We start from the raw sequence: 144,179 nt of genomic DNA on the forward strand, positions 1-144,179 counted from the left end.
ATGTGCAACCGTCGAATTGAAACACGGTAAGGATTCGAGTTTCCCCGTGTGTTTCTGTGCCGCCTCCTCCCTCTCTTCTGTGTCTGCGCCTGGAGCTGGGCGGAGAATCTGGCACCACCCACGACTCACCTGCAGTCGATCGGAATATCAAGCTACAACCTCTGGAGAACACAGATCCTGCTCACTTCTACAGATCGTCAAGATATCTCCAGTTTATCATTCTGTGCTTCTGTTTTTGGACCCACCAATCTCCTCAATCTCTGACCCAACTCCCAACACCAGCTTTTGTCTTTTTCTTTGTAATAAACCCTGCTCATTGTTTTAATCCTGAGTCTGCCTCTTTTGATCCACCGCTCTTTACAACAGAACGATCTGGACACCGTGGCTGAACCTGACTATTTTTGGACGCCCTTAACTTCTTCAACCAAAAATCTCTGGCTTTTGATATGAATTTGACACCTACTGAACTCTTTGGACACTCAAACTCACATTTATTTTATTCCCTCCAGACCTGGTTGGGGTAAACTACTTCTACAGCCACAACTGCCTCGGGACAGACTGAGAAAAACGAGGCTGCACCATCCGAAAAGCAGGGTCTAAGGACGAGGGATTCCCGGGGACAGTGATCCATTTGTGTATTTCCTGTTCCAGCTGTACGTCTTTTTAGATTACGGCTCGACTAAAATGGCCTCCTTGTTTTGTTTTCTCTTCCACCATCAGCCCGTGAAGCGCTGGCGGCGGTTGTCGTCGTCAAAGCGTTTGGAGGAGCTCTGCGGATCTCGCTCTTGTGCCCAAACACAACGCTGAGTGCCACTTGTCAACACGAGTAAATTAAGCCGCCACGTTACTTTAAACGTTCCTCAAAGCGTTTTTCCTCTGAGCCGCCGGACGAGATGAACCGCGGGACGAGTAGGAAGAACACTTAAGGTGGATGTGAAAGCACTTGTCTAATGCATCGCTGGAGGAAGTAGAGTAGCACTATTGAATGTTCTCCCCTCGCTGGTCGATCAGAAGCTCTTTAACCTGATCTTATTTTGATGGTAGATTACATCGTTTTGATCTCAAAGAATGTAATGTAAAAGCAGCTGTTTATGAAGTGCGAAGTGCAAGTTTCTTTGAGGTTTTTTTTAGTTAAAAAGTGGAAAAGCGTTGAAGGACATGGTACATTTTGGTGCGTTTTTGAATTAGATAAAATGTCACCTCAGAATGCAGTTTATTTTACGGGCTGTAACAAACTATTATTTCTATTTTACATCAAAGATTTTTAAGGATCTAGTCCAGGTAAACAGTCTGGTTCGATCAAAATATGGTGAATAGTCACATTTTTATCCAGCGCTTTTCCACTTTCAAGTCTCTCAAAGCGTTTTCATTCATTTGTTGGAGCTGGAATCGCACCGCCAACCTGTGGGGCAGTGGATTTGACCGCTTTACTAATTATATTTACGTCAAAAACAGGATTCGAACCACCAACTTTCAGCGTAACTCCACCGACTGAGCTACTGTTCCCCAAAATATGCTTCTAATTACTGTATTTTTAAAGTCGATTTGTAAGTAAACGTTCAAATAAATCCTTAAAACGCTATTTGTAGTTTGATTTAACACAGATGCCCTTCCCAAACTCCTCCTTTTCTTTGCCTCACCACAGAAATACGGTTTATGTCGGCGTCCGCGAAGCAAAGGTGAGAATAAATCGACTTCTGAGCCGTGTTTGTGGAGGCAGAAGGTCTGAGCTCTGGGGTAATTACAGAACGAGCGTCGAAAATGAGACTGCGGAGGATTTGTCTCCATGCATTGATAATCAGATGATCCAGTGAGCGGCTCGTCGATGATGATGATGACGACCGCCATGGGAGGAGCCTTTTCCGGTGGCGGTCACTGGAGGTCGGGGCGGTGACACCGGGGGGCAGACGGGAGCAGCTCTGACCTTGTTCTGCTCGGCTTTGCCCATCACTTAGACCAGACCTGGCACCTAATTTTCCTCTGGGCCAAATGAGAACACGCCGAATCCAACCGGAGACGCCGTGATATACAGAGCGTTGGTTTATGAACGCGGAGTAAATGAGCCCTTGAAATTGTGGATAGCGAAAACATTTTGCTGTATTTCAAAGGCCGTCGTTAAATCGTAGATATCGGTGGGAGGTGCTCATTTCAATTCTGTTTAATATTAAGTTATTTGGAGCAAACTGTGCTTCAAAAACTCAGGTTTCCTCAGGTCAGACTGGACAGAAGCTGCTTCAGTGTCTCAAAAATCAGTCAAACTTTATTTGTACAGCAGTTTACAACAGCAAAAACACTGAACCAAAAACAACAACACACAAAACACAGAACACACAAAACACTGAACACATGAAACACTGAACACACAAAACACAGAACACGCAAAACACAGAGACGTTTCTCGCAGCTGCTCCTGTTCAAATACCGAGTTAAATGGAGTTTTCCCACATGTAAGAGCCACAGGAACCTGAGGAGCCAGAGTCAGGACTAAACCAGGACTAAAGTGGGACTAAACCAGAGACTAAACCAAGACTAAACCAAGACTAAAGCGTGACTAAACCAGGACTAAACCAGGACTAAACCAGGACTAAACCAGAGACTAAACCAGGACTGAACCAGAGACTAAACCAGAAGTAAAACAGGACTAAACCAGGACTAAACTGGGACTAAACCAAGACTAAAGCGGGACTAAACCAAGACTAAAGCGGGACTAAACCAGGACTAAACCAGAGACTAAACCAGGACTGAACCAGGACTAAACCTGGACTAAACCAGGACTAAACCAGGACTAAACCAGAGACTAAACCAGGACTGAACCAGGACTAAACCAGGACTAAACCAGGACTAAACCAGAGACTAAACCAGGACTAAACCAGAGACTAAACCAGGACTAAACCAGGACTAAACCAGGACTAAACCAGGACTAAACCAGGACTAAACCAAGACTAAACCGGGACTAAACCAGGACTGAACCGGGACTAAAGCGGGACTAAACCAGGACTAAACCGAGACTAAACCGGGACTAAACCAGGACTAAACCTGTAGATGTGACTCAGACCTCGACTTTGACTCTGTTTAAATCCAGACTCTGTTCTGTTTTTCTGGGGTTTATTCTGCACTTTTCTCTTTTAATGTCACTTTTATGATGATTATTTATGTTTTGATTTGTTGTTTTGTGATTTTGTCTCTTATTCTGTCGAACACTTTGAATTACTTTGCGTACCTATTGTGCTGTTCAAATAATCTTTCCTTTCCTTCCTTTTTTTATCCTGCGCTCTATGACTTTGCTGCAAAAAAGAAGAAACACATCTTTACAGTGGCCCGCTCCGCTCTCCATAGTTCCCTAAACAGTTCAAACAGATTAGAGCTTCGTGCGGAGTCATTTTCGTTGTAATTTAAATCCCACACGTGTGCCATAACTGTGGGAAAGCGCCGCCGCAGCTTAAGACGAGATGGATCTTTGTGAAGACGTGATTTAATTTAGGACTGTATCTTTAAAGTGTGTGATGGATGAGAACGTTACACACAAATCTATCACACACTTTCTCTGAGATTTGTGAGAACGAGATCCAAGTTTGACGTTCAATCCTCAGACGAGTGAAAACAGCTTTCGATTAAGATCATTATGCAAATGTGAAACTGAAAAACAAAAACAAGTAAATACGAGCTCTCGAAAAGGCGTCTGGAAAACTATTTAAATACATAAGTGTGTGTGAATATGTGTGTGTAAAATGATAACACAATGTCTTATTTTGACTCATTTTTTGTCCCGTTGTGTCGTCTGTCGAGCTCGTCCTCGTTCAGAGTTTATTGATGTGTCGTGCAACGTCACCAGGTCAAGGTACGAGTCAGATCTGCGTCAAGGTGACTCTGCTCTCACTAAGAATCATAGACTGTTTGTTTAACTGGACAGAGCCAAACCACTGCCACCGCCGTACAGACAGGAAGTGATCATGGTGCACTTCCTGCTCCAGCGACGCCAAATCACTGTAAACCAGGACTAGACCAGGACTAAACCAGGACTAAACCAGGACTAGACCAAGACTAAACCAGGACTAAATCAGGTCTAAACCAGGACTAAACCAGGACTAGACCAGGACTAGACCAAGACTAAACCAGGACTAAATCAGGTCTAAACCAGGACTAAACCAGGACTAGACCAGGACTAGACCAAGACTAAACCAGGACTAAACCAGGACTAAACCAGGACTAATCCAGGACTAAACCAGGACTAGACCAAGACTAAACAAGGACTAAACCAGGACTAAACCAGGACTAGACCAAGACTAAACAAAGACTAAACCAGGGCTAAATCAGGACTAAACCAGGACCAAACCAGGACTAAACCAGGACTAAACCAGGACTAAACCAGGACTAGACCAGGACTAAACCAGGACTAAACCAGGACTAAACCAGGACTAGACCAGGACTAAACCAGGACTAGACCAAGACTAAACCAGGACTAAACCAGGACTAGACCAGGACTAAACTAGGTCTAAACAAGGTCTAAACCAGGACTAAACCAGGACTAAATCAGGACTAGACCAGGACTAAACTAGGTCTAAACAAGGTCTAAACCAGGACTAAACCAGGACTAAATCAGGACTAAACTAGGTCTAAACAAGGTCTAAACCAGGTCTAAACCAGGACTAAACCAGGACTAAACCAGGACTAAACCAGGACTAAACCAGGACTAAACCAGGTCTAAACCAGAACTAAACCAGGACTAAACCAGGACTGAACCAGGACTAAACCAGGACTAATCCAGGACTAGACCAGGACTAAACCAGGACTAAACCAGGACTAAACCAGGACTAGACCAGGACTAAACCAGGACTAAACCAGGACTAGACCAGGACTAGACCAGGACTAAACCAGGACTAAACCAGGACTAAACCAGGACTAAACCAGGACTAGACCAGGACTAAACCAGGACTAGACCAAGACTAAACAAAGACTAAACCAGGGCTAAATCAGGACTAAACCAGGACCAAACCAGGACTAAACCAGGACTAAACCAGGACTAAACCAGGACTAGACCAGGACTAAACCAGGACTAAACCAGGACTAAACCAGGACTAGACCAGGACTAAACCAGGACTAAACCAAGACTAAACCAGGACTAAACCAGGACTAGACCAGGACTAAACTAGGTCTAAACAAGGTCTAAACCAGGACTAAACCAGGACTAAATCAGGACTAGACCAGGACTAAACTAGGTCTAAACAAGGTCTAAACCAGGACTAAACCAGGACTAAATCAGGACTAAACTAGGTCTAAACAAGGTCTAAACCAGGTCTAAACCAGGACTAAACCAGGACTAAACCAGGACTAATCCAGGACTAAACCAGGACTAAACCAGGTCTAAACCAGAACTAAACCAGGACTAAACCAGGACTGAACCAGGACTAAACCAGGACTAATCCAGGACTAGACCAGGACTAAACCAGGACTAAACCAGGACTAATCCAGGACTAGACCAGGACTAAACCAGGACTAAACCAGGACTAGACCAGGACTAGACCAGGACTAAACCAGGACTAAACCAGGACTAAACCAGGACTAAACCAGGACTAAACCAGGACTAAACCAGGACTAGACCAAGACTAAACAAAGACTAAACCAGGGCTAAATCAGGACTAAACCAGGACCAAACCAGGACTAAACCAGGACTAAACCAGGACTAAACCAGGACTAGACCAGGACTAAACCAGGACTAAACCAGGACTAAACCAGGACTAGACCAGGACTAAACCAGGACTAGACCAAGACTAAACCAGGACTAAACCAGGACTAGACCAGGACTAAACTAGGTCTAAACAAGGTCTAAACCAGGACTAAACCAGGACTAAATCAGGACTAGACCAGGACTAAACTAGGTCTAAACAAGGTCTAAACCAGGACTAAACCAGGACTAAATCAGGACTAAACTAGGTCTAAACAAGGTCTAAACCAGGTCTAAACCAGGACTAAACCAGGACTAAACCAGGACTAATCCAGGACTAAACCAGGACTAAACCAGGTCTAAACCAGAACTAAACCAGGACTAAACCAGGACTGAACCAGGACTAAACCAGGACTAATCCAGGACTAGACCAGGACTAAACCAGGACTAAACCAGGACTAATCCAGGACTAGACCAGGACTAAACCAGGACTAAACCAGGACTAGACCAGGACTAGACCAGGACTAAACCAGGACTAAACCAGGACTAAACCAGGACTAAACCAGGACTAGACCAGGACTAAACCAGGACTAGACCAAGACTAAACAAAGACTAAACCAAGGCTAAATCAGGACTAAACCAGGACCAAACCAGGACTAAACCAGGACTAAACCAGGACTAAACCAGGACTAGACCAGGACTAAACCAGGACTAAACCAGGACTAAACCAGGACTAGACCAGGACTAAACCAGGACTAGACCAAGACTAAACCAGGACTAAACCAGGACTAGACCAGGACTAAACTAGGTCTAAACAAGGTCTAAACCAGGACTAAACCAGGACTAAATCAGGACTAGACCAGGACTAAACTAGGTCTAAACAAGGTCTAAACCAGGACTAAACCAGGACTAAATCAGGACTAAACTAGGTCTAAACAAGGTCTAAACCAGGTCTAAACCAGGACTAAACCAGGACTAAACCAGGACTAATCCAGGACTAAACCAGGACTAAACCAGGTCTAAACCAGAACTAAACCAGGACTAAACCAGGACTGAACCAGGACTAAACCAGGACTAATCCAGGACTAGACCAGGACTAAACCAGGACTAAACCAGGACTAATCCAGGACTAGACCAGGACTAAACCAGGACTAAACCAGGACTAGACCAGGACTAGACCAGGACTAAACCAGGACTAAACCAGGACTAAACCAGGACTAAACCAGGACTAGACCAGGACTAAACCAGGACTAGACCAAGACTAAACAAAGACTAAACCAGGGCTAAATCAGGACTAAACCAGGACCAAACCAGGACTAAACCAGGACTAAACCAGGACTAAACCAGGACTAGACCAGGACTAAACCAGGACTAAACCAGGACTAAACCAGGACTAGACCAGGACTAAACCAGGACTAGACCAAGACTAAACCAGGACTAAACCAGGACTAGACCAGGACTAAACTAGGTCTAAACAAGGTCTAAACCAGGACTAAACCAGGACTAAATCAGGACTAGACCAGGACTAAACTAGGTCTAAACAAGGTCTAAACCAGGACTAAACCAGGACTAAATCAGGACTAAACTAGGTCTAAACAAGGTCTAAACCAGGTCTAAACCAGGACTAAACCAGGACTAAACCAGGACTAATCCAGGACTAAACCAGGACTAAACCAGGTCTAAACCAGAACTAAACCAGGACTAAACCAGGTCTAAACCAGGACTAAACCAGGACTAAACCAGGACTAATCCAGGACTAAACCAGGACTAAACCAGGTCTAAACCAGAACTAAACCAGGACTAAACCAGGACTGAACCAGGACTAAACCAGGACTAATCCAGGACTAGACCAGGACTAAACCAGGACTAAACCAGGACTAATCCAGGACTAGACCAGGACTAAACCAGGACTAAACCAGGACTAGACCAGGACTAGACCAGGACTAAACCAGGACTAAACCAGGACTAAACCAGGACTAAACCAGGACTAGACCAGGACTAAACCAGGACTAGACCAAGACTAAACAAAGACTAAACCAGGGCTAAATCAGGACTAAACCAGGACCAAACCAGGACTAAACCAGGACTAAACCAGGACTAAACCAGGACTAGACCAGGACTAAACCAGGACTAAACCAGGACTAAACCAGGACTAGACCAGGACTAAACCAGGACTAGACCAAGACTAAACCAGGACTAAACCAGGACTAGACCAGGACTAAACTAGGTCTAAACAAGGTCTAAACCAGGACTAAACCAGGACTAAATCAGGACTAGACCAGGACTAAACTAGGTCTAAACAAGGTCTAAACCAGGACTAAACCAGGACTAAATCAGGACTAAACTAGGTCTAAACAAGGTCTAAACCAGGTCTAAACCAGGACTAAACCAGGACTAAACCAGGACTAATCCAGGACTAAACCAGGACTAAACCAGGACTAAACCAGAACTAAACCAGGACTAAACCAGGACTGAACCAGGACTAAACCAGGACTAATCCAGGACTAGACCAGGACTAAACCAGGACTAAACCAGGACTAATCCAGGACTAGACCAGGACTAAACCAGGACTAAACCAGGACTAGACCAGGACTAGACCAGGACTAAACCAGGACTAAACCAGGACTAAACCAGGACTAAACCAGGACTAGACCAGGACTAAACCAGGACTAAACCAGGACTAAACCAGGACTAGACCAGGACTAAACCAGGACTAAACCAGGACTAAACCAGGACTAAACCAGGACTAGACCAAGACTAAACCAGGACTAAACCAGGACTAGACCAAGACTAAACCAGGACTAAACCAGGACTAGACCAAGACTAAACCAGGACTAAACCAGGACTAAATCAGGTCTAAACCAGGACTAAACCAGGACTAGACCAGGACTAGACCAAGACTAAACCAGGACTAAACCAGGACTAAACCAGGACTAATCCAGGACTAAACCAGGACTAGACCAAGACTAAACCAGGACTAAACCAGGACTAAACCAGGACTAGACCAAGACTAAACAAAGACTAAACCAGGGCTAAATCAGGACTAAACCAGGACCAAACCAGGACTAAACCAGGACTAAACCAGGACTAAACCAGGACTAGACCAGGACTAAACCAGGACTAAACCAGGACTAAACCAGGACTAGACCAGGACTAAACCAGGACTAGACCAAGACTAAACCAGGACTAAACCAGGACTAGACCAGGACTAAACTAGGTCTAAACAAGGTCTAAACCAGGACTAAACCAGGACTAAATCAGGACTAGACCAGGACTAAACTAGGTCTAAACAAGGTCTAAACCAGGACTAAACCAGGACTAAATCAGGACTAAACTAGGTCTAAACAAGGTCTAAACCAGGTCTAAACCAGGACTAAACCAGGACTAAACCAGGACTAATCCAGGACTAAACCAGGACTAAACCAGGTCTAAACCAGAACTAAACCAGGACTAAACCAGGACTGAACCAGGACTAAACCAGGACTAATCCAGGACTAGACCAGGACTAAACCAGGACTAAACCAGGACTAATCCAGGACTAGACCAGGACTAAACCAGGACTAAACCAGGACTAATCCAGGACTAGACCAGGACTAAACCAGGACTAAACCAGGACTAGACCAGGACTAGACCAGGACTAAACCAGGACTAAACCAGGACTAAACCAGGACTAAACCAGGACTAGACCAGGACTAAACCAGGACTAAACCAGGACTAAACCAGGACTAGACCAGGACTAAACCAGGACTAAACCAGGACTAAACCAGGACTAGACCAAGACTAAACCAGGACTAAACCAGGACTAGACCAAGACTAAACCAGGACTAAACCAGGACTAGACCAAGACTAAACCAGGACTAAACCAGGACTAAATCAGGTCTAAACCAGGACTAAACCAGGACTAGACCAGGACTAGACCAAGACTAAACCAGGACTAAACCAGGACTAAACCAGGACTAATCCAGGACTAAACCAGGACTAGACCAAGACTAAACCAGGACTAAACCAGGACTAAACCAGGACTAGACCAAGACTAAACAAAGACTAAACCAGGGCTAAATCAGGACTAAACCAGGACCAAACCAGGACTAAACCAGGACTAAACCAGGACTAAACCAGGACTAGACCAGGACTAAACCAGGACTAAACCAGGACTAAACCAGGACTAGACCAGGACTAAACCAGGACTAGACCAAGACTAAACCAGGACTAAACCAGGACTAGACCAGGACTAAACTAGGTCTAAACAAGGTCTAAACCAGGACTAAACCAGGACTAAATCAGGACTAAACTAGGTCTAAACAAGGTCTAAACCAGGTCTAAACCAGGACTAAACCAGGACTAAACCAGGACTAATCCAGGACTAAACCAGGACTAAACCAGGTCTAAACCAGAACTAAACCAGGACTAAACCAGGACTGAACCAGGACTAAACCAGGACTAATCCAGGACTAGACCAGGACTAAACCAGGACTAAACCAGGACTAATCCAGGACTAGACCAGGACTAAACCAGGACTAAACCAGGACTAATCCAGGACTAGACCAGGACTAAACCAGGACTAAACCAGGACTAGACCAGGACTAGACCAGGACTAAACCAGGACTAAACCAGGACTAAACCAGGACTAAACCAGGACTAGACCAGGACTAAACCAGGACTAAACCAGGACTAAACCAGGACTAGACCAGGACTAAACCAGGACTAAACCAGGACTAAACCAGGACTAAACCAGGACTAGACCAGGACTAAACCAGGACTAAACCAGGACTAGACCAAGACTAAACCAGGACTAAACCAGGACTAGACCAAGACTAAACCAGGACTAAACCAGGACTAAATCAGGTCTAAACCAGGACTAAACCAGGACTAGACCAGGACTAGACCAAGACTAAACCAGGACTAAACCAGGACTAAACCAGGACTAATCCAGGACTAAACCAGGACTAGACCAAGACTAAACCAGGACTAAACCAGGACTAGACCAAGACTAAACAAAGACTAAACCAGGGCTAAATCAGGACTAAACCAGGACCAAACCAGGACTAAACCAGGACTAAACCAGGACTAAACCAGGACTAGACCAGGACTAAACCAGGACTAAACCAGGACTAAACCAGGACTAGACCAGGACTAAACCAGGACTAGACCAAGACTAAACCAGGACTAAACCAGGACTAGACCAGGACTAAACTAGGTCTAAACAAGGTCTAAACCAGGACTAAACCAGGACTAAATCAGGACTAGACCAGGACTAAACTAGGTCTAAACAAGGTCTAAACCAGGACTAAACCAGGACTAAATCAGGACTAAACTAGGTCTAAACAAGGTCTAAACCAGGTCTAAACCAGGACTAAACCAGGACTAAACCAGGACTAATCCAGGACTAAACCAGGACTAAACCAGGACTAAACCAGGACTAATCCAGGACTAGACCAGGACTAAACCAGGACTAAACCAGGACTAAACCAGGACTAGACCAGGACTAAACCAGGACTAAACCAGGACTAAACCAGGACTAGACCAGGACTAAACCAGGACTAAACCAGGACTAGACCAGGACTAAACCAGGACTAAACCAGGACTAAACCAGGACTAAACCAGGACTAGACCAAGACTAAACCAGGACTAAACCAGGACTAGACCAAGACTAAACCAGGACTAAACCAGGACTAGACCAAGACTAAACCAGGACTAAACCAGGACTAAATCAGGTCTAAACCAGGACTAAACCAGGACTAGACCAGGACTAGACCAAGACTAAACCAGGACTAAACCAGGACTAAACCAGGACTAATCCAGGACTAAACCAGGACTAGACCAAGACTAAACCAGGACTAAACCAGGACTAAACCAGGACTAGACCAAGACTAAACAAAGACTAAACCAGGGCTAAATCAGGACTAAACCAGGACCAAACCAGGACTAAACCAGGACTAAACCAGGACTAAACCAGGACTAGACCAGGACTAAACCAGGACTAAACTAGGTCTAAACAAGGTCTAAACCGGGACTAAACCAGGACTAAACCAGGACTAAACCAGGACTAGACCAGGACTAAACCAGGACTAGACCAAGACTAAACCAGGACTAAACCAGGACTAGACCAGGACTAAACTAGGTCTAAACAAGGTCTAAACCAGGACTAAACCAGGACTAAATCAGGACTAGACCAGGACTAAACTAGGTCTAAACAAGGTCTAAACCAGGACTAAACCAGGACTAAATCAGGACTAAACTAGGTCTAAACAAGGTCTAAACCAGGTCTAAACCAGGACTAAACCAGGACTAAACCAGGACTAATCCAGGACTAAACCAGGACTAAACCAGGTCTAAACCAGAACTAAACCAGGACTAAACCAGGACTGAACCAGGACTAAACCAGGACTAATCCAGGACTAGACCAGGACTAAACCAGGACTAAACCAGGACTAATCCAGGACTAGACCAGGACTAAACCAGGACTAAACCAGGACTAGACCAGGACTAGACCAGGACTAAACCAGGACTAAACCAGGACTAAACCAGGACTAGACCAGGACTAAACCAGGACTAAACCAGGACTAAACCAGGACTAGACCAGGACTAAACCAGGACTAAACCAGGACTAAACCAGGACTAGACCAAGACTAAACCAGGACTAAACCAGGACTAGACCAAGACTAAACCAGGACTAAACCAGGACTAAACCAGGACTAAACCAGGACTAGACCAGGAGTAGACCAAGACTAAACCAGGACTAAACCAGGACTAGCCCAGGACTAAACCAGGACTAAACCAGGACTAGACCAAGACTAAACCAGGACTAAACCAGGACTAGACCAGGACTAAACTAGGTCTAAACAAGGTCTAAACCAGGACTAAACCAGGACTAAATCAGGACTAGACCAGGACTAAACTAGGTCTAAACAAGGTCTAAACCAGGACTAAACCAGGACTAAATCAGGACTAAACTAGGTCTAAACAAGGTCTAAACCAGGTCTAAACCAGGACTAAACCAGGACTAAACCAGGACTAATCCAGGACTAAACCAGGACTAAACCAGGTCTAAACCAGAACTAAACCAGGACTAAACCAGGACTGAACCAGGACTAAACCAGGACTAATCCAGGACTAATCCAGGACTAAATCAGGACTAAACCAGGACTAAACCAGGACTAAACCAGGTCTAAACCAGGACTAAATCAGGACTAAATCAGGACTAAACCAGGACTAAACCAGGACTAAACCAGGTCTAAACCAGGACTAAACCAGGACTAAACCAGGACTAATCCAGGACTAAACCAGGACTAAACCAGGTCTAAACCAGAACTAAACCAGGACTAAACCAGGACTGAACCAGGACTAAACCAGGACTAATCCAGGACTAATCCAGGACTAAATCAGGACTAAACCAGGACTAAACCAGGACTAAACCAGGTCTAAACCAGGACTAAATCAGGACTAAACCAGGACTAAACCAGGACTAAACCAGGGCTAAACTGGGACTAAACCAGGTCTAAACCAGGACTAAACCAGGACTAAACCAGGTCTAAACCAGGACTAAACCAGGACTAAACTAGGACTAAACCAGGACTTTACACTGAAAAATTATCTTCCCTCTGTCTAAAGCTGCAGCACGGAGCCTCGTCTTAAATGTTCGTATTAACCCTCTACATGATCCTGGGGTTTTTATTTCACTATTGTGTCTGTAAATCAAGATCTGAACATTAAAAACAGACAAATCAGGTCCTTCTTTCCCCGACGTCGCTCCTTTTAGCGTTAGCAACAGGTTTGATTGACGGCAGCAGTGCGCGCAGGAAGGGGCGTTACCTTCACCAGCCTCGCTCCTGATTGGCTCTTTGGTTGCTGTGATACTTTTTCCAAATATAGAATTCTGCTCCAAATTCAGCCCTAAACCTGCTCTGGCCTCGAGGAGCTTCATTTGGAGCTAAACGTGGTGACGTCACACTCACTTTGTCCACTTCTTTACACAGTTTATGGTGAGAATACTTTATTTTAGCCATACAGAAATCACAAATTAAATAAAATATAACACTGTGGAACATTCTAGACACCTCCCTGAAGATGAGCAGGTGCACGTCTGACCCTGCAGCAGACAGAAGAACACGGCGCCCTGTCAAAACCAACAGAACTGCCTGTTTTTTGCAGAGCTGTTGTTTTTGGCGTGTGTGTCGAGGGCAAACGAGGCGTGTGTTTGGGCAAAGGGAGGAGTTACATAACAGGGAGTGTGTAAAGATTAGGACACACTGCTCCGACTGAGATCTGGGTTAATTAAAGCTGTTTTTGGTCAGGCCTGGTGACCTGCCCGTGGAGATGCTGAGCGGCGCCGGCCCATCTGTTATCACTAAAGTCTATAACGTTCACGTAGCTCGACGGCGGCGGCGGCGGCGGCGAATACCACTTTCATTTTGGGTGTGCTGAGAGGCATTTGCCCAGCGTGAGGCGGATAGGAGCTAAATGAGACTAATTATAATTTGCATAGGCTTTTTTACCCCCGACAGTGTCATTTTAGATTGGATTAAACGCTTTTGGGTTTATGTCTGTATATATTTAATCTGTGGATTATTAAAGACGAACAATAATAAAAAAGAATGAGAAATGAAATCTACTGCAAATACTTCATACTACTAAATAATACTATCACAAGTATTATTTCTGCCAAACGAGGACTAAACCAGGACTAAACCAGGTCTAAACAAGGACTAAACCAGGTCTAAACCAGGACTAAACCAGGACTAAACCAGGACTAAACCAGGACTAAACCAGGACTAAACCAGGACTAAGCCAGGACTAAACCAGGACTAAGCCAGGACTAAACCAGGACTAAACCAGGACTAAGCCAGGACTAAACAAGGACTAAACCGGATTTAAACCGGGACTAAACCAGGACTAAATCAGGACTAAACCAGGACTAAACCAGGACTAAACCAGGTCTAAACAAGGACTAAACCGGATTTAAACCGGGACTAAACCAGGACTAAATCAGGACTAAACCGGATCTAAATCAGGACTAAACCAGGACTAAATCAGGACTAAACCAGGACTAAATCAGTACTAAACCAGGACTAAGCCAGGACTAAACCAGGGCTAAACCAGGACTAAACTGGAACTAAACCAGGACAAAATCAGGACTAAACCGGGACTAAACTGGGACTAAGCCAGGACAAAACCGGATCTAAATCAGGACAAAACCAGGGCTAAACCAGGACAAAATCAAGACTAAACCAGGTCTAAACCAGGTCTAAACCAGGACTAAACAGGGGCCAAACATGGAGACTCAGTGTTTGTTTACCTGTGCATGTGACTGAAAGGGTTTATTCAGCACTTTTCTTCTTTAATGTTGATTTTATGATGATTATTTATGTTTTGATTGTCGTGTTGTGATTTTAATGTCTTTCTTATTCTGTAAAACACTTTGAATTCCATTGTGTACCTTTTGTGCTGTAGACGCACACTTGCCTTTCTTCATTGACAGTTTTTTCAAAGCTTCTTTCCTCATCGTGAGACAAATGAAGCTTTTCTTCTCATCTCTTACCTGATACTTCAAACCGTGCTCTTATATTTGTGTTAAAATCTCAATGAAACTTAATTATAAGCTTCAGACCTCAGTCCTTTTTCTGATCAGTTCATAAAAAGTCCAAAGTTAAACCAAATATCAGTGATCTGTGCTGTTCTCCGACGCTCCCGTCTGTTTTCCCTCTCGGAGGATTAGGTAAGAGTCGAGATGGTAAATGGATTGAAATGTGGCGAGGGAAAGTCAAATATGCGCCGAGGAGAAACGAGGGTGTGATTATAAGAGGCATTAGAAAGTGAAAACGCATTTGGACTTTTATATGATGAAAAGTGGGTTTATTTATCTAAATCCGGTCTCTGTTTGCAACCACTGGGAAAAGGAATTTGATGGATTCTATACTCAACCCGGGATGAATTTCAATTTTTACAGTCGACATAAGCATCTATATCTGCCGTGTCTCTTCTGGCTGCCTCTTGCGTCACTTTTTTTCTTTGTGTCCTTCAGCTTTTGCTCAGTCAGTTCTGCGTTTCTACTCGTCCTCTTGGTCCTCCCCCTCCCATCCTTCACCTCTCTTCTCCGTCTCTGTTTTCTCCAGCGTCTCTCGTTCTCTGATCTTTCCCCTGGAGCGTGTCTTGGACGCCCGTTGGACACATCCCGCCAGGCAGCTGTGCGCACTTGGTCTCGTGCCACCGCAGAGGGACTTTGGCCACCCCACGGTCTGTTTGTTTAGAGGGATTAAAAGAAGCCACGTTCCAGAGAGAGTCATTTCCTCAGAGCGAAACGGCGTTGGTTTCCACACGCAGCTCTTAGGAACACAAAAGCACGTCCTTGTACTGGAAGAGTTCATTATTCGATCTCTTCAGCACTGGTCACCGCGTCCTCCACCTGATCACTGGAGTGTGCGCTGGAACGTTCGGTCACTTGCTCGTGCTTTTAGTGTTATCCACGCTCGGCTGACGCGCTCCTCCTCATATCACCTTCATCTTTGATCGTTTTTGCTGCGTATGACGACCAAAGCTTCAGAAAAAGAGTTTGATGAGCGAGTTCTGCTCCACAACCGTCATCGAGCAGCTATAAAATACGCAGAGTTCTACAGATTCAACATGTTTTGCAATATTATCGTCATTACAGTGGTCTCTTCATTCTAAAAATAACCCGCAATCGGCGAAATCCGCGAAGTATCAGCTTTATTTTTTACATTATTCTCTCTGTTTTTGTCTGTAAAACCCCTCACCACACACTTTATACACTTTTCTCACACAGGCGTTAACATTTTCTCACATTTCTCTCTCGTTTAAACTCTCTCAAAGTTCAAACCTTCGTAGGCGTCTTTGTCGGTGCAGAACGTTTCATCGACATTGTGGGTTTTGTCGGGGAGAAAACAAATTGCAAACGTACAGCACTTCAGAGTCACACTGAGATCCAACGTTTATGTAAATTTGTCTGAGACTGATGGACAATGGTCTACAGTCCAACAGCCAATCAGGACGCACGACACAATGCACAATCATACAGTAAAAAAAAAAACAAACAAAGCATGCAAAACTGCACAAACACCAAAAAACAAACAGCGAGGCCGCAAAAGGTGAACCGTGATATAGTAAGGGACAACTGTATTCATTCATTCATTCATTCATGTACATTTAAATATTATGTGGTTCTTTCTCTTCCTTTCATTGTCCAGTCTGTTCCACATCAGGAGAACATTTGAAGCCACAGGGGCAGTCAAAGCTGTGTACTTCTGCAGTTCTGTCGATTAACAATGAAATCTGTTGAGAACCCGGTGTGTCATGTGAAGAGGTCAAAGGTTAAATGAACCTTTCCTGAGAGGACGAGGTGCTGGTCCATTGACTGGAGGAGGATGAGAATACACAGCAGTTACAGCTCTTCAAATAGTCGTTGTACTTAATACTTCACTGCTTTCTTCTTTTCCCTCTTCGCTCTTGGGGAACGACTGAAATGATTCAACATCCATTGTGCCACATGCGTGCGCTGCACATTAATGCAAACCGTTTTCGTCAAACACTTTTAGTCACGGTGCAGTGAGGACACTGGTTTTCCTTCTGGCTCAATCAGACACTCCACATGCAGGTGTTTAACATGGCACTACGTAAACGCAATTTGTTCTAATGTAATAAATATATCTACTGTAAATGCTTTTTTTCCCTTTTTTTCACGTGTTTGTTTAAAGTGCGTACCTCGTAAATGGCTGCACACACATGTTCCTTCCTCCACAGACGTCATGTGGCTCTCACTGTTATATCTGTTTTCTTTACCAGCGAGAATTGAATCACACAGAGGCTCATGAAGGTGAGATTTAATTTGGGCAAAGTCTCGCAACAAAATCAGCTGTATTCCCTGGAGAGATGAAAACTTGGCCCTGACAATGTGACAAAAATTGTGCTGCGGAAAAATACAAAGCTGCATTTTGTATGAAGGGCAGAGGCTAATGAACAACTGCTAGCACTAATTAGAAGAGATTTCGTTAACTCCAAAAACAATGCCAACTTATTACAGGATCGACTTCCGCACTCAAACTTTTACTCGAGGCTGCGGGGAAAGTAGGCTACAGCTTGAACTCTCTTTTGTGGCGTCGACAGTTCTGTAAAAGTAATTATGCCGTAAAACCCGCGCAAAAGAAACAACCATCTATATCCATACAACGGCAGAGAAAAGGTGAGACGGAGCACGAGCCGCGGACTAATCATTATTGATGGAGATTCACTTTCACTTAGCAACCGCCGGCTGCCTCTGCGCTCACGCTCGCCATAAGAGGACCGTGCGTCGCTATTGGCTCCTTTTCACGGCCCGTTGAGCCAATCAAGGTGACAGTGTGAAAGTCCGCTGTCGGCTGTGGCTCAGACCTTTGTGGAGTCTTCGCTTAAAATTTGGTCCAGTTCCACTCGGCACATCCCCGCGACTTCAAAGCGAAAGGGGGTTTGGGGGAAGAGCGGCGAGATGAAATTCAGTGTCATATCTGCATTAAAGAGCTGGAGGGCAGGCAGAGGCAGGCTGTCAGCGCCGGACATGGATCGTTTTAGGTTCGTTCGGACTTTCTGCTATTGTTAATGAAGTTTCAGAGCAACTTTATTTATAGCAGTGGTGATTTTGAGTTTGTGGGTCATGGATGGAAACTACCAGGTCATGTAATTGTCAGTTTTGTTACATAAACTCGACTTTAACGAGCGTAAAAACAGTGAGATTAGCTTTATTCTAGTGTTCATCTTTGCCGCGGGCGCCGCCATTGCCGTTCAGGTTGTGTTGCTTTACGTGGAGCTGCTGATCTAAGTAAATAAGTTCTATTAGGACGATTAAGCCGTTTTAAACCTCCAGAGAATCGGTGCAGTGGCGACTCGTCGGTCACATGAACGCTGAACATTTCACACACATAAACCTACTTCATATCAGGTTTTAGCCACAAAACTTTTCCCAAATTCTCCACAAAGAAAATAAAAGTGAGCAGGGCCGAATAAAGTCAAGAGAACATGTCCACAATCAAAGAAAACCTACGCCTTTTCTGGTTTTTAGTATCACAAAATGGCGTAACTATCACATTTTCAGACCTTTACTTCACATTTTCATCGTTATAAAACCCCAAATCTTGATCTAAAAGTATTTAATAATAAAAACAAATCCTCGGACTTGATCAAAGCTACATTTTTAACCCATGTGCGTGATCTAAAGTCTAAATTTCTCAAAGATTTGCGAGTAACTACGGGCCGGGGGATAGTTGATTGGTGCAAATATTTTCTAAGCCTCAAATGCAGGATTCTTAACTCAACATGCAACTTCGAGTAAGTTTATGATGAGGAAAAGCTATTAGAACATGGTTAAAAGCTCATAAAAGTCAAATCTGAAATGCCCAATGTCTTTGAACCCATTTTTTTGCAGTATTTGAATGGATTTCCAAAGTGTAACGATTGTATTTAGTGTAAAAATATATCAGTATTTGCATTATGTATGTGGATATATGTACAGTTTCCATCTTAAGCCGTCTCCGCTCTGTTTGGCTCTGTTCTGTTCACGCTTCATGGGATCCACAGTGCTGCATTGCCATGAATATTCAAACATCCCTCTACATATGATCTTTATCACTCCTGTTACATGCCCAGTCGAGGCTGCGCGTTTCACTCATTATTTTCTACGAAGCCAATCAGCCGTTTGATTAGTCGAGCTGCAGTTTGCAAAGTCTCATCACACATTTTCTAGTCTTCTTTTAAAAAATACATACACCGTGGACCTCTGTGGAGCGGCGTGCGTGCCTCCTCTTCATCAACATGCAGACGTGCTCATTGTGCGTCGGACCGTGTTGAACTCTTGTCGTCATGCTCCATTCACAGGAACAAGAGAGCAGAGGTGAGAGACCAGTCTGCTACGTGGCAAAGGACTTTACAGTTAACTTTGCACGAAACTATACAACTAAACAATAAACGTCACATTTTTAAACGGCGCATTTCCACTTTCAAGGAGTTCGACTCGCTTTACGTCAAAGGAAACACTCACCCCTGGGCCCGTCTTTGCTGAAACACAACTTCAGTGTGTGTTTTTTGTAACAATTTGCCGAGCAGCGTCAACAGAATAAGAGCAAAACTTGTGTCCGATTATGAAGAGCAGAGGCTGAACGGGATCTTGGCTAAACCTGAGCTGCAAACACATTCACATAAAAGACACGTTTAAGACTGAATTTTATATCAGAGCAAATTTGAGAAGGAATTAAAGATCGTTGAGGCACAGATGCGACAGAGATCCCTCTCCTGGACGCAGAAACTCTGAAGTTTTCTCAAGCCCCTGAAGAATAAAGACTTTGTGGTTTATGTGAGTTGGAGAAGAGGAAAGTGAAGCTCATTTTTTGTTGTATTGTCCATTTTATGTTGAATTTAGAACTCCTTTATTTGCTGAAACGTTCACCAATGCCCTGAGATGTTCTGGTGTAAAGATGAAATGATTCTTTCGCTCTAATGTTTATAAGTCGCCTTCATTTCTTTGTAAAACCTGGAAGAAGCGGCAGATGAGTTTGTTTAAATGAGTCTTTTGGTGTTTGTAATACACGTCTGGCAGCTGGTCTATTGTATTTTATTTTATTTTGCTAATCGTGTCTCGTAAGTCCATTAAAGAGCTCGGCAAGACACAAAAATAAAGTAAAACCAATCAAATCCATCAAATCCATACGCAGACACTGTGGACAGGGCGCGTTAAGTGTCTTGCAGATGAAAACAGTAACAGTATTAATTTGTAGGAGCTGGAATTGAACTGTCAACCCTTTGGATCAGTGGACAAACACTCTACCAACTGAGCCACCGTCACCCCAAACTGTATATACACTTTGATTTGTGCAAAGCTGGAACATAACGTCTTGACAGGGACAAATATCTGCATTTCTTCACCTTCCCACCACCTAAGATGCTATTTTCCCTCCACCCAAAGCAGCTCCCGCCCCTGAGCCGCAGATACCCACCATCTACATTTACTTTTTTCAGCCTGAGGAGCTATTTTCAGTGTATTGCCAAATTAAGGACTTGGGGAATTACTCACAGAACGGAATAATGATGAGGAGGACCCTATCAGCAGTGGGAAGACTATTTATAATGAGATCGTAAACATATGTTCATGCCACTGCAGCAGCCACCCATCAACCTAATTGGCCGAGTGTGGAGTCCCCGGGTTGCGTCGGCGCTCTTCAGAGTGGGAGGAGGGTGGGTGGGGGTGGGGGTGGTGGGTGGGTGGGATTGTGGAGGTGGAGGTGACATATAATGTGACGTGGGTGTGAAAGTGCTGCTTTAAAGCCGCCAAAAGCCACAACAAACACAAACGTTAAAGATATAAGTGGCATTTCGATAATCCCGTGATCCGTCGGTTTGGACAGGGATTTGCAGTCGTGTATAAACATGTATTTGCTGCGAATTGCTGTGAAGTAAGTTTGATAATGGCTGATCTAGAAATGGCTTATTGTGCATGTGTCCAGTGTTGATGTTCTTCTTTTGTAAAGCGACGCCGCCTAATATTGGCTCAGGACCTTAAATAGAGGCCTGCAATTTAGTTTTTGATTCAACAAAGGCAGGATTAATTCTTTAAAATACATTAACTTGAAATAGTTTTTAACAGTTGCATTGTGGTACTTTCCGCTCATTAAAACAAGTCTGCCTTTTTTGAAATATGTTGCACATCGAGGACAATTCAGGGTCACAATGAAAAGGCCAGGATCGCACCAAAAAGCAAAACCGCAGGTGGAATCTCCGTGGATGTTTAAAGATGAGTTATAACATTATATTATTTAAAAGCTTGGACATATTTTAGCCGTGAACCTGTAGCATTACACGGCTCTGACACAAATACCTGGCCACATACGTTTGAGGAGCACTTTACTGTCCATTTAGGAACATTTGTCCTCTGTATTTGACCCATTCAGTGCAGCTGGAGCAGATCCGTCTTCAGATGTTGAGCTACGTTTGGTCAGGACTGTCTCAGCTGGAGGATTTTACATATTTGCACATGCTTTGGGTTGATGGAGGACATCAGGAGGAAAGCCAGGTGGAAACCCAGCCAGACACAGGAAGAAACATGCCAACTCCACATGGAAAGACCTTGGATTAGAACAGTCAGGGTTAGAATCTGAAACCTTCTTGCTGTGAGGTGTGAGTTTTAGCCACTAAGCCACTGTGCAGCCGCTTACCTTTGTGCTGTCAGATTTTATAATGTCTCTTTCAAAACATAAGAGTCTTATTTTCCTCACACATGTGCAACTATTTTACAACAAATTTTGTATGTCACATGGTGGAATGTAATGAAGTAAAATTAGTAAAGTATCTGTACTTTACTTAATGTAACACGCCTGGTTAGAATCAGATAATATTCCAGTTGTTTTGAAATAGTTTTATTTCACGTTTCATATATCAGTGGTTTTATTTTGAAATCCGCAGGTTTATTTTGACGGGAAACAGGAAGTAGTATGACACGCGCACAGAGCTTGACCCGGACTGACGCACAGAGCGTGGCCTTTTCTAACGTGCTGGTTCAAAAAGAAAGAAAAAAGGTATGAAAAACGAAATACAATGTGTTGAAAATGACAAATGTTTAAGTGTATGTTCTAATATGACTAAAGCTCCTGTTTAGAGATTAAAGAAGCACTTTTAATGTGCTGAATCACTCTGAGTTAACCATGCTAAGCTAGCACTCACATGTAGCACTCAGGTGTTTCTCATAAACTGTATGTGTTAAGACGCCCCCTGGTGGACATGCTAGCTCATCATTTCGGGTGTTTTGCACATTTTAAGTTAATTTTGTAAATAAATATATTGCTAAAAGCATTAAATGTCTTAGTTTGAAGGATCATTTATGATGCTCTGTCATTAAAGGAGCAGTGTGTTTGTTTTACACTGGGTAAATGTGACTCTGGGGCAAAGTAAAAGTATTTGGAGATAAAAATGATCTAAAATGGGTAAAAACAGCAAAGCTGTGATTGTCGTTAATTAAAACAATGCATTTAATTTCCTTTGTCTTGAATCCTGTTGAAGCGGTTGCAAAGTGACACGATACACAGAAAATATGTTTTATGCATTATACTGTGAAATGAATGTGTTTTTCATAAATAGTGATTGCATTGGTAACGTGTGATCATATTATTACTTTTATGTGATGTCACTATGGGTTAAAATTATATATTTTAAAATTGTTTAAATTTATTTGTGGAGTATCTGTAGATACCTATTTGTTGGCTATATTTAGTAATTTTCCATTTGATAAGATAAAATGATGTTATACAACACTGTAATAGGGACATTTATGTGAATCTAATGACCCTAATTGCATTTGCATATAAGAGAATGTGGATTATAAAACCTGTTTTGTAAATACAGGTCAAGTTTTTTGACTTCGTGGAAAAGTGATGCTCCGCCTTAGAGTCTAACGAGGTCGTCGAGATCCACTGACGGCGAACCTCCCGACGAACTGTGAGCCTCGACCCCAGACAACGGATCCTTTGGTAAGACTGTGTCAGTCCCACTGATTGACTCGACGAGAGCCCACTCTGGACACATTCAGGACTTGGCTTTTCCCCGACTTAGTGACTTGAACATTGATTGAATTCATTTCCCAAGGAACACTTTTATTTTTAGTTTATTCTGGGCCCACATGTGTAAATGTATTGTGCACTGCTTTTATAGTTTTATAACTCTCAGTTCTCATTTTACTAGTTACCTGTGTCCGTCGTTGTTGTTTTATCTCGGCTCCTACGAACCTGGAGGGGGAGACGTGCACTTACCTTGAAGTGGGTTACATTAAGTTTTTATTTTTACTTCACTACACTTGAGAGCAATATTTGTACTTTCTACTCTGGTACATTTTTGAACAAGACTGAAAAGTGAAAGTATTTTTATTATTACTGTTTGAGACCTGCTGAAAAGGCTGAGGGTTTATTTTTTTTATCAAATTCATAATTTGAGCAAAACAAAAATATACAAATAAAACCAGCCAAAAAAAAGATTGATTGAATTATTTCTGCGGAAGAAAATTCAGCACAAATCTGGATCAAAATCATTTTTAAACAAGTACTTTGAAGTAGATATTTTCCTGTGATCCTGTACTTGAGTGTGTTTTTGCTCTGGTGTCTGTACTTTTCCTTAACTAACAAAATGAGTAATATTGTCACGATAGACCTCACGTATTTCATTTTAATGTTCTCTGCGTTTCGTCACGACGCTCCTGTGACGGCCCAGCACCTTCGACGATCTATGACGGACACCACCTGCCGCCGTACCGTAAATGCCGTGTCACAATTCATTTTATCTTTGAACGTTATCCGAGCTGTGAACATAGATGACATAAAGTTATGGCTGTAGCGGAGATTAGGTTTGACGTGTCACCGCTGCAGGTCACACAAAGGCTCTATATTATTTGTAATGACACGTGAGCATCAATATTCTCCTGTAATTCAGTTGTTGATTGGACAAATTGGACATAAATGGTTGGCTATCACAAACGCTAACTGTATTTCAACCTGGAAAGACTCAGACAGACTCGATTATTGTAGTAGTATTATGTAGTAGGTCGTCTTGAATGAGTTCTCTTCGGCGCGCAGATCCCGGCGGAAGGCATAGCGATGAAATGAAGGGCGTGGCCAGTTTGATGCCGTTTTGGAGATGTTTTCCTCTTGGGGCCTGGCGGTGAAGATAACCACATTTGTTATATTTTTCTTTTACCATAAACCTTTTTCTAACTAACTTAACCTCACTGTATTTGCACTTTCCAGCGTCACTGCTATTGTGTGGCGTTTGTGTTGTTTATAAGCGTTTTAATAAGTGTTTATACGAGAGGACGGAGAGCCGAGGGGGCGCCGGGGAGGAGCTGGAGCGCGACACAAAATGGAGGTTTAAACTGGGCAGACTGGACGCTGGTTAGACGAAGAGGAGGAGATGATAAAGCCTCAGGAGCAGGTAAACTCTGGAGATGCTGCGACTAAACGGGAGCAGAGTTAGATCTTCCAGGCTGAATTCACGCTAGCTCCATATGCAGAGAGAATGATAAAAATCCTCGTACAGCAGTGGAGTACCTCTTAAGCCTCTGATTCTCCTGTAAAAGGCCTGATCTAATTGAATCTCTGAAAAATCCTCTACGTACAGCGGAAAGGGCAAGACGACCTTTTCCCAGGGGTAACACGACTCCCTGTGGAGGTCAACACGCTTCTGACAAAGTGTCCTCCTGAGTACATAGTCTTGAAATACTAATTGATATAGGCAGGAAGCAGCTCATCGTGCTCACGTGGTAATTCTACAGACTGTGTAAAGAAGCAGCGTAAAGGAGTGTGATGTCACCCATAGTGTTCGGCTCCAAATGAAGCGCGTCGAGGCTGGAGTTTATAGCAGCAAGGTCTATATTAGGAATTCCGACCGCTTATTAATCTTCATATCTTGATTTACAGACTCAACAGCCAAATAAAAACCCCAAGATCACGTAGAGCGGGTTAAAACGAACATTTAAGACCAAAACGACGAGTCTGACAGCAGCAGGTACAGATAGTTTTGTAATGTAACTTTAATCCCTCAGGTTAAACCACTTTTATTTAGACTTGTGTTTAGAATTTCAATACAAAATGGATGAAAGGCACAGTATATTTAAAAGTATTTCAGTATAAAAAACAACCAAGCTGATTATAAAACACGAATATTAAAACTAATTAATTCATGTACATTTTATACTTTTTAATAGACTAGAGTAGGCGCCTAAACTGTGGCCCAGGGGCTAAATACGGCCCTCAGACCAGTCTTTTTTGGCCCTCAAGCTTCGAGTTGAATCATCCCATATCACCTTAAACAGTACTTTTTACTGCACATTTCTGAAAATCTACTTTAACAAACCCATATCAGATATTTAATATGTCCCACTGAGGATGTGAGCGTGAATAAAGGTCTAGTGTTTCAGTCTAACTCATAATAAAACAGATTTGAAGTATTCACTGTATTGTCGGCCTCAGCTGTCTGTGTTTTTATACGTGGCCTTTAATGAGAGAAGTCTGGACACCTGAGGAAGCCAAACCAAATACAGAGAACAGACCCGGGCCAGTCTATAACAGAGACGCAGATACGCTAAACATTTACTCACATACTCCAATCCTGACACCATGAACACTGAGAACAGGCCCATTGTGTATTGTGCAAACGCAGCTTATGAATTGAGAAAAATAGAGGACCATTTGTAACATCTTGGCTATAGAATTGACAAAGTATGATTTATGCATGTTTGGGAGCATAATCAGTCTCGCCGTGGCTGGATCCGATCCAAAGGGCGAGACTGAGCAAAGGTTAAATTGTACTAACCTCTGCCAAATTATTCCCACCAGTTTTGAATAATATAAGCCTCATTAATCATCACTTTACACATTAGACGCACGTGAGAGATGGACCTGGCACATACAGTACGAGGGCTGGGGGTCTTTTTCCAACGCTCGTCCTTCTGTCCCGCCTTTTGTCCCCTCACAGACGCCACCAGACTGGAGACAAGATGACGGTTAAGTGTTTTGCCCAACTGCGCAACAATAGTACACACGATTTGGGAAACAAAACTGACAATCTTTAGGTCAGAGGGTGAACGTCTCACCAAATCCATGAAAACTATATTGTATCTGTATCTGAGTGTAGTAATATTTCCGAAAGTCAAATACAATTCCATACTTTCTTGATAAAATCCTGGTTATTGAGAGGGTTATGTTCTAAAAATAACCCGTAACAGGCGAAATCCGTGAAGTATCATCTTTATTTTTTACATTATTCTCTCTGTTTTTGTCTGTAAAACCCCTCACCACACACTTTATACACTTTTCTCACACAGGCGTTAACATTTTCTCACATTTCTCTCTCGTTTAAACTCTCTCAAAGTTCAAACCTTCGTCGGCGTCTTTGTCGGTGCAGAACGTTTCATCGACATTGTTGGTTTTGTCGGTGAGAAAACAAATTGCAAACGTACAGCACTTCAGAGTCACACTGAGATCCAACGTTTATGTAAATTTGTCTGAACACATTCTGTACTGGACAGGAGACACGGCACGGAGGAGACTGATGGACAATGGTCTACAGTCCAACAGCCAATCAGGACGCACGACACAATGGTCTACAGTCCAACAGCCAATCAGGACGCACGACACAATGGTCTACAGTCCAACAGCCAATCAGGACGCACGACATGATGCACGTTTATACGCTGTAACAAAAACATGCAAAATTGAAAAAGAAAAATCTGTGAAACTGTACACTTTTGTCACCGATAATCTCTAGAAAAACAAAAAACAACACTTTTTTGCAATTGTTCCAAACTGAGACATTTGTCTTTGCTATTAAAAACCCTGTCAGTCACACTTTCTAATCGCGCCGTGAACATTCTGCAGACATTTTTATATCCAGTTTGTTGCCAAAAATACTTAACTATTTTCTGCCGGCCAAATTCAATTTCAACTTTTGCTCTGAGCAGATGGACCTCTTGCATCTCCATTGTTCATCCCTTCCAATCTGTCTCCGCTGCACTTAGCGTGCGGGCTGCCCACGCGTCCTCTGTCCCTCACTGCTCTTGTATCTCGGGTAATTACACACAACATAGTCATGTACGACGGGTTGAGGCCATTTCGTGTGTTAACGTGTCAGAGCTTTCTCCACCGTGCCGCTTATAAGAATTGAGTTTATCTACTGCAGACAATGTCGCTTCCAGCCATCCATACACAATGAAAGCTTATTACATGCCAGGAAGCCCCCACCTGCTTGTGAGCATAATCTAAATTGTTAACTGCCTACCCAGGGCCAGCAGGTTTTAGTGCACATAAGCATGCAGCTGTTAGACTGGAATTAATTTAAAACCCGCACAGTAAAAATATATTCAATTTGGACTCATGAAAATGCAGTAAAGAATCCTACGTTGCATTGTGTTCGATAAAAATTTGAATCAATTAAGCCATGAAAAATACGTAGCGCTGATTTCTCCATTATTCGATATATAAACAAAAAGTTGTTCTCCTCCAGCGGGAGAAATGAAATAGGGTTAGTCATCAAAAGAGAATTGGATTTTCAATTTTCTCTACTGTAGATGTAAGCATGAAGAGCTCCGTTTATTTGCATAAGTAAAATGAGACGCAGCATGTGGCGCTAACGGTTTAAATACAAAACTGAAGAGGCATTGCAGGAAAATGAGCACGATATCAGAGGACGAGGCGGAACCTGCACCGTGGAACGTTCACGTCACCTGCCGTCGACTTATTTTTCCAAGGGGTCACTTAAAGGACGGCGATTTTGATTGGAATTATCGTTGAAGCGTGAAGGTAATGTGTGTCTTTAGAAAATGACTCGACGAAGAAGACGTTTTAAAGATAACATTTAAATTGAACGATGACAGATTTACACTCAAACATCATTAGCGGCTTGTAGGGAAGACTGAAAATATCATTGAAACGTGTATATTTTAGAGCGTGCTAACAGAATCTCACTCACGCCAACCATCTGCCTCACGGTGCACTGCATTAGACTCGTTTCTACTTATCACCAACACTGTCAAAGCTGTTTTTTCAGGAGCTGTACTCTCGTCGGGTGTGCTAACAACGGGATGTCGACACATTTAGCTAACAAGTTGAAGGAGTTGAAATTGATTCGGTGCTGATCAGTCGTGCAATACGTAGCCGCAGTCACAAAAAGTTCATTTTGAGGAAGTGTCTTGTCGTAGATTTCAGATTCGTAGCCAGATGTTCCCGTCTGCTGTTGCCCAGAAGCTGCGGCCTTCCAAGATGGCTGCCGTAAAAAAGTGTTAGATTACCTGAGAGACTGATTAATGTTGTCTGCAGGTGATAAAGACGACGACTCTAAGCATTAACCTTGTCTATATTCTCAAAGCGCACAATAAGATAAACTTCAAACTATGTATACACCGATAGAGAAGCAGCTCGACCTAGAAAACACTTTGCAACACGTCTTTTAAAAACTATAATTTCCCTGGTTGCAAATCTATAGAAATCACACGCCTCTTTTCCCTGAGCCCTCTTTTAGTTTTACAAATCTGCTTCAACACTGGTGGGGAAATTGTGCTCCAACAAATCGAAAAGCCAATCGAAACCGCAACCTTCTAAACTGACTCTCAATATGTCATATTTTGGTTGAGCAACACAGCAAAGGCCCACTAGTGTCTACACGGTGGAAAAAGGTCAAAGAAGTTGCGCTGAAATGCCAGGCCCATCAACTAAACTCGCACAATCTTTAGGCCGCCGGAGTTTGCGAGGACAGGCGTGGCGTCGGATTGAAGTCTGCGAAGTTACCCCAGAACGAGAGCCGCTCGTTGGCCGGATGTTGTCGATTCCCACTTCATTCGTCAATCAGATTCCGAGCAGGACACTACCGCTGCTGCGTGTTAATCGATGTGAAATGAACTAGTGAGCGGCCGTAGGCTTTCTGTCACGCACGCGCTCATTAGACGAAGGGGGTCCGTGCGAAATGGGAAGAAGCGACGAGATTTCCAGGAGGAGGAGTAGACGGAATAAGGGAGATGGCTTTTGTAATGAAGTGATGAAAGAGTGGAAAACCAGGAATGACCACGGGGCGGAGAGGTTTTTTTTTTTTTTGTAGATCAAGGGAACTGTCCTGGTAGTGCCCACACGATATCGCACTCATCGAGGAGCAGCGGACTTTGGAAAGATGTACGGTATGCGCTCAATAACTTCAATCATCCTAACCTGACAAAAGCGATATTCTCATTAGTGTTAATAAGGTCAACGCCGTAATATCAGCCTGAGTGAGCTCCGGTTTGAGGGAGGGACTGTACACAGAGCGGTTTTAGTCCCATCGTGGCCAGAATTCACAGCGACAGCCTCAAAAAATACTAGTCAGCGTTATTTTTTACAGTTTTTCTCTCTGTTTTTGTCTGTAAAACCCCTCACCACACACTTTATACACTTTTCTCACACAGGCGTTAACATTTTCTCACATTTCTCTCTCGTTTAAACACACACGCTCGTATTTACAGTTTTCTTTTGTCTTCCTTTATACTTATAGATCAAATAAAAACAGCGATATTTTCTGAAGTTAAAGCTCCAACATGTAACTTTTCAAGTGTCTGGTGTAGGGGTCGATCGTAGGCAAACGTACAAGCAAAACTGAGGTGACCCTGTGCACAAAAAGGTAGCGTGCGTGTTCTAATTACAGTTTAGCAATAAAAAAAACAAAACACTTTTATTTGAATGAATGGAAGAAATACAAGTTTAATGCCAAACTGTGGAACATTCAGGTCAAGTTATATCATCTCAGCTGAGGTGAGGAGGTGGAATATCGCTCTTAAACATGTTACAAGTGCAAAAAGTCATGATATTATGATTTCAAACTTGATTTTGATACTCAGGAATCGACAGGACACGATATTCAATACTGATTCCAATACTACAATGATAATATTAAAAAAAACCCTCTTTCTTTAGACACTAGAATGTAATTTTCCACATTAAATCGTAGTACTTTTTCATATTTCCATGTGTAATTCCTCAGTGTCCAGTAGGTTCATAGTGGTCCCTAGTTTATCGGTGGAGTTGCGTTAAAAAAAAAAACCCGAAATCCTTGAAGTATCATCTTTATTTTTTACATTATTCTCTCTGTTTTTGTCTGTAAAACCCCTCACCACACACTTTATACACTTTTCTCACACAGGCGTTAACATTTTCTCACATTTCTCTCTCGTTTAAACTCTCTCAAAGTTCAAACCTTCGTAGGCGTCTTTGTCGGTGCAGAACGTTTCATCGACATTGTGGGTTTTGTCGGGGAGAAAACAAATTGCAAACGTACAGCACTTCAGAGTCACACTGAGATCCAACATTTAGGTGAAAGGTGAACTGCGATATAACGAGGGACAACTGTAGTACGTTTCCACCTTTAAGGGGCCACACAGGTTAAGTGTCTTGCCCGACAACACAACAGAACTGTATTCATCTGTGGGAGCTGGAATCGCACCGTCAAACTGTGAGTCACCGTTGACCCCAGCAACTGTCACTCCTTCCTCTGGTTCATTTTTTTTTCTTGTTTTTTAGTCCATAAATCAGTATTTCCAGCTTTAGCCTGAGAAGGTTTTGCAGGCGTAAATTTCCATCATTGTTTCTCGTTACTAAATCCTCATGAAGATCCCCTCACGGCACAGTTCCTCGAATAATATCACGTTGAAGGGGCCTAATTGTAAAGCAGACGCCCTCCCACACCAGAGCTAATCCAGACTTCATCTGCATGTGTCTGCGTACAGTTATGACGTTCACCTCATCCAACCTCAGACTCACAAAAGCACCGGTAGCTCCGTTTATGTGCGTATATAAGAGTTTAGACGCTCAAACATCTCGAAAATAGAAGGAGATGCATCGAACAGCTCACAAAATAAATGCATTATATAGTGGCGTGGAGAGAGATTGTTCCATCGACTTGACAGAAAACAGATACTGGACTATAAACAACGATGGTGTTTGTTTCAGGGTCGAAAACGCCGCATTTCAGAAAGACAAGAAAAGCTTTGTCAGGACCGAAGAAGCTACTTGGGTGGCAAAACGCGTTCATTTTAACCTTCTGTGGAACTGACCTGAACGACCGACGGATTACAGAGGTCACGGGATAAACCTGTGACCCCCCCCAAAACTGTTTGAAGACGTCGAGAGATGATACTCGTAAACACTCATGTCTGAATCGCTGAGCCTTCAAAGTTAGAAGCCATTTTGAGAGATGAAGTCGTTTGCTTCTTGTAAACTTGGACAAACTGGTTCGTGCGTATAACGGCGTAGAGAACATGTAAGAAACAGGCCTCGGTAGAATAGTTGTAGAATAAGAAAACGGAGGATGATGAAAATGGCCGTGGGCTCGCCTACAGGCAGCGGCATCACACGAGGAGGATCTCTGGAGTTTCCCCGTTTCGATTAGCGATGGAGCGGGAGACGGGAGCGACGGTGCCGGGACTTGCGGAGTATCAACCGAGATTGACTGGCTCACATGTGGCTGATTGCTTGGATGGTTAATTCATGAAGAAATTAAATAATTGATTTGTGGAGTAATTGGTTCATACATTTATTAAAGATGTGTTTTTTTTGGGTCGCTGTGGAGATACGAGGAGTGGCGGTGTGCGACAAACGCTCACAGGGAGATGTACTAGTAAATAACAGGATATGAAAGGAATGTTTATGAGCGGTTCTCACAGGCCAAGTCTCGCTCCCGGCGGGACCGTACAGCGCCGTTTGATCAATGCTGAGGGCGCCGTATAGGGGCCTCTATATGTTCATGAGTTGTCAAGAGCGAGCGAGCTTGATGTGTGTCTTTATACGACACCTTAAGGAATAAAACCGTCATGTGAGTTAGCGACAAATGTAAGGGAAGAAGTAGGCTATTTGAAATCTCAACTAGAAAATACTAAATACTAAAACGTACTACCAGCATTTCTACGAAGGATTTTTTTGGGAAATTTGCTTACTATGATAGAAGCTGGTACGAGCATTTCTGCCGTCGAGCTTTTTGTGACGCTGCATTGTCCTAAAATACATTTTTAAACCAAAAAAAGGAGGAAAATGAAGGTTCAAAGGGCCCGTATTACGCTGTTTCTCGGGCTACGTTTCATTCACACATGTTTAACACAAACTCTGCAGATTTAGTTCTTCTCTCGAACAGAAAACACTCTGTTCCACCTTGTGATGTCATCATGTGGTGATACAGGAAGTGCTCCACTGTGTTTTTAAACTCCATACACCTTCACTGGAATCATCTGGATCATTTCAGCTCTGAATCTCTACTGAACTAAAGGTAAATGGAGCTGTTCACTTGAAAACTACCACTTCATGATATGTTTTTGATATGTTTTAACATTATAACATGGATTAAAGCTCACAACAGTCAGTTTTGCGTCATATCGGACCTTTTAAAGTGTGACATAATGCACTCACAATTGTCGTTAAAGGCCCTGGTCCTGATTTAGTTTCATGTATTTGATCAAAATGAGTCTTTCTCCAGTACAGATATGTTGCATAAGCAGCTCTGGAGGTCAGAATATGCCCACTCTGCACTGTCGGCATGTAATTAGAAAGCGGGCTTTAGCTTTAGCATGCTAGTTGTTGTTAGCATTGTCGTCTCAGCAGAACACGGCGCTGGACTCAAAGTGTTGTGGGAAAAAGGCATAATCAGGACACTCTGAGTGCAGAAGGTAGGTTTATTATGCATGTATGTGTTAAAGATCATTTTAACAACCACTGCAAACAATTTAAATAAACAAGTTTGATTTTTCACGTGTTTATGGAGCTGATTGGAGGCTTGTGGCGCAGATCACCAGCCACATTCAACGCCAGGGCAGCTGTGGCTTCATAATATAACTCCAAGTCATTATTTTTGACACATATTGGACTTTTTTTTCCAAACAAGTCAAGACATTTTATGCAAAGTGTTTTTTTTGTTTTTTCAAATTTGAGTTTATAATTTAGTTCCACACCTTTATCCATTTACTTTTTTTTGTTTCCAGAAGCAGATCCCAGGTCAGTTACTGCGTCTAAACAACTGATGTTAACATTTAGGTGTATGTCAGTGCGGTGCGTCATCACACGACTGTAAAGGGCACGTCACGGAGGCCCAGACGGGGCAGCAGACAAACCCTTTACATGTCGCCGCGGGAGGAGAACAGGTTCTTATCGCTCCTCAACACTTAGCACCTCGTACGGAAATAGCACAACTTTTGCAATGGCTCTTTTTTCACCTGACACCAAACGTCTCCTGCTGTGGATGATGACACAAAGACTCCTCTGCCTGTACAGTGTCTCATAATTAGAAATGTGCGTTATACTTCAAATAGACCTTTAAACACGGCAACAAAGCCACATGTACAACACACTGATGTCCACGGTGAAGACTTTTTTTAGCTGATAGTTTGGTTTATAATGATTCATATGTACAGGCGTCATGCACTTCTTCACGTTCTTCCCAATAGTTTTTTGAGCTTTACCAAAACAGTTAAACTAGTTTGTTTAAAGAATATCAACGACAGAGCTGTTTGAGCAGAGATGCTACAGGCAAAACTCATTTGGTTCAGTTTTTTGTTTTGGTCAATGTGATTTCTCAGCATAAAATCTTTAATCTGGAAACAACAAAACAATCCAATCTGCTCTGACAGATGTTTTGGTTAACTGTACTTGTTTAATTTAACTTTATCAACAATAGAATTTTATGGGACATTATAACGTCAAATGCATTTACCTCCCCAGGGTCATAAGCCTCACCGCTTAAAGTCGCACCTTTTTTAATATCTAAGTCCTACGTCTGATTTTACGTTTAAAGTTTTGGGAAAATTTTTCAGTTAGATCTACTTCACTCAAATACTGCATAAAGTATCCAAAATCCCCTCTGTGTACTTTTTAGTATCTGATGCAGGGATGTCCAAACCATGGCCCGGGGGCCAAATGCGGCCCTCAGACCAATTTTTATTGGCCCTCAGGCCTTAAGTTTAATTGGCCCAAATGATCATAATCAATACTTTTTACTGCAAATGTGAGTAATCCTACTGATATAAATAACATCACGTTGCCCTGTCAGACAGACCTAATATTAGTATTTAAAGCCTTGTTTTATGTAAAATGCACCGTCTGAATTATCCACTGTCCTGACACTGGTCTGTGGCTCTGTGTCGAATATTCAAGATGTGGCTCTCGGTGAAAAGAGTTTGAGCACCTCTGATCTAATGTGTCAACGAAAAGAAGCAAGACATTAATACCTGGCTCTTTGGTCCATTTTGCCTGTTTTTACACATGAAATGCTTTATTTTTATATGAAAACATTTTCTGAGTAAACTACAGTTTAAGTGACAAACTGATATCTCTAAATTTAAGATTTTTTTCTGTTCCTGTATTGTGTCTCGTCAATTTATTTTTGTAAAGCCCAAAATCACAGCAGCAGCGTCAACATGAGAATTAATTTAACCAACAGAAAGTTAGAAAATCAACAATGAAACAAACAAATTAATCAACATTTGATTCCGATCTGTCACTGGACAAAAGTTGTAGGAGTGAAGTCGTTTGCTGCTCGTCAAAGACACTTCGACGTGTCTTTGTGCAGTGTCTTGCTCAGGGACACGACATTACGTGGGCGAACACTGGAGTGACAGCGATTGTCTAACAGCTTTAAAAAAAAAAAACATGAACAAAGACTGAATTCATAATGAACAAATATTATATTAAGAATATTGAGCAGGTAAAGTTCACTGAGTAATGACTTAATGATTGATGACGAAGACTCATTTAAGTGGCGTTATTATAAAGTCTTACCCAGATTTATACATTTTTTAAACTTTTTCGCAACTAAATATTCAGTCTGTGCAAATTTGCTTTTTAGTTTTTGCAGGTAATGAGCGAATAAGCACCAGAATCCTCAATGGAGCCGCACACTGAGCTCTTGTACTTGCATATGGCTCCTGGATAAACCTGGCCTTGCTGAGACAGAGAGAACACCCACTCTCATCTGCACCATCTGCTGTGGAGCGCTCAGGAGACCCCCGCCTCCTCCTCCTCTTCCTCCTCCCCTCCTCCCGCACCTACATCACGCTGTTCCTTCACCCCCCTCTCTCTCTCTCACTCCCCCACACACTCCCACGCACTCCTCCTCGCCGCTGCTGGTGTCAAACGCTTAAATGCCAGACCACCTTCCACCTACCGGCCCAGTCCCACACGCACACGGTCTGCAGTCAAACACACCATGTTTACACACCGGGGCTGCAAGAAAATATACAGCGCCGTGCCGTTACTACTGAAGTACATGTACTGCATATACCGCTGATATTTTCTATTCAGCTGCAGAAGACGCACGACGAAGTGTTTCAGGCAAGACGCAAGAAAAAGTACGACACATTTATATTCTAATCAGTGGCTGTGTTCACATGCACACCCCCAAAATCTGATTATGATCTGATTTGTGGAGCTTTAAGATTATTTAAATGACATGCAAAACACAAAATCTGGTGTGAGTAATCAGACGGACCATGAGCACAAAGAAATGACGTGATCTTTTAAAAATCTGAGAATGATCTGATTTTGACGCAGAGACGCTGTTTGGTAAAGCAACTACGCATATACTTTTTATTTTTATTTTGTATTCTATTGTCACGAGTCTAGCTTGTTTCTTTGTGCTCACTGGGCTGCAGCTGCTTTATTTCTCGTCGTATTTGTGCGAATGTAAAATGTATTTCAGAGTTGTTAAAGTTAGCGTCGTGCCGTAGACTGTTTATATAAATGGACATGGCTAACGCGTTGCTCGAATTCACTTTACGCTGAAAAAATGTCACTCCTCTCTCGTCGTTTTGGTCTTAAATGTTCGTATTATCCCGCTCTACATGATCCTGGGGTTTTTATTTCACTTTTGTGTCTGTAAATCAACATATGAACATTAATAACAGACAAATCAGGTCCTTCTTTCCCCGACGTCGCTCCTGTTAGCGTTAGCAACAGGTTTTGATTGACAGTGTTGCTAACAGCGCCCTCTCGCTTCTAAACCAACGATCCAAACGGAAAGCGGCGTTACCTTCAACAGCCTCGCTCCTGATTGGCTCTTTGGTTGCTATGATACTCACAGACACAATTCCAAATATGAAACTCGGCTCCGGATTAGCCGCTATAACTGCTAGCCTCGATTAGCTTCATTTGGAGCTGGACTCTGTGGCGACGTCACACACACTCAGTCACTTTGTGTGTTTTGTTTGGCTGTATTTATGATTGACAAATGTTTTATTACATATTAGAGCCAGTAAAATTAATAAATAAAATTGTTAAAACGTAGATTCTTGTTGTAACGCGGTTTACCCAACGTGGGATTATAGCATCACATTGTAGATTCTGAAAACCACCAGGAATATTTGAGTCCAGAAGGAACATTTTACAGCGTTACATTTGTGATTAAATATCGTCGTTTAAGTGCAGAGTTCTGATCCGTTTCTCCGCTTATATCGGGCAATATTTGACCTTTTGAACATATATTATTTTCCCGTTGTTCTCACACAAGCCAGAGCTTTGTTGACCATTTAGACTCGTTAACATTTCACTCGAGCAGCTTCATCCGTGCCTCGGGCTTCCTGCATATTTACAAGGTCTCTTTTTTAATTAGGCAGAATGTTATTGCGTCTCTTCTGTTTTAGTTTGAGGATTCCACTGTGGATCGTTTCAGGAGTATCAGGTGTTTCCTCGTTTATTAAAGCCATAAGCAACGCCGTGTTTTTATGTATCGAGGAGTCCAGTGCCATTTAGTTTAAAGAAAAGCCGGTTTTATTACATTATGCGGCGATTTAACGATTTGCCATTTCGATTTTATGAGCTGCCAAATCAATTGTCCATTACAACACAGTTTATGACCTTTAGATATCTCCCAGCAGGCAACGGGATTTCAGACTTTTACTCTTACTTCAGTCAAATATTCTACGGGGTAATAGTACTTTCACGTGAGTAGTATGCTGTACAGTGTAGTAGTACTCTGATAAAAGCTTTATGTTGAAAATATGAAATAAGTTGAACATTTGTGTTTCTGTTGCTTCAGATATTTCGTTTTTCAAATGTTTGTCGATCCTCTGAAAAAAAAAAAAAAAAACATTCTGTGGATTATTTAATAGTTTGTCCTTATTACATTAACTTCAAATTATAAGTTACTCTGACTTGAGGAGTAGTTTCCCAAATACTTTTTACTCTAACAAAGTGTTGTATGATTCCGTATAAACTTTTTTTGTAAAGATAAAAAACTCACATGTTCAGACTTTGTTTATACTGAAAATGTACAACAACTTTAATAGATTTTGTTCTTTTCCGTTGGTTAATCATAATTTTAGTCGACAGATCAACCTCAAATGTGTAAAATACGACATCGTTAAAGATTTTATTATATTTTACGATGAAAATCCTTTATTTAACCCTGCAGCTTTTCAGATACTTCAGTTTATAATCCACCTGGGAATGAGATGTTTGTGATTTAAATGTATTTGAGTGGTGTTCCACAGTATGGCATTATTTATCACTGTATTTACCTCACATTTATTCATTCGCAGGTGATTTTATGGCTTAAAACTCACATATTTGACCTATAACTCGGCCTTGTGGCATCGTGTACTTGTTTTTGAAGGAGTTATTACTCTGAATATGTATTTTCGCTGTACTTTGTGACTTCCCAACACTGCGTATGAGTAAGTACAACCTTTGTGTACAGATTTACGGCGCTCGCTGACGGATACTGCGCATGTCTGAGTTCAGCCTGGTCCCAAACTCATTATAAGGAGCCAAAGTTGTACCACATCGAAAATGTCAAAGCCGGGACAGACCACAGGTTTAATCACTGTTATACTTTATTAATCGTCAACAGAGGCAGAAAAATGCCCACGTATCCTCAACTATCGGCGTAATAGATTTTAGCAGAAGTGGCAGCTGGTAATGGAGGACTGAGACTCATTTCCACACCAGTTCATAAGATTAATCTGGGGCCTGTGTGATGGAGGGAGACAAACGGCGCTGGTGGTAGGATTAGCAAAAACATTGTATACTTTGGCGAGGCAGCCAGGTACGGACGGGGAAATTAAAAACAAATCATGTGTGGATCCCTTTGGCAGAGTGAGGGGAAATGACTCAGATATCAGACGGATCTGTTGGATATTTGAGAGTGCAGTATCTGAAGGTCAACAGGGTCAAACTGAGCCTTTAACAACGACATGTTCAGTTATAAATGTGATTGTGTGCGTTTTGGCGGCGTTCTGTTGTTGCAGCGGTGGATAAAGTACTCAGTTTATCACTAAAATTAAAAGTAAAAGAAGTAAAAGTACAGATACAGAGGTAAAAAGTTAAAGGGAAAGTAAAAATATCACATGAAAAAAATCTAAAGTAAAAGAATACTTTAAAAGAAATACATTTATACTTGGAGTAAAAAGTAAAAGTATTTCACACGAGTCTTGTTCATTTGCTAAAGTGTTAAATGTAGTGATTTTATACAGATTTTGGTCGTGTGAATCCATTTGTTAATATATTTTTGTTTGCCGGAAACCGAAGCTTGAACTCGAAAACTTTAGTCAGGATGAAAAAGTAAAAAGTGTTAAATCTAGTGATACTAATTAAAAAAATATACAGATTTTAGTCGTATGAATCTGTTAATATACTTAAACTTTACTTTGTTTGCTTCCAAAGCTTCAACTCAAAAACTTTAGTCAGGAATGAAAAAGTACTTTTTACTTTTCAGTCCAGTTCAAAATATAGTGGAGTAGAAAGTACAGATACTGCTCTCAAATGTACTGTAGTAAAAGTAAAAATATCACATGGAAGAAATCTACTTAAGTAAAAAGTATTTAAGTACCCGTACTGCTCTCAAAATAGTGAAGTAAAAGTAAAAAGTACCACTGTAAAATGCAGTTAGATAAAGTACAGAGACCTAAAAATGTCACTTAATTGCAGTACTTTACTCCTTCGTTACCTTCAGCCCTGGTCCTTTCATTGTCACGGACTGAGGGGAACTCCGCAGAGCCGGACGGGTTTGGATTTGGAAAGTGTGAAAAAAAACTGGTCCAAAAATGTTTCTTGATCCTTTTATCTGAGCAGATCAAGGTCACTGAGGTCACACCCACCGAGAATCTACCAACACTTATATCGAATCACCTTTACCCGAGGCTGCTGTCCTCTACCTCACACTGATTAAGCAGAAAGAGAGCGTGAATCGGGATGATGGGATAGAGAATCTGTGAATATTTGGAGGGAGGTGCATTCTGGGAGATCAGCAGAGACGGATGTGAGTCAGTTTACTCTCGGAAACGGGACTAAACTCTTCAGACGAGCCTCATCGCTGTTTACTATTCAGTTTGAGTCGGGAGTCACTGTTGTTCCTTCAAACGGAGCAACAAAAAAGCTTTTAAGGAGTTTTTTTTGTCAGTTCAAGTGGTTTAATAAATGGTATTATGAATCTAGGTCAAAAGTGGAAAGTATTTTTAACAGGAAAAGCGTGACAGTCGCACAAACAGCATAAAGTACTACATTTACTTACAGATTTATACATTTTTCTTTACTACCAGTGATCAGTGTCCCTCGGGGTTATTTATACTCACCTTTTTTCTCTTTGGTTCATCCTCCAGACATTATATTCCACCCTCCGACTAAGAATCTCACTGGTTTGTATTTGTATTCTTAACTGACGGAAGCTCATCCATCTGCCGCACACTAAGGACGACTAAACATTTGATTGGCTGTGAGCTGAGCAGTAAAAAAACGCTGTATTTTAACATCTTTTATTCCAGAGCTCAAAGAACATGAAAAGCTTTTGTGGTGTATCCTGTGTGTGGGCAGGTGGGGTTGTTTTTTTTGTTTTTTTTTCCTCAAGATATTCAGGATCTCAGCTGTTTGAGACGAGAATTCTTGCAACCCGCCACCTCAAAACGCATCTGAATAAAAAATATAAAAGAAACTCGAATATCAGATTCATCTCATAGACGTAGACGACACATTTGGTGAGTTTTAAGATTGAAAAAACACTGATTGAGCCATTGGAGCCTCGTGACCCAGCTGTGAGGTCGTAATCTGGAAATGTGTGAGAAGAAATAACCAAAATTAAACACGAGTAAATAAGAAAATACCATCATTTTCATTATTTACACCACAATTTCGCTCGTATCTTGTATTATTATCTGTACAGTGATATATCAAACTTCCATTGCGTCTCCCTGAGGACTTGAACCAAATGCCCAGAAACCCAGATGTCCATGAATGTTTGATGTGGCGTCGCTGGCCTAAGCACAGAGAGTCCCAACAGAGGGGTACACGGAGACCCCGGGCTAATTAACATGGTCCATCTGTAATCCCCGCGCCTCCATATACCGCCATTGTACAGATATAAATATATTTAAGTGTTCAGGCACATATTATGTCTGTATCCTCAAAGCGTGCGTTTATCTTTGTAGTTTCCATGGACCAGCAGTGTGTTCTATGGAGAAGTGAGATGAAGGGCGGCGCAGGCTGACTAAAGCCCACACGGGACGGCGGCGTTGAGAACAAGGGGCGGAGGGGGGTCTGAGCGAGAAATTGTTTTCCAGAGACAGATTTGTAAACTGCAGCTGCAGATTGTAAGAAGCTTTCACTGAGTCGAAACAATAGCAACAGCAACAGTGGATTCTAGCTTCAAAATGGCGTCCTGCGTGCTCAGGGGGTGATGTAAATGTGTTTGTACCTGCAGGTTCGAAGAGCAAGTCTCAATGAACCTCACATTGAATTAAATTACCAGTATTCTAAAGTCAAACTAAAAAAATCCACTTTTTTGCGCCTTAACTCTGTAGCGTCAGATGCTCTCGCCGCCGATAGACTCGCGGTTGCGGAATTTCCATCACTGTAACTCTGCAACCAATCGTGCTTCATGTAAATCCAAACGGCGTCTCAAAGCAGAGGCATGGGGCTCTTTAAATATGTCACTGTCATTACGGTAATGAGCTTAGGTCGCCCTCGAAGACGACCAATCAGAGCGCAGGAGCCGCCGGGATTCACCCAGTCAGTTATTCAACGCGTCAAAGGAAAAATAAGGATGGATGTGAGGATGGATACTTCCCTCTGGCAGGAGAACCAGAGCCTCTCGTCATAAGAACAGTTTCTTCCCCTCTGCTGTTTGTCTCATGAACACTGAGACAAAATATCTGTACCATTGACACTTTAAAATATCTGAACAAAACTGGACATTTTACGACACCGGGCTCCTTAAGTCGTGTTTGCCCGTTGTTCTGATGCTGTTGTATATATCGACCTCTAAGTATTTTATTTTATTTTTAATCATGCTCTTATTTGTACTCATTCAGTGTTTTTATGCTGCACTTCATCGCCAAAGAGTGATGAAGAGTTCCTAGTTTGTGAGCTGTGTTCACTGATGATGGCAATAAAAAGTCTTCTGATTTGTAAAATAGAGGAAGTTGTGTGGAAAAAAAGGCAAAAGTACAGGCTGATACTCCCTTTAACATGATATTTAAGGGTAAAAAAAGGCACCTTCGTTCTTTGACGTCACTTCCGCTAGCGTTAGCAACAGGTTTGACAGGTTTGATTGGCTCTTTGGTTGCTATGATACTAATTTTCGGGATTTCAAATGGGAAAATCAGCTCCAAAATGGCCGCTATAACCGCTTTAGCCTCGATGAGCTGGGCGACGTCGCACTCACTTAGTCCATTTCTTTATGCACTTTATTGTTATAACAAACAAGGAACAAAATATAACTGTGTACTCGGTGTTTTAACGGCAGTATCTACATTTCCTGGTCATTTTTTTAGGCAGCCCGGTGTTTCTGATCGCAAACACCAGGCTGCAGGGATGACGTTTAAGTATGGATACCTGTTAGACCAATCAGAGTGTTTCTTATACTGCTAAACCCCGCCCCTCCTTTCCTTTCGTTCTTTTTAATCCTCCAGGTACAGCCCAGTTCAGCGGCTTTATTTGAAATGTGGTTGTGGGCGGAGTTTATGCATTTAGTGCCACTTTACACATTTTTTACCACCACTTTTATGAGCTTTTAATGGTAATATAATAGTTTTCCCTCATTATTGGCTCACTCAAAGTTGTATTTTGATTGATTCGTGCACGTGTGAGTCACCCTGCGTTGGCCTGTTCTTGTTGTACTTGAGTGCGCGGGAATTTAGTTTTGAACAACCTGATCCGTGCTCACGACCATGGATTTACTTATGAATATTCAAACATTTAGACTCTAGGTTAAAACATTTGTCATAGCCATTTTTAACCTGTAAATCTGCTGCTTTCTGTGACATCAGAAAAATCAATAATACGACCTTAGACTGTATGTATAAATTAATAAAGCTAACGTGCTAGCCGCTGCATTCCAGACAGGAAGTGAGCAAATCAGGCGTCGTCAGCGTTAGCAACAGGTTTGACCGGCAGCGTTGCTAAACCAGCGGTGCAGGAGGGAAGGGGCGTTACCTTCAACGACCTCGCTCCGGATTGGCTCTTTGGTTGCTATGATACTCGGCTCCAAATCGGTCGCTATAACCGCTAGCCTCGATGAGCTTCGTTTCGCTGAAGCTGAACGCCGTGGGTGATGTCTAACTCCTTTAGTCCACTTCTTTACACAGTCTGATTTGAACATACAAGGACCAAAATGTGACACAATGCACGGATGTTAAATGCCAAAGAAACGTCGTCTTTAACCTTTTCCACACGTTTCCCCGGACACCTACAGTATTTCACATTCCCCTCATTAGTCCAATGTCCAGTCTCCTTTTTCCTTTACCTTGTGTGACTTGTGCCTTTTACGCACAAGCAACGACAACGTGTGTGTGTAGAAGTGGGGACTTGACGCAGTGAGAGTCATGTGGGACAAACGGGACCATAATGATGATCTTCTCTACGACTGATAATGACTGCAAAGGTAATCCTCGCCGGGGACCATGCGTATGGAAACACAACCTGCGAAAACACAACACAGCGACACACATACGCACACAATGTTGGATTCCTGTGCGTTTTGAGGACTTTACATCGGCGTAATTTAATGGAGACCGGCCTACTTTAACCTAAACCCACATCTTGACCTATATCTGAACGTTAAACCAGTTTGTTGACCGGATAATAAAGGATTTTCGTGATGGAGGTCTGATTTTTCCCCTCAAGATGTACAGATAATAGTCCCCACAGTGTGAATAATACCCATCCTCACACACGCACACACACACGAGGTCCCGGAGCCTCACTTTAGCGTCTTATCAGTGAAGCAACACGAAATCAGAGTCTCACAATCTCGGCCTCAGGAGCCGACTTGTGCCTGTCCCAGTCGCCCAAAGGTTGTTATGATGATACCCACCCTCTCGCCTCTTCTGCATCTCCGCACGGCTTTATTCTTTTATCGAGCAGCCTATCGGAGGGATGGCAGGTGCTCTTCTGAAGCTCTCTCTCCCGGCTCGATGGCGGCGGGAGAGAAGAGGGTTGAGGCGCTGTCTGAAGATGTGGCTAATACTCCACTGCCGGCCTCAGGACAGTCGCAGCGGTATTTGGTGAAAGGAGGAGAAAAGATAAGAGAGTAACGGTGAGGCTTCAGAAGGATTATGTTTTGAGACTATCTCTGTTTTGGATCTTCCATTTTGGCCGTGGCACAACGCGGCGAAATTAAATGAATGGTCCATTATGTAACTGGACGTCCCACCATCTGTTTGTGTCTTGGAAAAGTTTTACGTTGCTTGGAATGTTCTACAGTACGCAAATCATCATTTATGTGTGTTTTGTGTTGATAAAAACATGCATTCTTACTTTGAGTCGCGTCACGTATCCACAGATCTGACCTGTAACTAGTTTCCTTAGAGATCAATATGTTTAATGACCTGCTAAATGGTCATTGGTCAGATTTTTATGCAGTGCTTTTCCACTTTCAAGGGATTCAAAGCGCTTTACGTCAAGGAACAATTAACCCGCCTCGTCCCCCGTGTCTGTGCACACTGGTGGATGAAGGGGTTAAGTGTCTTGCCCAAGGACACAACAGCAGCGTTCATTTCCAGGAGCTAAAATTGCACCGCTAACCTTCGGATCAGTGGACAAACTCTCACCAACTCGGCTCCTGTCGCCCTACGAAAGCGTCTACATGAAAATAAGCAACGGGCAGAGTCCACCTCCAGAAAAGTGACATAATCCACCTTTATAATCCATAAAAAGTGTAGAAAACAAAGGCTGGTGACTTCTCTTTTTCCTTGTGTGCCGTCCATGTAAACCTCGTGCATTTACTGTATTAGAATAGAGTTTCCAAGCGCCATAGTTCCACGATCATGAGAAAACTTTGTCCGATCGATTATTTGGGGTGGATCAGGTGCAGTATTTGTTTTGCGTATTTCTCTCAACACGTCTTGATGCAAAGTCCAGAAATAAAGTAGTAGTGAATAATTTATCACAGGCAAAAGACTAAATAATATTATCACAACATGACCCCAAACTGTCCTGGAAATGGCGACGAAATCATTCTCAAACTGAAACACTTAAACACGGTAAGAGTCATTGAACGTTAGAGAAAAAATGTACCTTAGATCAGCGTTTGTTCACCTGCTTCACGTGTTTCAGCTACTTCCTGTTTCTTCCTCTGAAGCGTCACGTGATGCTGCAGTGATGCGTCTTTTCTTGCTTTACTTGTTTTTTGCCAAACAACAGGAAAAGCTTGTGCCCCCTACTGTCTGTATCTTTATCTTTATTTACACAGGGGAACTCTTTTTCATGGGCGTCCTGTTTAAAATAAAACATAAACATAAGTGCACAAGTCCATATAAAACCTTAGAAACAGGAGTAAAAGTGTGTGTAAAAGTTCGTTAAATTGCGATTGTGTTTCTCTCAAAGTGCATTTTTGTAACGAAAAATGGAAAAAATCCCTCTTTCCCGTCTCAGTTGTGGTGCAGCTCGTCTTTATCCTTCTGCAGTCGTGTGATCTGGTGTTAAATGTTCTGTTATCAGCGATTAGCACAGATTTGCACAGACGACTTTCTCAAACAAGAGCATTAAAGAACAGAAGACGCTCCAGACAAACTCCTCTGACCTTATGTTAGAAAAGTACTTTTAGTCAGCTCTGTCAACTCTGATTTGTACGTGGAGCTTATATGGTCATTTTTACATATATTTTATTACTTTTAAACGTGGAAATGTGGAGCGTGATGTTTTTTAAATTAAATAATCTGAGAGTGCATGGTTTTATTGTAAATGACTGGATACTTAGATCTATTTTAATGTTTGTAACCTGCAGAGGGAAACTAACTTTAGCTGAATCTAGTGTAAAACATATTTTGTGTTGCACCTGGTCCCTGTTAAAATAAACCAATAAACTGAACTAAAACATGCACGTGAGGTACTGTGGCAGTTTTTGAAGGACATTTCATACAGTGCTGTGATACAGTTGGACTAACTTTGTTTATTCACACATTAGTTGCATATTGAAAAATTATTGAAAATGAACCAAACAGAACTATCCTGGGTTTGTTTTGTTTAGTTTTTCAGTTGGTTCACTTTTAAATCAGTCCCCTCACACACCTGTTACTTTAAATATATTTTATTTGCTTAAATGTGTTAAATTCAGTTACAACACATGCAGCTACCACCTGACTCTCCACGTGGTCCGGACACAGGGGGCGTGGCTTATGTCGGACATCTTTTAAAGCCTTGGTTGTGGTCGTGGGCTGGACCATGTGGAGGGAGAACTGGGTTAAGTACTTTTTGTTTTAATGTCTTTGTGGATTTGTTTCAATGTTTAAGTGTTTAAAATAAAAGCATAAAGGCCCTCACGAGTCCGCAGTGTGTGATGAGATCCTGCTAAAGTTGTACCTGCCGCACCTGAGGAGTAAATGGTGTTTACCTGGGGGCGGAGCTTCTGGTTTGAGAGGGTAAATACGCAGGGCAAGTCAGTCTTTCGAGGAGTATCGGTGCACATGTGGGTTTTTCCTTAGTTTCTTAATTTCAGTCGCTTGAGCTCTGTTCATTTTTGTAAATAAGTATTATTTTTTCATGGTATTGATATTTTTCATTAACTGGGATTTTTTGCTTCGACCGCATCGGGCCGCTTCCCCACACGATGTCCACTTCCTTATCCAGATTCATGCTCCTCAAACTCCTCATTTACACATTTATTAGTGAAACCAAAGCACAGAAAACAACCAGAAAACACAAAAAAGCCACAATAATATCATCACAGCACGATCCCTAACAGTCCTGGAAATAGCAACTAGATAATTTTCAAATTGAAACACTTTACCACATGGAAAGAGCGCTCATATTCACCAAAGAGTCACTGGTGTTAAAGTATTCCCGTCTCCTCTCAGACTCCATCGGCCTCGCTCCCGTCTCTTTCAGCTCATTGCGTTCATTATTAACACACAGTTAGGTTTAACAATACCATCACCAGTCTGCCAGCCTCTTACACGCAGGAATTTACTCCCGTTCTTATCTTTGGTCTTACCCTTATCCGAGCATGTGCGGGGAACAATGGACTGTTTTTCCAACTCTTTGTGGAAGACACACTTGTGCAGATAAAAGAGAACGGAACAGCGGGTATCTCCCATGTGTCATAAGTCTGTCCATCCCGATGAGAGTTAAATCCATCAAGTCAAAATGAAAGCGCCCGCACCCCCCTCCTCATTCTCATACTTCCTCTTCCTCTTTGATCAGATTGTTTCACCGTTTGCACCAGGACAAATCAATCTGCCACCCACGCACACAGCAGAGGCGCGGGGGTGTGCGAGGCGACGGGGCTTTACGGCGGTTTAGGGGCCGGTCAGGACTTTGGGCACGGCTGCGGACGGATGAAAACGCTACGCAAACATGAGCAAAGATCTGAAAACACGACGGAGGGGATTACACTTTGTTTAGTCCGTGCATTTCTGCCAGAGATGACCGTTTCTTTACTGAACGCTAACATGCTAATGAAGTTTATGTGACCGCTGTGTCTTTATGTGAAGGTCATGAAGTACATTAAAACATCTGAAATTTCAATTATCATCCAAAATATATCCGCTTAGACGTTTCTCTGTTTTGTGCGTTTGTTTTTACTCGATCATTTTGACGTTTTCAGCCTATTTGCCCTCTCATTTTTTGCATTTTCTGTGTCATACTTGGACGGGAGGCGAAGAATCAATCCAAAATTCAGTCAAAATCAGTCCAACTCTGTAAAAGAATCTGAGCCTTTCACCTGCAGGTTTCTCCTTTCTCTTTACCGAATGTTTTATAAGAAATGCACCTTTAGAATTAGAGATTCCTTTAGTCAGATAATGGAAGCGTATGCCCCCTACTGTCTGACATCTTCTCCAGGACCATCCCGTGTGTGTGATAACGTGTACGCTCCTTTTGTCATGATTTATGCTCCTCGAACTCACAGTTACTGAAAACAAACGACAGAATAAAACCAGAACACAAATGCGACGTGATATATGAGGTACTGAGTGTATCATGCAACAAAGCATAAGGGAACAGGGGAAAAAGACATGAAGCAGAGCAGGAAAAACTGAAATCAGCCGTATCCGACCACTGCGAGAGACAAAACCACATCATGGACTGGAACAACGGCAGGGTCATCCGAGCTGAAAGCGACAAACACCTCTGCTGCATCGGAGAGGTCCACAAACGAGGTGAAAGGAGCATAAATCGTAACGACGGAGCGTACACGTCATCACACACACGAGTCCTGGAGAAGGCGTCAGACAGTAGAGGACGCAGCGCTGCACCATCACGTGACGCTTCTGAGGAACGCACCAGGAATAAAACGGGTAAACAAACACTCATGTCTGACAGAAACGATAGTGATTCAAGACAGAAGACAAATGCGCCTTTATCAAAGTGAAAAGTTCTTATTTAACTCAGAAGAATACGTGTTTAACCTTTAACCCGCTGCAGCGTTTGAGCTCAAATCCACCGGTGGATTCAAAGTTTTAGTGAACCAAAAACAAACGTGGGTCTATTTCAGCAGAAAAAGAAAAAAGATGGTTTTATTTCTGGGGGAAGAGCTTTGAGCATTTGTGTATTTCTGACATTTTTTGCTTATACATGAGTAGTACTTTTACTTTGCACAGTCAAGTTACTTTCTTTTATCGTACATGAACCTGCAGAACTACCATCCCTCTCCACTGTCTTGCAAACACACAATATTTATAGCAACTGATTCATCTCCCGTCATGCCAAGTGTATGAATCCTCCAGCAGATTGCCAAGACTTCCTCTGTCCTTTCCAAATCCTAATGATGATCAAACTAAAAATGAATGGACAGAAAAAAAAACAGAAAACCTTTCAAGGAAGCCAAACATCCAAGCTCTCAAAATAGGTCAGTTGAAAGCACCATGCATTTCCATACAGCCTTTTAAAGGGCTTTTTCAGACGGCGGATTGTGTGGTAGAAGCCGTTGCGGAAAGGATCCCCCCCCCCCGCCGCACTCCCCTCTCCTCTTTTTCTCTGTGTCTCTCTCTTCATATCTGTCCCACACACACAAACACTATGCATCCAGGTTTAGTGGGGGCTATACAGACTCTTACTGCCCCCTAGTGTTTGCCATAGTGCATCTTCTTTCACCCACTGGCCTCTGATCATTTAGTGAGAGAAAAAAACTGGGACAATTCCTCCACGTTTGGCCACAGCGGGCGTTTGAACGGCCTCTAGAACAGACGACGTGACCATCTTTCGCCCTATCTTCACGCTCGCCGTCTTATAGTATCGCCGCCTACACAAACGGCAAAATCAATGAAGATGTGCCAGACTGGGGCTCATTTTATCCACACAATCTGTGCTCTTCCAGGCAGCAGCCCCACCAAATGCCTGAGGTTGTGTAACGGAGAGGAGGGGGGTGTTTGTGACTCATCAGCCCCAAATATAAACCAACCAGCAATTATCCAGCTCGCGTTTTAATGAGCGATGTAATAGGTTAATACTAATCCGTGTGCACATATATGTCAGAGGGAGGCTGAACGTGGATTTAAGTGCACAGTCCTTAAAGATGTCGCTGCGTTATAGAAATTCAGAATAATTAATTGAATTGATTGCTTTTTTATACAAGCTTCCCTTTAGTGCAATAATAACAGTTGAAACGCTTTGAGTTTGTTGTAAAAACTGCGAGAAATCATTACTAACAGCATTTTTAATATTGTTTTTTTGACTTTACCACACTGACCTTACTCTGACCTAGCCTCTTTCGCCTTAAACCACTGCTCCCAAAGAATTCTGGAAAGTTCTGCTGCCAAAATCTGTAATAAAGTTGCTGATTTGTGTGAAACGTTCCATCTTCATGCACAACAACAATTCAGCGCTGCACCGATTCTCTGAGACGCTTTAAAACGGCTTTGTATTCCGTTAGAACTCATTTGCTGTCAAGATCGGCATGCAAAACAAAACAATACAACCTGAGCAGCGATGGCAGCGCCCGAAACGACTTCTGTAATAAAGTGAATAGATAGAACGCTGTTTTTTATAAAATATTCTGCCACTTCACGACTTACAACTTCGATTAATGCAGTGGGGCTGGGAGATACGACAAAAAAACAAAAAACATAACGGCGTTCATTACCACAACAGAAAAAAAACTGCAGCTACGACATTAGCATTAGCATTTGGAGAAAAGTGCTGTGTTTTTGCATTACCCTGATAAGCAGCGGCGCAGTGAACGTGCTGCATTGTGCCATGTTTGTTTTGCTAATGGCGTCTGTTACCTTAATGCTTTCATTTGGATTCATTTGAAAACATTTTACTTTGGATTTTAATGTTATTCAAAGTAATCCGTGTACTTAATGTGCAGCTCCACAGCGCTAATAATGGGCTGAATGCATTAAGACAGAAAACATGGAGGTTATGCAAATACCGCACGCATAGACATTAATGCTACATATATTCAACACAAAATGATTCCCCGTTGTGTAAAGTTTTATTCTGAAAATGTTGTTGGGTAAAAAAAGTTTAGATGGAAGTGAAATGAACCAAAATGTGAGAAAATATTGTTGTCATGGCTCTGCGGAGTTTAAAGCTTAATATCAAGTCTGACACCAATACTTTGGCAGTTAGGGGCTTTTATTTGTAATGCTTCTTGAATACAACATACAATATTAAAGTTTAACAGCTCTATTTAGAAAAGAAATAAGAAAAAGAGAGAAGGGGAAAGGGGCGTCTGGGTTTTGAGTAAATGTTAATCCAAAATATAGACGACAGATGATTTCAGACAGATTAGAGATTATATAAACACTAAACATGAATCTACAGGGACGTGGATGATTATAAATGTTATACTTTTGATTTTACGTCAATATTTAAGGAAAACGTCTGAGCAAAACCAAACTACGAACAATGAAAATGAGCTCGAGGTTTATGGACGAATGCTGCAGTGATTTAGCCTCAACGTCAATAAACAAATCATTGTTTTGTTCCTCATGTCTGTCCATGTTGAAATGTAGTTTTTCTTTCTATATTTTTATGTTTTGCACCGTGTCGTGAGGATTTAATGTTCTATGTTTAAAGAGCCCGTATGACACTGTTTACACTGTGTTTTAATGTCGTTTCCTCGTCACAAACAGACCTGAAGTTGTGTTTTTTTGTTTCATTCACATGTTTAACACACAAACCCTGTATATTTACACTGAGCTCTTCTCTCAAACTGAAAACACTCTGTTCCACCTTGTGATGTCATCATGTGGTGATACAGGAAGTGCTCCACTGTGCTTTTAAACTCCACACACCTTCATTTCTAGAATCATTTGGATCATTTCAGCTCTAGAGTTACCAATTTCTGCTGAGATGTTCACTTGAAAACTACCACTTGATGACATCACAAGGTGGAACGGAGTATGTTGATCTTTGGAGACGTGACAGACAAATATTGAAGGGCTTAAATCTCACGAGAGTCAGTTTTCTGTAATTTAGGGGCTTTATTTGAAGTCGGTGCATGATTATTACGCCCACAGTCAAAGTTTGTGACGTCCATGTATCAGTCAGAAAGAAATAAGAAAATAAATAACAGAAAGCTAGTTTAGTGTATTTGACCTGCAATGTTTCTTTATTCTTTGTCAGGGAACAGGCACAAATTCATTAATGTTACAAAAGAAAAGTTGTTTTGTATCAGATCGGTGTGCGTTTTTTGTATCATTAGTAAAAACGTGCAAAAGAGAAGAGTGAATTCCGCTTTATTCTGTGTCTGTGACCTGCAGATCAGAAGCTCCAGTCCAGGTGAGTGTTGAGGCCCCGTGCGTGAGGCCCCGTGCGTGAGGCCCCGTGCGTGAGGCGTCTCGTCTCATTGTGAGTTAAAAATCCCGTCTTTATCTGAACAGTTCCACCTCCCTCCATCCCCAGGTTCCAAATGCCAAGTTGCAGAAAAAATGCTCCATCAGCAGAACATCGTTATGAAAGAATCTCAGCAATTTGTCTCAAGGGATTTCTGACCAACACATGCATTAACATTTGACTCTGCCAATGGTAAAATGTGAATGTTTGATAACGAGTCTGTTATTGTCCCAAACATGTGAAAAATGTTTAGGAAAAAACTAAATTATGATCTGTCAGCTGGTTAAAAAGTTATTTGAGTTATTTGGTCCAAGCTGACCACACTGAAACTAACACACTGTAGTTAGCTCCTCCTTCAGACAGATATAAGGCCGTGTCCAGCAGGAATCTGACCAGAACTGAAGAAGAGACTTGGACGAGCAGCGAAACGTCTTCACTCAAATAAGCAAGGCAAGTTTATTTGTACAGCACAATTCATACACAAGGTAATTCAAAGTGTTTTACAGAACCGTCTGAGCCTGGATTTAAACATTGTCAAAGTTGAGGCCTGTCTCACATCTTCAGGAAGAATGTTTCACCATGTTTAGTCCTGGTTTAGTCCTGGTTTAGTCCCGGTTTAGTCCTGGGTTAGTCCTGGTTTAGTCCTCCTCATGTGAGATGGTTCTTGTGGCTCATGTGGGAGATGTTCTTTGGTGCTGGTCCATGGAGAGACTTGTTCACACTGAGCTGCTTTAAAGTCTCTGAGCCACAGGAGCCACAGGACACATGTGTGAAGTACTTCCTGGTTCTAGTCCTGACCCGAGCAGCAGTGTTCTGGATGTTCTGGATGTTCTGGATGTTCTGGATGTTCTGTTCTGTGGCTCGTTTGTAGAGTCCAGTGATCAGGACGTTACAGTCGTCTAATCTACTGGACACAAACGCAGGATAAGTCTGAGTCTGGTTTGGACAGTTTACCTTTGATTTTTGACATGTTTTTAGATGTTAAAAAGCTGCAGATGTTATTGATTTGATGTGGCTGTTAAAGTTAATAACTTTTTGCACAGTTGACAGAATTTACTGGAGATCACACCTGGACGACCGAGGGATTACACAGAAATAAAAAAAAACGCTGCAGAACTGAACAACTCCAGGTACATGCACTAGACAAGCTTCCAACGCACAAATCTATGTTTAAAAGTAAATCTCAGACAGATAGAGTGGACCGGACATCTCCTGGCGACTTATCCGATTCCATTGAGCCGGGTTTAGATGCTCTGTTGGCATGGCAACTCGTAAACACCTGCGAATTATCTCCGACAAATCCAAAGAACAACCTGGTGGTGGGCTTGTTTGTCAGCACAGCGCCCAAGCAGCCAGAAAACCAGGTCGTCTCCGCTTTCATCTCAGCATCAGTGCCTGGCTAATGTGCCTCCAACTGTTCAGCCATGACAATTGGATCAGCGCAACCAAGGATCGGCGCGGCGTCTTCTCCAGGTAGCTCACAAATCCAATCACACGTACGGAGCGAGCGTGGAATGAACTATGCGAGCACAGTGGGGCTAAACATTAAACACGAAGGCAGCACTTTAATATTAATACGATCAAGTTTTAGGCCATGAGAAATTGATAAGACAAATGTGTTTCCTGTCTTGTTCTGAGGCTACGATTAGCATCAAAAATTTAATCAGATGTTTAATATTTCAGAATGTTTTCCAAAGCAAGCGACGGAAAAGCGCGGAAATAATTTGAACGTGTGATATAATAATTTACTCAAGTGATCAGATCTTTGTAAATATATTTTCACTACTTATTGCGTTTCATTATATCGCAGACACACTCATATTTTTCTTTTCATTTATGCCTCCGTCCTCCGCTGGTGCCTTATTGCTGCTACTCCCGCCTCCGGCTTTCTTTGTATAGTCCATCCCAAAAATGAGCTTCAATGCCAGACATAATTTGGCAGAGACAATCCTGGAACGCGCTCAATGAAACAATAAATAAAAAGTCATTGTCATTGCTCACAGGAGTACACAGTCTTCCCTCAGCCTCTGTCCTGTGATGAAGAATGGTACTATTTCTTATTAAAGGAGCAGGTGACCATGGGGCACTGGTCTCATTTGTCACCGCACTCCACCAATCCAAACTAATGATCAAACTGTGGCCCGTAAGATCTCTGCTTCTACTCGAGATGACCGCAAACTTTGATATAAACATTCAGGAGATGCTCTCATCAACTGGAGCAATGAGTGATTAAAACGAAATAAAAATGTTGTGATTACAGAGAACTTTGAGGAGGAGGGCGGTGATGTCAAGTCTATAGTTTATTTCATTCTAAAAATAACCCACCATAGGGGAAATCTGCGAAGTATCAGCTTTATTTTTTACATTATTCTCTGTTTTTGTCTGTCAAACCCCTCACCACACACTTTATACACTTTTCTCACACAGGCGTTAACATTTTCTCACATTTCTCTCTTGTTTAAACTCTCTCAAAGTTCAAACCTTCGTAGATAAAAAATAAGTACAATATTCTAGAATTAAACCACGTTATTTTCCTCCTTCTTTATGTAACGAACCAAAGATTAATTTATTCCGTAATAGCGCCCCCTACAGCAGCAGAACTTGTACCTTCAGCATGTCCAGAAGTCCAAATTTTTCTGCGATGGTTAGCATCTTCCTCGACCTTTTTGGTGCGACCGCAGGCGTCTTTGTCGAGGCAGAACGTTATTCTCTCTGTTTTTGTCTGTAAAACCCCTCACCACACACTTTATACACTTTTCTCACACAGGCGTTAACATTTTCTCACATTTCTCTCTCGTTTAAACTCTCTCAAAGTTCAAACCTTCGTAGGCGTCTTTGTCGGTGCAGAACGTTTCATCGACATTGTGGGTTTTGTCGGGGAGAAAACAAATTGCAAACGTACAGCACTTCAGAGTCACACTGAGATCCAACGTTTATGTAAATTTGTCTGAACACATTCTGTACTGGACAGGAGACACGGCACGGAGGAGACGGTTTACAAATTGCACAAAAAAATCCGAGAAACAGCGAGGCCACGAAAGGTCAACCACGATATAGTGAGGGACAACTGTAGCTGCCAAACCCTAAGGTCGAAGTGCAAGAACTTTCTAATTTTGGGTTTCCTAGTTTAGAAATATAAATGCACGCTTTAAACAACAATTAAGAGCTGTATATTTTGACCTGAGGGGTACCCCAGGGGTCCATGTTAGGGCCCCTTTGGTTCAATAATTTGATCTTTCCTAGAGAGAGAGAAACCTGTGTAGTGACGAGTCCGTATTGTTTGTGTAGCGTCGCATTGTGTGGGATCACTCTGACACTTACCCTCCTCCTCTTCAGCGCCACTTTCTCTGGAGCACGCCGCCACCCAAAGCTCTCATCCGCCTCTTTACGCCACGTTCCCGCCACAGCGAGCTTATCACGTTCAAAGGGAGAGGCGTGCATCTCAACGAGGCTGAGATGAAAGCGCTTTAATGATCTATAATACATGGGCGCCGTTCATTGGGCGCAGAACAAAAGGTTTAGGTGTTGGAGGAAAATGGCAGACGGTAAGAAATTGAGACAAGATTCTTTTTTTTTTTATCATCTATCTTTAACCGGTGAGGGAAGAGCGTCGGGAGGCCACGGTCAAGGCTATTGTGCTTTGTGCGTATCCGAGACAGATGTTACTCACCGCGGATCAAATTAATACCACACGCTCGCAGAGTCAGGACAGGGTGATTGTAAAAAACCTAATTAATTTCATGGATGTGTAACGCACTTGACAGACCATTTGCATTTTGTCAGTGTTCAGTGTCAGAGGCGGAGTGATCGAACGGAGCGCGCTAAGGCCACTGCTGTGATTCAGGTGGGCTGTCACAGTTGTCATATCTATGGGAGGTATTAAAGTATTAAAAGTTTCCGCCGCAGAGTCCGAGGTTAACGACACGGATATTGCGGGAATAAGTTACTTGACATTGAAGTGAGGGGACTCGTTTGTCAAATATTGAGTTTTACAGAGTAGGCAGCGGTATTAATTCACTTTATGCTACAGAGTGTCAGTGACAGTGTGCGAACCAGTGGGCGGAGTCATTTGTTTAATTACACAAAGCGACTGCGCCCTCACGAAATGCCCTCGCAACTGCAGGATCGGGAAAGTGTTTAGCATCGTTTGTGGTTATATTTCCTCCTATAATGATCTGGTTTCCCTCAGCAATCTGACGACAGCCCACCTGACTGTGATTCTGGTAGGATTTTGAAGGTTGGGTCAAATGCAGAGGGCAAATATTAATATTTATTGTAAAAGTGGAAATATCACCTTTAGAACGCCTGATCTCGTCTGATCTCGGAGGATAAACAGGGTCAGGTTTGTTTTGGGATGGGAGACGGCTGGGAATGTCAAGTGTAATGTGGCTCGAACCCCCTTCAGACCGTTTGTGCGCTTGAGCAAGACACTTTACCCACTTTGTCTGCAGTTTAAGTACACTGGTACACAGTGTTGGGCATCTTACTTCAAAAATGTAATTAGTTATAGTTACAAGTTACTTCTCCCAAAAAGTAACTGAGTAAGTAACTCAGTTACTTTTTGGGAGAAGTAACTAGTTACTAGGCAAAGTAACTACTCCACGTTATTTTACTCCACGTTACTTATTATGTTAAAACAATAAAAACACAACAGATGTGAACCTTTAACATTTATTTTACTTTAACAGATTGCAATTATTTTGCATTTGTTTCCAAGTAAATTATAGAATTTATCAAAAATAAAAAAATATATAAAACATTTCATTTGAAGTGCAAACGCACAATTTCAGTCAACTGAACTTCAAGTATTTTCTTCATTAAAATAAACAATAACAATAAAGTGCTTTCAGTAAAATACTGAAAAGATTCATTACCATATTTTGCAAAACTAAGGCATTCAAATGTAAATCATGTAAAATAAGACAAAACCTTTAACCTTCTCTGGCCACACACTGTGATTCTCTGTCCAGTCCAAATATTAATCACCTCTGATCTGAGCCTGTTCCTCTTTGGACAGAACACAGTCACGTTTCTGATCAAAACACAACTCGGACCTAATCTGCTGTGAACGCACGTGTGGACAGGACATCATTTCCCATCATGCATTACGCGTTTGTAGTCCATGCGGGCGGCCACAGTCGGTGGAGACCTGCTGCGCTCGCCTCGCTCAAAAACTTCCCGTTACCGGAGCACAAGTTACGTCAGAGCAAGTCGGTGGCATCTTGGACACAAAACTAACCGGCATGCACCGCGCACCGATCGACGGCGTCGTATCTGCGCCTCATCCAAACAAACCTTTTATCTCTGAGACTCTGATGAAGAGCAGAGTGAACTCAATTAAAAGTAACGCGTTACATTTTATTGTCAGTAACGGCAACGGCGTTACGACACTGGGAAAAGTAATTAGTTAGATTACTCCGTTACTGAAAAAGTAACGCAGTTAGTAACGCCGTTATAGTTTAACGCCGTTACTCCCAACACTGCTGGTACATGCGTAAATCATAGTGAGTTTGTGAGAGCGTACGTGGGTCGTCATATCAAAATTAGCTCGTGTCGTTTCTCGTGTTTGTTCATCGCATGCTCTGTCTCAAATAAATACAAAAAGAAAGTTATCAACAATGAACTTTTCTATCAGACCAGCCGGGTTCACACCTTCACACACACGACATCGAAACCCAGATGGACCTAACCAGGATCAGAAGACGACGAAACCAGGTCCACATCACGGCTGAACTGCGTCAAACCAAGATGAGCGTGAACACAATCTTAATTTATTATCATTATTATTACTAATTACAAGGAAAAGTACCAAATAGTTTCCCTGGGAGCACACACTTCTTTAATACTTTACGTAGATGTGAGTCTGGACACAGGTGAATCTCCCCGTTTTCAAATGACCATGATTGACAGGTGGATTAGCCAATCAGGGACATGCGTGGTCCGTCCATATCGGAAATAATAAACACAGGAGGCTGAAAAACATTAGATTTCTGCATAAACAATGAGCGATGCATTAAAGTCATACTCAACTCATCAGAGGAGACCAATGAGCTCCTTTGTTTCACACGTGTCACTGAAATAAACTGATCTGATTGGACGATTATGTGAGATTTTCATATGATTATTGTATTTTAGAGGATGATCAGGTTGACTGGGCTTGAGACACAACGGAGGACGTGAGGACTGAGATCAACCTGTGTGGAAAATACAGATCATTCTAGATTTGCCAGGCAACAAAACTGCATGTAGTTTGAGAAAATTCTATATTTAGAATCCGAGGCGTTCGCTTTTGACCCGCCAAACCGCGATGTCACAGCCTCCATTACCCGGTGTGAACTCTGATCCTCGGCACAGCTCGAAACAAACAAAGCTAACATTTCTGAATCATTGACCACCTGAGAGCCGAAGGAATCCCTTTGTCTGAAATGAAGGACCAGGATGAACAAATGAGTCGTGAACGCGGCAGATGGGACCGCCTCATCAGCCACGGGGAGCCGCAGCATCAAAAACCTCTGGAGGAGATGAAACTTTTCAATTCTGATAGAAGACATTTGATTTCACACACCAAAGCCTGGAGCGAAGAGTGAAGCTGGTAGTCACGCTTTTTAACTTTCATTTGCTTCGCTCATAAATAGTATCCTGGATGGATTTGCAGATGGAAAATCTAAAGTGTCAATTAGAACAGAATTAACAACTTATAAAAAAAAAGCGTTTTTGTTGTTGTTGGAGTTTGTTTAAAGCTAAAAACTAGACTTCTCGTTGAAGCTGTAGCACGAAAATACACATATAAATCCGCTGGCCGACAGGTTGAAGGTTCAATCCCGGCTCCCACAGGTGCGTGCTGATGTGGGCGAGTGGTGCGTTGATGTGAAGTGCTTTGAAAGTAAATTTAAGATGACTTCTTGCCACGGCGATTGGGATTTGCATGTGGAATTCATTTGGAACTTGAAAGTAAAAACAGAATAATAATAACAACGTGAATGGCAGTTTCACTTTTGGGCTGTTGACGGAGCGATGATAAGAGTCGCACGGTTTAACGGAGCAGGTGTGGATTTGGGAAAGGCCAGAACACGTCGGTCATTATGCGGATGAGCCCGGCGGACGCACCTGGATCCAAAGTGTTTCATCGTGATGTTGTTTCTCAGTCAAAGTGGCCATTATCGCCGGGAAAGCGTCCTGTTTACTAATTCATATGCGTCTAATGTGAGCGCCGTCTGTGACTCGCGAGGCCACTCTACGTGAAGTTTGCTCTTCCGTTTCCCCAGACACAAGTTCAGTGGTCAGTGCTTCAGCCACGTGGTCCTGGATTTATGAGGTGGACTTTACTTAAGAGGAGTTTTTATGTGTCTGTACTTTACTTGAGTACATTTTACACTGTGTACTTTTTACTTTTACTTCAGTACATTTGAGAGCAGTATCTGTACTTTCTACCCCACTACATTTTTGAACAGGACTGAAAAGTAAAAGTACTTTTCATTTGATTTGGTGGGGTTATTTTTACCCTTGAAACAGACAGAGGCTCAAGATCCATCAAACTGACGGAGGTTCCAGTCCCTTCAAACTGACGGAGGTTCCAGACCCTTCAAACAAAAAGGTTCTAGACCCTTCAGACAGACGGAGGTTCCAGACCCTTCAAACTGACGGAGGTTCTGTGGTAATATGATGAATAAACTTTTTGAGTTCAAGCTTCGTCTTTGAGCAAAACAAAAATAAATCCACACAATTCATAAGAAAAATTAATAAATTGATTCATATTTTTGCTGCTGACCAAAATATGTCTCATTTTTAATCAATATCTCTACATTTAACTCTTAAACTAACAACACATTTGTGAAAGTACTTTTTAAATGTGTTCTTAAATATTTTTACTTAAGTAGATGTTTACTTGAGTAACATTTTACCTCTGTATCTCTACTTTTACTACACATTGAGTACTTCATCCACCGCTGCCCCCGTCGCTCTAAAGTTGCCCTCTGTTACTCACACAGTGCCTTTTTTTTTTTTTTTTTCATGCTGAAGTAAAACTCAAAGACTCAAAGATCAGCTGGTTCAGACTAAATCTCTCTCCTTGGCGTTAATAAACCTGATTAAACGTAACAAAGAACTTTAAAGTCTTGGATAAATGTATTGTTTATGTAACATTTGAATTTGCTTTTGTGAGCAGAAGTACAGAACAGACTGACATTTCCAGAGGTGGTAGAATATTTAAAGTATATTTTGTTAATAGGGACAGTGGATCGACTTGCCCTTTGCTCCATTGGTTGTTTGTGGACGTGTGTTTGACCCTTGAGTGCCGTTAATTAGAAATAGAATCTAAGACTTTTTTTTATCATTTAGCTCCTTCATTTCACTCTACATATAATAATACAGAATATATCCAGTTATTTCAGTTCATTTTCAAGTTCATCATTGAAAGAATACTCCTTTTCACATTTTTAGACAAAGATACGTTCACAAATATTGACCAACGTTCAATCATTTTCCTTGAAGTCAATATTCTAGCTCTTCACACCCTCGTATTGAGCGTTTATTGAGTGTTCATATCTAAACATGATGAGGAAGATTGATCTGAGGCGCTGTGAGTTGATGCTACTGAGTTATTTACAAGAAGCAAAACACGTGAAAACAAGTTTATTGTTCTTTTATTCACTCATTGTATATATATTTTTTCACTTGTTTAAACGTAGGCAAAGCAAGTTTATTAGTACAGAACAATTGGTACACAAGGTAATTCAAAGAGCGTTACAGAATAAAAAAAAGACATTAAAATCACAATACAACAAATCAAAACAAATAATATAAATATAAAATGAATATTAAAAGAGAAAAGTGCAGAATAAACCCTTTCAGTCACAGCAGATAAACAGAACCGTTTGAGTCTGGACTTAAACATCGTCGAGGTCTGAGTCACATCTTCAGAAAGAATGTTCCAGGTTTAAACTGAACAAAACTCAAACAATGATTTACCTGCTTTAGTCCTGTTTTAGTCCTGGTTTAGTCCTGCTTTAGTCCTGCTTTAGTCCTGGTTTAGTCCTGCTTTAGTCCTGCTTTAGTCCTGGTTTAGTCCTGCTTTAGTCCTGGTTTAGTCCTGCTTTAGTCCTGCTTTAGTCCTGCTTTAGTCCTGTTTTAGTCCTGCTTTAGCCCTGCTTTAGTCCTTCTTTAGTCCTGTTTTAGTCCTGCTCTAGTCCTGCTCTAGTCCAGGTTTAGTCCTGCTTTAGTCCTGTTTTAGTCCTGCTTTAGTCCTGCTTTAGTCCTTCTTTAGTCCTGTTTTAGTCCTGTTTTAGTCCTGCTTTAGTCCTGTTATAGTCCTGCTCTAGTCCTGCTTTAGTCCTGCTTTAGTCCAGGTTTAGTCCTGGTTTAGTCCTGCTTTAGTCCTGGCTTAGTCCTGGTTTAATCCTGGTTTAGACCTGCTTTAGTCCTCAGAGTGTGAGATGGTTCTAGACCTGAGCACAGGACACGTGTACTTCCTGTACACGTACTTCCTGGTTCTGTGTATTTCTTGTATTACTTTTATGTGGGTCAGTCCGTGTCTTTGAATAATATTTGCAGGAACCTTGTGCTTCTGTCGTAATAAAACAATAACCACAGACGTTCAAAACACGACTTTAATAATGAATGATTTGGCTCATGACTGCCCCCTGGTGTGCACCTTTAGCATGTTGTTCTTTCTCAAACGTCACATTTTCTTTGGCCTTGTTTTGTAGCTAGAAAGTTCCTGGTCTCATCTTAATACGTGTTACTATCACCATTCTGTGCAGTGTTGTTCATTATAATTCAGCCTCTGTTTGAGATGATGACAGGTGGAAACGAAAAGAATAGATTTGATTTCTTTTAATTAGGTTTTAACAGTTTTGTGGTTTCCTCTGGCAGCATTGAAAGAATTTAAGTCTTAACACCTCATTACTGGTGGTCCATCTGAGGACACCCGACATAATACAGACATAATTTGCCTTTGTGAGCTTGTAATCCTGTTTAATGTCAAATAAAACTGGACTTAATGATGAATAAATCTGCAATAAAAAGATGATTCAGTGTATTTGGTGTCAGACAGTAAAACGCTTTAGAGCTCTGGTTATTGTTGTTTTTTTCCTTTACACTGAATGCAACAATCAGGGTCTTGTTTTCGTGAGTGGAGGATGGAGCGTCTGCAGTGATGATGTCTCTGTGTCGTCTGTCGCGATAAAGAAGGAGCTGAGTCCAAAGTCAAAGCTCTGGATTTACCGTCTGCGTTCACCTCACCTGTGGTCATCAGCTCTGAGTCATGACCGAAAGGACGAGATCACAGATACAAGCGGCTGAAAAGGGTTTCCTCCGCAGAGTGGCCGGGCGCTCCCTTAGAGATAGAGTGAGGAGCTCGGGGTAGAGCCGCTGCTCCTCCACGTCGAGAGGAGCAGCTGAGGCTCGGGCGTCTGCTCAGGATGTAATTGGATTGAATTTAATTGTATGCATGTATGTTTTTTTTTTTTTTTTTTTTTTTTTTTATTTATTTTATTTAGATTTTTTTTATTTATTTTTATTTTTTTTATATTTATTTTATTTTATTTTTTTTTATTTTATTTGTTTATTTGGTTGGGGCGATACATGTGACTGAACAGACACGACTCAACATGATCGTAAACACACAGGTTATAGCCAGAGGATCATTTACATATTAAAACATATTTATTCAGACTTTCAACACAGTAATGTTGTGACACATTATCATTATTTATAATTTGTTATATTAATGTACTTTATTCTATTTTATTCTCCTATTTTACTGTTTTAGTTTTATTTTAACTTGTTTTAATTTGATTTTACTGGAAAGCACTTTGGTCACCTCGAGTGTTGTAAAGTGCTCTATAAATAAACGTTGATTGTTTGATTGATTTACATCCATTGTCCCAACTGGGGCCACATAAGGATCAAAATAAAAATTGCACCTTACAGAATATTGCACATTACATTCATTGCAGTCCCAATTATTTCAGTCAGTTTGACCCATTCAAGACAATTACATTTTGTACCAAACCTGAGGATGATGCCTCCTGGACGCTTCCCTTGAGACGTCGGGGAAGACCCAGAACACACCTTGGGGTTCCACTGGAGGACATGTCTGGGGTGGGGGAAGTCTGGGAGTCCCTGTTTAGACTAATACCCCCCTGTGACCCGCATAAGAGGAAGAACATGGATGGATGCAAAAATCGACAGATCACTTCGTATTTCTTTTCCAATCCAGTTGCAAAATGTTTTATATTTTTGACCAAATGTCTGTGAAATCCCTCCATCGTCCAGGTGCGATCTGTAGTAAAATAAAAACAAAACAAAACGTGTTGTAGGAGTGAAGACGTTTGTCTGCGCATCCAAGCCGCGGCTTGGATGCGCAGACAAACGTCTTCACTCCTACAACTTTTTGCGCAGTTGACGCCTTTTAAAATGCTTCTTTTACCATTTTCATTCCATAAAAACCCGGGATGTTCTTGAACCACGCTCTTTGTTCCTCTGTACTGTACACGCTGCCACTCAAACCACAAGGACGCGGCAAACAAACAGCCCGTGCACGTCCAGGCCGCAGCAGAAGTCGCTCTCCTCACATAAAATAAGCCAAAGTCAACATTCATTATAGAACGTAAATGAGTCCTTGTTGACTCTGTAGCACAGCTGTGAGGGAGGTCTCGATAAGACTCAAAGGATATTCCGAGCACATTACTAATATGTCCTCTAAATCATCTTTGTAATGAAAGCTGACCACTTAAACCCGAGCTCCGAGTAAAAAAAAAAAAAGATATATATTGGCGTACGTGGACCCCGAGGCTCGTCTTACATCAAAAGCAGGTCTGATCCTTAATTAAACCGATACAATACGGCGGCCCTGACAGCTCCGTGGCGCTCTGCCTCGGTGAAACTCAACGGGCAATAAAGTTTCTTCAAGGCTAATGATTAATGTGTCTAATTTCTGTGATCTGTATTGAGCAAAGCATCATGGGTAATTAAATGATGGTCTACAGACGGTGTGTAGCAATGACAACGCTCCGATTATTACCAAGCCAAACACTGGGTCAGTACAGCGGAGTGTCCTCCATGTACAGATTAAACACATGATGTTACTGTGAAGTACTGCGCCCAGGACAGTACTTTTACATCAAAGGAAACGTTTTATTTGAATATTCTTTTCAGTGAATATGACGGTGCAGTATTGGAACGTTAAAGGGATAAACGACTTCGACTCAACGGTAAATTGATTATGTAAAAGAAAATATCTGTAGAACCTGAGCTCACCCTGTGTTTTGTGAAAACTGTTCTGAAGTATTTATTTATTTGGTAATTTGTGTATTTTTTAAAAGGTGTCAGGATGTTTCAGACAGTTTTATTTTATTTAACAGCAGCACCACAAGGGGGCAGTACAACATTTAACCATTTGTTGTAAAATTACTGTATTACAACACTCCCACTTAATTTTACCATGAGAATTACATATTTAATCATATATTTTGACCGTCTTTTGTTTTGTTTTACACCCCCAAACAATAACAAAAAATACAATACCTGAAACTTCCCAAAAAATGTTACAATTTACCTTTTAAGACCTCCTTTTGTAATACATTTGAACAAACAATTACACTTCTTTAACATATAACTCAAGACATAATAAAGATATTTAAACTGGACACAGCCCAATTTCTTCTCTAAGATATTGAAACTTTTGTTTTGGTAACGGCTTTGTCAGAATATCTGCCCTCATATGACGTTGAGCGATATTGAAGCTGTATTTGTCCATTTTGAACATTCACGTATGTAGTGATAACAATGTCTCTGTGCTTTGTTCTTGCATGATCAACTGGATTTTTTGCGATTGCAGTGGCTCCTTGATTGTCCTCCAGGATCACTGTTGGTGTGGTTTCCATTCCAAGTTCAGTCAGTAGTCGTCTCAGCCAAGTTCCTTCTTGAGGGGCTTGGCTTAAAGCGACATACTCAGCTTCTGCAGTTGAAAGTTCTACTGTGGCTTGTTTCTTACTAAGCCAACTTACTGCTCCTCCAGCAAAGAGGAAGATGTTTCCTGTTGTTGAACGTCGATCATCCTGATCACCGGCCCAGTCTGCATCTGAGAAACCAACCAAGAATCCTGTCTCCGACCGCTTATACTTGAGCGCAAGGTTTTGTGTTCCTTTCAAGTATCTCAGGATTCTTTTTACAGCTGTAAAATGTGATGTGCAGTACTTGTATTTGCATTAGACTTTGATACAGCACTTACTGCTTGTGCGATGTCTGGTCGTGTTGCCATAGCAGCATACAGTAAACGTCCTACCATGGATTCATAGGTGCTCGGGTTCACTGGTTTACTCACATCATCTTCCTTTTTTAGCTTGACTTTGGAGTCAGCTGGTGTCACTGGTTTTGCATTGTCCATTCCATATTTTTGTAAAATGTCCTCAATGTATTTCCTCTGATGAAGAAAGATGCTCTTTGTCTTGAACAACAGAGATGCCCAGAATGTAGGACAGCTCACCCATGTCCTTCATTTTGTATCTTTTCTTCAGAGTTTCTTTCAGCTTGTTCATTTTGTCTGTGGATTCTGTATCAAAATCAGATCATCAACATAAACAGCTAGTATTTCTACTTCCTGACCTGTTCTAACAAACACACACTGGTCTGAGGTTCTCTGGCTTGTGCGTTAGCATTAGCATCTGCTGCTAGCTGTTCGGTCTCTGTTAGCTTACCCCACAGTCCTTTTGCTTTCAGAAGATGTTGCCCAGTTCTCTGGTCCGCTCAGTTTGACAATAAACAGTTTATCTTCCATTGTGAATCCCACAGCCCTGTTTATGACCCACAAGTCCGGGGAAAAAAGACTTTTTTTTCAACACAAGACGCACACAAGACACAAGACGCACATGAGGCACACAAGACACACACGAGACACACACGAGGCGCACATGAGACACACAAGACACACATGAGACACACACGAGACACACACGAGGCGCACATGAGACACACAAGACACACATGAGACACACAAGACGCACACGAGACACACACATGAGACACAAGACGCACACGAGACACACACATGAGACACAAGACGCACACGAGACACACATGAGACACACAAAACGCACAGGACACACGAGACACATAAGACACACACAAGACATGACTGAGACACAGACAAGACACGCACAAGACACATATGAGACACAACATGCACAAGACGCACACGAGACACACACAACACACTCAAAACACACACGAGCAGGTCTGTTGTTTAAACTACAGTTACTTTTATAAATAAAAGTATAAATAAAGTTAGTCTAATTACAAATATTACTGTCATTTGAATGGCATTACTACTACTACTACTACTACTACTACTACTACTACTACTACTACTACTGCTACTGCTACTACTATTACTATTACTACTACTATTACTACTACTACTACTACTGCTACTACTACTGCTACTACTGCTACTGCTACTACTATTACTACTACTACTACTACTACTACTACTACTGCTACTACTGCTACTGCTACTACTATTACTACTACTACTACGTGAAGCTGTGTACTTTTCCCTCCTTCGTCTCTGTTCTTTACTGTCCTGCTCTGTGTTTATATATTTGTGTTATTTTCCATCAGCTCCTCACTCATTTTCTTTTTTTGGACATTATCTCTGCTCAAATGAAACACCAGACCATTTCTGTTCAACCCAAATCATTTTATTCAGAAAAAAACATTAAAAAAACACCTCATTATTGTGAACAAAGACGACAAAAACAAACAAAAACATTTATATTTGAAAAATCCCCCAAAATCCCAAACATAGATCAGCAAGTCCAGTTTTTTCACAGTGTTCACAACAAAATCACATCCGTATCCGTTAAATATTAAACCACAGGAAGAGAAAACACAAAGAGAAAAGACCCTGGTGGGCACCCGTACTATAAAAACACACTTATCCAACACTGAATCTGTCTGCAACACTTCACTGACCAAGATTACACAAAAATCCCCGTTTTTAAGAGGTATACGATCCGCCGTGTCGTCTCCGTAAACATATAAACTAACATTTTCTAAAAGCTGAGTACACTTTGAAGTACAGCACAACACATAACAAAGCGCCGTCCTCCGGGGGCCGTCTGGCTGCCCGAGACCCCCCAAAAACCTGTACGCGGGCGGGTGTATCGACGCCGCCTTTACAGCCATTTAAATCAAGCCTGTTATTTTTATTATTGTTGTCCCGCTGCAGAATAAACAGGGCGATAAAAAGCGACACTGGGCTGCTCCGCGTGACATTTAAGGGAGTCCTCTCGGAGTAGTAAAGGCGCCGCCGTGATGGATACGGGCGCTTTATAGACAAGTGGTCGACTGAATGAGGAACGCTGATAGATGCAAAGACGAGCTGAGCGTCGAAAAGAGAGAGATAGAGGGCAGAGGGATGGAAGACGAACAGTGTTTCCATAAATTCTGAGGTATTAGGTAAAGTAAAGTCAGTGCAGAAGTGTCTCTTAACACACGGATGCATCTTATAGACTGTGTATGTTTTATGTTTACAGTATTTCTGATTTAAAACGGTGGATCCTCCAGTATTAAAGTGCCCGTGTGACGCTGTTTTCTGATTTTTTTGTGTTATAATGTCATTTCCTCGTCACAAACAGATCTGGAGTTTAGTTTTTGTTTCATTTTGCACACGTTTAACGCACAAATCCTGCAAATTCAAGCTGTGTTTTTCTCTCAAACTGAAAAAAAAAAACACTATTCCACCTTGTGATGTCATCGTGTGGTGTTTTTAAACTCCACACACCTTCATTTCTAGAATCATTTGGATCATTTCAGACCTGGAAATCAGCCTTAACGACCCTATTCAACCTTTAATGGCCCTACTATTGTTCACTTTGTTTCTTTTTGTTGGTGAAACGTCTTCACTCCTACGACGATTTGTCCAGTTACAGATTTAAAATTCGTCTTTTGCTCTGGACCAGACGACTGAGGGATCGCACAGACGTGAAAAGGTTGAAAACGACCACTTGATGACATCACAAGGTGGAACAGAGTGTTTTGAGGTTTGTAGATGTTACAGACTAATAATAAAGTGTGAATGAAACAAAACACAACTCCAGGTCTGTTTTTGAGGAGGAAACGACATTATAAAATGGATTAAAGCGACAAGAGTCAGTTTTGTGTCAAATACAGAAGAACCTTTAATATTTTGTCTTGAAGTATTTGCTGATATCTGATATTAACAGATTATAGAGGCATTTCCCCTAAAAACACAGTAACAAAATGGATCCCAGTGTTTTATTTCACAAGTAACGACTGAACAACTTTATCTGAATAAAATATCAGCTGAACAAACGTCAAAATATCAAATAACAGTATTACAGTGATGGAAGGTAACGAAGTACAAGTAGTGAAGTAACTTAAGTAGAATGTTTAGGTATCTGTACTTAACTGGAGTACATTTTACGGTGTACTTTGTAGTTTTACTTCAGTAGATTCATAAGCTTTACTTTCTACTCCACCACACGTTTTCTTCTTTTCACTTTTCTTCTGATTTGTGGGGTTATTTTTACCGTTTGTCGTGACATCCTGATTAAAGTTTTCAAGTTCAAGCTTCGGATTAGAGCAAAAACACAAATAAATACATAAAATTCAAAAGAAAAATGAAGAAATGGATTTGTATTGTCACTGCCGACCAAAATATGTCTCATTTTTTATCAGTATCACGACATTTAACACTAACTTTTACTTTTTACTCTTGAAGAACATTAAATACTTGTACTAAGGTGGGGTTTTTCATGTGGTACTTTTACTTGAGTGTGTTTTCATCTCTGTGTCTGTACTTTTACTTACTCATCACTGCAGTATTGGTTTTGTGCAGTACTTTTGCGAGACGCTGAGTTGAAAACGCAGCGTTAACGAGCAGCTCCACGACTAGAACGATGTCAAAACCTCCTGAGCACGAAACATCTGAGCAGACGCTTCTTTACGAAACACAAACCCGAACACGGCGTTTATAGGGATGGCGTTTGGAGGGACGGCGTTTGGAGACCCGGCGCTCGCACTAAAGCATCAGCCCTCCACCTGAGACGATGAAAACAGAAGACCCGACCACGTCCTCGTCAGAACGCAGGTCTGTGGAGCAGCTCTCCAGAGCAAACCCGCCGTTTCAGCTCCTTCCACAGCAGCTCGCGCTCTTTCTGCGCCCCCTGCATGAAGCCGCGGTTCTCCTGGGCGCGCCTCGTCAGGTACGGCATCACCTCGTCCACGGGACCGTAGGGGACGTACTTGTACACGGGGAAACCGGCCTGACCTGAAGAAAAACAGACAAGAAAGATGAGAATATGGATGATTTTAGTGCGACATGACACTTTTCTACCTTCTGTTCTCCATTAATTACCATAAATTCTGGACTATAAGCCGCTACTTTCTCCCCACGCTCTGAACCCTGCGGCCTGTACAGCTGGATAACCACCGGGGGGCGCTCTCTAACACTAAACGCAAAAGTGAGACAGACGTGGGGAAAGATTACGCGCTGAAGAATACACGAGTTTTGATTTTGTTGTCATTTTGCTCATCGTGGAAAAAACACAAAGAAATGAGTCAATGAAGGAAATAGAGCCGCTGCACGGAAGTTAAATTAAAACTCAAAAAAACAAAAAACTGTGTCCCGACTTTCTGTGTAAATATCTCACGTTGCAACATAAAAACCTGCAGGTTATATTCAGGCGCGCTCAATAATCCTAAATTTACTGTGCTCTTGCAGGAATGTTCCACAGAATGGCATTAAATGTACTTTTTTTTTTTTTTTTATCTTTTTCACTCCTTAAAAGTGTTTTTTTTAAATCAGTTAAATCATTTCTTGTCACTTGTCGACATCAGACCTGTAACTTGAGCTGCTGACGTTACCTGTTTGTCTCCATGGAGATACATTTAATGCCATAAAGTGGAACATTCCAAGTAAAAGCACGAATGTGTCACTGGAGATAAACAGACAGTGGACCCTCTACCAGAGTGAACGTTTACATTAACAGGAGAGGCATGTTAAGTGTGTCATTTGTGTGATTTTTTTTTATTTTATTTTATATTTTATTTTTTTTTTAAGTTTTATTTTTTGTTGTATAAAAATGAAAAGTTGTTCACACGTCAATAAAAATATATGAAACAGAAGTAGATGTTAATGCCTAAAATGTGAACTGCTATTTATTTTTATTTATTTATTTATTTTTTACACTTTATAAAGATTTTCATGTCACACAAAGAAGCATCATGAACCTGACCCCTGACCTCTGACCCCTGACCCCACACAGACGACCCCAGAAATGTGACCCCGTCTTTAAAGTTCACGTTCATTATTCTCGGCTGTAAAACTATTTTAATTGTGTTGTTTTGTGCGTCCTTCTGTCTCCGTTTGTGCCTCGCAGCTGTTGTTTCTAAACCCGTTTGACTCCGACTCTATGAAAATGAACAGTTTGTAGAAACAGAAGAGAAGAAAAAAAACCTCAGAGTCACATCTCCCCATGAAACTCAAACACATTTACCAACACCTGGATATTACACAGCACAGTACTTCAAACCGCAGTAAAAGTACAGGTGTAGTACAGGACTAGCATGAGAACTAAAGGTGTAAATATGGAAGTTTCATGGTAATTACTGTATTTTCTGGACTATAAGTGTCACTTTTTTCATAGTTTTCAGTCGGAGGTGCGACTTATTTGTGAAATATGTGGGTTTTTTCTTCAGTATTGTGCTTTTTTTTGGCTGGTGCGACTTATACTCCATCCATCCATCCATCCATTTTCTTCCGCTTATCCGGGGCCGGGTCGCGGGGGCAGCAGTCTAAGCAGGGACTCCCAGACTTCCCTCACCCCGGACACGTCCTCCAGCTCCTCCGGTGGGACCCCAAGGCGTTCCCAGGCCAGCCGAGAGACATAGTCCCTCCAGCGTGTCCTGGGTCTTCCCCGGGGCCTCCTCCCGGTGGGACATGCCCAGAACACCTCCCTAGGGAGGCGTCCAGGAGGCATCCTGAGCAGATGCCCGAGCCACCTCAGCTGGTTCCTCGCAACGTGTAGGAGCAGCGGCTCTACTCTGAGCTCCTCCCGTGTGACCGAGCTCCTCACCCTATCCCTAAGGGTGCGCCCGGCCACTCTGCGGAGGAAACCCATTTCAGCCGCTTGTATCCGCGATCTTGTCCTTTCGGTCATTACCCAAAGCTCATGACCATAGGTGAGGTGAACGTAGATTGACCGGTAAATCGAGAGCTTCGCCTTCCGGCTCAGCTCCTTCTTTACCACAACGGACCGATACAGCGACCGCATCACTGCAGACGCTGCACCGATCCGCCTGTCAATCTCACGCTCCATCCTTCCCTCACTCGTGAACAAGACCCCGAGATACTTGAACTCCTCCACTTGGGGCAGAGACTCACCACCCACCCGGAGAGAGCAAACCACCTTTTTCCGGTCGAGAACCATGGCCTCGGATTTGGAGGAGCTGATTCTCATCCCAGCCGCTTCACACTCGGCTGCAAACCGCCCCAGTGCCTGCTGCAGGTCCTGGCTTGAAGAAGCCATCAGGACAACATCATCTGCAAACAGCAGAGATGAAATCCTGTGGTTCCCAAACCAGGCCCCCTCCGGCCCCTGGCTGCGCCTAGAAATTCTGTCCATAAATATAATGAACAGAACCGGTGACAAAGGGCAGCCCTGGCGGAGTCCAACATGCACTGGGAACAGGTCTGACTTACTGCCGGCAATGCGAACACAGCTCCTGCTCCGGTCATACAGGGACCGGACAGCCCTTAGCAAAGAGCCCCGGACCCCATACTCCCAGAGCACCCCCCAAAGGACACCACGAGGGACACGGTCGAATGCCTTCTCCAGATCCACAAAACACATGTGGACTGGTTGGGCAAACTCCCATGAGCCCTCGAGGACCCGATGGAGAGTATAGAGCTGGTCCAGTGTTCCACGACCAGGACGAAAACCACACTGCTCCTCCTGAATCCGAGGTTCGACTATCGGTCGGATTCTCCTCTCCAGCACCCTGGAATAGACCTTACCGGGAAGGCTGAGGAGTGTGATTCCCCTGTAATTGGAACACACCCTCCGGTCCCCCTTCTTATACAGAGGGACCACCACCCCGGTCTGCCATTCCACAGGTACTGTCCCCGACCGCCACGCGATGTTGCAGAGACGTGTCAGCCAAGACAGTCCCACAACATCCAGAGACTTGAGGTACTCAGGACGGATCTCATCCACCCCCGGAGCCTTGCCACCGAGGAGCTTGCCAACCACCTCAGTGACTTCAGCCAGGGTGATGGACGAGTCCGCCTCTGGGTCCCCAGTTTCTGCTTCCTCCTCGGAAGACGTGACAGTGGGATTGAGGAGATCCTCAAAGTATTCCTTCCACCGCCCGACAACATCCCCAGTCGAGGTCAGCAGCTCTCCACCCGCACTGTAAACAGTGTTGGTGAAGCACTGCTTTCCCCTCCTGAGGCGTCGGACGGTTTGCCAGAATCTCTTTGAGGCCGTCCGATAGTCCTCCTCCATGGCCTCCCCGAACTCCTCCCAACCCCGAGTTTTTGCCTCTGTGACTGCCCGAGCCGCGGCACGCTTGGCCTGCCGGTACTCATCAGCTGCCTCAGGAGTCCCACGAGCCAACAAGGCTCGATAGGACTCCTTCTTCAGCTTGACGGCATCCCTTACTTCCGGTGTCCACCACCGGGTTCGGGGATTGCCGCCGCGACAAGCACCACAGACCTTACGACCACAGCTACGAGCAGCCGCATCAACAATAGAGGTGGAGAACATGGCCCACTCGGAGTCCATGTCTCCAACCTCCCCCGGGATCAGGGAGAAGCTCTCCCGGAGGTGGGAGTTGAAGACCCCCCTGACAGAGGGTTCCGCCAGACGTTCCCAGCAGACCCTCACAATACACTTGGGTCTGCCAGGTCTGTCCGGCTTCCTCCTCCGCCAGCGGATCCAACTCACCACCAGGTGGTGATCAGTTGACAGCTCAGCCCCTCTCTTCACTCGAGTGTCCAAGACACGCGGTCGGAGGTCAGATGACACGACAACAAAGTCGATCATCGACCTCCGACCTAGAGTGTCCTGGTGCCACGTGCACCGATGGACACCCTTGTGCTCGAACATGGTGTTTGTTATGGACAAGCTGTGACTAGCACAGAAGTCCAATAACAAAACACCGCTCGGGTTCAGATCGGGGAGGCCGTTCCTCCCAATCACGCCCCTCCAAGTGTCACTGTCGTTACCCACATGGGCGTTGAAGTCCCCCAGGAGAACAACGGAGTCCCCGGTTGGTGCACTGTCTAGTACCCCTCCCAGGGACTCCAAGAAGGCCGGGTACTCTGCACTGCTGTTTGGCCCGTAGGCCGACACAACAGTGAGAGACCTGTCCCCGACCCGAAGGCGCAGGGACGCGACCCTCTCGTTCACCGGAGTGAACCCCAACACGCAGCGGCTGAGCTGTGGGGCAATGAGCAAGCCCACACCAGCTCGCCGCCGCTCCCCGCGGGCAACGCCAGAGAAATGGAGAGTCCAACCCCTCTCAAGAAGTTGGGTTCCAGAGCCCAAGCTGTGTGTGGAGGTGAGGCCGACTATATCTAGCCGGTAACGCTCAACCTCCTGCACAAGCTCAGGCTCCTTCCCCCCCAGCGAGGTGACATTCCATGTCCCCAGAGCTAGTCTCCATGTCCGGAGATCCGGTCGTCAAGGTCCCCACCTTCGACTGCTACCCGGATCTCTCCGCACCCGCCCCTCATGGCTCCTCCCGCAGGTGGTGGGTCCACGGGGTGTGACTTATACTCAGATGAGACTTATATGTGAAATTATTCAAATATATAAAGTCACGTGTTGGTTAATGTCACAGTGACGTCAGTATCTCCTCCTCCTGAACCACTGAACATTTAAAACTTCAACATTACGGTGATTTAAACAACATCTGAGAAACACTGAACAGAAACGCCCCTAAAACAAAATCATTTCTTGTTTTTTCTTCTTTATTTATCTGATTAACTGTTAATATCTTACGTTAACAAACCAGACACGTGTTCAGTTCTGTCTGTGCTTCATGTTACTATTTTGTAAAATATATTTCCCTCCAAAAAACGTGACTTATAGTCCAGTGCGACTTATAAATGTATAAATGCATTTTTTGTTTCATGATGATGCGATTAAACTTTATCCTAACCCTTTGTGCAGATGTTTGTATATTTTGTCAATAACACAAACCCGCGGCTTCAAAACACATTAAAAAACTGCAAATCCATAGACTCAAACTCGCCTGACGCGTTCCCAGAGTTTAATTTACTGCTTTATCGCCGACAGAAAGTATCTAACCTTTATTGTGTTTGTTTTATGACTGAACAGGACAGATCTATGTCTCGAAGCCTCACACTGACAGACAACTGCCTCCCGCCGCTGTCTATCTCCCAGACAAACAGAGTCGTTAGCGTTGAGGGCTTTGGACAGCTCGTCAATACCACAGACCGTCAGCCCGTGTGTCGTGTCACGGGCTTCAGACGTGTGCGCTACGGCAAACAGAATAACAACGTCTGCTGCAGGAGACGACGATGATGGACGCAGCGAAACACAGAGCAAAAGGTGGAAAAACGTTATCGACATTAGAATAAAGTTCATGTTTTAGTGCAGGTAAAAGGCGTCATAAATAATATACATGTTATGCAAATGTTATCTGGAAAACACATGACTTTTGTGTTTTTATTTGATTCATGTTCTTGTTTTAAGATGTTTGTGAGCTGCGTTTTTGAAGCTCGCTGATGTTCGTTTTAAAAATGGTCAAAATTGTCTCCATGCTGCACTTTGGACGTCGCTCGTTTATAAAATGTGTTTATAAAGAACGTGGACTTCACTATCACCGTATTTTCTGGACTATACGTCATATTTTTTTCATAGTTTGGTCAGGGGGCGACTTATACTCAGACACGACTCACTGTACATGTGAAATATGTTTTTTTTTCTTTATTTTGCATTTTTTGGCTGGTGCGACTTAAACTCTACTTAACCTCCTGAGACCCGAGCTCTTACACGACTTTATTTGCAAAAACTATTAAGACCCTGAACACAGCAACATTTTTCCTGCGTGTAAAAACAAAATGAGAAACAATTGTGCCTCATTTGAAGAGCTGCAAACAGGCGCAGGAAGACATGCCTTTAAAATAAATAAATAAAAAATAAAACTTAATTAAAAAATTAATCAAGTAATCAAATAAAAATAATAAAATAAAACAAGTAAATAAATAAAAATAAAATAAATAAATATTCTAAACTCTTAGAAATATCCAAAATTGAACATTTTTACATTGTTGCTGTTCTTATTCTTCTAAAAAATTGCATTGTGGCCTAGACGACCCAAAATGTGTTCACAGATGAGGACACCAGGTCAGGAGGTTAAAATTTATTTCTTGCAGCTGGTTTTGTTCACGGGGGCCACATCAGCAAAAAATACTTTTTTAACTTGTTAATTAACTGTTTCTCTATTTATTACTTTTTCAAGTTACAAATATTACATATGCATTTACCTAGATGTAAAAATATGTCTGTGTAACTGTATCTCCTGATAAAATGACATTTTAAGATCATTATACCTTTTAATTTACCCTGTCGAGACCCACATAAAATGATGTAAAGGGCCATATTTCGCCCGGGGACCTTGAGTTTGACGCTTGTGCTCTAGAAAATGGTAACGTCATGATTTCAGACGGAGGGTAGGATTCTGCAAATTAGTTTTATAGCTTAACATTTCAACTGCTTATTCCTACGATATTCCTTCTAAATAACGATTCCCAAACAAATAAACGTCTAATTATTCCTTCTTCTACTTCTACTTGAACATTGTGTTTTATCAGATTCCAGGACGATCGTCTCCTAAGGCTTTTGTTTGGTGTAGAATATATTTCCTCACCGAGTGGAAAACTGATCTGATCGCACATTCCCAGCAGTTGTCCGAAGTACACCCTGTTCTCTCTGGGCGTGAGGCCGAGCTCGTTCATCCTGACGACCACAAACACAAAACAAACCCGGTTACACACAAATAAAGACACAGATCGATGCTAAGCAGGTTTTCTAAGGCAGAGTCTGTACCGCCTCAAGGTGTGTTTGACTGTGTCCTCGTTATGCGACGCCACCATCACGGTAGCGTTTCCGTTCTGGGCGATCTCGTCCAGCACAAAGTCCAGGCACCTGATTCAAACAACGGGGGAAAAAGATGCATTTTTAATTTATGTTTGCACAAAATTAAAACACATGTAACTGATTATAATGGAAGTATTTACAGAGTGGAATGTCCTTAAAGTCTCTTAAATTAAAAACATTCTTACAAAGGCCGTTGATCAGATATATTCATCAGGTTTGTTCTATTTTACTCATTGGTTATAAACGTTTTTAATCACATTTTTATACGTCTTGTCAATTAAAGAGGCGCCTTTTGAATTAACCCCAAAGAAATGTGTCCTCCTCAAGAGTTTATTTGGTTTAGTGAGACAGAATCGAACACACAGACTGAGCAAAACTACAGAACAAAGTCTGGAAGAGACTCATGGACGATCTCCTCCGTCAGGTCATGGAGATATGGAGACAGGGACAGAAAGAGAAATGGGAAGAGAACATCTGAGGAACATCTATTCATGAGGCTGTGTTTAGGAAATCGTGTATCAAAGAAAAACGCGGAGCATTTACTGAACTAAAGCAAAAGATACAGACGCGATTGAACCGTCGATGAGACTCTGCTACGGCGAAACGTGGAGAGAAATCCAGCCCCGTCCTGAAGCTTCGTGCGACTAATGGAGCCACATAGAGGAGCGTTTAATGATAAAACAAGTCTGATTAATATGTCTGATCACTTTCCTTTGTAATAAATGTTTAACACACTTCATGGACACCCTGTATATTTTATAGTATTTGTACTTTCGTTGCAGTTCCAGTACTCGAGCTGTACACGCTCTTATTATTATAATGTCAACAACAAAAAGTTTAGATTTGATCATACTGGAATGAGTTTTTTTTATTTTTTTTTTTGTAGTTAAATTAAATTAAAATTAATTTCATTTCATTTTATTTTTTTATTATTTTATTTTATTTTTTTATTAGATTTTTTATTAGATTTGATTTATATATATATATATATATATATATATATATATATATATATATATATATATATATATATATATATATATATATATATATATATATATATATATATATATATATATATATTCAGGGGAACCCAACAAAAGCACTTGGCTCTTTTTCATGGGTTTTCAGTGTTTCAGTGTTTCAGTGTGTGTTTCAGTGTTTCAGTGTGTGTTTCAGTGTTTCAGTGTGTGTTTCAGTGTTTCAGTGTGTTTCAGTGTGCGTTCTCTCACCTGTGGTACATCTCGTTGGTGGACTCGTAGTGTGTTTCAGTGTGTGTTTCAGTGTGTGTTTCAGTGTGTTTCAGTGTGTGTTTCAGTGTGTGTTTCAGTGTGTGTTTCAGTGTGTTTCAGTGTTTCAGTGTGTGTTTCAGTGTTTCAGTGTGTGTTTCAGTGTGTGTTTCAGTGTGTGTTTCAGTGTTTCAGTGTGTGTTTCAGTGTGTGTTTCAGTGTTTCAGTGTGTGTTTCAGTGTGTGTTTCAGTGTTTCAGTGTGTGTTTCAGTGTGTGTTTCAGTGTGTGTTTCAGTGTTTCAGTGTGTGTTTCAGTGTGTGTTTCAGTGTGTGTTTCAGTGTTTCAGTGTGTGTTTCAGTGTGTGTTTCTGTGTTTCAGTGTGTGTTTCAGTGTGTTTCAGTGTGTGTTTCAGAGTGTGTTTCAGTGTTTCAGTGTGTGTTTCAGTGTTTCAGAGTGTGTTTCAGTGTGTGTTTCAGTGTTTCAGTGTGTGTTTCAGTGTGTGTTTCAGTGTGTGTTTCAGTGTGTGTTTCAGTGTGTGTTTCAGTGTTTCAGAGTGTGTTTCAGTGTGTGTTTCAGTGTGTGTTTCAGTGTGTGTTTCAGTGTTTCAGTGTGTGTTTCAGTGTGTGTTTCAGTGTGTGTTTCAGTGTGTGTTTCAGTGTGTGTTTCAGTGTGTGTTTCAGTGTGTGTTTCAGTGTTTCAGGTTGTGTTTCAGTGTTTCAGTGTGCGTTCTCTCACCTGTGGTACATCTCGTTGGTGGACTCATAGTCGGGGTTAATGGGGTCGTCGTATCCTCGCTCCTTCGCTCGCTCTCTCTCCTGGTACATGTACGCCCCTCGCACCAGTTTAGCGGCGAAACGCCAGCCCTCACGACGGGACAGGTGGACGTCCGTGCTCACGTTGGTGAAGGCGTCCTGAAACGGAAACGCCGGAAACACTTAAACGAGGTCATATCCAGCAACAGTGTCTATGAGAAACACAAGCAGCATTTTGAAAACAATACAAACCTCGATTTCCACGGAATAAAACATTTAAATAAAAACATCTCTGACCAAATGTGATTGGCCGCTCCGCTCAGACTGAAGCTGAAATGAAGCTGAATAATCTGTGTAACTCTACGAATAAACCAAATTATAACAAAACACATAAAAAACTCTTATTATTTAAAGTCTTAAACTGCCTTAAAGCCTTGTGTTAACCCCGCCCCCCGGTGCGACTCTAATGTGTTTAATGTGTTTAAGCTCTTTGTCGCCCTCTGGTGGCCGCGGTGGGAATAAACCATGAAAAATAAAAACAATCACTTGATAACGAGCGGGCGGCGTGATCAGCCAGAGCCGTCGAACCAGAGGCGTTTGAATAAGGAAACTGCACCGTGTGATTGTTTATGGGGATTCTGTGCCACACAACGACAACAACAACAACAACAACAACAACAACAACAACGACAACAACAACGACGACAACAACAACGACAACAACAGGCTTTTTTCTGCTGCGTAAGAGGAAACAGGATCTTCTCTGTTTTGAGACGGGAGGGAAAGAACTCGGGTATTTTTTATGAGAATGACATAATAGTGATATGTTTTTTTAATATAGTCTGTGATTAAATCTGTTACTTGTGTCTCAGTGTCGTGGTGCAGGGCTGTGTTTGAAATAAGTATAAAAAAAAACAAAAACATAGTCATTCCTTCTCCCATGTTGTTCTAGATCCTTCCGTCGCCCATACTCCTGATAAAATACAGTAAAGTTTGATTTGATGATCTCTCCAAACTCGTGTCGTGATGTTTCCACGCTCTTTCGTGCTCTTTCGTGCTCTTTCGTGCTCTTTCGTGCTCTTTCGTGCTGTAAACGTTTCTGTTCGTGCTCGTTCTGACCTTGAGGTAGCACTGGTAGGTGTTGAAGATCACGGGCGTCTCTTTGTTGTAGATCTTTTGCATTTGCAGCGTGAGTCGGCTGATGGCGGGCTGGAAGTACGTCTGCTCTGCGTCCACCATCAGACGCACGCCGTTCTCTACAGCACACTGCAAACACGAGGAACACGTGAGGAACACATGAGGAAAATATGAGGAAAACACGAGGAACACGTGAGGAACACATGAGGAACACACGAGGAAAACACGAGGAAAACATGAAGAACAAATGAGGAAAATATGAAGAACAAACAAGGAACACGTGAGGAAGACCTGAGGAACAAACAAGGAACACGTGAGGAACACACGAGGAACACATGAGGGAAAACATGAGGAACAAACGAGGAAAATATGAAGAACACGTGAGGAACACACGAGGAAAACACAAGGAACACGTGAGGAACAAATGAGGAAAACATGAGGAACACATGAGGGAAAACATGAGGAACAAACGAGGAAAATATGAGGAATAAACGAGGAGAACATGAGGAACACGTGAGGAACAAATGAGGAAAACATGAGGAACAAACAAGGAAAATACGAGGAACAAATGAGGTATACATTAGGAAAACATGAGGAACACATGAGCAAAACATGAAGAAAACATGAGGAACACACAAGGAGAACATGAGGAAAACGTGAAGAACACATGACAAAAGCACAGTCGTCTCTACACCACGTGTCATGAGACTCTTGACATTTCGCCGTGTGTGTCTCTGTTCTAGTTCGTTAGTTTAAGGCCATTCGCCGCAGAACCAGCACATGTTTGATTTCACTCTTTTCTCTCAGACTCGTTTTTTCCTCGGTGGATCCATGGACCACATGAAGGACGTGTGTAATGAAGACGGATTTAAAGAAACGTCTCTGAAAATGCCACGACGTACAGTACAAGGTTTTACTTTATATAAATGTCTCTTTGGGCTTGTGAGAGAAAAACAACAAATGCATCGTGAACAGGTTAATATGTTTTTAAAGACTCACTTTGGCTAATTCGTCCACACGCTGCAAAATCCTCTGCAGCTGCTGTTCATCTTCATCTGTGAAATCCTTCAGCAGAGGCTCCAGCTTCCCCAACTGCAAATAAACAAACATATGGTCCATTTTTCTCTCTGCTGTTTTCTCCTCTGAGGTTATAAGGGTCAGAAGATTAACACTGTGGATTAGATTTAACATTAAACATTTGTTCTATGTTTTCTAAGTATCTCTCTGCAGTTTTAAGGAGGTAACAAGTTGTAACGTTCTGTATTTTCTGTATTTTTTTAGGTCTCTGTACTTTACTTGAGTACATTTTACAGTGGATACTTTTTACTTTTACTTGAGTACATTTGAGAGCAGTATCTGTACTTTCTACTGCGCTACATTTCTGAACAGGACTGAAAAGTAAAAGTACTTTTCTTATCATTTCAGGAGTTATTTTTACCATTTTCGTGTATAAATCCTGAATAAAGTTTTAAGTTTAAGCTTCGGCTTTGAGCAAAACAAACAAAACCCACAAAATTCATAATAAAAATGAAGAAATGGATTTGATTTGTTACTAAGACCAGGATAAGTCTCACTTTTTTAATCTATATCACTGCATTTTAACAAATTAACAACACTTGTGTGAAATACTTTAAACGAGTACTCAAATACTTTTACTAAAGGAGATTTTTTCACTTTTCCTCGAGTAGTTTTTACCTCTGTATCTGTACTTTTACTTTAAACTGTACTTTTATTGTGAATCTGTATTTAAGTAGAATTTTTAGGTATCTGTACTTTACTTGAGTACATTTTACAGTGGATACTTTTGACTTTTACTTGAGTACATTTGAGAGCAGTATCTGTACTTTCTACTCCACTGCATTTTTGAACAGGACTGAAAAGTAAAAAGTACTTTTCATCTGATTTGAGGAGTTATTTTTATGTTAGTGACTAAAGTTTTCGAGTTTTAACTTTGGCTTTGAGCAAAACAAAAATAAATACGTAAAATTCACACAAAAAAATAATAAACTGCTTCGTTTTGTTACTGTTGACCAAAATATACCTCATTTTTTAAGCTTTATCACTGCATTTAACACTTTTACTTCTTACTCTTAAAGTACATTTTTAAACAGTACTTAAATCCTTTTACTTCAGTAGATTTTTGATGTGATACTTTTACTTTTACCTCTGTATCTGCACTTTTACTTAAGTAACAACATGTAGTACTTCATCCAGCTCTGCTCTTCACTGTGATTGGTTAAATCCACCTGTCACTCACTCAGATCAGACTGAAGCCGACCAATAGGAGACGAGGGCGGGGAAAAGTGTCCATCTTTGAATATAGAGCCAAAAAGGACGAGATGATGTTTCATTTTCATCGTCGTATCGAATAACTACACTGAGGTGGAACAGACGGACACAGACATGAACGGGCATCTGGAGCTTTGTAAACCGCAACTTTGACGATTATAAGGTAAGTTTAGGAAAAATGTAAATATGCTCATCACATCTTCACCATTTGCACTATTTGCATTTGAATGTTTATTATAGACGAGTTCAACTGGAATCACAATGAATATTTCTTCTTAGATGTGATTTTTTTTTATCAGGAAAGACGTCCCTCAAATGTGAACAAGTTTATTTATGTTTGGGATCAGATTTATGAAATTTAAAATCAAAATGTCACATAGAGTGTCTTTAAATGTCTGTTATTTAAGTTTACAGATGTTATGATGGTACAAATAGATCAGTTTATTTTGTATAAGCACGATTCAGATACTTTACTCTTATATTTAATACTTTTTTTTACATTTACCTGGACGTTCGGCACAACGAGCAGCTCTGCGCTTCTTTCTCTATCGTCCAAAAGGCAGCTCCAGTCCAGAACATCGATGGTGCTGTCCAGACAAAAACATGGTGTTGCATTTGTTTTTGAGCTTCTGTAAAATACGGCGTGGACAGAGAAAAGCCTGTGGATTCTCACCCGCACGATCCTTTGTTATTTTCAGTAAACCAGCCGTGGTAGTCTCCAGAGGCCCCCAGTCCGGTCAGCTGCTCCTACAGACCGACAAATGCAACGCGTTTTATCGTCAGGAAAAAGTCGTTGTACTTGAAGACGTAACGAGCAAAAACATAAAAAAAAACATCTGAAGTTTCTTGCCAGGGACCGTGCACAAATCCATTAATCTCACAAAAGAAAAGATGATTTGTACCAGATTTAGCTGCTGTTACTTCCCGTGTGCAGCCCCTGAGCAGCGAACACACATTAAAATACACATTTCACTGCAATTACATAATAAAAATAACAGTTAATTGTTAAAATTTGCAGTAAAACACAATCAAATGCCCCAAATGTCCGATGCAGTGTGTTTCCTACAGTCGAAACTATTATAAAAAATCATTCTGCGCAGGTTTTTTTTTGTACTTTTTCAGATTTCTAGTACAATTATTCAAAAGTTTACGTCTGACTTCTCATGTATCAGCGTGTGCGTTTGGAAGAAGACGGCAGAACCTCACTGGAGTAATCTGAGGGCAGTAATTACGTCGGATTATTGTCGTGTTTACGTTTTACAGACTGTTCTAGGGATGAAAAGGAAGTAACACGACCCACATGGTAAACGGGGGAATAATAAACAGCTTTTAATTATTATAAAGTAAATGTAAAGCAATAACTTGAATCTGACAAAAGTAATAAAACAAAATAAATCAGTTCTATGAAATTTAACCCATGAATCCACTGTCCCTATTGAGTTTTTTTTTATTTTTTTTAAATTCTGTTGAAGCACGGTTGAAAAATAACGTAGAATTTATTATTACTTTTGTCAGATTTAAGTTGTTTCTGTGACCATTGTGAGTTTTTCTTTCATTAACCGACAAAAAATACCAACAATTTTGTCCGTGTGTGTGTGTCTGGGAACGCTGTGGGGCCCGACCGGAGGAGCTGGGGGACATGTCTGGGGTGAGGGAAGTGCAAAAATCCCCAGACAGATCATTTCGTATTTCTTTTCCAATCCGGTTGCAAAAAGTTTGATATATTTGACCAAATGTTTGTGTAATCCCTCGATCGTCCAGTAAAATAAAATCTGAAAAAAGTGTTGTAGGAGTGAAGACGTTTGTCTGCGCATCCAAGCCGCGGCTTGGATGCGCAGACAAACATCTTCACTCCTACAACCTTTGTCCAGTTGACGCATTATTTTTTTTTATTTTACCATTTTAAGCAGAAGAAAGTAACGAAATAATAACAAAAATCGGCTTAACGAGTTCAAAACAAAGTCAAAATAAACCGCAAAGTCCGAGCGAGACAGTTACAACCTCTAGTGTCGCCCTCTAGTGTCTCAAAACAGAACTACACACGTCAAGCGAAGGCGAGTTTTTTCACGACGATCCACACAGACGGCACGTTTATGATGGCAGGTGGAGACGGCAGATTGAGAACGGCACAAGAGAACGACGCCCCAACAACCAGGGAACGTGGAACCAGGGCCAACGCAGGAGGAAGGATCAGCGGCGGCGTTTTTTTACATTTGTAACGAAGCCACACGGACAAAAAGACACTCGGCGTGCGCAGGGAGGCGTCGGGTTTGGCGTTTTTTTTCAGTTTTTCAATCAGTATTTTGTGTTTTTAGTAGAATAAATCTGATCAGATCCACTCAGCTGCAGCACAAAACGACGACAAAAAGAAACAAAACGGACCATTTTTCAGATACGTTTTTGCAAATAAACTCGTCCGTATTTACCTGCAGCTGCGTCAGGTCAACCCTCCGTTCCAGGGCCGCTCCGCCGACCTTCCCCTGCTTCAAGGCCAGAAAATTAAAAAATCTCTGCCACTTTACCAAGACCTCTGAGAACTCCAGCTTCAAAATGAATAATAAAAAAAAAAAAACATCGGCTCAGTCCAGTCCATTTCATCTTCATCTTCTTCCTCTTTAAAATTTGTTCCGAGCACCTACCAGAAATTGAGGTCTTCCGAGCGCAGTCATTTTGATCGCAGAAAATCCATCCGAGGACGTTGCACCTGAAAGCCGGACACACTTATCATTAAAAATTCAAGATATAGACTTAAAAAGCGTGCGGTTTTGCAAATAAACAGGGGAGTATGAATCGGTCTGGACGGTCAGACACGGGGAAATAATTCAACAAACCACCGCCCCATTTCTGCGGCGGCCCGACCCACCTGACGCCTTTATGCACTTCATAAACGTGCTCATGTGGCGGTCGCATTTGGACTCGTCTGCGTGGAAATACGTCGCCGTCCCGCTCGCTCCGCCGTGGAAGTTTGCGTGCTCTTGATGTTGTTTCCCTCTGCGATCGTGGCCTGGGGAGACGCACACATTTGCATCGTGATTACTCCTAATTACATCATTCTACCTCAAAGAAAGAACAAAACGAGGCGTCTTACCGAGTCGGCTCGTGTCTGCGGCGGCGGTGCAGGAGCTGGAGGAGAAAGAGGAGAAAGTGTACGCAAAGTTAGCGTGTTTGGGTGCGATTATTTCACAGGGAGGTTTCAGGAGATTTCAACAGACGAGTTCATTTAATAACTGTTTTTTTTTATCTTTTCACTTGTCATGTCTGCACTGAACTAAATTTAGTCGCAGAATGAGCATTAGTCTTTATTTATCTGTCTGTACTTTGAAAAACACCAGGACAAAGTCAAAGTTCACCTGTAAAACCAGTTTGGAGAAGGAATATTTGCCAAAACGATTATCTTAGACGAGAACATGAGAAGTACAGGTCACTCTCTGGTTCTGTTTTTGCTTTCTTCACCTTAAATCTTCACTTGTGTTGTTATGGATCTCTTATTCTTAACGTTCGTAAAAACATCTGTTGTTGTTCGCGGGTTTATCTCTCGTTTGTGCGTCCAGTGGCCTCGAGACGCTTGGACCAGACTAAACTTGTATAAATCCACTGTTTATGTTCATGTGTGAGCCGAAAGCGACACAACAACTTTGTTATTTTTACATTTTTAAGGTTTTTAATATTAGAAATTCCACAACAGTACTTTTAAAGACACACTGTGTAGCTTTTCTGGTTGGGAGTTTGCCACCTGCTCGTCTCTGTGGATGTTCTGTAATCCCTCGTTTGTCCAGAGTAGAAGTGTTTTCAGAGGAATCATCTGGGATCATTAGCAGGGCCGGTGCAGTCTATGAGCAGATTAAGCAGCTGCTAAGGGCCCCCAGGCCACCAGGGGGCCCCAAGAGCACATACATTTATACTGAGAATAATATAATGTGTAAAGTTTTATTAGAAATAGGCTCATGTGTTTACAGCCTGAATATCTCTAAAACAATTACATTTGTTTTGTTTTTTTATTAGTAATAGACAAATATCTGCTGTTGCCGTTTGTTTTTGAGCCGAACGTTGGCGAGGGAAGCTGTGTGTGACTCGTCTGTTTCTTAAATCTTACTCTACAGGACGTGAAAGGATGAAACAGAGAAACGGGACATTTATAGAATAAGGATAAACATCTGAGCGACACAGACACAGTGAATCAGATTATTACTTTGTCACTTCTGATTGTCGGCCTTTTCACAATAATCCATCAGCCAGACGTGTGTGTTTAAATGTGTAAAAAGACACACACACACACACACACACACCCTTAGGCGCAGCTGACAGTGTGTGTGTGGGTGTGTGTGTGTGTGTGTGTGTGTGTGTGTGTGTGTGTTTATATAGTGTGTGTAAAGTTCTGGTTTCAGTTGTTGAGGTGATGAGAGTGAGAATGTGTCAAATGTGAATCAACAAAAACTGAGCCGGATTCATCCACTGCAGATTAAACCAGGACTAAACCAGGACTGAACCGGGACTGAACCGGGACTGAACCGGGACTAAACCAGGACTAAACCAGGACTAAACCAGGACTAATCTAACCATCTGTGGCAGTGGTGGAACAGGCTAAATTTGGTTATTTATTTATTTTGTTCAATAGAAACTCTAATTGATCTTTTTTTTCCAGCTCGTCTTATTTTTTGTATATTTTTGTTTTGCTCAAATTATGAACATGTTAAAACTAAACCCTCGGACGGAGAAATAAAAAACACTTTTACTCTTCAGTGAAGTGAAAGTGAAAGTAAAGAGTATCCACTTTAAATTTCACTCACGTACAAACCCCTAAAATGTACTGAGAGCACTTTACTACCTGTACTTTTACTTCGTTACACCTTTCATCTGTGGGTCAGCAGACGTATTATCTAACAACGTTAGATAAAATGGCGAGCCGCATTTGGCCCACGGGCCTTGAGTTTGACACATGTGATGTAGTGTTTGTGTGAAGTTGATCAGACCTTCACCCTGTGCCTTTCACAGTCTGTTTGTCAGTATCACTGTCAACATCCAGCCTTTTCTCTTCTTTAAACCTCCTCGCGCACAGATCTGACTCGTGTTGTTGTTGTCGAGTGTTGACAGATCGTCGAGTGTCTGTATTCGCCCGCAGCCTCAGATCAAACCGTCTTAACGCGCCCTGTCCTCCCGCCTTACGGTCTGACGCTGTATATATATGTTTGCCGTACAAAAGCTTCGGCGGATCACACTTTCTGATGGTTCGTTTGAAGTTTCCTCGCAGCCACAGAACGGTTAAATCAAAGGTTAAATCAAAGGTTAAATCAAAGGTTAAATCAAAGGTTAAATCAAAGCTCAGCGCAATATCTCGTAACAACTGATGCTAAATAAAAAACATACACCGAACGATCAAAACATCTCCAGAAGAACCGACATCAGCTCGAGTTTATACCTGACAAAACTATATAAAGACTCTGTGTTTGGCGGCGGCGGGTTCTTAAAACTCGCCGTCACTCGAAATCACGCCCAAATCTGAATGGACCAAACGGGGAAATGGTAAAAGCTGCAGAGTTTTGAGTCCCACGTTAATTTACTCCACAAAAAAACGTCTTATTCTGCATAAAACTGAGCAGCTCTGTGGTTTCGACGAGCGCAAACAACTTCTGAAATGTCATTCTTGTATAATTCATTTTCATTCAGGGTTTTTATCGATTCCTCCGTGTTTAAAATGACCTGTTGTGTCGCTCGACGGCTGAAATCGAGGATCGTTTTGTTATAATTTACACATTTTAAGTCGTAATATTCATTAAAACGGCTTTGATAAAAGAGAAAACTCCACTGACGTTAGAAAACTGAGGCGTCCAATCAGAGCCGCCGCCACCGTAAACGTCGTAACGATAAAGAGGATTATGGTTTAACTGTCAAACTCAAGGCCTGTGGGCCAAATGCGGCCCGCCACGTCATTTTATGTGGCCCCAAGGTCAATTAAAAGGAACGACTGTCTTAAAATATCAGTTTATCAGGAGATACAGTTACACAGTCATTTTTTTCAGATCCATGCAGTATTTGTAACTTGAATAAGTTTACAAAAATGATTAATTAACCAGATTAAAAAGTAGTTGCATTTATTTTACGTTACATTTATTTCTTTAATTATATCTGGCCCTTTGAGAGCAGACATTTTATTCACGTGGCCCTCGGAGAAGATGAGTTTGACGCCCTTGGTTTAAGGTGTCGTTCGTTTGACTTTAAGTTGCAGTTTTTGTTTTTGAAAGAGAGAGGGCGCTGGAGGGTAAACACATTTTCACATTTTCACCGCTCACTTTTCGTTACGTCGCCCTTCGATTCCCGTGCACTCGCTCCAACTTAAAGACGACCACATGACGCCAGACGGGCTCCTCTGATGGACAGATGCACGTCACAGATGAAGAAAATAAAACGGGATTGTGTTTTTGGAATAACTAAACTTTACATCGTGTCTGTGCTTTTCCCTGGTGACGAGAAACACGTCTAAAACCTCTGAAAAGTCCATTTTGCAGCACAGATCTGTTTAAACACAAATCGTATAAATCCCATCGCAGTCGCAAAACTGGTCTGAAAAAACTGCACTTTGATATTTTTCCCAAATCGTTCCAACTTAATCCAAACGCTCGGTGAAGTTTAAGGCTAACAGGTTTGTTTATTCGCTCCGTTTGACCTTTGTAAACACAGAGAACGACACCGAGATGTGAAAAGGTCGACTCCATAAACATTTAAGCTTCATAGACTTTTTAAAGTGACATCGGGCGCTTCATTTTCACACAGTTTTACTTTTTTTATGAACCTTTTTGACGCGCAGAGGAAGTTTTCTGTGCAGGTTTAGCTCGAGACAAAACATTGACACGAGTGAAAGTTTCATCAAACATCGTAATAAGTGAAAGTGAAAGTGAAAGTATTGATTTTATGCCCAGACAAACCCGACTCTCAAGGAACAAGTCTTAATGTGGAGCGGAAAACGAGAAAACGATTACATAAATTCTACTTTTTATGTTTGTTTTTTTTATGTTCTACGTGTAAACTTAGCTAAATTAACATGACATTTAAGATTAAAACTACATAAATAAATATAAAACCACTGCTGTGTGAGTGTGAGTGCTGTCAAAAGAATCAAACGTGAGATGCGAATCGATACTAAAGGTGATATCGAAGGTAGATAATCATTTGTGCGAGTATCGATACTGCAAAAAAATCTCAATTTGAGCTTTGTTGAACAGTTTTATCAGAACGATTGTCACGTTTTGTAAAGAAAGTGCAATTATTTTGTGTTTTTTACTCATAAAAGAGCGTTTTTCATCTTCATTCTGGTATCGGTATCGGTATCGGTGTGAAGCATTGACTCAATTCCCTCGTATCACAGTCAAGTTTGTGATGTTCGTCCAGTCCCGCACAGATGAGTCAATATTTGATCCTCCACAAACACAAAAACAACCAGGGACAACAGCGCCTACTAGTGTCTGCTTTTGAAACACTTTGTCTTTTATAAACTCTGGGTAATTGTTTATTTTCTTTGTGTAACGACAGAATCTGCTGAGGCGATGTTGCATAACTCTGCTGCTTCTCTCGTTTCTCCCCGCGGCGCTGGATTCCAAACGAGTGTAAAATTCTCCCTGACCCGTCCGGCGTCACGGTCAAAACAAACTCCACTGGTCATTTGATCAGCTCAGCCTTGGGACGACTTTAGCCTCAGAGACGTGACTCAAAACAGACCAATGATCATTTAAGTGACGTCCAGAGCCGGTTCAGTTTAAGGGGCTGAGACGAGAGCGTTATGAAACTAAACAGCTGCTACAAAACTGTTTTTTTTTACAAACTATTCTTAGCATCGCTGTAAACTCACCTTTTTTAAATCTGCAATAAACTGTATTTTCTGGACTAAAAGTGTCACTTTTGTTCATCGTTTTTATGCTTTAGTTTTGTGTTACTTTAGCGTGATGTTCTGATATTCAGCCTGTTGTTCCACATTTTATTATTATTATTATTATAACTTGACTTTAAAGATAAAATGTCTGATCTTGGTCTTGGATTTTGTCAAGTAAATTTCCCCCAAAAATGCGACTTATATCTTTTTTTCTTCATTATTTCGCATTTTTTTGAGGAAAATCCAGTACTTTAATTGTTGCATTGTGTTATTCCTTCACTGTAGCTCATATTTTTACAATAATGAACATTTTGAACACTTTTTGGGTGATATTTCTTATTGTTTATCGCCTAAACTTATCTGTCAAACTCGTCACCGTGACAGACCGACTTTTAAATAAACTCTACACACTCGGTCTCGGATTTTGTCAAGTAAATTCCCCCCAAAAATGTGACTTTTTTATGTTTTTTTCTTCATTATTTTGCATTTTTTTGGTGCGACTTATACTGCAGAGCGACTTATAGTCCAGAAAATACAGTAGTAGTAGTAGTAGTAGTAGTAGTATAATAATAATAATAATAATAATAATCACTGGGACTAGGTTTGTCTCTTTAATCACTTTATCAACTTGTCGCTCAGTATAAAAGCTGTAAGAAAAAAAAAAGCCAAAAAAAACAACATTTGTACATTTTGAAGCTCGGTATTTATCATATTTTCATTATTTTTGCAGATTTTTGCCATTTTTTGTGACGTAATAATGCAAGACTTGAGCTATAAACTTATCAATAATCACGAGTTCCTTCTGCTGTTTCTTACATTTTTCCAAATAGGTTTATCTTGTTTTATGTCAGTGGCTTAAAGTAGTTTCTATATTATTGTTTTTTATACTGTATCGGCTTCAAAATGTGCGATCGTGACGGGTTTAACTCTGAAAATGTAAGTGAGTGAGTAAAAATGTAAGAAACTGGAGTTAAATCTGCAAAGTTTACTGTAGTTTGTTGAGTGTTTTAGAAGAAAAACCTGTGAAAATCTGACAAAACATCGTAGGAGCGAAGACGTTTAGCTGCTCGTCCAAGCCGCGGCTTGGACGAGCAGCTAAACGTCTTCACTCCTACGACGTTTTGTCCTCTATAAACTGAACTTCCATACTCTTTCAGCTCTGTCTCCTCTGGTCCGATGTCTTCCTCCACGCTGTAGTCCAACACAGAGCCCACGCCGTACGCCTGGTTCTTCTGGATCAGAGGTTTGATGGCCACGTGGTCCTCACCGGCCACAAACTGACCGTAGAACGTCATCTTCATCACCTGGTTAAACGCTCGCTGCCCCAGGAGCCTCTTACCCAAAGCGGTAATCTGCAACAGAAGTAAATGCAACACAGAGAAGACGTGAGCAGTGAAGTGAAAGGACGAACCTGCAGAATCTAGAGGTGAAAATGGAACAGACACATCAAATCAGTAACATCTGCAGCTTTTTACATCTAAAAACATCAGAAATCAAAGGTAAACTGTCCAAACCAGACTCAGACTTATCCTGCGTTTGTGTCCAGTAGATTAGACGACTGTAACGTCCTGATCACTGGACTCTACAAACGAGCCACAGAACAGAACATCCAGAACATCCAGAACATCCAGAACATCCAGAACATCCAGAACATCCAGAACATCCAGAACATCCAGGACATCCAGAACATCCAGAACACTGCTGCTCAGGTCAGGACTAGAACCAGGAAGTACTTCACACACGTGTCCAACGAAACCAGGACTAAACCTGTAGATGTGACTCTGTTTAAATCCAGACTCAGTTCTGTTTTTCTGTGACTAAAGGGGTTTATTCTGCACTTTTCTCCTTTAATGTTAAATTTTATTCTGTAAAACACTTTAAATAACTTGTGTGTGAGTTGTGCTGTACAAATAAACTTCCTGGCTGCAGGTCGTGGTGTTTGTGTCGTGAGGATTCAGATCAGAGAAAGATCTTCTGGGTTTAAATCTGGATTTTAATATTAAAACTGACAACATGAGACTCATTCTGCTTCCTGTAAACAGCCCTTCACATAAAGAGAAACATAAAACCACATTATAACATCAGCTCCTTGACTTTTTATGTGCATTTTTGTAATTAATTATGTGTAAAATCTGTGTTTGACAAATGTCGTGTCTGACGTGTAAAAACTCGTCTCTGAGTCTGGAGGAGTTTTAAAGCCAGAAAAACTTGACCAACTACATTTTTAGTCATATTCATTGTGTAACTTTTTAATCAGTCAAACGTCTGAACACGCGTCTTTTTCAGTTCATTCTCTGTTTAACTTTACCACTTTGTACATTTTATAAACACAGAGAACATCAAATACACCATTTAAGGTTTAGATTTTGCATTTTAAAAACATCTTTGCAGCACTTTGCTTCGATCTCTGGTTTGCTCTTGTGTTTTTTTCTTAAACGTGAAGTAAAAACATTTCAGGAAACTTTATCCAGAAGCTCATTGAGACGAGAGTTTGTCTGGACGGTGTGAGGATTTGGACATAAAACATTACACACATTTAGTCGAGTTATTTGTCTGTTTTTCTTTTGCTGATTCCGTGTCGTATATTTGACGTGTGTTTATAAAATGTACAAAGATAAAGTGGCTCTGGTGATAAGACTGTGTGTGTTTAAACTGCAAAGAAAAAAAGCCAATGTCAAAGTTTTAAATGAGTAAAAACAAGAAACACAACAATAAACTGTTACAAATGTCAGAAATGGGCTTCCGTAGGTTATGTAACACAAACACAAACTTGACCATGAAAACCAAACATTGTCTTTATTTCTCTCTCTCAGTTGTCGTACAGTTGTGTCTCTCTCTCTGTTGTCGTACAGTTGTGTCTCTCTCTCTGTTGTCGTACAGTTGTGTGTCTCTCAGTTGTGTGTCTGCTCTTCTGATGTGGGATAAACCAGTTGTAACATGAGATGTGTCTGTTCCTCGTGAGCCTGAGGCTCTGCTCATGTAACAGTCCACGTCACTGCTGTTTACACACACACACACACACACACACCCCCACACACACACGGGCCCCTGTCACATTCTGATGTAAAGTAAATACCTGAGGTGTCCTGGGCTGAGCTCTGTGGACAGTGTGTCTGATGTGTCCTGCTTCATAGATGGACATAAAGTGAAGTGTGTGAGGTGTGTGAGGTCAGTGTGAGGTGCACTGTGGTGTGTGTGAGGTGTGTGTGGTGTGTGAGGTGCACTGTGGTGTGTGTGAGGTGTGTGAGGTCAGTGTGAGGTGCACTGTGGTGTGTGTGAGGTGTGTGTGGTGTGTGAGGTGCACTGTGGTGTGTGTGAGGTGTGTGCTGTGTGCACTGTGGTGTGTGTGAGGTGTGTGTGGTGTGTGAGGTGCACTGTGGTGTGTGTGAGGTGTGTGTGGTGTGTGAGGTGCACTGTGGTGTGTGTGAGGTGTGTGAGGTGTGTGAGGTGTGTGCTGTGTGCACTGTGGTGTGTGTGCGGCGCACGCGCTGAGCTCATTACCTCTTTATTCTTGTGGACCATGACGTCATAGGAGCAGAGTTTGAAAACCACCAAACTTCTGAGCAGTTGAATCGAGTCTTTGCTCCTGTAGGCCTCCTGGGTCTGCTCAAAGTCTATGTGGATCTCATTATCTGGGTCTGGAGCGGAGCCGGGGCCGTGTTTGTCCTGACCCCACTGTCCGGGACAGTCCGGCTCTGCGCCTCTGTCCGCGCGCTCTGTCCCCGCGTCAGACACGACCGAGGAGCTGGAGCGGGGTCTGCGAGGACAGAGGAGCCGTTTGACCCCTGTCCGAGTCACGGACGGGACAGTCCTCACGTGGAGCATGAGTCTGATCTGTCTCTCCCTCTGCGCGCGCTGGACTGGAAAGTCCCAGAGCGCAGGTGCGCGCGGCTCCTCTGCGGCTCCTCTGCGGCTCCTCTGCGGCTCCTCTGCGGCTCCTCTGCGGCTCCTCTGCGGCTCCTCTGGCGAGTGGCTCCTTCGGCTCTTCTGGAGAGTGACTCCTTAGGAGAGTGGCTCCTGTGGCTCCTGTGGCTCCTGCAGGTGCACAGTCCGCCCTTCTTCCTCTTGTCCTATCACAGGCTGCGGTTTAAACTCGGGGCGGAGTGTGTGATGTAAATATAGAACAGAGAAAATATAATAATAAAAGCTCCGGCTCTGACTCCGGCTCTACTGGGGTCTGGCTCATTTCTTGTCTGTTCTTTTGTTAAACAGTAAAGATCCAACAGTCCACAGTTTTTTTCTTTGGTCATTTCCTTAAACAAATGTAAAAATATAAATATATAAAAATATAAATCCTCTTCTCTTTATTCTTCTCTTTTCTTTGTTTTGTTCTGTCTCTTTGTCTCACTTCAGGCGCATTAACAGAAGGGGGCGCTATTGTCAAGAAAGTGCAGCTGCCCTCACCCTTCACCCCCCCCACACACACACACATGCACACACACACACAGGCACACGCACACACACGCACACACACACACACATAATGATGTGATATTGTTTAAAATGAAACTGTTTTAAATCTACATTTCTCTTTATTCAGAGTCTGAGCTGCTGTTTTTTTATTTAAATGTTTAGAAAAGTTTAGTGTTTTTAGATTTAAGTTTGACACAGAGCCACAGACAGAGCCAAAGAGCCACAGACAGAGCCAAAGAGCCACAGACAGAGCCAAAGAGCCACAGACGGAGCCAAACACAGAGTAACAAATGAGGAATTTCCCCGCGGCTCCTCCTGAGGACAGAGGACAGACTGGAGCGGCCCACGTCCTCATTTGGACAGAGGAAGGGGCTGGAGTCTGATGTTCTGCTGAAGTTTGGACGTTTTTCTGCTGCGTTTTTCTCCGCTCGAGGACGAGGACTGTGGAAACTATTCACTTTGGTCCGTTATGCGCGTGGATCTGTGCGTGGATCTGCGCGTGGGGCTCGTGTGGCTGGAGGAGCTTTACTTCTTCTTCTTCTTCTTCTTCTTCTTCTTCTGCTGCTGCTGTTCGTGGGATTGTTTTCCAGCAGCTCTCACAGTTTAGACTCGTGTTTTTCTCCTGTGGCTCTGGACCTGCAGATTGTTTGATTGTTTTTGGAGTTTTTGTTTCTTTCTGGAGGATTATTTGAGCTGATCACTTCATCTTTTGTGACGAAGTGAAGTGAGGAGTAAACGAGGCGCCACAAAGATGCTGCTGCTTTTACAATGGAGGTGAAGAACTTTTCAGCTCTGGTCCTCGTGGTTTGTCTTTATATTTGCGCCGCGTTCAGCCAAGAACTCAACCCCAAAGGAAAGAATGTCTGCAGAGCGCACGGGTAAGAGACAAGGGACAAGACACGGGGACAGAGGGACGGAGGGACAGGACACAGGGACTCAGGGACTAAACAGAGGCACAGAGGGACAGAGGGAGCACTCAGAGGGACAGGACAGAGGGACTAAACAGAGGGACAGAGGAACAGAGGGAGCACTCAGAGGGACAGGACAGAGGGACTGGACAGAGGGACAGAGGGAGCACTCAGCCCTGTCCCTCTCACATGTCTCTCCTTCCCCAGGGACAGGACTTTGTTCTTTCCTGTTAACGTCTGTGGAGTCTGAGCTCTGGTCCTGGTTCTGTCCAAACGTCAGGACTGAGTTAAACTCTGCTCCTGCTGCTCTGTTTACTTTGTTTACTTTGTTTACTTTGTTTACTTTGTTTCTTGTGCCATAAACGTAAAGCTCCAGTCTGAACATATTTCCTCCTCCATGAGCCTGTGCACAGATGTGCTGCTGTTTGCACCGGCCTGTAGAGGGCGCACCTGAGGCCACAGGGGTTTGTAAACTGTGTCATAGTAGAGCAGTTACATAATTAATATGTGGGACAGATGCGAGGCCCATTTAACTCAAACCTGTTCAACATGAACAGCTCCTCAGTCCAGTTTGTTTTTGATTCACTTTGAAAAAGAATAAACACATCACTCTGTCCACGTGAAGAGGAAAAACACTTCAGCACAGGCTCATTTCACGTTTCTGACGCACTAAAGCTTTTTGTTTGACCAGAGTCCCTGTGTTTTGTCACTTCCTGCTGTGGTTTTAGTGAAACTCTCAGGTTTACAGGAGGCTCCAGACGCACGTGCCTTTTTGGCCCAGATAAAAAACAGTGTTGATCTGCTCTGGCCGACGTGAAGCACAGCACCATCTTCAAACACTCTGGGGAAGCTGACGTGTTGCAGAGGCCCCTCAGAGGTCACGGGTTTGGGAGGAAGAAGAGAAACATCCGTCTGCTCCTGACAGAGCCAAACTCCAGCGGCTTTGTGCTGCTGAAAACTCACACTCCTCAAAGCTCTGAGGGTTAAGAGCTCTCACGTTTTACATCCTCCCAAGTCAGATATTACTGCGAGCAGAAGAGCGTCTGCAAATGTGACATTTTTAATGCTGCGTTTGAGATTTTCTTCATCAGTTACATCAGTAAATGTTAAATGGGTTAAATGATGCTCTATGAGGTTTGATGTGTCTCTGTCCTCAGGTCTCCAGGAGCTCTGTGCTGCAGTGGATGGGGACAATTAGGGGACGAATGTCCAACACGTATGTACCTCACATGAAACATGCACTGCACACATTAAACACACTTTGAATAATGTTTTGAACCACAGCGCTGTGTGAGGGAAACTTCACCTGTAAAGAAAATGAGGTTTGCGTCCGACCGAACGAATGTCGCTGCAGACACGGATACTTTGGAGCGAGCTGCGACACCAGTGAGTCTGATTCACATAGTCCAGATCCACATGTCATAAATATAACACGTGCTCTCCCTCACACAGAGTGTCCCGCTCAGTTCTGGGGTCCCGACTGTAAAGGCAAATGTCACTGTTACCCCAACGGTCAGTGCGATGACCTGACCGGACAGTGCACCTGTAACCACAACCGCTGGGGCCCCAACTGTGAACACGCCTGCCTCTGCCAGAAGGGCAAGTGTGACCAGGACACGGGCAAATGCACCTGTCACCCAGGGGCCTGGGGCCCCCAGTGCAACAACAACTGTTACTGCAGCATCAACTCCGTGTGCGACGCCATGACGGGCCGCTGCCAGTGCAGCCCGGGCTGGATGGGACGCAACTGCGCCGTCCAGTGCAACTGCAACAACTCCCCCTGCGAACAGTTCACCGGCCGCTGCCAGTGCAAAGACAGACTGTGGGGGCCGAGGTGCGAGCGCTACTGTCAGTGTGTCCACGGGAAGTGTAACCCCACAGACGGGTCGTGTACCTGTACTCCAGGATACAGGGGCAAGTTCTGCAGAGAGCCATGTCCGGCCGGTTTCTACGGTCAGAACTGTAGATACAGGTGAGAAGTGGACACATGTGACCTCTGACTCTGCCCCGTGTACTCGTGTATCTCACTGTGTACTCGTGTATTCACTGTGTACTTGTGTGTATGTGTGTGTGTGTGTGTCCCTGTGTACTCACTGTGTCCCTGTGTACTCACTGTGTCCCTGTGTGTCTCACTGTGTCCCTGTGTGTCTCACTGTGTACTTGTGTGTCTCACTGTGTCCCTGTGTGTCTCACTGTGTCCCTGTGTGTCTCACTGTGTACTTGTGTGTCTCACTGTGTCCCTGTGTGTCTCACTGTGTCCCTGTGTGTCTCACTGTGTCCCTGTGTGTCTCACTGTGTACTTGTGTGTCTCACTGTGTCCCTGTGTGTCTCACTGTGTCCCTGTGTGTCTCACTGTGTCCCTGTGTGTCTCAGGTGTGGACACTGCAAAGGGCAGCAGCCGTGTAAAGTGACAGAGGGACGCTGCATCACGTGTGACCGAGGCTGGAACGGCACACGCTGTGATCAGCTCTGCTCTAAAGGTTTCTTTGGTGAAAACTGTCAGGAGGTGTGTCCCACCTGTAAAGACGGTCACCACTGTGACCCCATCCAGGGCAAGTGCTCCCACTGCAACGAGGGCTGGATCGGAGACAGGTAAGAGCCGCCATTACCCCGGGAAAAACAACACGGTGTTTGTCTTTGGCGTCCTGTAATTTTAACACGTCATTTGAAGCTCGTGCAGCTTTGACAGAGACGCCTCATGTCTCTGATCACAGTGCTGTTGTGTGTCGTTGTGTGTTGTGTGTGCGGCAGGTGTGAGGTGCGTTGTCCCAATGGCACTTACGGCGAGAACTGCGAGAACAACTGCAGCCACTGCTACAACGGCCTGTGTCACTTTGCCACCGGAGAATGTCTGTGTGACGCCGGATTTTACGGGACGTAGTAAGTCAGACTCTGCCCATAAGAAAAGTCACATGGTCTGATAAGAGCCGAGTGTGCAGCACAAACACGTCACAGAAACACAAACTTTACATTTGTCTGTGATTATGTTATGTTTTTGTTTATATACTTTTTTTTTCTTTACAAGTTGCAACATGACGTGTAAACCCGGACAGTACGGAGTGAACTGCAACCAAACCTGCTCCTGCAACACCAAGAACTGCGACCCCGAGTCCGGCGCCTGTTACCTCCGTGAGTACACACATTTTTACAAGTCTGACAGTAACGTGAGAAACTAGTGTCAGACTAAATAAGTCATTTCAAGTCCCATAAACCGACTTAAAACTGCGCCTAAAACACAGATGCCACCGGTGCGGACAAACGGGTGTTTTCTGTGCGAGCCGTGGACTTAACGAGGCCTTGATCGTATTTCCAGATGCAAAACCCGTTACCAATGTCCTTTTTATGGCTGTGTTTGTTGGCCGTCTTCCTGTCCAGCCCGAGTCAGAGGAAGGAAGGAGAAAATAGAGCACGGAGGCGGAAGGGCAAGAAAAAATATGTGAGGAAAATAGAAGAGAAATATTGCCATGGCGAGCGCGCGGGACTTTAAATTAGCAGCGGAGATTTGGTTGTTTTGAAATGTCAGTGGGTCGGCTCATCTGTCCTGTGCTTTTTCTCTCCTCTGTCTCCCTCGTGGCCCGTTCGCTCTCACACATGTCTGGATTCTTTAAATTATTGTTCACAGCACTTCAAAACAATGTCAGAAAATGTGTGGGGTTTGTTTAAAAGTCGCTCTGTCACGGTCACAGATTTGACATTAGGCGATAAACAATAATATTGAAAAACTTAAAGCAGAAATATCACCCAAAAAGTGTTTTAAATGTTCATTATTGTTAAAAATATGAGCTGCAGTGAAGGAATGACACAATGCAACACTTAAAGTACTGGATTTTCCTAAAAAAAACCAAAAAAAAAGCATAATAATGATAATGAAGTTTTCTTTTAGGCTCATTTTTGTTGAGTGTTTGTCTTTGTCTTTTAAATGAGTGTAATATTTTAAATGTTGAGTGGTTCAGGAGGAGTAGATACTGGTCCAAGTCTAGAGCCCCTCGCACGACTGTCACTGTGACAAGAACCAACATGTGACTTTATAGATTTGAATCATTTCACATATAAGTCACATCTGAGTATAAGTCGCACCAACGACAAACTGAAAAAAGTGACAATTATGGTCCAGAAAATACAGTACATCTTTATGGTTTTGAAAGGCGTGTGAAATGCTCTGCACAACTGACTTTAATGAAACATTTTGAGAATAAGTTATTAAAGATTTGTCCTGTAACATGAAGCAGAGCCTGAATACACGAGGCTCGTTGTGCAAATTGTTTTTCAAAAGCATTAATAAATTAAATTAATAATTCATTTATTACATTTCAGTTAAATAAACAGCAAAAAGACTTTGAACAAGGTTTAGTTGGACCTTTGGTCACGCTCGGCCGGATTAATAAACCCAAAGTGCCGTGTGTGGCCCCTGGGCCGTAGTTTGCCCATGTCTGTTTTAATCATCGTACAGAAAAAAAAAACATGATTGGCCCCTAAAAAGTTACACCTGTGATTGAACAAGTTGATAAAGTACTGACTGTGACAGGATGAAAAGTTTTATTCACTGTTACTTTACTTTTTAAGTCAGATAAGTACTAAGTACTACTACTACTTTGACAGTATTGAAACTGTTTTTAGGCCCATGTCCTGCTGCTGTTTATATTATTTTATCTCATTTATCTGCAGATACAAATATACACAGTATTATAGTACCAGAGTATTTACTCTTTCCAATACTTCTACTCATATACTGTACGTAGTTTTATATCGTATACTTATACTTACACACTACTACAAGCCACTACTACAAATACACAAACCTGTGATCTAAAAATGAGAATTTTACTCAAACTTCAAATCTGAAAAAGTACTTTTACACAAGTTAAAGACATACTTGTAATATTCAGTGTAATTATCCCAGAGATTCTTTCCTCTGAGGCTGACCGTGTATTTTAGTACTTTTCAATAAATCCATTATCATTATGTGGGTGTGACTTTGATTTTATTAGAGGAAAAGTCATAAACGTCTGTGGTTTTGTTGGTGTGAAGTTGTGAAAGTGAAATTATCGTGGGTTTGTAGTGAGTAAAGTCAGATATGATTCACAACATTCAGTAGAATAAAGATGATTAATATTCCAATCAAATGTGTAACATCGACCCAACAAACGACTTTAAAGACGTTAAAGTCTCATTAAAGCTGCACTACGTCATGTTTTCTGATGGTGCGTCTGCAGTTGTTTGTTTCCATGGAGACGCTGCAGTATTTCTGTGCCTGGAATGATCCGCACAGCATGACATTAAACTTAATATTTATTTATTTATTTATTCATTCATTTGTTCATTTATTATTTTAATTTTTTTTCCTTTTTATATTTATTATTCATTAAGTGTTTTATTACAGTTTCAATTCAAATGTAAAACTGACACTTATATTACCCACACTACGCACTGCCTGAATGACACAATGGTCTACTACAAAAAAATAACATATAAAATTGCTCTAAAAAAATCCCCGAAACAGTGAGATTGAAAAGGTGAACACATTATAATGAGGATCCACTGCGAACCTGCAAATAAACAAGCGCAAAAACCATAAACGTGACGCCGTCCTGTATTTTTGTGGCTGTTTTTCTTCACCGACTTGGCACAATAATTACACACATTACCTCTTGTTTCAGAGCCTAACCAGCGCATGGGCGTGATCGCGGCGGGGACCTTGGTCGGCTTCTTACTCATCGTCCTCCTCTCCGTGCTGTTCTGCTGCTGCCTCTGTCGACATAAAGACGACCACAAGTGAGTGACGGCCGCTCGGATAAATACTGTCCTCGCCGCGGTGGAAGAGTTCATAGTTACACAAATACTAGTACACAGTATGTCTCTGTGCGTCTCAATGGGACGTTAAGTGAATAAACGCACGTAGACTGTATTTTAAGTACGTTTATGTCTTCGATGTTACAGTAGCGAGGAGCCGTCGAGCCCTCAAAAGAAGCTTAGGTCCAGATTTAATGATTCATTTGTGTTTCCGTGGCGTCATCCCTTTTAACCAAGCCAACTCTACCAACAGCAAAAAAGCCAAGAGGATCCTGTGTGGACGATTCAGCCGCATCAGCACAAAACTCCCCCGTATTCCACTGAGACGACAAAAACTGCCCAAAGTTGTCGGTAAGAATCCAAACTGTGTCTCACATCCCACCACACGCCGCCAGAGGGGCCCATGTTTTATGTAATCATCTCCACCGCCCCGTACGACGCAATAACCTCTGCTCTGTCATTAGGAGAGCGCCTCAATAGCTGTTATTGATACACGCCGCTGTACTGTAGCGTCTCGCAGTGCAGTACGAGGCGGTAACTGTAGTATTCACATGGAGTCAGGCGGAAAAGTACTCAAGTATTCAACAAAAAAAGAGCTGGAGTTTCAAAAATATCACAGCTGGAGTCGTCTTAAAAGGTCTGATATTACGCAAAATGGACTTATGACAGATGTTACGTCGTCAAAACAGACCTGGAGTTGCGTTTTGTCGACTTCTCCGAGGCTTAAAATGCTCCGTTCCACCTTGTGATGTCATCAAGTGGTAGTTTTCAAGTTTTAAACAGCTCCTTTTGGCTTTTGTTCAGTCGAGATTTGCAATTCCAGGGCTGAAATTATTCTTCAAATGATTCTAGTGAAGTCACGTGGAGTTAAAAAAAACCCACAATGGGGCACTTCCTGTTTCACCAGATGACATCACAAGGTGGAACAGAGTGGGGTTTTTTTTCAGTTTAAGAGAAGAACTCGGCTTAAATTTGCAAGTTTTATACAGTTTGAACATGTGTGAATGAAACAAAACACAATTCCAGGTCTGTTTTTATGAGAAAACTGCAGAAAATTACATAATATGGGCCCTTTAAACTAGTAGTAAGTACACATACTTTTATACTCATCAAAATATTCCAACTACTATTAGTACCACAGTGTATTTCTACTTTAAAGTCTTTGAATATCACTACTTTTGCTTTCATTGTGCAACAAACTCAAATAGCAAAACATAAATATGATTAAAAACAAACATTTCTTAAATCTACCGCCTGTATTTAATTTCTGTTTTCACCAGTAGATGGCAGACGTACCACCTGCTCGCTCCTCCCTCTTTCCAGCAGTAACATAGACAGCCCCTAGTGGTGACGTGTGAGAATGCAACAGATTCTAATCACAGTCGGTAGTTTAAGGTTAACGTGGCTTTATTTTTGCGCTTGGGTAAATTAGTTTTTTGCAGTTTTTAAGAGGCGTCAAACATCTATCAGGACGTGCACATAAAACCACCACTCGATGACATCACAAGGTGGAACGGAGCATTTTGAGCTGTGGAGACGTGAACAGTGTTAGTCAAACATGTGTGAATGAAACAAAACACAACTCCAAGTGTGTTTTTGAGAAGATAACAGCATTTTAATGTGGCTTAAAGGTCACAAGAGCACGTGTTGTGTAATTTAGGACGTTTAAAGGGACGAGTCGTGTTCTTTCTCGCTCTAAACTTTACGGCCGACGTGTAGGTGTATTGTACAGCGATACCATTACATAGATCGTGAATATATGGTTCAAACTTGTGTTGTGGCTGCCAGGCAAATATGAGGTTTCATTTGAAAGGAATGTTCTGGTTTTACGGTCTCTTATTATTCTTGGCACCCCAAAATACCATGTGTTCATATTATTACAACCATCTTTTTACCTCTTTCCATCATCTTCTGCCTCTCCTTACCCGGGCTGTTTCTCAGGGGCTGTAGAGGAGACTGTTATTAGAAGAGAGTGAGTGGCAGTCGGGGGCCGGGCGGTGCTGAGTGACGCCTTATCAAAGGGCGCTCTGTTTGGGTGGACGCAGCAGCCGCACTGGCCTATATATGTGCAGGTCTCGTGGTCCGCGGGCTGATAAAATGAAAACATGGAAAGTATGCGGGGAGTATTTACAATTTCAGAGCTTTATTGTTAGGATTATACAAGAACAATGCAGTAAAAGCAATGGGAGTGGAGTTGGCGAGGTTTTATCGACTGCTGTGATTCAATTTGGTCTTAAAAATACATCCAGCCATAAGGAGTTTGTTGAAATAGCGGTGGTCCGTAATGAGATCATATTTTGGCAGCGTATCAGAAATGTGCTGTAACAAAGTGCGTCATGATGCTAGGCTGGTGTTACGAGTCAGAAAAAGACACAAAAAGTCAGAAAAAGTGATTGGACTCTGCAATTAATCACATTTTCAGTGAGGTCATAGAGTGTGTAGAGAAGTGACTGAGTGAGTGTGACGTCACCGAAGCGTTTGGCTCCGAATGAAGCTAATCGAGGCGAGAGCAGGTATAGCGGCTAATTTGGAGCTGAGTTGCAGATTAGGAGTATCATAGCAACCAAAGAGCCAATCAGGAGCGAGGATGTGAAAGGTAACGCACCTTCCCAACCGCCTGCACCGCTGGATTTACAGGGAGCGAGCGCTTAGCAACGCTGTCAATCAAACCTGTCGCTAACGCTAAAAGGAGCGACCTCGGGGAAAGAAGGACCTGATTTGTCTGTTATTAATGTTCATATCTTGATTTACAGACACAATAGTGAAATAAAAACCCCAGGATCATGTAGAGGGTTAATACGAACATTTAAGACCAGAATGAGTCTGAAGCAGCAGAGACAGAGAGAGGAGACAGTTTTTCAATAGAAAGTGAATTGGAGCCAGAGTCGATGAAACAGGAAGTGCGCTCATGATCATTTCCTGTTTAGACCACGGGGGTTTGAGAGGTCCATCCATCTGTCAATAAGACCACGGTTCAGACTTTATTTTAGTTTTGTTTAGGAAATTCATTCTGGAAGACATTTTTATTTTACTTTTCGCAGTGTGACGTATCGATGAAGAAAATATAGACGATAAACGATAATATTCAAACTAATTTATGCCACTGACACGAAAACCAAAGAGCAGATTTAAACCACAGAAACTATGAGCTTCAATAAACATAACAGCAGAATGAAACACTTTAGTTCTGAGTTTGCAGTGAAGTGATTTATTTAACTTTTTACATCTTAAATCTGATCATATCGCCAAAAAATTACCAAAAATTTCCCGGTAGTGCAAAGAAAATGCGCCAAGATCCTCAAACCCTGACCCCAAAACATTCTGTTTCAGCTTCTATTTATTGAACGATAAGTTGATAATGTTATTAGCGTGACAGCGATACTTTTATTGAGATTGTGTCAAATCCAAATCAGTGAATATGAAGAAAGAAATGTGTTTAATTTTGGGATTATAAGAATTGCACAAGTGACTGGACTACAAAACGAAACCAAAACGAAACCAAAACGAAACCAAAACGAAGAGCTAAACATCGTCGCGTAACACTATTGTTTGGAAGATTATGTTGCAAGTTTATTTTTTTGCCTTTTTTTTTCTTAAGAATAGTGTTATAACTTGTCTTGTCCTTTTTTTATACCATCAAAATTCCGATTTCTTGTAGATATTGTAGGTATCACCGACGACTGAGCAGCTTTAGCCTTTTCCTCGCTTTTCCTCCATGCACTCGCAGTATTCCCATGTGTTTTACGTCTGTTTCCCCAGGTTATGTGAAACAGGCCGGCGTTCGCTGCCTCAAACTGCCTTGTGGTTTTATTTGCACGCCATGGGGGGGTCTGACAAAGCGGTGGGAGGTTAAAAAAATGCTGACCTGGTTTAATTTTTACGTCTGAACAGCGTGTGTTTCCTCACTTATCCCGCTGATTGTTTTTAAAGCTAGATTCCATTTCCAGAAAAGCACAGCAAATATACAACAGGAGCACAACAGTAGCTTTTGTCAGCGTAGAAGAAGAAGAGCCGCGCTTAAACTGAGAGATTTATCAGCGTCAGTTTTTTTCGCAGAACTGTCGCCTTTGTGCAAATCAGAACGTGTCTGTTGTGCGTCTGTTATCCTTCTCACACTTTTTGGTTTTGTTGCGTTTAGATTGCAGGCCGCAGAAGCGTGTAGTGTCAACATGCGCCGTGTGTGCGTTGGCTTACTCACTTGTGCACATGCATTCCTGAGGAGGCCCACTGGAGCTGGAAACAGGAAGTGGTCAAATTTACCCCAGAGTGTGTCAGAAGTGTGATTTATCTGCATGAGGAGAGCGTTTTACTACAACGGGAAAGATGCAGACGAGGTTGATATGAGATAAACATGCAGTATTTGATGATATTATTGCTCTTGGTCGCATTTTTGTGTAACGTTTTTCCACTTTCAAGGCTCTCAAAGCACTTTACAGCAAGGAAACACGCACACATCCACACACTCTACCAACTGAGCCACCGTCGCACTTATAATAATATATTCTTTCAACGCTACAGCAACTTTTAAACTGGATTTTGTTTCATCTTTTTCCTCAAAATACTTCAGCCATCATCCACCACCAACATTAATTTTAGCATTTTTTAAATCGGTTTGTCACGATAAATGATAATATTTAAACTAATTTATGCGACTGACACAAAAAAACTAAAGCAGGATTTTCCCCAAACGACTTTTCTACATGTACAATATCGTTAAAGTTATTTATTATTTATTCAAACTTCTTAATCTTAAACATAAAAATCCCTAAAAGTCCCCTGATAGTACAAATACGTAAATATAGTAATTATTATGACAGGCTTAAAAAAAACTACACATTCTTGTCATATAAAGAACTTTGTGTTGTTATGATGTATTGAATTTCATGGCGTGTCAATGATTACGTTTATTATCGTCAATATTTCAGTTTAATCCTTCAGTCGTCCAGGTCTGGTCCAGAGAAAAAGACGAAGTTTAAATCTGTAACTGGACAAACTGTCGTAGGAGTGAAGACGTTTGGTTTCTGGTCTTGTGATACTTACTGGCCACAAAAAAAAAAAAAAAAAAGAAAAGTCGCCCCCTGGATTTGACTAAACAAACAGGTCCGAGTCTATAGGTACGAATCAGGTCTAGGTTCAGCAGAGTGAGGTCAGCTGACACCTGAATAAACTGAATGACCAGGTTATTACATCAGTGGATTTTTGGGCATATTCCAAGACGACGATGTCAGGATTCATCGAGCTCAAACTGTGACAGAGTGGATCAGGAGCAGAGACGTCATTTTCACACATGGATCGTCCACCACAGAGTCCAGACCTTAACCCCAGTGAGAATCTTTGTGCTGGAGAAGCTTTGAGCAGCGTCAGACTCGACCAGCATCAATGAAACAGGAGAAACATTAATGCGACAACTGGATGGAAATAAATCTGTGACGTTGCAGAAGCGAAATCAAAATAATGGCACAGCGAATGATCAAAAGTAAAGGCGGAACAACCAAATATTAGAGTGTGGGACCTTCTTTTTTGATGGCGACTTTTTTTGGCCAGGCAGTGTTTCTTTCTGAAGGGAGGAGCTAAGTTCACTGAAACTGTAAACAGCGTCTCCAACAAAGTAAAGAAGTGTCTACTCCATTCAGTGAAGAGTGAGCGTCACACTGGAGAAAATAAACAGACACTTCATAAAAGAGTGAACCAACACGAGAGAGAGCAGCTCAGGACACAGTCTGCTGTTCATCTCCATCTCAAAGACACAAAAAACACAAAGAAGAGAGAGCAGCTCAGGACCACAGTCTGCTGTTCATCTCCATCTCAAAGACACAAAAAACACAAAAGAAGAAGAGAGAGAGCAGCTCAGGACCACAGTCTGCTGTTCATCTCCATCTCAAACACACTGACCACAACTTTGAACAGAGTGAGGGTCAGATCTGAGCCACAGAAAAGAAACGGTTTGAGACGAGAATTAAAGAAGATATTTTTGTTAGAAAGACAATCCTTCTTTGAACAGGAATGGAGCCTGAGACATCATCTATAACTCCATCCTCAGACTCAAAGCAAACAAAGGAATCAAAGGAAACAAAAGAGCGAGCCAGGATGCTAATAGGTGTGATGTCACTCATTAGTGGCCTGAATGATTACGCTAAGTAGGACTCGCTGTAAACAATAGGTGTTTACAGTTTCAGTGTCGTTAGCGCCTCCTTCAGACAGATATGAGGCAGTGTCCAGGAGGAATCTGACCAGAACTGAAGAAGCGTCTTGTAGGAGTGAAGACGTTTAGCTGCTCGTCCAAGCCGCGGCTTGGACGAGCAGCTAAACGTCTTCACTCCTACAACGATTTGTCCAGTTGACAGATTTAAACTTCGTCTTTTGCTTTCGCTAATACTGTGCAGCCCTAACGCAGAGACGACCACACGCGCTCGCCGATAGCTTCATACGTCCGCTGATTCCCTTTTTGGCACTTTGGTTACTTATCATTCCACTCTAAACATATTTACCCCACGCCCTCCGCACTTATGTCGGATATTTCTTGCCTCGGCGGCGTCCAAATGCGTCCCTGTGGATCAGTGCAATCGCAGCACCTGCTTTTCAGTTTTATTTATCCAGTGAAAGTTGTGCTGGATTATAAATGTGTTTGCTGTTCCTCTCTGCTGTGCGTTGTGCTGCTGTGTGCTGCTGTGTGCTGCTAAAACGCCAAGACATCAGCGGGAATGAGAGCGCAGAAGTAGACTTTATAGATACAATAATCATACATCTTGTGCGGTTTTATAAGTGAACTTAAGGGAACTTTTGATGTCTTGTTTTGTTGTCATCTAAGCAACGAAAATGTGTTCTGTTCTTCCAGCTTTTATGTTTTTAAAGGGGTTTGCACGGTAGTTTCTGGCTTTTCTTTGGACAAAAACACAAGTCTGACGGTTTATAAAGTAATCTTACGTGAATGCATTATGTTTGGGCGTGCGTCGGTTTGGGAATCTGCAAAGGCGTTACACGAAGGTTATGTTTTATAATTAAAGACGTGTAACATTTCTGGTGTAGAGTCCATCACCCGCTTGTCTTTTTGCCTGGAAAGTTGTTTTTTGTTTAATTTTTGGACTCATTTTGGAGCTGAATCGTCCCGTCCACTTTGGTTACACTTTTCCCACAGACTTTTCAAAATATTCAAGTATTAAGAGTCAAGGTTCTGCGGTAACTAATATCTATAACATGTTTTATCTTGAAAACGCAAGATTTGGCAAAACATTTCACACACACTCAGAGTTCTCGTGGTCATTAGTTTCCACGGAGCTGATTAGCCTTGAGCAACATTTCAAACTTTTAATATGTTTTCTCTTTTTTTTTGGGAAAGTCTATGGGAAAAATTAATTGGAAAAATGTACTTCCGCAACTAGAGTGGGCTCCAAAGTGGACGGGACTGTTCAGCTCCACCGAGTCCAAAAATAGACTTCAAACATAAATCTGTAATGCCATAGTGTGGGACATTCCAGGCAAATGAAAACATTCCACAGACAAAGCAGGTGATGGGCCACGTTAATAATAAAACATAACATTTGTGTAACGTCCAAGCCCACGCAAACCCAAACAAAATGCGTTGACGTGAGATTAGACCAGTGTTTTTGTCTAAAGAAAAGAAAAACCTCCAGAACAAGGGGTAAAAAAACACAATAAACATCATTTTGAATATATATTTTTAATCTAAGAGTTGCAGTTAGCGTCGTAGGCTACACTCCGCCTCTGCTGCAGGTCTGTAAAAGGATTCTCCCGAGCGGCGGAGCAGGGGTGGCTTTGCAGCTGGGGCAGGGTCAATAATACCCTTTTGTGCAGGAGCCTCCAAAGAGTCTCGCGCCGGAGCCCTGGGAGTAGATTTCAAGGGCAGCAGTTGTTCAGCGCTATGTACACGCCATGTCGCCAAATGCCCATGTGTTAGCTCGTTGGCTAACTGGACCGGAGGCCGCGCATAGGTCGGCTGTTCCACATTCTTCACGTCTTATTTACAAGAACGGAGAGTCTTAAACAGCTCGCGGTGTGAGACGTGACGGGACCACATCAGAAAGGCTTTGTTCATGTTGTGATAGTAGTTTGTAGACGTAAAACGCACATGGACAGTGTCATTCAGGCGCGTTGACCCTGTAATCTTCACTTGTCTTGGTTGGAAGTTTGCCCTCACTCACTTGTTTTTATCTCAGTAATAGGGCCCGACTGAGCTGGAAAAACATGTTGTGTTTGTTTGACATGTGGCTGTTCAGTCAGATAAAGCCGAGGTCGACACAAATTCTTGAGAGACCTAAAATATTTTCTGACTATGTTTTTTAGGCGAGTATTTATCACATTGTGGGACTAAATCTGCATAAAAACTCAATTCAAATCAGGTCTTCATGGTCTTGAGTGGAGATAAACTGATATAAGAGTTGGTCGATGTATCAGGCCGATATTTGTCCTTTTTAGCTCATGGAATATCAGCCATGAGTCTCGCATCACAGGTCGATATTTGTACTTTTTAGCATAAGGAGTATCGGCCTTAAATCTCGCAGCGCAGGCCGATATTTACACTTTTTAGCATATGGGGTATTGGCTTTAAATATTCAGCGCAAGCCGTTATTTTTACTTTTTTAGCTTATGGAGTATCGGGCGTAAATCTCCAACAGAGGCCGATATTTGTACTTTTTAGCATGTGGAGTATCGGCCTTAAATCTCACAGCGCAGGCCGATATTTGGGCTATTTAGTGTATGGAGTATCGGCCTTAAATCTCACAGCGCAGGCCGATATTTGGGCTATTTAGTGTATGGAGTATCGGCCTTAAATCTCACAGCGCAGGCCGATATTTGGGCTATTTAGTGTATGGAGTATCGGCCTTAAATCTCACAGCGCAGGCCGATATTTGGGCTTTTCAGAGTATGGAGTATCGGCCTTAAATCTCACAGCGCAGGCCGATATTTGGGCTTTTCAGAGTATGGAGTATCGGCCTTAAATCTCCAGCACAGACCGATATTTAGTTTTGGTTGATTTACTGTCCAGAACATTCACACAAAGCTTTATTTTAACAAGAGACAACTGCACTAAACGTAAAACACAGCTCTCTTAAAGTCTGTGGTTAAAAAGGGCTGTGGGTGAGCTTGTTCTCGATTTAAATGACATAATTTGGGGAAAATAATCAAAATCAGACCCATATATCGGCCCAAAAGTATCGTATCAGCGTCGACCATGAAAAATAAACACATACGTCCGATTTCTAGTCTTAAAATGCAGGTTGAAGTAGTTTAAGGTCAGTTTTATGCTCAGTTTTATGTTTGTGATGAGCGTATCTATAATAACGTCACTTTTTCACCTTGTACGTTTTGACTGCATCCTACAGGAATGCACCAAACAAACTCGAGTGTTAAACTGTTTGTTGGCGTTGCATTAAAAGATCGTCGTTCCTTGTATATTTAAAAGCCATCTGCACTGCCTTTGTGACCTACATTTTTGATTGCCTTGTAAATTTAGAAGCAGCAGTCATTCAGGAAGTGACTTAGCAAGAGGAAGATGAACGGTCTGGGGAAATAACAGACTAAACAGATCAAGCCACAGCTTTTTTTTTTTTCGTGAAAACAGCAACACAGCAACACGCTCTGACTCGACAACCAGCTTTCCCACAAATCTATTCACTCGTGTCGATTTAATGTTTGAAATCAAAGTATTTGTGGTTAAAAGCAGTAGATGAGCCTTTTGTCTTTGGCAGCATAAAGAAAAACACATGATATAGTCGTTTGGCTCAGGTGGTTGACGCCCAAAAGTTCACATTGCTCAAACGAGGGAGGGAAGGGTCATGGCTGAGGTCTCACACAAACCACAGCTGGACACGGCGGGTCCACAGCGTGATCCACTGTCTGAGAAACAAAGTCAAATTTACATGCAATCTTTGACCTACATTTGATTTCAGTGAATGAGCCGGGATTCTTCTTAAATTCTTGGGAAATTTAAAGAGAGTATTGGCTTTTCTCTCATGTTTTAGTGTCGTTCCCTCATCAAAAACATGCCTGAAGAGGGTTTAGATGTCACTCACGCATGTTTCAGTCGTTTTGTAATCTCTCCCGGGTCCTATTTGAGCCGCCTCACGGTCGGCTCGAAGATTCTGCGCAGTTGTCGACCCGCAAGACGACGTCAGCCATGTTCCCACGACAGCTCTGCAGAAATATACAAAAACATGATGCAAAAGTGTACACAGCAACTTCAAATACCTGATGTGCAGTAGTTTAATTAATGGGATGCTCTGAAAGGCGACAGTGGATCAGTGATTAGAGCAGTGGGCCACAAACCCAACGTTCATTATTATTATTATTATTATTATTATTGAGACTCAGAGTGCCAAAAACAAAAATTAAACTTATAAAACACGTGTTGTTTTGGGTGAATACAGCATTTTCAAAACAATAAAAGGAAACATGGTGATGTAAATATGTCGTGTGTTACAGTTAAAACACCACAGAAGTAAAACACCTCGTCTTTAAACATTGCGTCGTTGTAATTTGGTTTTATTGCACATTATATCAAACTTATAGCATCATGGGAACTTAGAAACTCCATCTGGTTTCTGTGTTGACATGTGAAACCTGTTTGTGAGTAAAGTGTTTGTGAGCCTTGAATTACGACTAATCGTTTAGTTTAGTTTGATGGAACAATACTCTTGAGGGTCCGTATGTATCAGTGGTACTTTTCCTTTTTTTTCCCGGTTATTTTTCTGTTCTACAATGAGATTTGACCTGTAGAACTTTGAATTATGAACTTATATGACTCATTATAGACACAAATTGGTTACAGAAGTGTCGTATTCAGCTTTTTTTCTTTTTTGCAGCTCATATTTATTAACAGTTTTGTACATTTAGATACTTTTTTGGGGATAATTCTGCTTTATGGTCTGGATTATTGTCTATATTTACCTCAGCCATATATCGCACTTCAAAATCGTGATCGTGACAGGCGTCTTTGAGTCTCCCATAAAAAAAATGAGTCACCTGACGTGCGAGACTGATGTGTAAAAGTCGTGGTAATGTTTTTCGAAAGTGAAAGTGAACGAAAAACACCGTGACCGTTGACGCTACTGAGGAAACCAGTCCAACAATGTTACGTTGAGACAAAAGAGTCAAATTAGTGCGAGCCGTTGTTTCATAAGTGAAGTTTTGAAAGTGAATTTTAAACATCCTACAGTTTTATCCTTTATCCTTCGGACTCTCCTCACACTCAGTTCTCGACTCTTATCTTAAAATACTTTGGGTTTTGTTCTACGTGTTTCTATCCTCTGTCTCGTTCTGTATTCTCATCTGTGTCCCGTTTCCTGGAAGCTCTGTCTCCACCTCGATCTGTAATTAGTCCTAATTACCTCAGTGGAAATATAATTATTATAAACCCTCTCCGTAGACTAATTATTTGATTCTGAAAATAAGCAATGAGCTACTGAAAGCAAACACTGAAATCATTACCCAGTTTATTTATGTTGACAACTTTCTTCACCTTTTCCCTTAACGGCTGCTCCCCAGAATGTCCCACCGTCAACAAATTACCTCAAATGATCTTGTTATAAATCTCATGAACGACCAGGTAATAATTTTATAATAATAATAATAATAATCATCATTTTTCTTATTTTCCAACTTTCGCTTTATGAAGACGCGGGTTTAACTCAAAGATTACACTGGATTATCGCTCTCGTGACCGTCTGTACATCCATTTTCTTCCACTTATCTGGAGCCATGAGTCTAAACAGGGACTCCCAGACTTCCCCCACCCCAGACGCCTCCTCCGGCTCCTCCGGTGGGACCCCAAGGCGTTCCCCAACCAGCCTCTCATGGCCAGATAAACCGCGCGACTCTTAATTTGGGACAATTTTACAGATTTTATCATAGTTTTCATCAAATCACTCTCGCGTATGAGCTCGTGAGGTCTGTTCTAACACTTTCTGAATGTCTCTCCCCACTCGTCACCCCCATGTTATGCTTTGATTAGTTTGTATAGTGATTTTAATGTATTTCTTTTTCACATTTGCACAATTATCGTATCAAAACTGGTGCTAAACTCGGACTAAACACGTGCTAGAACAGGACAAACCCAGGTCTAAACTGGGACGCAACATCAAACCAAACTATTGAACTTTTAAATGATAAAAAAAAACCTTCTTTTCAAACTGTGGCACCTCAACAAAGCCCTGATTTCTGCAGACTCACTTAAACCAACTGGCTCCAGCGCTGCAGAGTGGGAGCAGACTGTTGTTCTTGTAACCTGGTCCAGTAGCCTCTGACTGACCCGTTGGCTTGTGCGTTTGTTTTCTGTTCTCAGTAGCCCACCACGACCCGGAGAACACCTTCAACTGCAGCTTCATCGAGCCCCCGTCCTCCGCCGCCGTGGACCAGCCCTCCCCCTCCTCCTGGTCCTCCCAAGAGTCCTTCTCCTCGTTTGAGAGCGGAGACGAGGGGCCGGTGTACTGCGTGCCCCATGAAGGTGAGTCATCGCTCAGACAAATAAACACGCCGGGGTTTTTTTAGTGGTGGGAATGACACACGGAAGCAAAGCAAAAGATCTAATCTGATGTTCTCCTGTAAATTACATCAGGAGGAGCTGTAAAAATCAACGGTGCTTTTTCTGTGGGCAAAGACGGGATTTTAAATACATTTAAATGGAGATGTCACATGTTATCTACAATTATTTACCTCAGCCTCGGATAAAACCAACAGGAAATAATCATAATTAATAATCAATTGTTCATTCATTAGTTATTATTAGGATGTACAGTGGTCCCTGCTTTATTTTTACATTATTCTCTCTGTTTTTGTCTGTAAAACCCCTCACCACACACTTTATACACTTTTCTCACACAGGCGTTAACATTTTCTCACATTTCTCTCTCGTTTAAACTCTCTCAAAGTTCAAACCTTCGTAGGCGTCTTTGTCGGTGCAGAACGTTTCATCGACATTGTGGGTTTTGTCGGGGAGAAAACAAATTGCAAACGTACAGCACTTCAGAGTCACACTAAGATCCAACGTTTATGTAAATTTGTCTGAACACATTCTGTACTGGACAGGAGACACGGCACGGAGGAGACTGATGGACAATGGTCTACAGTCCAACAGCCAATCAGGACGCACGACACAATGGTCTACAGTCCAACAGCCAATCAGGACGCACGACACAATGCACATTCATACTCTGTAAAAAAAAAGCATGTAAAATTGCACTAAAAAATCTGCATAACACTTTTCATAAGGACATAACCAAATGGCAACTTAATATAAACGTATTTTTTTATTTTTTATTTTTTTAAAGAAATGATTTTTGACATGAGACACTATATCGTATTTTCCGGACTATAAGTTAAGTGCTTTTTCCATAGTTTGGCCAGGGTTAGTTTGCGATTTATACATGAAATATATGTTTTTTTTCTTCATTATTATGCATTTTTTGGCTGGTGCGACTCTGGAAAATACTGTAATTATCAGTGTAATCCCTCGTCCAGGTCTGATCCAGAGTAAAAGAAAAATTCAAACCTTTAACTGGACAAATCGTTGCAGGAGTGAAGACGTTTAGCTGCTCGTTCTTCAGTTCTGGTCAGATTCCTGCTGGACACTGCCTTATATCTGTGTCCAGTCCACAGATCTGAATGATTCTTCAAACGGATAAACGATTTGCTCAAACTATAAATCAGAACATTATAAAATTGCTGCATTGTTAAATTAATGTTTCTGAATTATCCACTAAATGAAAACGCTGGACTGGGGTGAATCATCTCAGTTTAACTTGTTTTTATCGAGTAATCTGGGGCTTTGAGCATAAACAGGAAATGAAAGAGTCGTGTAAGCATCTGACAAATCCAAACTGACTACACTTCAGCTCTTCTCAGGACGTCAGGGGGATTTTTGTATGTTAGTCTGCTGCTTAGTCGATGCTCTCTTTAGTATCTTATTATCTGCCTGAACCGATCAAGGACTTACACGAGCTGCTGCCAATATTCTTACTGTAAACTCTAAGGATTTTTAAACATGGCCGTATCGTGTGATAGCATCTGCTGCACTGGATCCGCTCCAGTTTTTCTAAAACTATGTGTTTACTAATCAGCACTTGAGTCTCTCCAGATATCTGTTTCCAATAACGTTCATATAAAACAATGCTCCTCTCTGCAAACAGCTCCTCTCTGTGTTTCAGATGTAAACATTCCATAAGAGGATGGAGAGTTTCTGCACGACTTACACAATTAAACATTTGTATTTGTTTTTTTCACTCTAAAGGTCCAATATTACACAAAACAGACTCTTGTGAGCTGTAAGACATGTTTTAATGCTGTTACCTCTTCAAAAACATGCCTGGAATCTTACTTTGTCAACATCTGCAAAGCTCAAAATGCTCTGTTCCACCTTGTGATGTCACGACGTGGTAATTTTCTACTTTATCAGCTCCGTTTACCTTTAGTTCAGTAGAAATTGGGAACTCCAGGAGCTGAAACGATCCAAATGATTCTAGAAATGAAGGTGTGTGGAGTTTAAAAACACAGTGGAGCACTTCCTGTATCACCACCTGATGACATCATAAGGTGGAAAATGAAGGGTTTGTGCGTTAAACGTGTGCGAATGAAACAAAACACAACTCCGGGTCTGTTTGTGGCGAGGAAACGTTAGAAAATAGATCAGAAAACGGCGTCATATTTGCCCTTTAAGGTCGTCTAAGGAGCAATGACTAATTACATAAAAACCTCGTTCCATTTCTTGTCTCTGCACCGTATCATCATCTCAAATCGTCCAAACCAAAAACCCTTGTAATACTTTTGTCAGGCTTGGTGATTTCTTACTAGTGTAATGAAGCTAACGACATTGAACAATAATAGCTGCCGTTCAATTAGCAAAACCATTATAATCTGATTCGTCTATTGTATTTCCTCATTTTCAGCATAAGCACTATTATCAAACGGAAATAATCTGATTCAGTGATTCATTTCCTACTAAATTAAAATTGATTCTTAATATTTGGGGTCGTAATGTGTTCACTTCCCTTTTAAAATCCAGAGTAGTAGCACGTTTTTATTATAATTTTAGTATAAATTCAAGGTTCAGTGTTGATAAATCATCGTTTAAATGGTGATGTTTGTGCGTAAAATGGATTAAATATAATATAAAACCACAGTGGGTCATTAACTTCTACGTTTTTCTCTTCTCCAGAGTCTGTAAACGAGAGCAAAGAGAAGCCCAGCCCAAGTCCACCGCCGGAGAAGTCCCCCGCCGATAATGAAGAGGACGCGGGAGAATACACCTCCCTGAAGGACACCAGCGCCGCCAAACCCGAGAAACAGTCGCTAAAGGCCTGCGAGTCCAGCGAAGGCTCCACCTCCTCCGAATCTACGTCTGCAGTGCTGTACGCCCGCATCGCCCGGGGATCCAAGCAGTCGAAAGAGGACGACGGCAGCGGCAAAGAAAGCACTCCCACACCTGAGGCCAAACGCAACGGGAAACCTCCACCTTCGCCAAAGCCAAAGCCGCGCCCGCCGGACCCATCCACCAAACCCAAAGTGTCCTGGATCCACGGAAACGCTACGGGGTCTCCACAGCCGGAGGAGCAGGCGAAATCGCTCTCGGTACCAAAGGAGAAGAAGGGCAGAGGCTCCAGTGACGGTTCAGGGAAAAGCGAGGAGCGTCAGAAGATGAAAGAGAAGAACAGAGAACAGAAAAAGGCGGAGGTGAAGGAGGTGGATGCTAACAGTTCGCCCAGCAAACACAAGCCTCTGCGGGGGAAGAAGTCTGGGGATGAGCACAGCAGCCCGAGCCACATGGAGCACATCAACGGTGTGGTCCAGAACGCACTTAAGAAAATTAGCTATTTCCACACCTCCTCGCCTGAGAAGAAAAGCGCGGAAAGTCAGAAGGAGGTCCCCAAAGAGCCTCCCAAAGTCATCCATCCTCATATGAACTCTGAGGCCGCCACGCTTCTGGCCGCTCAGCTCAAAGAGAAAACACAAAGCATCAACAGAAACGAGGGCACGGGCCTGAACAAGACCAACGGGCTCTCGACTCCTAAGGGAACTCGAGAGAAGCCCACTCCTCCGCAGAAAGCCAAGAGGACGTCGTCCACCGGCTCCGCTCAGCAGGGCTCCACCAAGCCCCTGCTGCCCACCACCAGCAGCCTGCAGAAGATGGTGGGGCCCATCACCGCAGACAACGAGAGCCCTGAACCCAAGAGCCCGGAGAAGCAGGACTTGAACGGCTCCAAGGCAGGAGACTCGGCGTCGGACTTCACATCCAAGAAGACCCCCATCAAAAAGCCCCCCAGAAAGAAGGGCAAAGATGGTACTCTGGAAACCTCGGAAAATAAGACTCCGCAGCAAAAGACTGCCATGATGCCACCACAGATTGTGAAGTGAGTTTCTTTACTGAGATTATGGATGTTCCAGGGACAGAAATGCAGAACTTTTCTCACAAGGAATCCAAGTCTATTTGGAGTGTGTTGTGAATTCAGTCTAAAAGAAAGTCCTGGTAAGTTCAATATAAAACACTTATATCTTTGCAGCTTTGTATTTGGTCACGAGAACCGTCCTATGATCAGTTTCATATTCTAAGGGCAGCAGCACGGACACAGCTTTAAACGTAGCACAAAAACCAAGAGCTTAACCTGGTCCACTGTGAGACCACTGTTTGTTCCTTATGTTTTCCATCATAGGTACTACAACGCCCAAAAAGATTGAAGAAAATTTGGTCCTCTTCAAAATTAAGTGTTTGTTCTTTTCCTTTTTATCGTCATCTTGTAAATATTTATCACATCTGGACAGTTTTTGCTACTTCTGTGGGTAAATTGTTATGATTCTTTTGCATTTCCCTCGGAGCATCATGTTTGTTTGAAGCTTTGCAGCAGAAGATTTCAGGTTGTATTTTTTATGTTTGTCAGTCACAGTTTGCTGGATCCCAAACAGGCCCTTTGATCTTCAGGAAATACAGAGATTCAAAACCTCACAAAAAACCAAATCGCCACAATGCACTTTTATTGTACGCTTCATTCAGTCAGTGAAACCACTAAACCAGAAGTAAAATCTAAGCTACTCTACCATCACCTTAACCACTCTGCCTTTGGTGCAATGTGACCCACAAACGCAGCAGCTACATTTTCTAAAGCCTTTTTTTAATTGACCTTTGACACAGTTTGACTAAAGTTTCTAAAAACTTAATGGTACCCTGCTTCATATGAAAAGGCCTGTGGATTCATTTAAGGAGACGATCTGTGCCTTGAATCTTTAGTTAATGGAGATATGATTGGATGTGTCTTTTCTTTTTTTAATTTTTGAAGAGCTGTAGCTCCTAAAGCCAATGCATCAGTGCCAAATATTTGTTCCATTTTGTGTCACGGTACCACCATTTAGTCTGTTTTTATGGGTGTACAATGTACATTGTGTATTTTTATTGTGTTTGTAAGCTGTGCTTATATGACCTTTTATTATCTTTGAATGAACTGGCTTTCATGGTATATTTGGTTTTATGGAATGTAGCTTTTTGTGCTGAAAACCCCAAAGTACAAGCCTTCTCCTGTAACGTTTACATGGGCTTTGTAATTGTCCTCTGTTGATGTTATTGTTCGTCTGACACTAACTGCATGACGCAGAGTGGAATTATATGGCATTAATAGCTGCACGGGAAATCTGTAACCTCATTGTTCTTTTTTATTCTGTTTTGTAAAAACGTCACAGACTGTACATTTTGATGCCACTGTCCAAACTCATTCATAGAAACTTTAGTTTTACTCTTTGTCTGACTGGCCCGAGTTGGGCCTGAAAGCTGCAAAAAACAACTGTATGGAATATTTAGTATTTTGTGGTTTTGCAACTATATTTTTCATGAGTAGTGAACTGGTGTTTCTTTATTTACTTCTTTGGAATAAAATGCAATATACAGAATTATTTTTGAATGAATCACTTCACATGAATAACTCAGTCCACTTCATTTGAACCATTGAGGAAAATGTGTCGTTTATAACTTCTCCTCAGATTAGGAGCATCGCTGATTCAAGTTTTCGACCGGCCTGTGTCGTACGGACCCAGCGCCTCGGTCACGGCACAATTTCAAAGAGCCTGAGGAAACCGGGGACTGTTGGTTTGGCTTCTTCAGGAATGGGGACAAGAGCTCCTTTCATGGCAAAAACACTGGAAACTTTGTGCTTGGAGCCCATCACGCGCTGCATATGTGTTCTTGGCGGAAGAAGGGGAGAAGTTGGAAATAAGCAGTGTTGGCTTACAAGCACGATGAACGGATAAACGCATGGACGTGTGGGTCATGTGAGAAGTAATTGCAAACAGAAGGTCACTGGGCTTTGTTTTGGATTTCACAATGAAGTGCACATTTGGTAATGGGTTGTGTCCAAAAATGAGAGAGTTAGTAATAAGAGAACAATTACTTTCAAATTAGTTCTTCCTATAATTACAAAGTACAAAGATGTTGGGGCCAGATCTTATTCCCAGATCTCCTTATCTTCGGAAAAGGAGGAAGAAATACAAACTTTTAAGCGTTCTTATCCCCTGTCGCTCATCGATTTAGCTGCTAAATGGACCTGACTTTATAAATATATGTATTAAGTTCTGTTTTTAATTAAATACTCTTCAGAAAAGACCTAGTTCAGGGCACAGAGGAGCAAGAACAACACTAATGCCGAAATAAACATAAAAATCTTGGTTCTAAATAAAGATGTGGTGGCATATGGGAATTGATTCATAACAGTCCAGATTTGGCGCCGTGAGATTTGTTTTATCTGACAGTCAAAGAGAGAGAACTGAAGTCAGAAAATAGAAAGCTTGTCGTCCATATGGGGGTAATAGTCGGCTTAGAAAGTAACAAAACACAAACAGAAAGACTGGGATTTTAGAGACCAGCGCTTTGTCGAAATGCAGCCTTTTCTCATGTGCTTTTAATCCCGTTTCAAACATTTATTTTGCCTTTAATGATACACTCTTAACTCTAAAGCTTCTCTCTGTCTAGTTCATTTTGCGACTGCCCGTGGCTTCACTTTCTCAGCTGGAGAGACCCACACTCCACAACTCGCTTTATCTACACCTCCTTAAGAAGCCTCTTTTTTTAGAGTAACAATGGCGAGCGTCTCCGATGGTGCCACGGCGCTGGAATGTTGACACAACTGGTTCAATCTGCCCGTCTTCAGCTCACAGATGGAGCGGAGCCTTGAGCCAGCGCAGCAGCACATGTTCTGGTCATCCAGCCCTGACACGCTGTGGGAAAGTCACCGTTTGGAGATGTGAACGAAGCGTCGACAGTGCTGCGCCGAAAACTGACTGGAAACGAGGCGGTGCCATGTTGGATTTCACGTGACGCTTTGAGTTTTACGCTTTTTATGTTGAGGAAATGTGTGAAGTTAAGACATTGAACTGCAGAATAAGAGGAAAACGTGCAGAAAAATGAAGATAATGACGATAATTATGGTGAATTATGCAACGCTCGTAGGATAGTTATACCATTTTCTACCACTAGGCTGTAAGTTTATTCGCAGCTGAACAAAAATAAGTGAATTACCTTTGCAATAGTGACAAGGAATCGATCATTTAGGCCACTGATACTTTCTTAAATACTGCAGTGGAGCAAAAACAATGAAATCTGCTGTTTGCAAAGGGAAAACTCTTCATTTTCAGTGATATTAGATGGATATTGTGATGTTTAGCATAACAAAATCCAACAAAAATCCAAGTATCACCCATCGCTTCACCATTTCTGTTAATATTCCTGTGCTTTATGTTTCTGTTTTCATGCCCATATACTGTGCACAGAAACAACAATGCGGCGTTTATACTGTGACTGTCAGTGTGGTAATGGCAAACTTCATGTTTACTGTGGACGTAGCTTGACTCGTAGTATCAGAGGCAGCACAGAGGGTGAGTGTGCGCCATACGCTGGTCACAAACTGCAGTTATCGAAGTGTGGGAAGGGGCTAGGGTGACATGTACGCTGCCAGAACAAACACAACTTTGAGATCTCTACGCCAAGTCTATAGTTAACAGCGAGCCTTTAAAACCCCGGCCCTATGAGTCAGCCAAAAGCCCTGGACTCACAAAAAAAAAGAAAAAAAACATTCCAGCCTTAGTGTTTCCATAGCAACAAGAACAGATCGGAGCCACATCTGGTAGCCATTTCAGTCCCTACGAGGAGAGGAAGAAAGAAATTTATGAGTGAGGGCAAAAAAGACAAATATTTTCTGCAATGCAAAGCAGAAAGAAAGTGGACTCAGGTTACACTTGAAAGAGCTTGGAAATATTCATTTGAGCCGGTGACGTGTTTGGTTTTCATGTTATATCAGGAGAACAGATTTAGTTTTACGCAACTGCAGCCTTGTAAAGTCGACATTAGGCAAAGCAACACTTTTCAGCTTGGATTATTTTGATGTTACCATGACATTAAACAGGTAGAATAACCATGTTTTATAGCCATGGTCAACTCGGTTTCCCAGATATTCCACAGTGTAACTTCTGGTTTTGGGCAGAAAAACACAGTGCCTTAGCGTGTTTAGCTCAAAGTCAAAGACCAGAACAGAGAGCCAATTTAGACTTGATCGCAAATAAACTCTACGCTGAGGTTTGCATGAATTATAGACCGTTTAAATGCGTAATACTGAATCCTGTTGACACGGGGCTTGAGAAAAACATTTAGTTGCCTCCACGTTCGACAAACGAAGTAACGTCGTCGTAATATTCGAGATCGGCTTTGCTCTGGACACCGGCCTTTATTTATTATGTTTATTTGACAGCAGCACGTACAAAACCACAGACAAACAGCAGGCGTCACACGTTTATCCTGCAGGGTCCGCATCTAAAATGTCCCATAGGGGGATTTTAAACTTGTTTAATCTTAACGTACTGCAGAGTTACGTTATGACGTCAGTGTTCATAAAGACTGAAGTTAATGCGTCCAATGGAAGACTTTTTCTCGGGTAACACTTCAGGTTCCTAAAATGCTCTGGTGTCTCCTGAGTGCACATTACGCAGCCCAGATAAAGTCGACAAAACAGTTCCTTTCTCTCTTATCGTAGCCGGTGCAAAGTCTGCGAGAAACTGCTCTAATTGTAGGCTTTGCACATTTGTTCTCAGCGCTGGTGGAAATCGCACAACCTATGAAATGACATTTACTGGAAACTTAGCCGGCTGCTTTTCTCCAGCCAAAACCGCTGAGAACTGAGGTCAGGAGGGAAAGCGAGAAAGCCAGAATCCATATGTGTTTGTGATGACATCTACGCACAAAACACTTTATGATTGTCATTTAAATCGATCGCAAACCCCCACCGCAGAGGCGTATCGGGCGAGCATCGATCGTTCCTAATGTTAGCATCAAGAACAACCGCACAATAAACCGACCGCCCAAACCGAGAGCGTGGCGTGCTGCTGCTGCTGCTGCTGCTGCTGGTGGTGACGAGACGTATCTAGGTCAAAAGAGCTGCAGCTGTCAGAGGAGCTTGGGAAAGAAAGTGCTGTAGTGGCTCTGTCATGTTAGAGGATCGCGCCGCTGTGATTTATTATCGTCCGAAATCATTTAAGCTTCGTCAGGATCTAAGGCCAGAACTGTCCAACGGCGTCTTCAACTGGAAAACTGTAAAAAAGTGTGTTTATTTAATTATTTTTATGACATACAGCGGGTTTGCAGGTTCAGATACTAATCGATCCTAAAACTGTTATTGAAACTAGATCCTCATTGGAGCAGGTGTCGATATTAAAAGTCACATCCACAGAACAGAAATGAAACAGAAATGAACCTTTTTGAATAACTTTAGGGAGTTCTTGAACTTCTCAGGACGAGTTTACCCTCCTGAGACACATTTTGGGTTGTCTAGGCCACAATGCAAAGTTTTAGAAGAAGAACACCAGATAATTACAGCAGCAAAGCAAAGAAGTTCAATTTAGAATATTTTTAAGAGTTTAGAATGTTCAGAATTTATTTATTAATTCATTAATTCATTCATGTCCAACCGGGAGGAAGACCCAGGACACGCTGGAGGGACGATGTCTCTCTGCAGCCGGAGGACATGTCTGGGGTGAGGGGAGTCTGGGAGTCGCTGTTTAGACTGATGCCCCTGCGACCCGGCCCCGGATTAGCAGAAGATGGATGGATTATTTGTTTATTTATTGTTTGTCAGCAGCTCTTCAAATTGTTAAAAGAGACACAGTTGTTTTTACTCAAATGTTTCTGTTTCAGGGTCTTGATAAATAGTTTTTGCAAATCATTCATCAAATGTTTTATCAAATGATTAAGATGTAGAACCAGTGTCCTCGTCTGTGGACATCATTTTTCTCATGATGTAAAAGGATAATTCTTTGTTTTTACTCATCAGGTCCACGATTCATCTACTGGACACTGAGGATGACGCAGATATAACACCACATTATGAGAGTTTTTTATTATCATCATGGTATCGGGATCAGTATCGAGTATCGAGTCCACTCCTCACGATCGAAATACTTTGAAATCTTTGTATCGTGAGAAATCTGCATCCAAACGCCGGCCCAGAGTCAGTTTAACTCACACGTCTTGAATTCTTGGACGTTTTGGTTTCACTCAGTTTGTAAATGTTGTGAAAAGTTTTAGAACGAGTTAAAATCCGTGAGGAGGAATCGAGCAGAAGTTTAAATACGGCGGCGGTTAAAGCTTTAAAGACGTTTAGAAAGTTTAAAGAGTCGTAAAAATACACTGAATTATAAATGTGGAGGAGACACTTTGGCTCCATGTATTAGTGATGTGTTTATACTGTAGAACTGTATCCAGCAAAGGGAACTTTACACTAGAGTCTATGGAAAAATAGTGATTAAAACTACGTGAAAAAGAAATATTTTATCATCAGACCAAACGCAAAAGAAACTGAAGAGGAATGTTGAATCAAAGGTTAAAGACTTGAAACTGAACAAGGTGGAAGTAACAGGTACGAGTAGAAAAGTACTGTATTTAAGAAGGATTTTCAGGTATTTGTAGTTTACTTAAGTACATTTTACAGTGGATACTTTTTACTTTTACTTGAGTACATTTGAGAGCAGTATCTGTACTTTCTACTGCGCTACATTTCTGAACAGGACTGAAAAGTAAAAGTACTTTTCTTATCATTTGAGGAGTTATTTTTACCATTTTCGTGTATAAATCCTGAAGTTTTAAGTTTAAGCTTCGGCTTTGAGCAAAACAAACAAAACCCACAAAATTCATAAGAAAAATGAAGAAATGGATTTGTTTTGTTACTAAGACCAGGATAAGTCTCACTTTTTTTAGTCTATATCACTGCATTTTAACAAATTAACAACACTTGTGTGAAATACTTTAAACGAGTACTCAAATACTTTTACTAAAGGAGATTTTTTCACTTTTCCTTGAGTAGTTTTTACCTCTGTATCTGTACTTTTACTTTAAACTGTACTTTTATTGTGAATCTGAATCAGTTTTTTGTCCTTCACGTAAAGTTCAACAGTTGAATCATCTTTTCTTTTTCTTTTCCTTTACATTTTTTCTCGTTTTACAAAAATCACAGTGAATTTCGTGAGAATACTGTTTGGGAAGCTGTAAACGTTTCTGATGGAGTAACATTCCAAAAGCGTGTAACACATTCTCGTTTGGTCCGTGGAAATACAAATGATCACCGATAGCCAAAAATGTAATTAAGTCATGGCAGCGTTTTCTACTGAAATGGGGATTTTCTTTCCATTTTCCCTCCTTCCTGTTCGGTGGACGGGTGTGCAAACTGTTGTCTGGGACTCTCAATTGCCCTGGATTTTTCCCCTCGCTCAGCATAATTCTATGGAACGAGTGTATTAAAGGAGGAGACTGCGATGGCTAATAGAAAACAGAACCGTCAGATGCTTTCTCCAAAACCGCACATGTCCAACTCAACGACCAGCCGCAGAATTTGTCCCTTAAATACTTCTTTTTTCCCCCTCCATCCATCAGCCTGTTTGCAGACTTTTCACGGTAGTAAAGTCCTGTATTTTGTGAAACATATTTAAACCTGGAGATCTGACGTTATTCTTGTAACTTTTGCATCCAGTAATTAAGTATTTTATGGATCAGAAACCTGGGAAAAAGAGGAAAACGTTTGGTAATCCATCCACATGTCTGCAAATGTGATAAAACGGTTTGGGATTTTTGTAAAACGAGAAAAAATGCAAAGAAAAGTGTTCACAGAAAAGCTGTTTAAACTGTTGAACAAAAAAGTGAGATTGTGTTCAGCAGATTCACAATAGAAGTGCAGTTTAAAGTAAAAATACAGATACAGAGGTGAAAACTACTCAAGTAAAAGTAAAAGTATCACATGAAAAAAGCTCCATAAGTGTTCTTTATTTGTTAAAATGTTAAATGCAGTGATATAGACTAAAAAATAAGACATATCTTGGTCGACAGTAACAAAACGAATCAATTTCTTCATTTTTCTTATGAATTCTGTGGTTTTGTTTTTGTTTTGCTCAAAGCTGAAGTTGAACTGGAAAACTTTAGTCAGGAAGTTATGACAAACATGGTAAAAATAACTCCTCAAATCATAAGAAAAGAACTTTTACTTCTCCTGTTGAGAAATGCAGTGACGTTAACTCTTTGGTCAAACTGATTCTTCTTTCTGTCTCTCATCAGTTCATTTACAAACCTGTCCCTCCATCTTTCTTTTCACACTGGACGCTGTTCCTTATGCAATCACCTCCCCCTCCGCTCTTCCCTCTTTCCCTCTGTCCCCTCCCTCTCCTCGGGCACATGGAGACGCCTCCGGCTCGCTCCAGATATCGGGTTGGAAAATGATCACAAGACCAAATGTTCCCTCACGAGTCCAAGCGCAGGGCTTATGTTTTTATGCACTGAACCCCAAATGTCCCTTTGCTCCGTCGTGTCTGGGGTCGACCGACTGTAGCTTTGTTGTTTGGGACGCTAACTCCAAAGTGTGAGGACGGACATGTGCCCAGGAACGTCCGCCCCAGGGAGAGCGCACGTTCAACTCTGGCTTTGATTTGCACGACTCAACTTTTAGATAAGTTTGATGCAAATTTGTGTGAGGATCTTTGCACCAAAAGGAAAAAGCCCTAAAGCCACTGACACTTTTCACACTGCACAGGAGGAACAGCAGATGCTCAAAAAACACAAACTATTTTCCATTCATTAATTCCTCATGATGCATCTCAAGGGGTCATGCAAAATAAAATTAAAAAATATTGTTCTTGAGTCAACTGTTGGATCCTGCGAATCCTGGAAAACCTGGAAAATGATTGGACATGGAAAACGACAAAAAAACGGGTAAACGTCCTGGAAAATACATATTCCGTCCTTGAAAACGTCTCAACTTGTGTTTCTTTGCCGTGTTGCACATCAGACGAGAAGTTTGGCTTTGGAAAAAACTCTAAAATCCACAGAAATGCACAAAATTATATCTATTTTGTACAAATTTCTTGGGAGGCTGCAGTACTAGACTCACACAGTTTTGTTCAAACGCAGCGTCGTCAACACGTTTTACAAAATATAGCGTGTTTGCCTTGAAATACGATTAATTTGCGACACTTTTGGACTTGACATGTGACTTTTGACTATGTGTTTATTATAAAACTGTATGAAAATGGAGGAATCTGTTCGTAGACGTCATTATTACATAACTAAAATAATCCAAAGTGTGTGAAGCTGCGTCAAACCCTCAGTGACACATTTGTGCGTCTCTTTACTTTTGAAAACAGCGCTGGACAAAACACGTAATTGTTGCCAACTTATATAAATAGGAAAAGTAATTTGCAGAGCGTTTTTAGAAAAGCCTCGAGCCAGAACCATCAAAAACATGTTGTGTCAGCAGTTTTACTTTTCACTTTATGGGGGGAAATTCTCTTTGGGCTCAATGGGACCTTTTGTCGTCGCACCAAACACGAGGACGACTGGACGCGTCATTCATAAAATCTAAATAAAGAAATGTTTAGAGAGACGTATTTATAGAACGATCAGCGACGAATAAACGCTACAAATGTTTGGAGAAGATGCTCGATCCTGTAATGAGCCGTAAAATAACTCACCTAAACGCCGATTTATTTCATTTTTGTTTTGTTTTTTTAAATTATTATTCATATTTTTTATTGCATTTTAACATTTTACAGCCCTCTGACCCAGATGGACACCAGATAAAGCACAGAAACAGAAAAAAAGTCATTCATACATACACACATATAAGAAATACATAAAGTAAAATACAAAAAATAATAATAAAACCATAATGAAGTAGAGAATAAGTGTTAATATTAATGGAAAGCAATAATACAGGCAGTGAAGTCGAGCAGAAAACAAAACACAAACCACACAAAAAACTGTAGGACAATAAAAAAAGAATAAATAAATAATAAATTGCATCCTCCTCAGCTCCAAACATCATCACTGATCATATTTGACACAAGACCTGATGTTATTTCTGCACTTTTACTTCATTATAAACTGTTATTGTAGTTTTCAGTTTATATTGTCAAGTTTAAAGTGTATTTTATCTCTGTTATATCTTTTATTACAGCTATAACTGTTATGTTCTTCAGTTATAACTTTATTATTTCTCTGATTTCTTGAGTGTGACTTACCACATGTGAAAGGTCAGAGGTCAATGAGACGCCTCCATAGATCACTGCACAGCTCCATCTAATGTTTAACTGCACACGTTTGATTCTCTAAATGAGGAATATCAAGTAGAAGTCGTTTAAATATCCCAAATGAAGGAGGATTGTCTGTATTCCAGTGAAGTAGAACACATTTTTTATAAGTATGATGTGATTCCAGTTGTTTCTGTGATAGTTACTGTCATTTCTGTTTCATATTTGACGCCAAAAACTCTTCTAATAGGACATATCTTCAGGAACTTTTGGCCAATTTTAACAGTAAAGTCATTTTTTGTTGTTTTTGTTGTATCTTCACCAAATTTTATGTTGTTAAAGGGGAAGTATTAAGCAAAATTGACTTTTTTTATGTCTTTCTACCTTCTCTGTTCACTCAGAAATCACTCTATGTCATTTTCCCCCAGTATACTTCCATAAACGACTAAAAAAAGTGACAAAACCGTCCTAAAAGCTGAGATGTTGCGCCCTTAGCGTCCATGGGGTTTCAGAGTGATGACCATGTGGGACTGTTGTCATAGAATTTAACATTTTAACATGTTTTGAGCGGCGAAAAGTCGTCAAAAACAGGTCAAAACCGATGAATATGAAGCTGTAGTCGTGCGCTGTGTTGTGAAGTCGCCCCACAATGCAACGTTTCACCGTATTATCTCTGCCCTCGCGTCCTACACTTCCTCTCCAGCTCGTGTTCGCCTCTTTACGCCGCACGCCCGGGCTGTGCATTAGTCAAAGTCAGTGCTGAAGCGTGTGAGAGAGCGCCGGTGTCGAGCCCGCTCCACTTCCCAACACTGCGGCCATTATTGTGCGCCATGTGTTTGTGATTACCCTGGAGGAGATTAGCACAGAGAGCAGGAGGAGGGGGGGGGGTCTGCTGTCTGCCTGGCCCCCGGCTGCTCTGATGCGGTCACCGACTGGACATCCATCAGTGCAAATCCCCTCCACCTAAAACTCAGCTCGTTCCCACCTTCAGCGAGTAAAACCGGCCACATCCGGAGTCCACACGCACAGATACCTCGTAATGTTCTGCAATAAAAATAACAATGCGCCGGAGTCTGGGAGGGACCGTACGGCGGCTTTGACCTACATTTCGACCGTTCTTAAGCGTTTGCGATGCGCCGCTTGTGGCTGAGGCGTGTGACTTTACGACATAGAGGGACGTGCGAGGGTTTGTGTGGACCTTTGTCTGCAGCGTTAGGAACAATCGTGACCTACTTTTACTCATATATGTTTGCACGCGTGACGTCACCCGAGCTAGCCGACGTTAGCCGACGTTAGCCCACGTTAGCCGACAGTTTTTCAGTCGGTCGCTCTCACTTTTTTTTGGCTGAAAATCCAAACTTCTAAACAAAACCCTCACGTGAACGCTCGGACCGATCGCACGCTCTAGAAAACGTGTCGTTCAAATCCATTTCGTGTTCTCGGACAGTCTAAACGCTTAATCGGGCTGCGGTTGCTGTGCGTGTGTTGCGTTTCTGTGGTAACCGCTGGACGTTCTGCCGCAGACATCCATGCACAGCAGCCCCAGTGTGACGTCAAAGCAAAGTATCAGTTGAACCTCGTCTGTGATTAAAAGTCGTGTCTCAAGTTTGACACAAATCTCCAAGAAAGTGAAAGTTTTGATGAAATAATTGTAATTGTATTGTGTTTTTTTTATTGTATTAATCTAAAGGATCTAAAAACTCTACAAAACAACTGCGCAAATACAAACAAAGTACTTTTAACTCTTAAGTAAACACTATCAACAGGGTAAAGACCATAAATGTGAAGTATCTCGTCTAGGGTCAAATAAATCATGTTATTTTTCATTTTTATTTCACCTCGGACTCACCTTTGACGTAAAATCTGAACATTATGAGAACATTTAATTACCAAGACGCGTTAGTAATGTGTCGGAGAAACACGGCGGACCGGCGCAGGTGTCGGCTTCACCCAGAAACCGCGCTCGCTGTTGTTGTTTGTCATCATTTGTAAGTAATTATCCAGATGGTATTAGCTGTGAAGTGTGACCTTTAGTTCAGGAAATGCAGATGAATCACTGGAGAATGTGGTGTATATGAGGACTCAGAGCAAAGTCCACTAATCAACAGCTTTAACGCAGACTAACGGAGATGGATACGAGACAAACCAAAGGACAAACGATAATATTGAAACAAATATACGCCCCTGACACAACGACCAAGAGCAGATTTAAACCACAGGAACTATTCTAAATCTGCAGTTCTGTTCAAAATCATGAAAGAAACAGCAGAATGAAACAGTTTAGTGATGAGTTTGTATCTGTAACGAGTCAGAAATGTGATTTATTCGACCTTCTACAGCTCAAATTGTATCGTATCGGCAAAAAATGACCAAAGATTCCCCAGTTGTGCAAAGAAAATACCAGTGTGTACCACAAAAACATCACTCCAGCTTCATATTTAGAGCGATAAGTCGGTGCAGTGATGATAACGACAGGCTTTTTGTTAAAGCTTTGTCACCTTTTATATCGTGTATTTTATTCTCAGTCAAACTTTTAAGGTCAGTTTTGCAAAGACGGTTAAATTTCACATGTGCATGTCTTTAGCAATTCCAAAAAAATAGATTAAATCATTTGAAAACGAAGATATTCACTTTGGGAACGTAAAAAACATTTTAAAAAAGTAAAGATCAGTGTTGGGAAGTAACTAAAGTACAGTTACTTCATCTAGTGACAATCAAAATACAGATACTTTTCTAAAAACAAAGGAATCCTGCACAAAACTAGTGAGAAAAATATAAAACACAGCTCTGGTTGTGAGACGTGTGTTTTCTCGTATAATTAGTGACATAAAATACAAACTTTTTAATCCTATGTTGCACGTTTGTCCTGTAATCTAAATGGAACTCGGTGTAAAAGTATTCTAAGTATTCAGAATGCAGTACTGTGATTGGCTCATGTAACGTCAGACTTTACAAATACAGTTTAACGCGGGTATTCAGTCTGTAAATACGTGTTCAAAGTATTTCTCCCGTCTTTGGTAAAGTAGTAAAGTATTTGAACCTGTATTTTTGTGGATAATTTGCTCCGAGGCTCATCTACGACTGTGTGTGTGTGTGTGTGTGTGTGTGTGTGTGTGTGGGTGTGTTTGAGGGTGTGTGTGTGTGTGTGGGGGGGGGGGGGGGGGGGGGTGCGCGGTGAACTCTGCAGGTCAAAGGTTCAGTCAAACCACGAGTTAACACAAACAGCACACGCACCATCAGACTGACGTTAGGCGAGTTACGAAAACGCATTTCACGCCGTTTAGCTGATGGTTTAATTGTACCTCAGAATGTTCAGCGTAAATCACGTCGTCGCTCGAAGAATCCAGTCGAATCTGAAACGTAAATGTCGCTTTTGTTTGTTTGTGTTTGTGTCATCTTTATTTTTACATTATTCTCTCTGTTTTTGTCTGTAAAACCCCTCACCACACACTTTATACACTTTTCTCACACAGGCGTTAACATTTTCTCACATTTCTCTCTCGTTTAAACTCTCTCAAAGTTCAAACCTTCGTAGGCGTCTTTGTCGGTGCAGAACGTTTCATCGACATTGTGGGTTTTGTCGGGGAGAAAACAAATTGTAAACGTACAGCACTTCAGAGTCACACTGAGATCCAACGTTTATGTAAAGAAAAAACTACAAACTCACACAAAAACATCCTCAAAACAGCGTCATACTGAGGGACGACTGCACTTGATTTATATTTGCACAGCTGCACAAACACACACTTCCTCAAACCTTTACAAAGATGTGAGTCTGATCAAATGAGCGTGATTGACAGGTGGATCAGCCAATCAGAGACACATGTGGTCCGTCTGTGTGGGGAAAAAATAAATAAAACATCACAGAGGCTGAAAAACATCACGGATTTGTACAGAATCAATGAGCGAAACACCAAATTCTGTCAATCTGAGGTGAGAGAAATGTGAGTTTATTTGTAAATCACAGGCGACCAATGAGCTCCTTCGATTCACATGCGTCACTGGAATAAACCGATCTGATTGGACGAGCACGTTTGACCAATCAGAGGGACCAGACTGACATCAATCTGTATAAAAGCACAGAGTGAGATCAGTGTCATTTTGGATCCTTCAAACCAGAACCAGATCATAACAACCGTCAACGTTCTTTTTATTTACTCTTCTCAAAGTGACAAAAACTTTACGTTGACGAGATGAAACGATGTGAACATTCGTGTTTCCTGCGGCTCCTTCAGACGCATTTTGTTTTTTACTATTTGCTCGGTGCATCATTTGAAAATCATTAACTTAAAATGATAAACGGCGTCACGTGTGGACAGTTTCTCCCACAGATACTGGAGTCGTAGTTTCTTCAGATACTTTTTTTTTTTTACCCCTGTCACTACTTTGTACTTCTACTCCATTAATATCACGATGAAGTAACAGTACTCTTACTCGACCCGCGTCCAGATGCTCCGGACTCACTCCACTTACAGTTTGTCCAAGAGGAAACAATATTTATCAGTTTGAACTTGTGCGGTGGAGCGGGGGCCACTCATTAACATCGTGTTTGTTCTGTCTGAGGCCCTGACTTCCTTCAATAATGCCCCTGTTCTTTACGACCTCGGCGGCTCATAAAGACCACCCCCCCTTCACTTCCTCGCCACCGGCACATCCGAGCCGCCCGGGGGGGTCCACGCATCTACAATACCACACTTATACGTGTGTTTCCGAGCGCATCCTGACCATGGACGTGGAGATTGGCTCAGTTTCACAAAAAGTAATCGGTAAGAAAACAGCCCGGCGGAGTGTCCTGCTGGTCGATGGGCAGCGTCCGGCGCTCAGGCAGAAACAGGAAGTGAGCGCGTTTAAAATAAACTCTGTGAAAAAGGCCCAGATTACGCCCCCAGAGCTGAGGACGGTTTGATCGTCTGCCAGAGACAAAAGTGCTCAAAGTGTCACTGGATTTGTGGGACTGTAGTTTCCCCTTTGTCAGCAGATAATAATAATAATAATAATAATAATAATAATAATAATGATAATAATGATAATAATGATAATAATAATAATAATAATAACAATAATAATAATAATAATAATAATAATAATAATGATAATAATAATAATAATAATAATAATAACAATAATAATAATAATAATAATAATAATAATGATAATAATAATAATAATAATAATAACAATAATAATAATAATAATAATAATAATAATAATAATAATAATGATAATAATAATAATAATAATAATAATAATAATAATAATAATAATGATAATAATAATAATAATGATAATTATTATTATTATTATTATTATCATAATCATAATCTGAATGATGATGATGATGATGATGATGATGATGATGATGATATCTCCATTTTTGTCTTGAACCTCGTGGCTCACACATGCTGATGGAGAACACATATGCAGCACATACACAGGCCCCTCCCCCACAGCTCCAGGACGCTCCGGCTCCGGAACGTTTTTCCACAGAGATAAGGAAAAGTCTGTGTTTTTATGTTAAAGTCAAATAAAAGTATAAAAGATGAAAACTACAACTACAACTACTACTACTACTACTACTACAACAACTACTACTGCTACTACTACTGCTACTACTACAACTACTACTACAACTACTACTACTATGCAAGACAAGTTTATTTGTACAGCACAATTCATACACATTCAACTCAAACACAGATTCACCAGGTCTAGTCACCGGTTCAGTCCTGGTTTAGTCCTGGTTTAGTCCTGGTTTAGTCCTGGTTTAGTCCCTGGTTTAGTCCTGGTTTAGTCCTGGTTTAGTCCTGGTTTAGTCCTGGTTTAGTCCCTGGTTTAGCCCCTGGTTTAGACCTGGTTTAGTCCCGGTTTAGTCCTGGTTTAGTCCTGGTTTAGTCCTGGTTTAGTCCTGGTTTAGTCCTGGTTTAATTTTTACTACTTCTAGTCGAGTTTACTTGTGCAGCAGAATTCATAAACAAAGTAATTCAAAGTACTTTACATTAAAATCACAATACAATACTTGTACTACTACTCCTCCTACTGCAGTTACTGATACTACGTGTAATGTGTAATGTGTATTTTAGGATTCACTTGGATGTAAAAGTCTCAGACCTTTGTCATCTGTGTGATAATAACCTGCTTTATTCTTTGCCAAACAGAATAAAACATTAAAAGGAGCTGATGACTCACACTGAGCCGTGCAGATGTGGAAAAGATCGCACCAGAACAGTCGCCTCAGCATTCCACGCCGCCATTCCACGCCGCCATGCTTTATTTTTGTTGGAAAGATAATTGTCTGTGGCTACACAATTTGGAAGTTTAACCACAAAACTGCCAGGAAGTCAACACAAGATGTGAGCGCCCTCTGGTGGTGAACTGTGACTTTACCACAGAAGAGCATCAGAGAGAGAGAGAGAGTGTGTGTGTATGTGTGTGTATAGGGGGGGGGTGAATGTGAGGGGGTGTGTGTGTGAGTGGGGGGGTGTGTGTGTGTGTGTTAACCACCAAACTGCCTGGAAGTCAACACGAGGCTGTGAGCGCCCTCTGGTGGTGAACTGTGACTTTAACACAACAGAAGAGCATCAGAGAGAGAGAGAGAGAGGGTGTGTGTGTGTGTGTGTGTGTGTGGGGGGGGGGGGGGGGGGGGGGGGGCGTGTGTGTGTGTGTCTGTTTGGTAAAGGCCTAATTGTGTGTGTGTGTGTCTGTGTGAGTGTGTGTGTCTGTATGAGGGGGTGTGTGTGGGGGTGTGTTGGGGTGTGTTGGGGTGTGTGCGTGTGTGTGTGTGTTGTTTACATTTGAAGGTTGTGTTGCTTATAACAAACGACACAAATGTCAAACCAAAAGTATTTAGAAAGAAACATTAAAATAAAAATCCTTTGGCTCATACGTGAGCTCGATCTGTTTGACACACAAAACACTCACACTGTTCTCAGGTGTCAGGGCCGGTGCAGACGATGAGCAGAACAAGCAGCTGCTCAGGGCCCCGAGGTCAACAAGGGGCCCCCAGGTCAAAAAGGGGCCCCGAGGTCAACAAGGGGCCCCCAAGAGCCCAAACATTTATACTGAAAATAATCCACACAAAGAAAAAATGTCTAGAATTTTAAAAACTTTGACCCAACCTCTTATATGTTTGTGTTGTTCTTATGTTTGTGTTGTTCTTATGTTTGTGTTGTTCTTATATGTTTGTGTTGTTCTTATGTTTGTGTTGTTCTTATATGTTTGTGTTGTTCTTATGTTTGTGTTGTTCTTATGTTTGTGTTGTTGTTGTGTTGTTGTTGTGTTGTTGTAGTTGTGTCGTTCTGGATGTTTTCAGTCTGATGTTGTTCAGATAAAAACAAAAACAACTGGTCAAAGTGATGAGAGTCAGAATGTGTCAAATGTGAACGTTGGGGCCCCAGAGACACATTCAGCTTAGGGCCCCTGAGAGGAGGGGGCCCCAGAGACACATTCAGCCCGGGGCCCCTGAGAGGAGGGGGCCCCAGAGACACATTCAGCTTAGGGCCCTCTTAAAGCTGGAGCCGGCCCTGTTAGATGTAGAGTTTAGACGACATATGACTCCGGCTCCTGGGGCCCCAAGACGTTCCCACTGGAGGAGGAGGTGTCTGGGGTGAGGGAAGTCTGAGATAAGCGGAAGAAACTACAAACTGGAGGAAGTCGGGGAGAGAGAGAGAGAGAGTGACTCAAAGCTCAACGACTTATTTCATGGACCATTTTCAGAACAACTTTAGTTTTTTTTTTATTTTTTCTTGAAAACGCCTCGTGCCGAGTGTTTCCTCCTGAAGCTTTTCCTCTGATTCGTCTTCATTTCTGTGCGTTTTTATTTAGTTAAGTACAGTCTAATCACACAAACACTCAACTTCAGCCGTTATCGACGTCGTATCGCCGGGCGTGTGATAATCGCTTTATTTATACGCGCAAACGGACGAATCTATTTCCGATCGGGGGAAAACGAGACTCGTTAAAGAGCCGTTTTTCTCTCTCCCGGAGGCCGCAGATTCCCGAGCTGTGAGCGCGTGGCCGCCTCACCCCGACCATTCACCACCTGTCGCCGGCGTCGGTGGGAACCAGAGATAAGAGCGCAGATGTTTCACGGCTTCTGAGGACCACGACAGCATCTGACGTGGAAGAAACCATCTAGTCTGAAACACGGGGGTGCGTTTTGTCCATGGGAATCGCTGAAATACGTAGAATTCTTGTGTTGGTTGATCAGTTTTGACTTTAATGTTGTTTATAAAGTGCATCTTAACTCAAATATATCACGAAACAATCCACAAATTTGACTATTTTCCAAATCCGTGCTGCTTTCCCACAAACACTAAAACATCCTGAGGGTCAATCCTGAGGTCAATGCTACAACTGCAGTACAAATGTCCAAAAAAGAAATGGTCCAGTCCAGGCAGGTCGCTGATTAAAAGGACTTAACCCACACGGTCAAAGCGGCGCAGACGTTTTCCACAGACAAAATGTGGGTCTTTTTGATGCTCACACTTGTGTTTAGCGTCGGTGCATCACAAAACAACGACACAGCGGGAGAGGAGAGGCTCGAAATCGCCCGAGCGACAATATTTGTGAGTAAACTGCCAGACTCGTATGTGATTTCTTATGTTTTAGCCTGTTTTTATCAACCAGGAAGTGCAGATTTGACCTTTAATGACCTTTAATAAACCATAAAACAAACAGGTAAACACGCGCACGACTTCGCTAAAGAATACGACAAAATTATAACCAAAAAGTGACAGTGAAATAATGTGAAATAAAGCGTTTTTGGGACCATATGTGACCCGTAGTTTCCCGTAAGAGCACGTGCAAACTGCTCCTGGTTTGGTCCTGGTTTTTGTTGCATGTTGGAACGAGTTTAGAGCTAATTTTGTGTGTCACGGGGTTATTGTTGAGACCAGTTAAAAGTTAAACGCACACAGTCAGTATAAAGGACATAAATTGCGTCTTACTCGTCTAAACTCGCTCCAACAGCCTTGTCCGTGGTCGTCCTGTGTCTGACGCTCATTTCCCGCCTTTGCTCTTGTGTCTTGCGCTCCTGCAGGCTCCTGGCGTGGTTGGATGAGCCATAAAGAAGATGCCGGAGCTCTATCACTTCCTCATGGAGCAGATGGCTTTGTAGTATCCTCCAAACATGAAAGTACTCAGTGTGTAGTAGTAGTAGTAGTAGCAGTATTCAGTCTGGACTATCTCAAGCACTAATAGCATCAGAGCTAATCACAGTGAGTATTTACATGTGTTTTTTGGGATTTTGCAGGACTAAAAGCAAGAAAAAAACTAAGTGATCAGACAAATTACTCAACAGTGGAGCGTAAAGTCTTAAAACTGACCTTAAAAAGTCTGTACGTCACACCTAAATGTTCTTTTGTGTATTTTTTTTTACTGTTTTGTGCCTTGACTTGTCGCGTTCAGCCATAACCTGAAGTACGACTCATCGGAGCAGAAGAACCCGCGGCTGGTGTTCTACAACGAGGCGGACGAGGTGGTGAAGGTGAGACGTGTCAGCGAACACGGCGGGAATCTGTCAGACGCTCGGACGGGTTCACGCGCAGATACGGGGCGCCGCTTGAACCCGGCGAAGTTAAATTAAATCAAATTCTCATCAGACGCAGATTTGAAAACGAACACGTGTCTGTTTCTGGTGGACGGCCTGCTACTCACCTGGTCTCCACAGTGATGATGCTTCAAAATGTTCCACTGTACGGCATTAAAACGGCAATAATTAATCCAATTTCAGTGTGTTTTTATTGGTTAAAAAGCCTCGTTTGAGCTTTTTTATCTCCCAGAAAGTAAAGATTAGTAAATAAACAGTTGGTCAGAGCTTATTCATAAACTTTAATCGTTATCGTTATCGTGATATAATCGTTAATCGTAATTATTTTGACACATAATTTCAGTATCGTCCCATGTGAACTCGTGAAAAAGACAAAATGATAAACCAAACGTCGAGTGAAATGATACAATTTGGGGCTCAAAATGTGTCGTGTGCACAATTTCTCTGCAAACGTGCGGAGATTTTGTGTATTTTTGTTTTAATTGAAAAACATTTGAGCCGTAAAAGATGAAATAACTGACCTGTGGCTCGTTTTTTTGCACTTTCTTCATTGTTTTTGTTGCAGCTCAGGCTTTTTAATGATTCTTTTCTAAAACGGTTCACTGGGATTATCTTGTGTTATTGTTTCTGTGTCATGATTTATCACAGTTTATCTCTGCTTCAAAAAGTATCATCGTGACAGGCCAGTTTAATGCCGTACTTTGGAACATTCTGGACAAAGTCATAGCATCTCACCTCCAGAAAAGATACACAGAGACCGTTTTGCACTTTCCTTTTAAATCTGGATTATTATTAATGGGGTTTAAATTCAAACTATGAGGAAAATACTGTATAATAATAAAAATACTGCGTCTGTGGATGTTTCGGACACAATATTCTTCAATCAAATATGCACTAGACTCAAAAAAAGTATAAAAATGCGGTTGTTTGTTTTCTAACGATCTCATCTTGTTCTGAAACTCGAGTGTCGTGTGAACGGTTTTTCCCACAGAGGTAGTATTTTTGTCGCTGCCTGTAAAAGTCTCCACTGAGAGCAGCTCTAATGAATTGAGCGTTTTGCAGAAACATCACAGGCTCTTGTGGGATCACAGACTAAACCTATACTTTACTCTGCCATTGTTTATCATGGGCTTTTCTGAGGGTTTCTGGGCCGAGTTTTAAGTTCACTGTGACCGTGGGCAGCGTTAGACGATAATGTGAGGACTGTACTTATATTTACAGTAAGTTTAAGGAAAGACTCTCCTGTTTAAAGTCACTCTGAGCTTTGACAGAGGAGCAAATATTCACAGTTTCCTCACATAAAATAAATGTGTGGTCCAGTAGTTTCAAGTCCTTACAATCCTTTAAAAATCTTTTCTTGTGCACAGTTGAAAACACAAGTTAACTGAGTTTGAACAAACCTTAAACCTTAAACCTTAAACTGTCATTCTGTCATTTAAATACAGGTCAGTGTGATTAGTGCCAGTCCCAAGTCTGGATAAATGAACTTGTTGGAGTTTTTCACACACAGGCTCAGACAGAACAGTGATACTCTGTAAAACTTTCCACACAGAACTAAAAAAGTCCAGAGTATTACAAAAGTATCACAACAGGTTCTCCATCTGGTGTTAAAATATTGTAATAAAATATAAACATGCAGGTATTTAAAGCTTTATCCAGCGTGGGACAAGTACTAAATCTGTTACTTAATGAAAAGTACAAAAAAAAACAGGCAAAAAGTTACTCAAAGTATTTAAGTACCCCTTTAAAATGCACTTTAAGAGTCATTTTTTATATTTTTTTATATGTTTGAACTATTTTTAAAATATTTTTCTACCTATGAACATTTTTTTTTACATTTGATCTTTTTTTCTATGTTTGAACTTTTTTCAACATTTGAATTTTTAAAAAAAAATTTTTCTACGTTTGAAAATGTATTTATTTTTTTTCTGTTTGAACATTTTTTTTCTACGTTTGAATTTTTTTAAGTAATGCATTTTTTCTACATTTATTTATTTTTCTACATTTGAACATTTTTTATTCTATATTTTTTTATATTTACTCATTTAATTTTTTCTTCTTTTTTTCTAACTTTGAACATTTTTTTTTACTTATTTATTTTCTTTTTTCTTTTTTCCAGACAGTCCGTGTGAAGAGGATGACGTCGGCTCAGATCTGCAGCCTGCTGGACTCTCTGGGATTCTACAAACGGTCAGAGAAAGGGGAGGAGGTGCCCGAGGACGTCCAGCACTACCCCCTGCGCGCCCCCAGAGACGAGCTGTGACGCCCCTTTGTGGCTGAACCCCGCCGCTGCACCTGGGACGCACCGATGACGAACGGGGCCCAAAGGTCACACGGGTCAGGCTCCTTTCTGAAGACACGCCGGACCAGGGAAGTGTGCGGTTCAAACGAGTCACTGTTTGACAATTTTACAAAATAAACAATCACTTTTTCCTACGATTGTGTGTAATGTCTGAGTCTGGACACGAGGAGCAAAGGTTCAATAAATCATGTAGAAGCAAAACTGATGATGCTGAACAAAAATGTGCAGCGTGGACTTTAATTTGTCATAATATTTTGCATTTTACACATGTTTTTGTTACTGTAAAACGCATAAATTATAAAAAACCCACTGACCTCCTCCCACCCCTCACACTTTTGTCATAAATGTTTCTAAATCTTTCTTTATGGCGACATGTGTGTTCTGTTTGTGATGGGAGCCGTTCAAAAGTCTGGCTCTTTTACTATTTATTTATACGTCAGACGTCAGTGTGAGACTCATTTAATCTACAAATGAATCACAGAGAAAAGACCAAGGCTCCAATGTTTTTAAACTGGTTCAAACTGAGACAGAGAGTTTATCCTTTGGAACGATGCATCTAAATAAAACAACGCACTACCATAATCATTTTAATGTTAACGTAAACTGTTAATATGATGCTAAATGTGTGTTTTTTCTGCACAGATCTCTCACTCGTGTCTCCTGCTCTGCGTCTGAGCTAATTCAGTGTTAATCAGTGTAAAAATGCATAAAAATTAGTAAGAAAAAATGAGATTCGGATCCAAACATTCACGTTAAACGACCGTTCAAAAGAGCCGACTCGTTACATCACTACAGTAAAGAGTTTAAGAAAAGTTTCAGCACCAAAATGTGACATAAAGTTGTGTTGATTTGTGTAAAACGTCAAAACTCGACGCTGCACTGATTCTCTGGAGGATTTAAACGGCTCTCGAGTCCGTACACAACTTATTTCCTGTTAAAAACCCGCGGCAACTTCCGGAATAAGGCGAATATTCCCAAATTTAACGTGGAAAAATCTGTAACACACCGTCTACCTGTGGGTCAAGGCCAAACTCTACCAACTGAGCCACTGTCGCCTGCAAAAATGTGAAAAAAGTGAATAGATTTTATATTTTTTTGTGCATTAGCGGCGCGCGGTACAGCGAGGTGTTGCATAATCCACTATTTTATTTTTCATCTTTAGTAATTTAATAATTTTATTCACTTTTCATGAACTTTTATCTGTGACTTTTATTATAACGTGAGAACATGCACGTCAACAACCTGCAAAAACTGTACAATAATTCAGCATTTTAACAGGGCCGGTTCAGCCTTTAAGCAGATTGAGCAGCTGCTTAGGGCCCCAAGGCCACTAGGGGGCCCCCGAGTGCCCATACTGTACATTTACATGAAAATAATGTAATATATCAGGTTTTATTGAGCACAGCAGCTTAAATATCCCTCTAAAACTATTGCATTTGTTGTATACCTAAGAATTTAAAAATCTCGTCTACTTTTCATGTGACTGTGGTCGTTGTGACGTTCTGGAGGTTTTCAGTCTGATTTTTGGTCATAGACTGTATTTTCTGGACAATACGTCGCACTTTCTTTCATAGTTTGACCAGGGGTGCGACTTATACGTGGAATATATGTTTTTTTCCTTCATTATTATGTGTTTTTTTGGTTGATGTGACATTTTTTCTAGTGCGACTTGTACTCCGGAAATGACGGTAAAAGCAAAAACAGTCGGTCAAAGAGTCAGAATGTCGTCAAACGTGAATCGCCGACAGCTGAGACAGAATACAGGGGGGGCCCATAGACAAATCCAGCCCAGCCCCCCCCCCCCCCATGAAAGCTGGAGCCGGCCCTGCACTTGACTGTTTTATGATCTTAAAGACGTTCAAAAGCGACGCGTCCCTCAGCGTCTCCTCACGTATCGCCCTGAACTGCACCATTCTCTCACAATGAAAAACCCAATCCTTTAAATCTCCTCATTTTGTATTTTCCCTCTAAAGATTCCGCTCTATTCTCAAATTAAATCAATTTCAGCAGAATCCTATAAATGGCCCCTGACAAACCCATTCCACTGTTTCCAAACCTAATCCTCATCCCGCGTCCTCCTCCCGCTGTAATCTGATTAGCTCCAGCGTCTGCCAGCGTCGTCTGTGTGGGATTAGCCGCTAGCAGCACACGAGCTAACGCAGGAGTACGTTTAGTAGTTTGTTGGGGTTTTTTTGGGACGTGATCGGGGAGTACCCAGAGCCATGGCGACGTGGTACTCACCTGCAGCGGAGCACGTGCACATGGGGGTGGCCTACATGGGCAGCACAGTGTTCACCAACAACAGAACCACAGACAGCGAGCGTCACGGCGAGCAGCGGGACGGTCTGGGTGCGTTACAAAAGTTTATGTAGTAAAAGTGAACTCCTGTGAGCGTTTTGTACTTTGTGTTTCAGTGAACGAGCTGGTGTCACATCTTCCTCTCCAGATGCTCCTCTACTTCGACATGTTCTACTTCCCGTGTTGGTGGATCTCTGCGGTTTTCATGTTGAACGTCAAGGTGATTTCAATTAAACTCTACAATTTCCCAAAAAAAGTACTTTAAAAAGCTCATTTTACGCCGTTTAGTGTCGTTTCCTCGTCGCACACAGACCTGGAGTTGTGTTTTGTTTCATTCACACACGTTTAACACACAAACCTGCAGATTTACGCACTGAAAACACTCTGTTCCACCTTGTGATGTCATCGTGTGGTGATACAGGAAGTGCTCCGCTGTGTTTTTAAACTCCACACACCTTCATTTCTAGAAAGTTATGGAGTTATTGCCGATCTCGACTGAACTAAAGGTAAAAGGAGCTGTTAGCGTGAAAATAACTACCACTTGATGACATCACAAGGTGGGACAGAGCGTTTTGAGCTGCTTCATTTTGCTTTGATAATCTGACAGTAGAAGTGTAAACATATGTTTTTGATTCTTGATCCAAATGAGCTTTTATGATTCAATTATGTCTGTTTTATTATTATTATTTATTATTTTATTATTATTAAATATGTTAAGATTAAAATATTATTCACGTTGTTCAGTTAAAATAAAAATAAAGTTAAATGTGAGGGGGAGGGGCAGTTTCACGTGCAGCAGGGTCATTTCCTCTGGACTAAAGGACTGAGACAGTGTGAGTGCAGCGACATCCAGTGGTGACTCTGTGCACTGCACATCTGCACTGAACATTATTCAGTTTATAATAAAAGATGAAGAGTTTAAAGCAGCACAAAGTCTGTATGAAAATCAGCAGAAAATATAAATATATAAATATATAAATGTGTTTATGAGGAACTACGACGATAAACTGACTCCATATCTCACCTACAGGAACATTTAACACAACATCTCGTGGTTGTGTGAGTCTAAATCTGGAGAGTCCAAACTTTTTTCACCACAAACTGAAACATATTTACGCACAAATACACATTTTACCTTTAATACGACTGGGACCAGTATTTTTCGGTCTGTGCCACAGTACGATGTTTAGGTTATAGACGTAGAATCTCTTCAGTTTGTAGTAAAAGTACTTCCTGATCATTTGGGTCAGTTTAAGACACATATGTCAAACTCAAGGCCCGGGGGCCAAATGTGGCCCTTCACATCATTTCATGTGGCCCTCGACAGGGTAAACTCAAAGGTATGATGGTCTTAAAATGTAATTTTATCAGGAGATACACAGTTACACAGCCACATTTTTACATCTAGTCTAATGCATAGGCAATATTTGTAACTTGAACGAGTAATAAACACAGAAACAGTTATTTAACAAGTTAAAAAAGTAGTTTGATTTATTTTACATCCGGCCCTTTGAAGGCAGCTATTTTGCTAATGTGGCCCCCGGTGAAAATATGTCTGACACCCCTGATTTAGGAGGAGACATGAGGGCCAACAAAAATCAGTCTGAGGGTCGCATTTGGCCCCTGGGCCGTAGTTTGGACAGCTCTGGTCTGAGGCTGCACCAAAACTGAGATGGAAAAAAACCTTTTGACTGTTTTGCTTTTCAAAAATGGAATATATTTTAATATATATACATATATTTTGGTGCCACTGCAGCACTTTTATAATCCACTGATAAACTTTATTCTCCACCTGCTCCTGTTTTTAATGTTTTAAATGGACTTTTCTTGTTTTTTGTTTGTATTTTTCTGTATTTTAAACATGAAAAGCAGAGTCTGAGCTCTCACTGGACTCTCCCCGGATAAATAAACATAAATAGATTCAATTCAATCCAAGTTTATTTATAAAAAAAGAACTTCAGCGTCACATAAAAGTCAAAAAACAAATATAAGACGATACACAGGAAAAGCACCTGAGAAAACCCTGAGATTCTGTGTGGAGAAAACTATTGACTCGTTCATTTGTTTCTTTCATTTCCGTCACGTTTCTCTTCTTCTTCTTCTGTCGTTACAGTTTGAGTTTCTTCCGGGTTATTACCAGTGGCTGCTCGTCACTGGGATCGTGCTCCTCACCGTCGTGGAGGTGCTCAGAGTTTATCTGGGCTACACCGGGAACCTGAAGGAAAAGGTGAAAACACACGGCTGGATTTGTGTAAAGTGAACGCCTCAGTCCTACAGTAAAAATATATAAACTTTAAGCTCCTGTATCACACAAAAGTGACTCTGTAGCTTTATGGGATGTTCTAATCCTGTTTCCTCCTCAAAAACAGACCTGGAGTTGTGTTTTGTTTCATTCACACACGTTTGAGTCACACTTTATTATTAGTCTGTAACATCTACAAAGCTCAAAATGCGACGTTCCACCTTGTGATGTCATCAAGTGGTAGTTTTCAAGTTAACTCCTCCTCCTTTTACCTTTAGTTCAGTAGAAGATTGTGCAACTCCAGAGGCTGAAATGATCCAAATGATTCTATAAATGAAGGTGTGTGGAGTTTAAAAACACAGTGGAGCACTTCCTGTATCACCACATGATGACATCACAAGGTGGAATCTGCAGGTTTGTGTGTTAAACATGTGAGAATGAAACAAAACACAACTCCAGGTCTGTGTGTGACGAGGAAACATTAGAACAGATCAGAAAATGGCGCAATAAGTTGATATTTTTCTCTTTTGTCTTGGCTCGTTCAAACCTCCGTGTGGTTTAGATTTTGCGGGACACTCTTTGCTCTGAATTAAGTTTCTCGTGTTTTACTTCTCAAATCTGATGAAATAATCCACATTTTTATTTTGAAGTCAACATTTTATCAGACGTGACGTGACATAACACACTGTGGTCAGTATTTGACTCTGGTTTGCGCCCCCTGCTGTCCGGTCCAGGTCCCGGAGTTGGCGGCGTTCTGGGTGGTGTCTTTAACCTTCCCCGTCCCCGTGCTGCTCTTCTTCCTCACTGATGAAGACGCTCTGATCCTGCCGTTGGAGCGGGCCGTCCACTCTCTGTTTCTGTGTTTGGTGATGGCGGAGCTGGTGGCGTCCTTCTTGGCCCTTCGCACCATGACCCGTAAACTCCTCCTGCTCTTCCACCTCCGTCAGCTCGGGCGGGCGGAGCGTCTGAGCCCCGTGTACGGCCTGACGCTGCCCTACCACCGGGGGGCGCTCGCCGTGACCCCGGTGCACCACATGTACCGCTAGACCCTTCCGCGCAAAGACATTTCTAACGACGACCCGCCGTGAATCGTTACTACAATAATGAGTCGTGTGGTTTCCATGGCAACAGGCGTCCTGCTTCAGCTGGAACGGTTTTGTGTCTTTCTCCGCAGAGACTGTGTCATGTTGTTGTTTTATGTTTGTGTTTTTACTGCGTTTGTCTTTATCTTTTTGCAGAATGTGACGTTTTTGTCACGTCCGAGCGGCTCAGGGGGATTTCCTCTGTTTTTTTTGTTTTTTTTATATGATATTGTTGGAATTTAAAGGTTAATCTTGTT

General features: G+C 41.9%; 4 protein-coding genes across 4 annotated transcripts; 3 read left to right on the top strand and 1 right to left on the bottom strand.

Annotated features, from left to right (window-relative positions):
• Window positions 1-66,058: 66,058 nt before the first annotated feature.
• prodhb (proline dehydrogenase (oxidase) 1b) lies at window positions 66,059-92,855 on the bottom strand. The gene is made up of 14 exons (XM_055224033.1): window positions 92,301-92,855; window positions 89,949-90,151; window positions 84,027-84,061; window positions 83,802-83,942; window positions 83,578-83,642; window positions 83,365-83,481; window positions 81,612-81,685; window positions 81,444-81,525; window positions 79,649-79,741; window positions 78,632-78,778; window positions 77,496-77,671; window positions 75,480-75,578; window positions 75,301-75,389; window positions 66,059-68,668 (listed from the first exon to the last, which is right to left on the bottom strand). The coding sequence occupies exons 1-14, from the start codon at window positions 92,622-92,624 to the stop codon at window positions 68,478-68,480; spliced, it is 1,836 nt and encodes a 611-aa protein (XP_055080008.1). The 5' UTR covers window positions 92,625-92,855; the 3' UTR covers window positions 66,059-68,477.
• A 719-nt stretch (window positions 92,856-93,574) lies between these two features.
• On the top strand, window positions 93,575-117,793 carry scarf2 (scavenger receptor class F, member 2). The gene is made up of 11 exons (XM_033973047.2): window positions 93,575-94,090; window positions 95,278-95,336; window positions 95,405-95,506; window positions 95,573-96,092; window positions 96,494-96,712; window positions 96,872-97,000; window positions 97,146-97,249; window positions 99,778-99,892; window positions 100,164-100,261; window positions 112,209-112,370; window positions 115,077-117,793. Exons 1-11 carry the CDS (start codon window positions 93,981-93,983, stop codon window positions 116,270-116,272), a joined length of 2,814 nt encoding a protein of 937 aa, XP_033828938.1. The 5' UTR covers window positions 93,575-93,980; the 3' UTR covers window positions 116,273-117,793.
• Window positions 117,794-134,910: 17,117 nt separating this feature from the next.
• Window positions 134,911-138,380, top strand: selenoe (selenoprotein e). Its single transcript, XM_033973142.2, has 4 exons — window positions 134,911-135,015; window positions 135,489-135,565; window positions 135,857-135,935; window positions 138,118-138,380. The coding sequence occupies exons 1-4, from the start codon at window positions 134,911-134,913 to the stop codon at window positions 138,259-138,261; spliced, it is 405 nt and encodes a 134-aa protein (XP_033829033.1). The 3' UTR covers window positions 138,262-138,380.
• A 2,142-nt stretch (window positions 138,381-140,522) lies between these two features.
• Window positions 140,523-143,886, top strand: zgc:112294 (transmembrane protein 17A). Its single transcript, XM_033972637.1, has 4 exons — window positions 140,523-140,649; window positions 140,715-140,818; window positions 142,712-142,825; window positions 143,575-143,886. Exons 1-4 carry the CDS (start codon window positions 140,523-140,525, stop codon window positions 143,884-143,886), a joined length of 657 nt encoding a protein of 218 aa, XP_033828528.1.
• Window positions 143,887-144,179: the final 293 nt, after the last annotated feature.

This window comes from Periophthalmus magnuspinnatus, chromosome 9 (genome assembly GCF_009829125.3).
Source record: "Periophthalmus magnuspinnatus isolate fPerMag1 chromosome 9, fPerMag1.2.pri, whole genome shotgun sequence".
Taxonomy (NCBI): domain Eukaryota; kingdom Metazoa; phylum Chordata; class Actinopteri; order Gobiiformes; family Gobiidae; genus Periophthalmus; species Periophthalmus magnuspinnatus.

Excerpts from the sequence above, each read along its gene's own strand:
- prodhb (XM_055224033.1), bottom strand. The coding sequence starts at position 92,624 with ATGCTCCACGTGAGGACTGTCCCGTCCGTGACTCGGACAGGGGTCAAA. Across the intron at positions 83,643-83,801 it reads GAAGTGCATAAAGGCGTCAG|GTGCAACGTCCTCGGATGGA; the intron begins GTGGGTCGGGCC and ends TCCGGCTTTCAG. Across the intron at positions 81,686-83,364 it reads TTGACCTGACGCAGCTGCAG|GAGCAGCTGACCGGACTGGG; the intron begins GTAAATACGGAC and ends GTCGGTCTGTAG.
- scarf2 (XM_033973047.2), top strand. The coding sequence starts at position 93,981 with ATGGAGGTGAAGAACTTTTCAGCTCTGGTCCTCGTGGTTTGTCTTTAT. Across the intron at positions 96,093-96,493 it reads GGTCAGAACTGTAGATACAG|GTGTGGACACTGCAAAGGGC; the intron begins GTGAGAAGTGGA and ends TGTGTGTCTCAG. Across the intron at positions 99,893-100,163 it reads CGACATAAAGACGACCACAA|CAAAAAAGCCAAGAGGATCC; the intron begins GTGAGTGACGGC and ends CTCTACCAACAG.
- zgc:112294 (XM_033972637.1), top strand. The coding sequence starts at position 140,523 with ATGGCGACGTGGTACTCACCTGCAGCGGAGCACGTGCACATGGGGGTG. Across the intron at positions 140,650-140,714 it reads CGAGCAGCGGGACGGTCTGG|TGAACGAGCTGGTGTCACAT; the intron begins GTGCGTTACAAA and ends TTTGTGTTTCAG. Across the intron at positions 142,826-143,574 it reads CCGGGAACCTGAAGGAAAAG|GTCCCGGAGTTGGCGGCGTT; the intron begins GTGAAAACACAC and ends TGTCCGGTCCAG.